Below are 144179 nucleotides of genomic sequence, written 5' to 3'. Positions count from 1 at the left end.
CTAAATATAGGTGGCTAGTTAACTAAATCGTAGTAATCCATGCGGTAGAATTCTATGTAACTATTAAAAGAATTAGATAAATTGCTATTGTAAAGTTTTTTTTTTTAAAGATTTTATTTTTTTCCTTTTTCTTCCCAAAGCCCCCTGGTACATAGTTGTATATTCTTCATTGTGGGTCCTTCTAGTTGTGGCATGTGGGACGCTGCCTCAGCGTGGCTTGATGAGTAGTGCCATGTCCGCGCCCAGGATTTGAACCAAGGAAACACTGGGCCACCTGCAGTGGAGCATGCGAACTCAACCACTCAGCCACGGGTCCAGCCCCAATTGTAAAGTTTTTTAAACAGTTTTTAAATTAATAAACTTTGTTTTCTAGAGCAGTTTTAGGTTCACAGCAAGCTTGAGAAGAAAGCACCAAGCATTCCTTTATATCCCCTGCCCTGACACATGCACCGTCTCCCCGACTAGTGACATAGTACCTGTACCACAGTAGTATGTTTGCTAAAACTGATGAACCTACATTGACACATCATTATCACCCAAAGTTCACAGTTTACATTAGGGTTCACTCTTAGTGGTGGACATTTTATATATTATAAGGTTTTTAAAAGGCAAGTGTGGAACTAAAATAAATAGCACGCTTTCATTTTTGTAAACATCATTATGTATAAATATGTCTGTGTATGTATAATATACAATGTTCTGTGTGTGTGTAAAATTTGAAGGAAAATTCTCCTGTTTTGACATTTTGGCTAAAGCTCAAAGCTGAGGACAATAGGCAATATATACCTCCACTTTCTAAAGAGTGGACCAAGGACCTGCCAGGCACTCCCTCCAGCATGCACTAAAATATAGAATTGGTTCTTCAGCCATTATCCCTATCACCTCATCAAGTCCACATGAGAGACCGGAAATCTAAGGCAAATTCATTGAAATACATAATGTATTTCAACGTCAAATGTCAGATTCAAGTATTGACAGCCTAATGTGATGAGTGTTGTGGTTTTCCCCTTCAAGTGTGGGGAATCCAGAGAACCCCTCAAAAACTAGGGTGGCTGCTGAATTTCAGAAATTTGGAGACTGTGTTAGTTTGGGTCTTCTAGGAAGCAGATGCTGAGAGTGACATAGAAGTGTTAGAAACTTATTGGGTAGCTGACTCTTGTGAAAAACAAAAGGAGGGGAAGCCGAATTGGGCAGTGAAAGCTTCAGATGACGATACAGATCTGACACCTGTGGAAAAAAAATAGGAAGGAACCGATTTGAGCAGAGAGAACCTGCATATGGTGATGTAGATATGACACCTGTGAAAGAAAGGGCGGCAGAAAGTAAGATTGGACAGAAAGAGCCTGAGACCACAATGCAGATCTGACAAAGTTTGAGCCAACCCAATGGTGAACTCCAGAGCAAAGATTGCCCATTGGAGGAATAACATGTTGGGCATAAAATGGACAGGTCCTAGTACCCACGTCATGCTCAGTCATTGGCCGGAGGATGCCCAGAAAGAGCATATTGGCTAAAACACTGCAGTGGATCCAGAAGGTGCTGCAGCTTGAGGCTGTCAGCTACCTTCACTCCTCACAGCTAACAGGCAAGTTATTTCCTGAAGGGAGTTGCTAGCAGTGCTCCTGCATGCCTGCCACAGAGGACCATCCCAGAAGTGCCACCAGGGTGGAGAGTGGTGAAAAAATTTTTGAGAACTTGACACATATCTGCAGGAATTTGGGGATATATGTGAACATAGAGAATGATTCCCACTTCTCCCCCAGAGAATGTTGCAGGTGGAGGTGCTGGCAGAGTAGCCTATGTCAGCAGGGTCAGGAGAGACGACAGAAGTGGGATAGCTTGTACTCCCATTGTTAGACATGGTGAGGATGCTTGAATTTCCCAAGGAACAAGTAGGGACCTCAGAATGTAGCTGGACTCAAGCTGTTGTGAAGTTATCCTGCTTTAAGCAGGCAACCTATTGAGGTGAGGGGCCACCAGTTATAAGAGGCCATGAAGTGTACTGTCAGGGATAGGAGCTGAAGGAAGGTTGCAAGAAATCAGCAGGACGGCCCATTGTTCACAATGGGGAACTGTGCGGTCTGGACATTTTTATTGGCATCTCTGAAGAATTCACCTATGTGTCCTCCCACCCTACTCCTCCCCCAAAGCAAGCATTTGCAATACCTGCCACACAGATGGCATCAAGGCCAGCCTGTATTAGCCAGGAGAGAGCTACAAAAGAAAGAACAGGTAAGTGAAAACAAAAAACGGAAAACAAAGCACTTGGCTCCTTTCCTCTAATCCCCCACCCCCAAACTCACCCTGGAGGACCCAGAAGCAGCTGAGTGAGGGGAAGGAGAACGAAAGAGCAGTGACCTGGGGTCAGGGAAAACATGTTTGAGGGGAGTGGTTGGAGATAAAGCTGTTTTTTGTTTACACTCCACCAAGTTAAAAACGTTCAATAAATCGATTATATATCCACAGATCTAAATATGCATTGGAAAAAGTCTGGAAAGATACATATCCAACTGTTATTCACGGTTATTACTAGGGATTTAGGGGAAGTTAAGGGTGGGGCACAATTTTTTTTTTTTTTACTTTATATGCTTCTGTATGAGTTTTGTTACATTGAGCATTAATTAGTTTTAAAATTAATTAACAAAAGTAAGTTAAATGAAACAAGTTGTTTGAAATGAACTGACTGAAAAGTATTTGGCTGAGAATTTATTGTACATATTTATGAAACTCAATGAGTCTCAAGTAGGATAAATATAAAGAACGCCACGAATAGACATCTCATAGTAAAAGTACTGAATGTCGAAGACAAGGAGAAAATCTTGAAACCAGCAAGAGAAAAATGACTTGTTACTTACAAGGGAACCCCAATAAGATTTAACAGCTGATTTCTCAGCAGAAACAATAAAGGCCAGAAGGCAGTGGGACCACATATTCAAAGAACTGAAAGAAAACACTGTCGACCAAGAATCCTGTATTGCACAAAGCTGTATTCCAAAAATGAAGGTGAAATAAAGATTTTTCCAAATAAACAGAAACTGAGAGAATTTGTTGCTAGCTGACCTGCCTTATGAGAAATACTAAAGACAGTTCTTCAGGCTGAAACAAGTGACTCCAGGTATTAATTTGAATCCACACAAAAAAACAACAGCACCAATAAAGATAACTATGCATTTATGAAGACACTATAAATGCATATATTTCTCTTTTCTTCTCTTAATTTATTTTAAAAGCAATTGTATATATAATAATTTTATACATATAAATATCATTTTATATCTATTATATCTACATTATATATAGGTATAAAGTGTACCATTGGGCCTATGACATATACAACTGTAATATATGTGCGATATATTTTCCAATAACAACACAGAGGAAGCGGGTGGGAGCAAAGCTGTATTAGGCTACAGAGGGTAAAGTAATAATCATAACAATGTATTGTTGGGTTTATAACATTAAGAGTTGTAATATGTATAACAATAATAACACAAAAAGGGAGAAAGGGAAAGGGAAAGGGAAGACATACTTACATAGTTATATAGGAGCAGCATTTCTCCTGGAGTTCTCCTACATATCACTGGAATTAAGCTAGTATAAATCTGAAGCTGATTCTGATAAAATGAGATGTATATGGTAAACTTTTGAACAACCACTAAAAAACAACGATATAGAGAAGGAATTGATTGTAAAATTTTCATTTATTAGATTTTCACCTATTGGTTATTTTTGTGTTATTATGAAGTAATTTTAAACTTTTTCTGCTTCTGTTGTCTATTTATCAGTTATTCTTTAAATTTTGCATAAAGAATTTCCACAAAATTGACCAATATAAGAGTATTAGTGGCTGGAATTAATCTTTACTAATCAAACCATCCTTTGAACCAATACTTTAATTTCAATTAATTTATTTTTCACCATATTGCTTTTGATTAATTCTCTTGAGCTGCTCCTGAAAGGGGCTGTTGGAGGAGGTCATCAAGAGGACATGACCGCCGGTTGACCCTTAAGCTGGACCAGGACAATCAGAGCTTCCTCACCTGCTACCCTGTCCTTGGAATGTATGTTCCGCCCACTGTTCCCATAGCCAGAGCTGTTTCAAGGACACACCCTTGAGAGAGTAAGGTGTTGCTGAGCCCATCTGGACTGCATATGTGATTGAACCCAGTTAAGGCCTCTATATAAATTTTTAAGACTCTGGTGGGTGAGTGCAAAGAGCTACTTCTCTTGTGGCCACCCCAAACAAGCCTCATACGTAAGTTCTCTTGCTGATTGAACCTGCTATCTACCAATTGAGGGGGATCTGCCTCTTTCCTAGGTCTCTCCTTCCCCTCCATGCACGGGGGCCAGTTTCAAATTCCACCCAGGGAACTCTTGAGGTTGCAAACCGACAGGAACTATTTGGTGGTGTGCTGAATAGGTCTCAGTTTGATTAGGACCTGCCCCCAGGTGTGTGAAGCGGTGGCATGTTTCATAGCATTAGAATGACCATAGTGTGGGGCCTGTCTCTAGGTGTGCTGAGGAGTGGAGTATGCGTGGACTATTTTCTGTATAGGGTCTGCTTCATGGGTTTCTGAGTAAATGGGACCAATGAAGATCCTGGTCAGAGACAGAATGGTGGTGTGGGTATGGGCCCCCTTCTGGACATTCAGTTTCTCAGGGTGTGTTCAGTGATGGTAAGGGGTATGGGCTCTGGGCAGTGCCTGGGCTATCTGCTGATTTACTGAGTGTTGGTATAAGTTTAACCCTCATGTAATCCGGGGCTGTCCCATGGTGTACTGAACTGTGTGACACATACGGGCTCTAATCTGGGCAAGGGCTGTCTCATGGTATGCTAAGGTGGTGTTATGGACATGGGGTGTAGAGTTATCATGGGCTGATTGGTGGTATGTATAAATGTACTGCTTTTGGCAGGGGCTATATTGTAGCTTCCTGAGAAGAGTTATGGCCACAACTTTCTCTTAGTTTTGTGGGGATATAGATCTTTTCTGGGCTAATCCTTTCTCATGCAGTGTTAAATGTTAGGGTGATTACAAGTCATAGTTATGTCAGAGATTGGTTCCTAGTAAACTAAATGATGGTATGAGAATGACCTTGGTGTAAACAGGTACTTTGGCTTGATATGGTGAAAGTTTGCACGAGCCTTATTCTGGTGCTATGATTAGGGATCTCAGTGGGGGTTACCTTGTGGTTTTGTTCCATAATCAAGAGAGTGGTGACGTTGTTCCATGTCTTATTGAGGCGTTTTTACTGTATGACGAGTGGTGGTCTGGGTCCAGTTCTAAATGTTAGTTGTATGGCATTTTGGTTAAGATTGTAGGCTCTCGGTCAGACTGCATTTCTCTACTGCAAAGTCTGCTGGAACTGAGTAGCCTGCCCTCTGAAGTTCATCCCAGTCTCTACCACTCACATAATGAATGCTTATGCAGTTACTCCCGGCCCCTTCCTTCACACACTTATCTGTCTGACTCTAGTCTTTGAGTTTGCCACCTTTGTTTCAAGTATTTCAGCTTAGTCAATGAGATAATTATAATGTTTATGTCTAGGAAAACCACCAGTACAATGCTGTTCCTACTTTCTTTCATTCTTCTCTTTGAAATTAGTGCTGCTGCAATGTTTCTATAGTATGGAAGGTAAAAATAAAAAAAGATATATTATCCTCAAATTCTGGAAAGATGGCGGCTTGAACAATTGTCCCCGGCACACTCTTTCTACTGAATTCTGCTTGAGAATATCACAACAGCCAGGGTAAGCAGGGTGATGGAGCCTGGAAGCTGCATCAAAGGCCATATTTCTTTTAAGATCTTCTAGTTGGGGATGAAGACAGACTTGAGCCAAGGTCATGCTCTTCTTCGGCAGCCTCTAGCCAATGACTAAGCATGGCAGGGATGCCAGCACCTAGCCAATTCTGCCCAATGTGGATGCTCCAAATAGGCAATCTTTGCTCCAGAGCTTCTCTTTGGGTCACCTAAGACCATCCAATCTGCTTAAAGCTGGGTGAGAGTCAAGGAGTAGGGGTAGAGGGAAGGGCATATCTCTTGAAACTTGGGACAAAGACAGTGATTTTGTGGGTATTTTGAGGAAGTTCAACATGCTCTATGAAGCTTGGGCCTGGCTGCCTGCTTTCCTGAGGTCCTGTGGGGCCTATCTGATTCAGCTGACCATGGCAGACCTCGAGGAAAACCACTTTGCCGACCTGAATTGCTTTTACTCCCTGTGGTTGGAAGAGATTGCCACTTGGATTTGGGGAGACATGGGGCAGAGAGCCTTCCTCCCTGGGTCTCAGCAAAGGCATAATGGCTCTTTATCTAGTTAACTTCTGACCCAAAAGAGTAAAAACTGCTTAGCCTTCCACCATTCACTTGTTTACCACTGCTCAGGAGACCCTAATTACCTGACCTAATGCTAAGAAGTCACAGTCATGAGCAGACAAAGAGAAATGACCCATTTAAGGAAAATTATTAGCTAGAGAAGCCAGCCCTGGTGGTCTAGTGGTTAAGATTCGGCACTCTCAGTGCCACAGCCCAGGGTCGTTTCCCAGTCAAGGAACCATACCACCATCTGCCGGTTGTCATTCTGTGGTGGCTGAGTGTTGCTGTGATGCTGAAAGCTATGCCACCGGTATTTCAAACATCACCAGGGTCACCCATGGTGGGCAGGTTTTAGCGGAGCTTCCAGACTAAGACAGACTAGGAAGAAGGACGTGGCCACACACTTCTGAAAAAGTTGCCATGAAAACCCTATGAATAGCAGCAGAGCACTGTCTGATCTAGTTCCAGAAGGTGAGAAGATGGCACAAAAAGATGGGGCAGGTTCCACTCTGCTGAACACAGGGTCGCTGGGGGTCAGAATTGACTCGATGGCACTAACAACAGCAAATTAACTAGAGGGAGGAAGACTAACTCAAACAACTAGACAGGTGGCTCCCATTGATGTAGAACCAAAGGAAGAGTTAGAAGAGAATTATTAAGCAATTAAACAAGTCAGTATTTGTAAAATGTTTAGAACAGTGCCTGGCACATACTATGGGTCATATATATGTTTCACAAACAAAAATCTATAACAAAAAAGTAATGAGAACTCTCAAAGATGTGCAATTAGAGCACAAAAATGGCATTGTAGAACTAGAAAATATGATTTTAAAATTTAAAAATTCAGTACACAAGCTCAAAAAGGGAATGGCTGCTAACAGAGAACCAAATTAGTAATCCAGAAGGTCAAGTGGAAGAAGTATCTTGCAACAGAGAACAAAAATACAAAGAGGTAGAGGGGCTGGCCCCGTGGCCGAGTGGTTAAGTTCGCGCGCTCCGCTGCAGGTGGCCCAGTGTTTCGTTGGTTCGAATCCTGGGCGCGGACATGACACTGCTCATCAAACCACGCTGAGGCAGCGTCCCACATGCCACAACTAGCAGGACCCACAACAAAGAATATACAACTATGTACCCGGGGGCTTTGGGAAGAAAAAGGAAAAAATAAAATCTTAAAAAAAAAAAAAATACAAAGAGGTAGAAACAATGAGGGGTAAGTTAGGAGACTTGGAAACAAATCCAGGAGCTCTCTCATGAAACATGAGTCTAGAAGGCAAAGCGAACATAAAGGAAGAAATATGGGGCCGGTCCAGTGGCGCAGCGGTTAAGTGCGCAAGTTCCGCTTCTCGCGGCCCGGGGTTTGCCGGTTCAGATCCAGGGTGAGGACACGGCACCGCTTGTCAGGCCATGCTGTGGTAGGCGTCCCACGTATAAAGTAGAGGAAGATGGGCATGGATGTTAGCTCTGGGCCGGGCTTCCTCAGCAAAAAGAGGAGGACTGGCAGTAGTTAGCTCTGGGCTAATCTTCCTCAAAAAAAAAAAAAAAAAAAAAAAAAGAAAGAAGGAATAAATAAATAAATAAATGACAGAAGAAAATTTCATTGAGTTGAAGAAAGATTTGGGTTTTCAGATTGAAAGGGCTCACTGAGTCTCATGAATGATAATGAAAAAAGACACACATCAAAATCCATCCTTGTGAAATCCTTGCATTCCAAAGAGAAAGAGAAAGTCTTACAAGCTTCCAAACTGAAAGAACACATTCTAGCTTCTAGCTGGTTTTGGACAATAAGAGGCACTGGCAGAAGGTTGGAGACAGGAGACAGGAGAAGCCAGGGTGTTTCTCCACCTCCCTCTGCCTCAGGTCGCATCTCTGGCAGCGGTTGCAGCTCCTCTGCAGCCACAGCTCCTACCAGATAGGCTTCCATTGGGTAACCTCGGTGTCTGGGCTCCAGTAACACTGCCTCCTGCCTTTCACCCCCAGCCTAGGAGCAGTAGTTGCTCCCTGCTATTCTTAGTTTCTGGGCTGCCCCTCATTGTCCCTGTTTGGTTTATCAATTCTTCCCTTATCTGTGCAATCCATTCCCTGTGTTATTGTATTCCCTCTATTTTAAATACTCAGAGCAGTTTCTATTTTCTGGTTGGACTCTGCTTGATACACTTACAAAAGAAAAATAAATTAGGATTAGCCTTTTCATCTATGACACAGAAAGCTAGAGAAAAGTGGGAGGACATCTATAAAATGTTGGGAGAACAGTTAGCTAAAAATCCTATACCCAGTTGTGGCAGGTTGCTTCTAAAATGGCTCCCAATGAGTCCCACCTCCTGGTATTCATCCCCTTGTGTAATTCTCTCCCCTTGTGTGTGTGTCAGACCTAGTGACTTACTTATAAAAAGCAGACTATGGCAAAAGTGATGGGATGTCACTTTCGCAATTAAGTTATGAAAGACTGTGGCTTCTGTCTTGCTTACATGCTCTTCCTGGCTGTTCTTGTACTCTGATGTAGAGAGCCACCTGGCAAGGAACCGAGGCTCTCAGTCCAAAAGCCAGCAAGGAACTGAATCCTGCCAGCAACCATGTAAGTGAGCTTGGAAGTGGATCCTGTCCCAGATGAGTCTTGAGATGAGACTGCAACCCCTGTCGATGCTTTTTTTTTTTTTTTTGAGGAAGATTAGCTCTGAGCTAACATCTGCTGCCAATCCTTCTCTTTTTGCTGAGGAAGACTGGCCCTGAGCTAACATCCGTGCCCATCTTCCTCTACTTTATATGTGTGATGCCTGCCACAGCATGGCCTGCTGAGTGGTGCTATGTCTGCACCTGGGATCCGAACTGGTGAACCCCAGGCCACCAAAGCGGAACATGCACACATAACCGCTGTGCCACCGGGCTGGCCCCTGCCGACACTTTAATTGCAGCCTGTGAGAGATTCCAAGCAGACACCTTGATTGGAATCTTATGAAAGATTCTGAAGCAGATGACCCAGTTAGGTCCTGTCCATATTCCTGACTCACAGAAACTGTGAGATCATAATGTGTGTTGCTTAAGCCAGTAAATTTTATTTTTTTTAAAAAAGTGGAATTGGGGCCGGCCCGGTGGCACAGCAGTTAAGTGCACGTGTTCCACTTCTGCAGCCCGGGGTTCACCGGTTTGGATCCTGGGTGTGGGCATGGCACCACTTGGCAAGCCATGCTGTGGTAGGCGTCTCACATATAAAGTAGAGGAAGATGGGATGGATGTTAGCTCAGGGCCAGTCTTCCTCAGCAAAAAGAGGAGGATTGGCGGCAGATGTTAGCTCAGAGCTAATCTTCCTCAAAACAAAATTTTTTTAAAAAAGTGGAATTCAAGATTAAAAATAATAGACAAGACAAAAAGGGGCATAAATTGTTCAATCCTTGACTAAGAGATGAGCCATAAACCTTTATGTACTGAATTATTACAGCAGTTTAAGATTTAAAGCAAAGACTTCGAAACACAAGATTTTGGTAAATACTACAACCATAACGGGAGATTATAATATACCTCTTTCAGAACTTAACTCATCAAGTAGACAAAAAATAAGCTAGAGAATAGATGATTTGATTAATATAGCCAACAAGCTCAATGTACAACCATGTATATGTCCATATGCATCTAAAAATGTAAATCATTTTCTAATGTCCAGCGATTGTGTGCTTAATCACAGGGGGAAACTTCATGAATCTGCAAGAAGAGATTTTAGAACCTATACTTTCTCATTATAATCTGGTAAAATTAGAAATCAATAATAAAATATGGTCAAAGTATCTTTACTACCTGGAAATTGAGGAACATTAACTTAATCCAAGATTAAAGAGAAAATCAAAATTGAAATTATAAATTTTTTAGGACGTAACAAAAAAGTGAATACTTTATACCAAAACCTGCGGGATCATCTAAGGCTTTATTTAGAAGAAACTTTACAGCTTAAAATCAGGAATCACAATCGTGCTCAGGGCCTAGGTAGGTGATGGAGATGCAGGAAGTGGCTAGATGTAAATATAGAGGTGGGGCCTGTGGAGAATTCAAAGGTACATGACTGTTCTAAAAGCACTGAAGTCTACCAGTTTGTGACATCCCATTTTAAATGCTTTTAGTATTAAAAAAGAAAAAAATGGGAAATACGTAAACTAAGCTATCTACTGAGAACACAGTTGCAAAGCTGCAAAACCATCAAAAAGAAAATATAAGCAGGGAATTAGTAAAGATAAAGCTAAAATTAGTGAAATAGAAACTTGTCACTGGTTGGGTTCTCTGGGAAATAGATGCTGAGGAGTTAAGGGTCTGAAAGGTTTGTTGAGGAGTAAGATCTGTGAAGACAAAGGGGCAGGGAGTATTGTCAGACTGCAGTGCACGCCTGACGAAATCTCTGCCAGCCCACTGGGGACCTCCTCAGCAAAGTTTACCCACTGGAAGCGTCCCATGTTGGGCAGAAAAGGCCTCGCCCCAGTACCACCACCTTGCCTGGTCATTAGCCATGAGCATCCCAAGAGGGGTATGCCCGTCAGCTCAAAATCCGAGGTGGACTCTGAAGGTACTAACAGCTGGCGGCACTTCTTGCAGCTGGACAGTTAGTCCTTTCCTGAGGTGGCGTCTGAGCGGCGCCTCTCTCTGTCTGCCACAAAGACCAACAAAAACAGTATAAAAAAAAGTTACTAAAACCCCAAACCAAAAGCTGACAAAAAAAATTAATTCAATTTATTAAAGTTTCCACATTTTTGTGTGTGTACACAATTTGCAAAATTGTCCTGCAAGTGGAATATATGCGCACAAACCTGCAAAGTGTGGACATTTAGGATATGGTAAACGATATATCAGGCAAAAACAAGTAGCATTCAAAGAAGTGTCTTCCATGGTGGGGCCTTTAAATCCCTCATCTTTTAAAATGAAACTCAACTCCAGCCTTCCCTCCACTGCCCTGTAAATAAGGAAGCAATTTTCAATGACTTGAAATTAAGAAAGGGCTACTTCTACTAGAAAACAAGAGTTGAACACTCTATTCATTCGAGGTTTCAGTGTCCCCCAAGATCAGGAACAGTGGCTTGGGAGGGGCTGGGCTGGGACCTGGACAGGGAATGTCCATGTGCAGTGACACCCGTGAGGATCCAGAGCTTTAGTGGGCCCAGAATGCTCCAATTGCCCAACTTACTGAGATTTACTCCCAGTTTCTAGACTGGCTTGACTGGGCGTAATTCAAACAGGAAAAGCTCATAGTTGTTCCAATCTTCTGGAGCTCCGTGATAACATTTAATAACAGCTGATCGGATATATTCCACACATTGTATTATGGAATTTCTTTAAGGAATTGCTAAAATATACGGGGTTCAATTGTTCTGTAGTACTCCTACATTTTATCTAGATTAGATTCTAGACAATCAATAGATCCATAAATTGCCCCCCAGAAATTCAGCAGAGTAACAGTTCAGAACCTTTGACCTGAATGGCAGAAGTAGAAGAAACTGCACTGTCCAGTATGACCACTAGTCACATGTGGCTATTAAGCACCTAAAATGTGGTTATCTGACTGGAAATGTGCTGGAAGTGCAAATACACGCAAGATGTCAAAGACTTGGTACGAAAAATGAGAAAAGAACATGAACTATCTCATAATTTTCATACTGTTTAATATTGATATATTTTGGATATATTGGAGCAAATATATTAAGATTTATTTGACCTGTTTCTTCTAAAGATTTTAGTTTTCCTTTTTCTCCCCAAAGCCCCCTGGTACATAGTTGTATATTTTAGTTGTGGGTCCTTCTAGTTGTGGCATGTGGGATGCTGCCTCAATGTGGCCTGACGGGCAGTGCTGGTCCGCACCCAGGATCCAAACCTGTGAAACCCTGGGCCATTGAAGCCGAGCGCCCCAACTTAACCACTTCGCCTCGGGCTGGCCCCCTAACCTGTTTCTTTTAACTTTTAAAAATGTGGCTACTAGAGCATTTAAAACTACACATGTAGCTCATATTTCCATTAGGCGGTGCTGCACTAGATATTTACTGCAGAGTTTCCCAAATTCCTGTTCCTTTGACTCATTCTGAGTTCCAATCAGTAAAGAAATAATGGTAAACCCATCCTTAGGGCTTGCTATGGCTTTCACAGTACAAGGCCAATGTGTGTCAATAGTGTGTTCATCTTCAGTGCTCCATAATCTTTTGATTAATAGGAGGCCAAACGGAGGTATCTTGTGACTGTCCACACTGCAAAGTGCAGATCGAGAGAGGGGCACAGGATGGGAAGGCCATAAGCACCGGCAACAACAAAACCCGCAGGAGGTTATCCTGCACCGGCTGTGATAATGGCTCCAGCGACTTTTTGTTGACCGGCCCTGTGAAAGCCAACCTTCTAGCTGTGCATTCAGCCGAGGTCCTGCGGCCACCGTGTACCGTCCGATCGCTCGGTTGGACTTCTGGTGCAGGAGGATGAACCGAGAGGTGGCGGCAGTGGCAGGAGCGGCTCCAGGAGCGGCCAGGCACCGTGAGCCCGGATAGGGAGGAGGAGGGGGAGAAGGAAGAGGCGGCGGCAAAGGGGGAAGAGAGAGCGTCCGGGGCGGCGACGCCGGAAGATGGGACCCGCGGCGGCTTCCCCAAGGCCGGAAGACTCTAGTTTGGGTCCCCGGAGTAGCGGCTTGTCCTTGGCCGGGATGATTCCACCGAGCCGCCCCCGCCGCCCCCGCCGCCCCCGCCGCCCCCTTCCCTCCCTCCGAGTGACCCCATCCCGGAGCTCCGCGCCGCCCGACCTCGGGCTGGGCCTGCCCGCCCGCCCCCAAAGCCGGGTTTTTTTGAAAGGACCAATAAAATAGATAAACTCCTGGCTAGCCAGACTAAGGTAGGAAGAAAAGGAGGAAGGGAGGGAGGAAGGGGGGTTAAATATTAGTAATGACAAAGTAGATAAAAAGATATATAAGATATTAAAAGACTTTTAAAGGAATATCACGTGCAACAAATATGAATATATAGAAGGAATGATTGGCTTCCTGGCAAACCATAACTGACCATAAGCTAACAAAATTGATCCAAGAAGTAGACAACCCGAAGAGCAGTAACGATAGAAAAGAATGGAAAGTCAGCATGTCTAGTTGGTTTTACAACGAAGTTCTAGCTAAGCTTTAAAAAAAAATAGTTTCAATGTTATTTGATCCATTCTAGACCGGTGTTTTTCAAAATATCTGAGTGAAGGACCAGTTTTTTAAAAAATTACAATTATTGTGGACATATACTTTTTATAAAATTCAATAAAAATAGAATAACAAGTGAAGCACAAGCCCAATTTTTTAATTTTAAGATTCATCAGAAATAAATTACATTTCATTAAATACAGTCAAAACAAATTTAACATAGGGACAAAATAATTACAAAGGCTGAATGCATTATTCATTGATGAGTCCACTGATCACTGCTTGGATGGCATGGCGATGTCAATTGCTATAAAGGTTTCTAAAACCTCTCAAATTCTGTACTTATCCCATCGTGGATTGGTGACAAACAGTTCTGGGACTGGCACCAGTCCTCAGACCACGGAAAAAGATGGAAAGATCCCAAATTCACTTTGTAAAGCTAGCATAGCCTTACATACGATAATATGATATTAAAACATAATATTTGCACAAAATATACACATAGAAATTCCAAATAAAATATCAATAAATGGAATCTAGCAATGTAGCAAAAGCATAACATTCCATGACTAAGTAGGGTTTATTTCAGAAGTGCAAAAATGATTTAACATTAGGAAGTCTATCAACGTAATTCATGACATGAAGTAATTAAAGGAGAAAATTATGTCAATAGGAACTGATAAGGCATTTAAAAATTCAGCAGCCATTCCTAATAAACATTCAAAGTAAAATAGAAATGAAAAAGAAAGTACTTAAATATGATAAAGATTGCTTACCAAAACTGAACAGCAAACATTATACTAACGGATGAAATAAAGTCATTTTTATTAAAATCATGAAGGAGAGAAGGATGCTATCACCACTATTATTCAACATAGTTTTGGCTGTTCTAACTAATCCAATAAGACAAGAAAATGTGGATGTGTAGCAGACTGTTGGTTGTCTTCAAAAGTCTGTTCTCCCCTTCTTCCTTAGAGACAGTTTGAGCTAAGGACATGGCTGAGAGAATACATTTCCCAGGTTCTCTTGGCGCTAAGTGCAGCCATATGACTGTGTTTGCACCAGTGGAATATGCCCAGATGTGATGAGGTCAATGTACTTCTCAATTGCTTAAAAGGAAATTGTTAGTCCTGCTCCCCACAGGCTGGAATATAGATATAGCTACAACTCAGCTCTAACCATGCGGATGAGTACAACACCCCAGTGGATGGCAGAGCAATAAGGTGAAAGGAGCCTGGGTCACTGAATGAACTAGAGGAACAAGGGAGTTCCACCAGCCTGGACTGGTCAGCAACCACGTAAGAAACAAACTTCAATCTTATTTTTACCACTACATTTCTCCCTCTGTCTCTCTCTCTCTCACACACACACACACACACACATACACGCAGGTGTATTTAGCTTTTACCACAACTAAAACAATAAGAATTCATATTAGAAAAAATATACAAAAATTATCCTATTTTTAAAATTATATTCATAGAAATCTTAGTAAACTCTAGTTTTATAAAAACTACCAGAAGTAATACAGGGTTTTGGTAAGCTGGTTAGCTCTGTGAAGATAAGGAAAACCAATAGTATTTCTTTGTTATCAATAACCCGCTAGAAATAGTAATGGGGAAATATTCCATTCACAACAGTGACAAAAACTTAAAATACCTAGGAATGAATGGAAGAGGAAATGTACAGGATGTATATGAAGAACATTTTAATTTCTTATTGAAGAACATAAAATAAGATCTAGATAAATAGGAAGACATAATATTATAAGAATATTAATTTTCCCCAATACACACATTGTTCTTCATATTGCTTTATTTTAATGATATAATTTTGAGATGTACATAAAGAGCTTACTTCTTGTTTCTTTGTGTACACAGTTTCATTTTACTGATATATCATTGTTTAACTAGTCCTCTGTTGATGGATAAAACACTTTTTACCAATCTCCTGCTTTACAAACAATATTTCAATGAATAGCATTGTATATACAATTTGTATATTCCCGAGTATATATGTAGGATGTGTTTCTAGACGCAGAATTTCAGAGTCCAACAGCATGTACATCTTAAATTCTTATAGATATTGCCAAACTGCTCTCCACAAAAGTTGTATCAGTTTACACTCCCACCAACAATGTATGAAAGTGCCTGTTTCCCTGCACTCTCACAAAAATTGCGTTTAATTAAACTTTTTGGTCTTTGCTTACCTGTGAGGTGGAAAGGGTATTTTAGTGTGGTTTCATTTTGTGTTTTTCTACTTATGACTGAGTTTGAACATGTTTTCGTAAGTTTAAGGACCATTTGTATTTATGCTTTCTTGAACTGTATGCTCATATTCTTTGCCCATTATTCTGCTGGATTTTTGCTCATTTTCTTATTGGTTTTATTGTAACTCTTTATATATTATGGAAATTGGTCCTTTGTGATATTAGTTGCAAGTATTTTAATAGATAGTAAAAGTTCCATAAAGTCACCATAATCAAAACAGTATGGTATCAGTACAAGAATAAAAATTGATCAGTGAAATAATTGCCCAGAAACAAACTTGAAATATGCATAGGAAACTAATGGATAGTAAAAGCGGGACTTTAATTCATTGGTTTGATAAGTAGATGTTGGTACAATTGGCTATCCACATGAAAGAAAACAGAGCCGTGCTGCTATATCATACCATAACAAAAATCTAATCTAGATGAATGAACAGTTTTTAAATAACCTTATTTTAAAACAGTCTTAGATTTACAGACAAAATGCAAAGATAATATAAAGTTTCCATACATGTCACTCTCAGTTTCTTTTATTAACATCTTACATTAGTATAGAAGGTACATTTGCCATAATTTGTTTACAATTAATAAAGCAATATTGATACATTTTTATTAACTAAACTCCATACTTTATTCAGATTTCCTTAGTTTTACCTTAATATCCTTTTTCTGTTCCAGGATCCCATTCAGGACACCACATTGCATTTAGTAGTCATATCGCATTGGGCTTCTCTTGGCTGCGACAGTTTCTCAGACTTTCCTTGTTCTTGATGACCTTGACAGTTTTGAGTAGTATGGGTCAGGTATTTTGTAGAATGTTCCTCAACCAGTATTTGTTTTCTCATCAATAGACTAGTGTTATAGGTTTTGGGGAAGAAGACCACAGAGGTAACATGCCGTTTCATCACATATCAAAAGGATGTATTATCAACATAACTTATCACTGTTGACATGAATCTTGACCACTTGTTTGAGATAGTGTTGGTCAGATTTCTCCACTGGAAAATTACGCCCCCATACTGTACTCTTTGGAAGGACGTCACAATGCACAGTCCACACTCAAGTAGAGTAGTGGGAAGTTACCATGTACTTCCTTGAGGGCAGAGTATATACATAAATTATTTGGAATTCTTCTGAATGAGATATTTGTCTCTTCTCCATCATTTATTTAATCATTTATTTATAACTTTATGAATCCATTGATCCTTATTGTATACTTTGGGTTATAATCTAAGACTACTTTATTTCTTTTGTTACACTAAGTTGCTCCAGCTTTGGCCATTGGGAACTCTTCCAGTTTGGCTTTTGTATCCCTTTGACATACCTTCATCATTGTGGATTTTTTGGGGCACTTTCTTACTTTTGGACACTACTAGATGCTCCAGGCTCATCTTGTATATTTCCTGCCCCAGTTTTAGAATCAGCCATTTCTCCAAGGAGCCCTGGTTCCTTTTATTGGAGAATGATATCAGAAACAAAGATCTGGGTGTTAAGTGTGCTCATTGCTGCTGGAGTGTCATTGCTTCTAGGCCCTCTCAGCTGACAGAGCAAGAAGATGTATGTGGATATACTAAGCAGAGTATACACATACATTTATAAATATTTCATATCTAATTATCAGTATCTATGTTAAGCTAAACATGAGTTCATACTGATGTCACAAACTCTACTCCATTATCACATGAATCATTCTAGCTTCCTCTCACCTTACTTATCTGCAATGTTGGATGAACAATTTTACCATAAGAAATAAAAAATATTTGAAGAAAATTTGGAGAACATTTATTGAGTTCTAGGAGAACATTTTGGGAGTCAGGGAAATCTTTCTAAATGAGACACAAAATCCAGAAGCCGTTAAAAAAGATAGACATGATTGACTGTATAGATTTTTTTAAGTTTTTATGTTCCCAAACAACATAAAGTCAAATGACACATGCTATACTTAGAAGAAGTATTTTCAACACATATAATATATATAGGAATGATATTCCTAATACACAAAGGGTTTCTATAAGATAAAAGTGCAACCGAAAAAATGGGCAAAAGATATGAATAAACAATTCACAAAGAGAAAATCTAAATGGCCAATGAATGAAAAGATGTTCAACCTCCCTGCTGAAAATAATTACAGTAACAATGAAATACTGTTTCCACCTTTAATTTTTTTTCTTTTTTTAGCAAGATTAGCCCTGAGCTAACTGCTGCCAATCCTCCTCTTTGTGCTGAGAAGGCTGCCCCTGAGCTAACATCCGTGCCCATCTTCCTCTTCTTTCTATGTGGGACGCCTACCACAGCCTGGTGTGCCAAGCGGTGCCATGTCTGCATGCGGGATCTGAACCAGTGAACGCACTTAACGGCTGCGCCACCGGGCTGGCCCCGCCCTTAATTTAAAAGTTAAAGGATTAACAACATTGTATGCCATCAAGGTCTTGGGAAAAAGTCGCTCTCAACTTTGCTGGCGGGAATTGAGTTTCTCTAACCCTTTTGGAGAGAAATCTGAAGGTAGATTTTTAGAAGCAAAAATACACACACCTTTTGACCTAGCAATCCTTAATTTCGGAGGCTATCCTATATGAATAGAAGTACTGCTTCATTCGGTTATATGTCCAAGAATGCTTGTGGCAGCATTGTTTGTGGAGGCAACTGTTATAACTACCTGAACCTTTAGCAATAGGGGAACGGTATATCCATACTATGGAATATGACCCAACTTTTAAAATATGAATTATATATACAATTTATTGGCCTGGAAGAATTTCCCTAAAGCATCATACAACAAAAAAAGTTTACTACAGAACCGTGTGTATGGCATGATCTTTTTTTGGGTAACAACCAACAACAATGACAACAACAAAAACTCTCTACGTGTGTATTTTTTCGTATAGACAGAGGCCAAAGAGTAGATGTATTAGGTTGGGTTTTCCCAGAATTAGACATTGAGGTAAGGCTTTGAATGCAAATAGTCTAGTTAGGAGGTGACCCTCGGAAGCATTGGTAGGGAAATAGGAAAGTGAGCTAGGGAAGGAAGGAAACCAATGCAAGGTGCATTAGTGAGCAGGTACGGCTGTGGGCAACTGGGGCTCAGTCCTACTGGGGATTTCTAAGCAACTGTGGAACACACCCTAAGGTTGTCTCACCTAGGCAGGAGGTGAGGAAGCTGGCACTACTCCTTGTCAGTCCACTCAGGATGTGGCATTGCTTCTTATTTTGGTTGGGTGAGGGAATTTCACTCAGCCATTTCTCTCATAGTGGCTTTTACTTGTTATGTGAGGGAACAATTTGAGGATTCTTCTAACTACGGAATATGTCTCTTCCAATACTACACTCAGGAGCCAGAGAAATGACCACAGAACGGATGTGGATCCATTGGATTCACTGTGAGACTTGGGCCAGGACTCCATTTTCTACCAGGCCTCCATACATTCTGCTCTAACAGGGGGGTCCCATGATGGCACTTTGGGTTCCCTGATATCAGCCCCCGAAAATATGGGAATTCCTCTTTCCCATTATACAATCGCAGTGATGAATGACCCAGGTCCTGTTGAGGCAGAATTGCTGGAACCATAATTGTATATATTTGCTGTGGCATTGCAGGGTCCTTCTTCAAGGGGACCTGGCCTTTTTTTTCACTTGATCAGCTCTGGGTCTGAGAATCTGCTCAGGATGGAAACTAGACAAGGGATCATGACTTTTCCTTTGTGGCAATTGACATCAGTCTACTGCTTACCTATTCTTGAATTATTTTTTTTTCAGTTTTATAAGCAATACCCTTGTTGGGTTCTGTTAATGGGCTGAATTGTGTCCCCCCAAAATTCATATGTTGAAGTCCTAACTCTCAGTACCTCAGAATGTGACATATTTGGAGACAGGGCCTTTAAAGAGGTAATTAAGGTAAAATGAGGTCATTTGGGTGGGCCCTAATCCAGTATGACTGGTGTCCTTATAAGAAGAAGAAATTAGGACACAGAAAACACACAGATTGAGGGGAGACCATGGGAGGACACACTGAGAAGGCAGCCATCTGCAAGGCAAGGAGAGAGGCCTCAGAAGAAACCAACCCTGCCGACAACTTGATCTTGGACTTCTAGCCTCTAGAACTGTGAGAAAATAAATTTCTGTTGTTTAAGCTACTAAGTCTGTGGTATTTTGTTATGGCAGCCCTAGTGAATTAACACAGCTTGCCATCTATATTATTCCTAGGAATTCCATAGTTTATTAACCATCTCTACAGACCCCTACAGGTCAAAGCCCTATCTTTGGCATTCCAGACTTGCTATCCGTTGTGGTTATTACACTCACCATGATTGTGACAGTTAACTGCTGCCACCTGGCCTCTGCTATTCTAGAATCCTATCATCCCCACTGACATCAGCCTAATTACATATCAGTCTCCCCCATCATGAACCCTAACCCATAGAAGACAACCACCATGGAGTTTTTCAAGAATGCCAGCAACACATTCCTTATTGCCTTAACAAAAGAAGTGTCCTCTGAGCCCTCCCAGGGGACATCATCAACTGGTGTGTTTTCTGGTCTTACATAAGAAAGCCATTTTAATTTGCCCACCTCTATGAGCTTTCTGACCCTTCTCTCAGTACTCTGTCAAGCCAGTTCCAACAACTCCACTTCATTTGCTATACAGGCTTTGTTGTTTCCAAGTTTCAAGGAGCCGTTCCAGCAGCATACTAGGACTGGCTCCAGGTGTCTTTGCCAGGATGTTAAAGCCTGAGTCATGAGAGATTGTTCCAATATCAATACACGCTTCCATATCTAGCTTTATATTCCTCCCTGCTCCAGTACCCTCAAGATCCGTTCCCAGGTTTATTCTCCCAATTCCTGCAAATACATATTCACCGAGTCCTACAACTATTCAGTGAATAATCTCTTTTCTCTCATAGTAGAAACAGTAGTTCTCTGTTTGGGCCATGCTAAGAATTGTCCCTAGCTATTTGTCTATAGAAGAAATGTGCTGAGGTGGGAGCAGATCTTGAGGAAGACAAGCATCATTCTCCTGTGTAACTCTACCACCCTCACAATCAAATCTGGGCCCGACTTTTAGCCTAGACTGCCCTTTTCTGGAAGAGATGAAAAAAGATAAAAGTTCCCATGAAGGCCTTCTGCTTCCATACTGTTCCTCAATTTAATGGTTGGCTGACAAAACCTATCATTTGCTTCCTTTTGGGTTTCTATGGCCATTAACAACAGCAAAACAACTCCCTGATTCTTAAAACTTCCATCTTTCAAGTGCTAGAGCTGTTGCGAAACCCAGTGCATTTCCTTCCATTTGCACCCTATCCCAATGCAGAATAGGTGAGAGTCTCGTCAACTGTGATTCCATAACATGCCAGGGATTACCACCGCCCTACTTACCACCAGTAATGAGGTCTTTGTGTTCAATTGATCCAATTCCAGAATCCTGTCTTGAAAGACCATTTCTGGTATCAACTGTCTTACTCTGGGTGAAACAGACCCTAAGATAATTATTTGAGAGGAAGTGATTTATTTGGAAGACAATCCCAGGAAGTTATGGAGGGAAGTGGAAAAGTGAGTTAGGGATGACATGAAAAACAATACAAAGTCTGTTAATGAGCAGGTTAGTGCTGTGGGCAACTGGGACTTGATTCTACTGGGACCTCAGCAAAACTAAATAGAACATGCCTCAGAGTTTTCCACCCAGGGAACAAGGAAGCTAGGATATTTTCCCTCCATTCATATCCACCATTGATTGCGGGTTGCTCCTATGGGCCCTAACTCCCTGCCACTTCTGGCCCGCCGTGTACACTGGCTGAGCACATTCCTGTGGCCAGAAAGTCCTCAGCAGAGAGCCTCAGGGGCTGTAGTAAGAAGTCGTTGGCCTGTAGGAAACGAGTGCCTAGGGGATATTGGGAGGGGCATCAACATGGGTCTTCAACCTTTTCTTTACATACACTGGTATTCTTTTTCTGGTTGAGGTTAGTATGTGCCTGTGCACTAGCTGCCAAGGGGCAGGGAGATGGAAGATTTCCTCCTTCAGACTTTGCAGTGGGAGGTTTGGTTTGCAGTCCGCCAATGGTGTGCGCACTGGGGATTTCCCCCCAAATATGATGGGGAATTGGATGTTGGACAGAAATAAAATTCCACTACACATACCTTTCATGATCATGTTAGGTCTCTGTGATTCTCTCATAGCCCCTTAAATTTTCACCTATGTATCGCTCAGGGATGCTTTTGTCTCTATATAGCAATATCTAACTACAAGAACTTAAATATATGGGTCTACGAGTTTATTTTTCTCACAGAACTAGAAGGCTGGAGGTCAGGGGCTGCTAGCATTTGTTCACCAGCTCAACAATGTCAGGGCTGATGGCTTTGCAGTTCTCTTGGCCTTTCCCTCAATGTCCCTAGATGGCTTTAACAGCTCTACATTCAAGGCAAGAATGAGAGGAAGGGACAACACCTTTCTCAGGAAAGCAAAAGTTTTCCCAAAGAACCCATACATTCATTTTCTGTGATTGCTGTACCAAATCTCTGCAAATTTAGTGGCTTAAAACAACATAAGTTTATTATCTTACAGTTCTGGACGTCTAAGTCTGAAACGGGTCCCGCTAGGCTAAAATCGCAGCGTCAGAAGGGCTGCGTTCCTTCTGGAGGCTCTAAGGGAGTATCAGTTTCTTTGCCTTTTCCCGCTTCTAGGGGTGCCCATATTCCTTGGCTGGTGGCTTCCTTCTGTCTTCAAAGCCAGCAATCACATCACTCTGACTTCTGCTTTTGTCATCACATCTCCTTCTCTGACTCTTTGGCCCACCTTCTGCCACATTTAAGGATCCTTGTGATTACATTGGGCTCACCTGGATAATCCAGGCCACACTCCCTATTTTAAGGTCAACTGATTAGCAAGATTAATTCCATCTGCAACCTTAGTTCCCTTTTTCCACGTAACCTAACATATTCACAGGTTCTGGGGATAAGGACATGGTTGGGGGGGCCATGATTTACCTACCACAACCCACTTTTGTCTCATTGGCCAAAATTCTCACTGAGAGGAGGCTTGGGAGTGGGAGTTGGGTTAGATGAACAACAGTGTCTGCCATACTTTGCTTGCACTTCTCACAGTTTGTAATTAAATATTTATTGTATGGGGCTGGCCCCGTGGCCGAGTGGTTAAGTTCGCGCGCTCCGCTGCAAGCGGCCCAGTGTTTCGTTGGTTCGAATCCTGGGCTCGGACATGGCACTGCTCATCAAACCACGCTGAGGCAGCGTCCCACATGCCACAACTAGAAGGACCCACAACGAAGAATATACAACTATGTACTGGGGGGCTTTGGGGAGAAAAAGGAAAAAATAAAATCTTAATAAAAAAATATTTAAATATTTATTGTATGATTTTCTCCCCTAGTAGACACTGTATTCCATGACAGCAAGAACCATGTCTGCTGTGTTCTCCACTGTATTTTCAGCATATGATACAGTACCTAACGCACAGTAGCAGCTCAGTAAATTTTTAGTGCATAAAGGTATGCACGAACAAGTACACAGACACATAGACACACATACATATGAAAGAGCATCCTACAGCGTAGCATTTTCTGGATGATAGCTAAGAACTGGAAACTAGTTGTTCATCTATAGGAAACTGGTTATATAAATAATTTATTTTTAAAAAGCAAATCCCTGGTACATTTTTACAATGGAATATTCAGCCTTTATAAACAATGAGGCCGATCTTAAGTTAGTGACATGAAAAATGTTCATGATTTATCATTAAGGGAAAATGAAAGTTGCAGAACAGCATCTATCGTATGACGCTATTTGTGTGATAAAGAATAAACTGAAGCTTATTGCCCTGGGGAAGAAGAACACAAAGAACCAGAAAGAACAAAGAATTAAATTCTTGGCTTTGAATTGTTCCAGGAACACACACCAAGCACATTCCTGTCTCATGGTCTCTGAACTGAGTGTTCTTTCTGCCTAGAACACTCTTCTCTCACATATTAACATATTGATATGAATTAACATTAATATTAACACATTAATAGCTTGCTCTGTCCTTTCTTGTTTAATTTTATCTTCTTGGAGAGGCCTGACTTGACCACTCTATCTCAAATAGCATGCGCTATCACTCTCCATCCCCTTGCTTTGCTTTATTTTACATGACATTAGATATCTATTTGTTTAATTGATTGTTATGTCACTTCTCCACTAGAATGTGGAGCCCCATGAGGCCAGGGATCTAGGTGATTCTGATGGTGATTCTGACGCAGGTTGCTGAAGTACCTCCCTCAGTTTAGGAACCACTTCTAATGCTTAGGGCAGCGGTTCTCAGTGTGGTCTCCAGACCAGCAACATTAACATCACCTGTGAGCTTGTTAGAAATGCAAATTCTCAAGCCCCACCCCAGACTTCCTGAATAGAAACCCTGGGAATGGGGCCCAGCAGTCAGGGTTTTTAACAAGCCCTCCAGGGGAATCTTATGCGCACTGAAGTTTGAGAATCACTGACATTGGTTTTCTTTTTTAGTCAGCATTCCCCCAGCTCTCTTCCTACGTATCTTTTCCAGGTAGAAAGATGTCAACTGTCTTCCCTATTCCTCCCTCTGTGCTGCTCCTAAGAGTGTTCTAAGTCAGATAGGAATGTTGAAATTCTGTGTTTAACTTACTTTAAATTTTTCTTGAACTTTATTGTCTAGAAAAGGGGCTGACAGTAAATATTTTTGGTTTTGCAGGCTGTAAAGTCTGATGCCATGACACAACTCTGCCGTTGTAATGTGAAAGCAGCCACAGACAATATGTAAATGAATGAGAATGGCTGTGTTCCAATAAAACTTCACAGATGGATGCTGAAATTTGAATTGTTGACAATCTGGTGGCATATAATATGTATATTGTATGTAATATGTGTTTAATAACACATTAATATATGTTATTTTGCATTTCTCTGATTATATTCATTTTGCCTCTTCTGTGAAATGCTTGCCCAGTTCTTTTGCCCTGTTTCCTATCTGCTGAAGGGAAATCATTCCAGTAGGTAGTACCCTTGGTTATTCACTTTGGCTAGGGGGAGATAAAGCTTGATATATGAACATACAGTGAATCCTGGGAAGTGGCAAGTGTCTTGGCTCGTTGGAATCATAGAGGGAACAATCCTAGAATACTAGTGGCAAGGAAGTCTGGGAAAGAGATATGTAGATGGACCCCTAGGAGTGGGCTCAGAGTGTGCAACGCTTTGTGTCTCCGATTAATATCCATCAAAGAGCATTCATTGCAGAGTGGATTCAAAAACGGCTAGGTGGATAAACCAACCTTTCTCCTTGGCCACTCAGTACTTGCGCAATAGGCCCATGAATAGGGGTTATGCAGGCAGGAAGGGGAAGCTGTGTGTAGGCCCAGCAGCATGGGCTTCATCTCTCCAAGGCTGATTTAGCTACTGCCACTGCTGAGTACTCAAGAAGCCAACAGCAGAGACGAATAGTGAGTCCTTTATATAGTACCAGTCACTGAGGGAACACTAGCCACCCACCTTACGGCAAGTTAATTACATTGGACCCCTTCCACCTTGGAGGAGACAGTGAATTGTCCTTAATGGAATTGATATATACTTTGGATTTGAGTTTGCCTTGCCTGCCTGTCTGTCTCTGCCTAATTCTACTGCTTTCTTATTCACTTCCTTATTCACTCTCCAGTAAAACCTCGCACCCCTAACTTGGTTTCAGCTTCTGCTTCCAAAAAATGCAGTCTCTTTTCTTGGGGGAAATGGGACTCTTGTAATGCGTAGCATGCACTGAATGGTGATTACTCAAATTATTACCCATGGTGACTCGAAATGGAATACAAGTGGAGGGCAAAGCTTTGGAAATCAAGTGGCTAGAGCACTTAGTCCCCATGGTGACAAGGGTGATTGCAAAGAATGTGGCTAGGGCTAACTGCTTCTGATGACCCTAGAGAGCTTACATAGAAAAGAGAGAAATGGAAAGCCTCGAGTGCACAACTCAGATCTTAGTGGAAAATCAGAGCGCCTCAATGCCACCATTAAAGTCGTCTTTATTCTCCTGGAGCTGCAGGACAGACATGCTTGAAGAGCATGCTCAGGGGCTGATGATAAATGTTGCAGAGGTGCAGTATCAAAGGCACAGCCTTGCTAGGACTCTTACGCTGAGTTAAGGGCACTCCTGGGGAAAGGATAGGACCCTAACACATGGGATAAATGTATCTGGGCGTAAACAGATGAAGCTGAGAAAAATTTAGCCTCCAAGTTCCCTTGAACTTTTCTTGCCACTAGAAGCAATCCTACATTCCTTGTCTGATGGAACCAGTCTTACTCTGCATAAAAACTTTTTAGTGACTTTCACTGGCGTGTTTGCCTCACAAGGAATGCTGATTCTCCTCAGGACCAACCCCCACAACACTTCATTGCCTCCACTCCCATAAGAATCGTCAGATTTCAGTATAGCCTATATGCCCAAATGCCCAAGGAGAAGGGAATGTTGAAGTGGATCTATTATGTGCAACTTGCTCAGTGCCTACCTCCAACTATACTCGTAGAAGGACAGTGCAGTAGAATTCCCCGGATTGTGGGATTTTCCGTTTTAAAACTGTGACAGTCTCAGGAAAATTGGGACAAGCTGGTGACCCTACTGGGAGGACATTCTTCACTAAGGCATTAAAAATACATTGGTGTGAGGAGCACCAGGATTATTGAAAAAGCTCTGTGGAATATCCCCTGTAGGCCGGAGACGATGGTGGGAGATGCTTCAGTGGAACTGGGCTCCCTGATTTCAGTAGAAATAATCGAGTTCTAAAGGGTAGAGTCCAGATGATGGTACTTAACTGTTAGAACTAGGGTAGCTGCAATTAACATAACAAAGCACAAGGATAAAGTGGTAATCAGAGTGTTTCGACCTCCATCTTTTGCAGTGGGCTATTGTTTATGGAATTCCCTAGGATTGAAATAGATATGACAGATAGAAGCAGAAGAAATTCTAGGTCTGGTGGGCAAAAACTTTGGAGACTCCTGAACTCTTACTCTGTTCCCAGATCTACTAAGCCACTTCACAGATCTGGAGCCACTTGATTAAGGGGGAGGGTGGATCTCTTTGAGAAAGGACCCTGCTGCAATGCTATCACAGATGTATACTGCAAATCTTACAATTCTTCCTCAGACTGGGACCTGTGGTCATTTACTAGGGGACTATGAGCAGGGAAAAGGGAATACCCAGAACCTTCTGAGGGTTATCAGGTTGGCTCTGAACTGATGCTAAGTCTTGGAGACTGAAGATGCCACTATGGTCTATCTCCAGAGTGGGGACTTATGGAGTGATGTGATAAATTAAGTCTTGGTCTGAATTCATGTCAGTGGGAACTTGGACCCATGTTGGCAGAATCACCACACATTTTTCTGACTCACTGATCCATGGAGAGAGGGTCTTATTTTATTTTTATGTTTTATATTGATTTCAGGTGTACAACATCATGATTCGACATTTGTATACACTGCACAATAATCACCACAATAAGTCTAGTTACCCTCTGTCACCATACAAAGTTAATACAATATTATTGACTATGGTCCCTATGCTGTGCATTACTTTTCCATGACTTATTTATTTTATAATTGGAGATTTTTACCTCTTGATCCCCTTCACCCATTTTGATCTCCCTCCTTCCCCCTGCAACCTCCCTCCCCTCTGGCAACCACCAATCTGTTCTCTGTATCTACGACTCTGGTTTTGTTTTGTTTGTTCATTTGTTTTGTTTTTTAGATCCCACATATAAGTGAAATCATATGGTATTTGTCTTTGTTTGGTTTATTTCACTTAGCATAATAGAGGGAGGGCTCTTATTATAGGAAGGGTCAAGTAGCATCTCCTGGAACTGTACCTCCCCCTCCTTTCACCTCTACCGCCAAGAAAGTAAACCAAAGCAATACTGAATTTCTGGGGCAAGGAAAGAGATTAGAGCCACCACCAAGGACTTGAAAAATGGAAGCGTGATGATTCCAACCACATGCCCTAGTATAACTTGCCTGTTTGGCCTGTGGGAAAAGCCATAAAGAAAGCTCCTGGATTATTGTTAATTTAATCAGGTAGTGGAGCCAATCTCAACTGTGGTTCCCATTGTGATATCTTTACTAGAGCAAATCAGCATAGCCTCTGGCACCTATTGCCCTAGCAAATATTATCAGCAGAGATAATCAGAAATAGTTTGCTCTCGCTCTCTTAACTCAGGGCTATTTTAAAACAATGCTGTTTTCTGTCATAATCTACTCCAGAAGAAAGTTGATTGTCTTTTTATCTCACAGACAATGCTGGTCCATTACATTGATGGCATTATGCAAATAAATCTGAGGGGCAGGAAGAATCAAGCACCCTAGATGCCTCATGGCCAGTGAATAGGAGATAAACCCTCTGAAAGTTCAGGGGCCTGATACATGGATGACATTTCTAGGGGTTCAGTGATCTGGGGAATGTCAGGATATCTCTTCTCAAGTAAGAGATAAGTTGTTTTTCCTTGCACCACCCACGACAAAGAAAGAAACTGATACTTGCTAGACCTCCTTGGATTTAGGAAAAAACATATACCATATTTGGGCAGGTTGCTCTGACCCATTTACTGAGTAACCTGTAAGGCTGACAGTTTTGAGTGGGATCTGAAGCAAGAAAAGCTTCTGCAGCAAATCTGGGCTGCGGTGCATGCTGCCCTGTTACTTGGGCCTTAGGATTCTGCAGACCTAATGGTTTTGGAAGAGTCTGTGGCAGAGACGTTCTATGAAGCCTCAACAGAAGCCTTACAGCACAGACCATTAGGGTATTGAGTAAGGTTATGTGTTACTTACTTAACAATTATTTTCCATTTGAAAGGCAATGCCTGGATTGCTGTCAGACCCTGGTAGTCACTGAATTCCTGACCATGGGACACTGAGAGACTATGTTACTTGAACTGCCCATTATGAATTGGATGTTATCTAATCTACTCAGTCATCAAATGGCCATGTGCAGCAGCATTCCATTGTTAAATGGAAGTTGTGTACGAAATCAGATCCTAGCAAATTGGGAACGTAAAAGTAAAGCGAACGAGGAAGTGGCTCAGACTCTGATGGTAACTTGCTCTTACTGCATCTCTACCTCTCCATCAGCCTATATGTAGGGTGTCAAGGAGAGTTCTCTATGATCATTTAACTGAGCAAGAAAACGTAGGCCTATGGGTTTATAGATGGGTCTGCATGGTAGGATGGCATCTAGTAGAAGTGGCTCACAGTTGTCTGACAGCCCCACTCAGGGATGACCCCTAAAGACAGAGGCAAAGGAAAATCCTCCCAAGTAGTACATCTGATTATCTACTTTGGTGGAAGGAGAAATGGCCTAATATACTGATATAGACTGATTTAAGGGTAGAGGCTAATGAGTTGGCTGGATGGTAAAGAGTGTGGAAAGAACAAGATAGAAATTTGGTGATAAGGAGGCCTAGGAAAGACGTATATGCATAGGCCTTTTAGAATGGGCCAGTGTGAAGATATTTGTTTTCCACATAATTGCCCCCAGAGGGCATTCACTGTGGAGGAGGCTCTTAGTAATCAGGAGAATAAGTTGACCTATATTGTTGATATTAACCTCTTTTTTCAGCCACCCCAGTGCTTGCTCGGTGGGCCCATGTACAAAATGGCCATGGCAGCTGGGATGGGGTGTACACATGGGGTCTTCTATCCAGATCACCAAAGCTGATCTTTCTACCAGCACTTTGAATTGGCAACCTGCTTGTCAGCAGAGACCAAACACAGGCACCAACATAGCACCACTCCCCAGGGGGACCAGATAGTCATCTGGTGGCAGATTGGTTACACTGAACCCCTTCCACTACGGAGGAGGCACCGACTGTCTTCACAGGAATAGATGCATATTCTGAACACAGATTTGCTTTTCATGCTTGCAGTCCTTCTGCCAGCACCACCATGTGGACTCACAGAATGCCTGATTCATTACCATGGTATCCTACCTGACATTGCTTCCAACAAAGGAACTCAGTTTAGCATGAAGGAAGTGTGGAGATGGGCTCATCCCCACGGAATTCACTGGTCTTATCTCGTGTCCCATCACCCAGAAAAAACTGGCTTGATAGAATGGTGAAATTTCTTGCTGAAGGCTCAGTTATGGCACCACAGCCTGCAAGTTTGAGGTACTGTCTTACAACACCTAGTATATGCTTTAACCCAATGGCCAATATATCATACCATCTCCCTAGCAGCCAGAATATATAGGTCCAGGATTCAAAACGTGGAGGTGGGAATGACCCTTCTCACTGAAGAAATACTTGCTTCCCATTCCTACATCTTGGAGTCAGTGCGTTAAGAAGTTCTAAGGCCCAAGGAAGAAATGCTTCCACTGGGGAACATGTCAGGATTCTGATGTTTTAGAATCTGACACTTCCCTCTGGCCATTTTGTGCTCCTCATGCTGTTGAACTAACAGGCAGACAAAGGGTCACTGTACAGACCAAGGTGGCCTATCCTGATTACCAAAGGCAAATTAGGTGGCTACTACACAATGGAGGTAAGGAGGACTACATCTAGAACTCAGGGGCTTTACTGGGGTGCCTCTTATCACTCCTTTGCTCAATAGTACCTGTCAGTGAAAACTGGTAACCCAGTCAAGGTAAGATTATAAGGATTCAGATCCTGTGGAGATGAAGGTTTCGGTCATTCCACCAGGTAATGTATCCTGTCCTAATGAGATGCTGACAGAGGGCAAGGGAAACATGGAGTGTGTGGCAGAAAAAGGAAGCTATGATTAAATCAACTTAGGGCTGGCTTCTAGCCTATAGTCCAGAAGCAGGGACTATAGGAACTATGTTATATGTTTATAGCCCCCCCTTTTCCCTTGAACTTTATATGAAAAGCACTGGTCACTGGTGGTGGCTAATATTTGAGATTTCATGTGGGAGTATGAATTGATATCACCCTGCGATGATACAGTAGCTGATGGGACTTTGTACATTCCATTTGAGTGCATGGGTATTTCATCCGGACAAAGGGCAAGAGTGGTGTAGAGGGCAAAAGGAATGGTCAATGCTGGAAATTCTGTTTTCCCTTTCAAGATCCACTTTCCATCCTTCTCTGCCCTGCCCTATCCCCTGACCCATACCAATGGCATTTGCCAGTCTCCCTTGCATTATGACTTCCAGTAGCCATCAGCCAATGGGAGGTATCAGCAGAAGATCAGGTGGTGGAAGGAGAAAGAGGTCAGGGTATTGATTCCCCAGATTCTCTCTCTGCTGGGGTGTGAGTAGGCAGCGATTCCTCTACGAAAGGCCATGGTTCCTGTTGAATGTTCCTTTCCTTATTATTTTATTTTATTTTTCATTATTTCCTTAGATTTTGGTAACCGCTCCCTCCCCTCGCCCCTTTAGGCTTAGGAATGATAATGTTTTCCAGTGTTGCCAGCCCGGTGCTGCTTCACCATCCACTCTTGGGTTTCCCTTAATCCTGCCCACACTCTTGTGCTTAGTTCCTTCATTTAACTCTCTTTAAAATTATCCCTTTTGAGTTTGCCATTTGTTTCCTGTCACGAACCCAACAGATACACTTCCTAATATTTGTTTACGTGTACCTTCTCTCTTCTTTTTTATAATCAGTCTTGCCAGAGGTTTGTCAGTTTTATTAGACTTTCCAACCAACCAAATTTTGGTTTTACTGATCTTTTCTATTGGATATTTTCCTTTTCACGAATATTTACTATTTAAAAATGTCCTTATTTCTGCTTTCTTTCATTTACTCTGTTATTGTTTTTGTAACTTCTTAAATTGGATGCTTACCTTTTTCATTTCCAGCTTTGTTTCTTTAATAATACAAAGATTTAGGGACATAAATTTCTTTCTAAATGCCACTTTGGCTGCAACCCATCATTTTTTTCATTAGTTTTGATATGGAATATTTTCATTATTGTTCTGTTCCAAGTATTTTCTAATTTTTAGTATGACTTTTTTTTTTGACTCGTGATTTAATTCAAAGGATGTTTTAAAGTTTCCAAACGTAGGTTTTTTGTGTTTTTGTTATTAGTTTCCAATTTAATTGCCTTGTGGTCAGAAAATGTGAACTGTATGAGACTGATCTTTTGAAACTTGTTGACGTTTGCTTTTTTTATTTGCCTGGTATATGACTACCTTTCATAAATGTTTCATGTGCTGGACCACCGTTAGATGACACATTGCCTTTGTGTGAATTAGGAGAGTGTGACCTTTCTTCCAGGTGGATGCAGCACCACACCAGAACACGTGGTTTGGCAAGTGGAGCATAGGATGGATTTTGACCCCTGCTTGTCCCCTGGGCTAGGTCTTTTGATCAGTGAACAGTCTGTACGTGGTGGCCTGTTCTTGTGTTCTTGTAAAAGATGTTTATTTTCCAGTTGCTAGGTACAGTGTTCTATGTATATCTACTAGATCAAAGTTGTTCATTTGACGTTCAAATTTTCTACATTTTTATCAAGTTTTTTGTGCGCTTCATCTATCAATTTCTGAGAGAGATGAATTAAAGGCTCTCACTGTGGTGGTGGATTTGCCTGTCTCTCCTTGTAGTTCTGTTAATTTTTGCTGCACATATTTCAAGGTGGTTGAGTACATTCAAGATTAGGATTATTACATTTTCTTGGCAAGTTGAAATTTTTATCAATATATAGTAACCCTCTTTAAATCTAGTAATTATTTTTTTCCCTTAAAGTCAATTTGGTCTGATATTAATCTAGCTATAACAACTTATTTTTGTTGATATTAATATTTGCCTGGTGAATTTTTCTCACCGATTTTACTTTCAAATTTTCTGTGTCCCTTTGCTTTAGGGATGTCTCTTAAAAATAGCTGGACTTTTTAAATCCAGACTTCGAATCTTTACTTTTACCTGGAGCATTTAGCTCATTTATATTTTATGCAATTATTGATATACTTAAGTTTAAATCTACCATCTTCCTCTAATCTCTCTGTCCTGCTTTTCCAAAATTTTTTTCCTCCTTTCTTGCCTTTTTTGGACTGATGGATTTTTTTCTCTTTCGCTTTTTCAATTTTTCCCCCCTCTGGTAGTTTGGAAGATATATAATATCCTTTTATGTTTGTAGTGGTTATCCTAGAAATTTTAATATATATATATTTTTAACATAACTAAGTCTTTAGTTAATAAAAATCCATTACCAATACTCAGCCTTTCAGGGGACTGTCCCACAAAGGGCACAGCTTTTGCATTCATTCTTTGATTATTTTACTTATTTTGTCTCGTTTTGCCCTTATGTACCTCCTTCTTGGTCCCGTTATCTATTTTCACTGAGATGGTAACAAGATTGTTGGCCTTTACAATTACCTAAAATCAACCTATCACTCTATGTATCAGACCGTCAACATTGAAACTACCCAATCCCCAGCCTTCATCACAGACTTCAGTTCCCTGCCTAGTTCCTCAGTAGCCATGAACCAGTGAGTTCACCAGGGAACAGTACTCCCAGCTGCTGAGGCAATACCAGGTGCTGATAGCAAAGAACAGGCAAGTCAACAACGAGGATGCAAAAGATATGATAGCTTTGCAATCTTGCAGAGCATAAAGCCAATTAGCACTGAGGAATTCCTAAAGGAGTCATCATGCCATGTAAAATTAGTTCTGCAGGCTCCGGGAGAAAGGAAAACCAAGGCCTCAAAGGGCATCACTGCAGTCAGGGCACACCACTTTTGTGGCATACTGAGTAGTAGGCATACTGCACACAATTCAGTGTTTCGAAGGACAAATCACTGTGGTACAGTGGCAAGGTAAGCCACAATATAGCAGAATATTGTATAGCTCAGTGGCTCTCAACAGAGGGCTATTTTGCACTCGAGGAGACATTTAGCAATGTCTGGAGATATTGTGACAAATGGTGTGGGGGGTGCTACTGACATCCTGAGGCCAGGATGTTGCTAAACCTCCTACAATGCACAGGATTCTCCTGCCCTCCGCGAAGAATTATCTGGCCCCGAACATGAATAGTCTCCATTGCTGCAGATTATGCAGTCAAGTATACATAAGTAGAAGGATACTTGCTTCTTGTATTACAGAAGCCATCTTGTAATAATGATTTCAAAACTTTTTAGGGAGGATGATGGTATAACGAGGATTCATTATACCATTCTGTTCACTTTTTTTTTTTTTTTTTGAGGAAGATTAGCCCTGAGCTAATTGCTGCCAATCCTCCTCTTTTCGCTGAGGAAGACTGGCCCTGAGCTAACATCCACACCCATCTTCCTCTACTTTCTATGTGGGACGCCTACCACAGCATGGCGTGCCAAGTGGTGCCATGTCCGCACCTGGAATCCGAACCGGCGAATCCCGGGCCGCCGAAGCAGAACGTGGGCACTTAACCGCTGCACCACCGGGCCAGCCCCTGTTCACTTTTGAAATATTCCACCATAGTGAAAAATGAAAAGATCAGAGGGTACTCATATCTCTGAACCTCCTTGAAATGGCAAAAGGTTTTTATGAGCAGATGTTATTGAAACTGAACAGTGTATATTTTCTAACGGGTGGCTTTAGAATTTCGAAATCAGACAGGACGTTAGGAGACTAGATATAGCGGATGAAAAGCAATCATAAACAACGGAGCATTTTCCCAGAACTTATTCTGAATACAGCCTATCCCCCTGAACAGTTTTTCAACGCAAATGAACTTGGCCCATTTGGCAAAACTTGCCAAATTTAGAAGATACTAGTTCTCAAGTTCATATGTTAATATATGTGTAGTAGGATTATTTCATTTGTTTTGTCTGTCTTTCCTAAATTTTCTGCCAAACATGTATTTTTAAAACCTTTTTATTTTGAAAAGTTGCATAAATGGAATGGAGAATCCCTGTATGTCCTTCACCTAGATTCCTAAAATGTTAATATTTTACATTTGCTCAATCCATACTATCGTGTTTTTCTGAAACATTTTAGAGTAAGTTGCAACATAATGCCTTATCTCTAAATACTTCAGAGTATTTTCTTAAACAAAGACTTTCACATAACCACAGTACAAATATTAAAATCAAGAAATTAACATTGATACAATGTTATTACTTAATCTACAGATATTCAAATTCGGTTAATGGTCCCAATAATGGCCTTTTTAGCAAAAGAAAAATGTTTTTTCTGGCTGGGGATCAGTTGTCCTTTCTGTTGTTTCCACCAATCTGGAAGAGTTCCTCAATCTGTCTTTGTCTTTAGTGACCTTGACGATTTTGAATAGTGCAAGCCAGTAATTTCGTAGACTGTCCCTCAATATGGGTTTCTCTGATATTCCTTCATGATTAAATTCAGGTTATGTGAATTTTTGGCAGGATGAATAGTACTACAAAATTGGCTAGTGTTTTTCTTAGCGCCTTATCAGGAGGCACATGATGCCCATGTATCTAATTTCCGGGGATGCTTGTTTTCATCAAAGTTTGGATGGTGTCCGCCTTGTTTTCCCACTGCAAACTTTCCATTTCGCCCTTTGAAATGCTAAGTTTCTTGTCGGGAGATACTTTGAGACTATGTAGTGTAAACAAGTTGTTTTTCATGGTACTTGCGCCCCCTAGTTTTGCCTAAGGTTACAACGACAGCGGCCGACAGTGGCGTGTCAGCACCGGTGGTTGCTAGCGTTTCCAGTGCCGATTTTCTCCTCCTCGCTGGACTGTAACCCTTGTATTAGCTTAATGCCTGGCCCATAGCAAATGGCTGCTGCTTCTCGATTAATTTTTTTTTTATCTCAGCAGTTAGCAGGGTGTATTGTAATTGATCTGCTTATATATTTGTCCTTCCCACAGACTGTGAGCTGGTTGAGGGCAGGCATCGTAGCTTATTGTTCCTCTGTCTCCAATGTCTAGCACATACTAGATGCTTGAAAAATACATGTTTGAATTAGTGGCCTGGAGTAGATACCACGGAAGAAGAAAAGAGCTGGGAGTCGGCCTGGAGATGGCATTTTTCCTGTTGTACAGGGAAGCGAGGGCAAGGGTTGCAGAGGGCGCGGCCGGCGTCGTCACTCTGCGAAGGGACCCACGGGTGTCGGCCACCTAGCTGGCGGCAGGGCCTCGGGCTTCCGCGGGGTGGGGAGGCGAGTGGGGCGGGAAATCACAAACCGAACTCGCGGCTCCCGGCATTCCCCGTGGGCGGTGCTCCCCTTTGACCCCTCGCTCGCGTGCTACACATCCGGGCCTCTGCAACTAGTGAGAGGAAGATGGCGGCCGCAACCGTGGTGGTTCCCGTAGAGTGGATAAAGAACTGGGAGAAATCAGGGAGAGGCGAATTGTGAGTGTCCGGGCTGGAGGTGGGCGCCCGGCCGGGCCGGGCCCGGGCGTCAGCCGCGCTCTCACATGTGGGGGGCGTTTGGGGGGGAAGACGCGCCCCCTCCCCCATCCGGGCGGCGGGTGTGGATGGTTGGCCAGGAGTTTCGAACTCGGGGAGGAGAGGTGCCGTAACCGCCGCCGACCTCCTTCCTTCCTTGGCCTCCCCGAAATCCCTGCTGCCCGCCGCAGCCTGCCTGCCTTCAGCCTCGGAGCGGAACTCCCGTTTCGCCCCTGCGGGTCCCCGCGCTCCCGCTCGGGCTCTTTTTGTCCCCCTCTTCGCTTGAGCTCACTTGGCTCCTTTCTCTTGACGGGGCCGCGCCGGGGGGTTCGGACTTTCCAGCTCTCTCCGTCCCATTTCTTCACTCTGCACCGTTCGACTCCGCAGTTTGGAGCTCGGCGCCTCCTCTGCCCGAACCGTCCCGGACTCCCTCCCCTCCTCTCCGCCCGCCGCCGCGAAGCCCGGGGCGGCGCGAAGAGCCCCGCTTGGCACCTCTCGTCCTCCGGGGAGCGGTCTCTCGGACTGTCCCGGCCTCGCGCGGCGCCGCTGGCCGTGGGAGAAGTGTAGCAGGGACTGCCGGTTTCCCCGAAGACCTGCCAGCATTTCTTTGCTCCATGTTTTCACCTTAGAGCCTTTTCGGGTTGGATTCAACTTTCGTCATTAAATGTTTCCTAAACCCCATTTTGTCCTGGGACTGCAACTAATTTTGGCAACTCTCCAAGGTTCTCCAGTACCTAGAATAACGCGTTTCCTTTGGTCATAAAACTTGTTTTTATTTTTCAGTAATACAGAAAACAGTAATTTGCTATACCCGCGGTTTCCTCGCCCAAAATTTCAGCGCTCGCTCTCTCGGAAAAGAAAAAAAGAACCGTTTAAGCCGTAATACAAATAACTTATTTCCAATTTCCTTTTCTGAATCGCTTTATTAGCTAAAGCTCAGCCCTGTTTCAGAGTTTGAGATTCAACTCTTGTTAGCCATCTTTGCGGCCGTTGCACTCCCCCCTCCCCCAGTCAGGTTACGATCGCTGGTGCGAAAGATACAAATCTTTGGAACTTCGTTCCTTGGAACGCCGCGCGGGGAACGCGTTGCCCTGTCTCGGCGTGTAACGTTGCCAGCCTCTATGACGCCCCTCTCCCCCGCACTCGCACTGCTTTAGAAAGTCTTAGCAGTGTGAGCTCCAGAATTGGATTGCCTGGGTAAGCCGCAGTCTTAGCCACTTAACTGGCTGAGTGACCTTGGGTAAGTTCCTTAACCAATTTGGCCGCTTCCCCTTGAGTAAATTGGGAATAAGAAGTACTCAAAGGACTGTTGTGAAGACTAAATAATGCTTGTAGAGCACTTGGCTTATAGTAAGTGCTCAAGTGATAGCTATTAAAAGGAATATTATTATTTTAATCTTTAGATATTTAAACTTCTCTGCACAGCTCTTGCACTTAAAAAGTCTGTACCGCTCAGGTTAGCAGTTAATTGGTCTTTGACTCTTTCATGTATACTCTTGTACTCTAAGGAAGTGAGAGATCCTTGAAGAGTGGGGACTATGTCTCATATTTCTTTTGGTTCAATCCTCCCCCTCTGTCCCCCTGCCTTTCTATCATATACTTGTAGTGCTTATTGGTTTATTAACTGACAGTATATTTGATAAACATTCGTTTTTAACTGTTAGGAATATTTTCCAAACCCTTGTATGTGCTAGTTAACAAATAACTATTAAGTCCCTTGTGTGTAGGGAAGGCAAGGTGGTAAGTTACCAAACCAAACCGTCAGGTTTATATTAGACTAGGATAACTCCAAAAAACTCATAAATCAGGTCACTGTTGTTTTGTTTACTTTTAAAGCCAACTTAGTTATTTAGGGGCTGTCGTCTTTGTAGATTGCTCAGCTTCCTCCTTCCAGCTAACTGTTTTTGACAGTTTTACTATTATTACTCTCACTTTAGAATGGGTATCAGGGCTAGGAGGTGATATTCTGCTTGGCTTCTGACTGGCAGTCGTTGGAGAAAAACAAAGTGATGTAGAAGGTCGAAATACCTAGTCAAAATGGAATTTTGGATTCACTTTACGTATATTTACAAGATCCGTGCTACCTGTCATAGTTCCTGTGTTTGAAGAGCTGCTTCAAAAGACTTATATGTGTGTAGTTATTGCATGGCTTGTGGAATGTAGTTTGAATTACAGTAGATCCAAATCAGTTTAGTCAGTTTTATAATTGTGTTCTGTTATATGAAGCGAGTTTAAAGTTGTTAGTTGTGTGACATAATGAAATATTTTAAGTAGTCAAACACATCACCATCCAGTACTTTGTCTTCATTTATTTGACTTATTTTCCCTCCTTGAAAACTTGGTTGCATATAGTCTAACTTTGGAGTTTTTCTATCTTGCTAAAGATAGATGTTAGCATTTTCATTTTTTTTAGAACAAATGGTGTTGTAAATATATTACAAAAAAATCCTTTCCTTTGTCTGAAAACAGAGCCTCTTAAATATAAACCAGCAACTGGAAATGTTAAAAACAAAGGTAATGTGCCAGAAATTATTAGTGAATCCATTTATAGATTTGGCTTTTAGAATATGACCAATATTTAAAATTATATCTTGAGTGGATTTTTCCTTTTTAATGAGATAAATTAGCAGATCAGCTTTAACTTAACTGAAAACTACCTTTTTAAAAAAATGCATGGTGACTTTCATGAGGTGGTTAGTTCATTTCTTGTCTGTCACTTCTTACCAGTGTAAGAGGGTATTCTGGGAGTTGTAGTCAACTTCAGCGTCATGGTGTTAAAGCAACGCATGAGATGTATGGAGCATTTTATAACTTTCAGAGAGAACAAATTTTTAATTGTGCCTCATGAAAAGCAACTGTCTATTAAGATGGAAAGTCTTGGCTTTGAAGAATAATTTTTGTTGGGTAAGTAAGGAGAAAAGCAAAACTGTTTTGCTTATCTGAATGGTTCATCATGTACCTAACTGTTGTTTCCAGAGATGCTGATTATGTTTTTAATGGTCAATTGCTGAACTCTTAAAATGATCTTTTCCAAGAGATATCAAAAGGACAAAGGAGGACAACCAAAATATAATTATCAAGTGTCCTTTCCACTAACACTTAAATCTACTCTTACAAGTTTCATATCTAAATGCAAACTCTTTCAAATTCTATGCCATATGCAAGCTATGGATTTAATCACTTGGATTTTGGAATTAGAGTATTAGTTTCTTGATCGTTTCATATTAGCATAGGACTTGCCGTGATTAAGCTAATAAACTTGCATGCACTGGTAGATCCAGTGGAGAACTCTGTTTTTTGTAGAAATCATTAACACAGTGAGCTCAGCATTTCTTTGCGTCACAAGCAACCTTAATGTAGGATTTATGTTCCAAGCTCTTAATCTGAAGATGTTAGCCTCATGTCAATGCTTAGTCTAATTTTGAAATACTTATATTTGTTAAATATCATCTATTTGTCTGAAGAACTTAATTCTTTTAAAAAACTTACATATCAATTAGAAATTTTAGGTCTTACCTTATTGATTATTGGTAGTTATAATAAAGTTTTAATATTTAAAACAATCGCCAAATGGTTGCCATTGTTTTTTTCCTGCTGCTACTCAATGATTTTCCACATTCCACAACTTATCTAAGTACGTTTGGATGTTCATTAAATGTTGTCTGACCTGACTTTTTTGGAGGGAAGTCGGAGGGAGGAGTTTATTGCAAATAATCATTCTAAGAAATTTTAGTCTTGGTAGTTGGTTTTTTTTTTTCTTCAAAAGGTGCTCTAAATTCAGCTGATGCTTTATCTGAAACCTTTTTTTCATGTCTTAGTTTTCATTGGCATTTATTTTCTTATTTCTACCTATATGCACAAGTTAAGTCTAAGTCTTGGTCTGTTTTCCTGGTAGGAGAAATGCATTCTGCAGAAAATGTAGCAATATCTGGACATTTTCTAGGCTACTGCTTTCTTTGTTTGTTAGAAAAATTAAATTATTCTGCAATGCTTAAATACTAAGGTAGAATGAATGCTGTTAATGTACTTGTGTGCAGGAACTTCTGTTGTCTTTTTTAACGTTTCCTGTTCCCTTCCCTCCTCCTAAGTGCGTATTTTTATTTTCATAAATGCCTATTTCAGGATAAAACTATGTGCCCAATGTTCATTCTTGTGGGTTATGTCTCTCTTCTAACAGTGATAACAGAGGTAGTACTTTGCTTAACCAAATTTAACCTTTTTTGTTGTTTTGTTTTTAAGAATTAATTGAAGCACAGATTGACGTCAGTTTTTTACACGTGAAGCCAACTTTATGATGTTGACCATAATCAAGTAGTTCAGGCTTCTGCTATGTTTCCTTTTTTACTGGAAAATGGGATGAAGTAAGGTGGAAAGCTAAATACTGACATTAAGAAGTATTCATGAAATACTCAAGTCCTTGGAAGAACTCAAGACATTTTATTTAGTTTGTTTCACAGATCTTTGACAAAAAGTAGGTTCTGTCTTTGTTCTCAGGGACCTGAGACAGCGTCTCCACAATAGCACCAAACTATTTTAAAAGTGGAAAAAGATGGTAAACTCAATTATTTGGAGGGTATTAAGGGACTAAAATAATCATTTGAATTTGGACTGAGGCAGAATATTTGATTATTTTTTAAGTCACATTAAAATGGGCGGCTGTTGCAGGTAGTTTTGTTTGTTTCTCCCCTTGTAATTTAGGATAGAGTACTAAAACTGTTTAACAGGTGTAGTAAGACGTGCAGCATTCAGAAATAGAATTGTTTCTTTAAGGATCCCGCACGATCTTTAGTTTAGTGGATTACTTGGGGAGAAGAGTTCAGAAAAGTGATTGGGGGAAAATGCTTAACAATTGTTTTTAGTTTCCTCCTGCAACTAAGGAAGAACTGTTTTATGCTAGGGAAATAAGTGTTATGCAGGTGAATTGCCTTATCGTAATAACCCATCAATGATTCTTTACACAATTTGAGCAAATCTTTGATGTGCTAATTAATAGTTCATGATGACATTACCATCTGCATCTTAATGAATATGTTTGTGGCCTCTGACTGGGAAGATGGAATTATATTTCAATTATTTCTTAAAATTATGTAACAATGACTGTACTATTAGATTAGGTGGAATTTGGAACACTGATTTACCCCCTCCCCACTGGAAGGATTATGGCAAAAGACATACGCATTAAGCGTTTTAAAACAAATGGAAAATGAAGCTATTGAAAATGTGAACAAGCAAATATATTCACCATAAGAAGGAATGTTTGACCTTGGTTTTTAGTAGTAGCCTGGATACAAGGGGAAAGATGAGTTGATTCTGTTATATTGCTCTGTCAAAGACATAAAGTTTCCTGCTACTGCACTCTAAAGGGATGGAACCTATGAGGACAGTGAGAACCACAAGGGGGAATTGTTTTAACACTTTATAACAAATATTGAAGTAGTCTTGATAACACTTTCTTATATATTTCCCCTCAACAAAAAAGGAGCTAGATGGCACTCATTTTTAGGTTCTATTCTCTGATGCTAGTCTGAAGCAGAAGATATTGCTATTTTGTCTATTGGAAGTAAGACTGATTTTTTTTTGTTTTGTATTCCAGATAAGCTTGTGGTAAGTTTAACATACTTTGAGAAATTAGAAGTTTAACCATTGTTCTTAACACATTGGAAGGCCTGTCTAGTTCTCCAGAGAAGTAGTTGAAAGTACTTGGGGTGAAACTTAAATCAGTTTATTTTACCATTTCTATGGTGCTCTCTGAAAACTTTTCTGTTCTTTTTTTTTAATAGGAGTTGTCTACAAATTAATAACTAAATGAATTTTTCAAACTATGGAGATTTAATTTACTAATTGCTCTCCATTGGCAAGGCCTTTTTATTCTTTGGTTTTGAAAATAATTTTGAGACCTACAAGTGAATTGTTGACCAGGAAGAGTTTACTTTGTTGACTTTTAACAACCTTACCCTGCTCATCCTGATGATGGAGTATTGAAATAATCAAAAGACACAGAGATGAGTTGCAAGAGCATGGATAATCTGCAAAGTAGATAATCCCTCTGGATGATTGTAATGTGGCATCATATTTCACTTTAGGTGTGATCTGTAAGCACACTCTGTTGTCTTAAAATTATTTGTTTTATTGGCTGTAGAAAAAGGATCGCTAGACATAAAAGAGTAAGAAACATATATCCATTCATTGCTTCTCTTTTTTGTTAGAGCCTTGTGCAACTTATAATATTTCTTTTTCTAAATTGAGAAATTAAAAAAAATACAGAAAAGTGCATAAAACCTAAATGTAGAGCTTAAAGAATCACTGTAAGATGCATACCCATGTAACTCACACCCAGGTCAAGACAACGTAACCCCCATTCCTGATTGCACCCTCTTTACCTTCCCCACGGTAACCATCATCCTGACATTTATGATTTTCTCTTCCTTGTTTTTATTTACAGTTTTACTACCCAGTTAGTTTAAGTTTGTTCCTCTTGAACTTCATATAAATGAGATCATAGCCGGTGTGTTCTATTGTGGGGGCTGCTTTTGCTCAACATTATGTCTTTAGGATCCATTCCTATTTTTGCAAGTGTCTGCAGTTCTTTGATTTTCATAGTTACAGGATGTTCCACTGTATAACTGTACCATAATTTATCTCTTATGCTATTGATGAACAGTTTTACTGTTTACCAACTGTGCCAATAGAAGCATTCTTATACAACTATCTTGGTGTACACAAGGATGTGTTTTTGTGGGATATATACTGAATTGTAGACTCACTGGGTTCTCGATTGTGATTAACTTCAGCTTTACTAGATACTGCCAAACTATTTCAAAATATACTCCTACCAGCAGTGTATGAGAGTTAACCTTGCTTCACGTCCTGGCTAACATTTAATATTATCAGACTTTAAATTTTTGTCACCGTGGTATGTGTGTAATGATATTTTATTGGGGCTTATATTTTTATGGGCATCTTTTTATATGTTATTGGTCCTTTGGATTTCTGACTTGTTTTGAAAGGCCTCTTTATTTCTTTTTCCAATTTTTCTATTGGATTGTTTACATTTCTTTCATTGATTTATAGGCATTCTTTATATAAGTCTGTATTTGTACCTTTTGTGGGTTACACTGTATGTGTAGCAGATGTCTTTTGCTATTCTTTGGCTTGTATTTCCAGTCTTATGATGACTTTTGATGAACAGAAGTTATTCATTTTAATTTGGTCAAATTTATCAATCTTTTGCTTTCTGATTAGTACTTTTTTTGTGTTTAAGCGGTCATTCCCCATTCCAAGGTTAAGGAATTTATCCTCCTGTGATTTTTGGGAAACATACTATTTTGCTTTTCATTTTTAAATCTTACCTAACTAGAGTTGATTTTTGTGTATGTTGTGAAGTAGGAGTTGCAATAAATTGTTGCAGTTGGTGTACATGAAGGAAATCCAGCTTCACACAGACAAATAGTTGGCAAAAGGAGAATTTTAATAGCCTTTTCAGATAATTGTAGATTTTCTTCTTTGATATCATGTTAGGATTTGTCAAGTGGTAGTTGAGCCAAACTGTTTCAGTGAACTTTTTGTACTTTGTTAAATTAAAAGTCATTTGTCTCTCTTTTATTTGGAATCTATCTTTTACCCTTGCATTATTTTGCAACATCATGCATTGGTCAGTTGGAAGATATTGGTCCACTGAATGATAACAGCTTTTCCAAATATTAATGCAGTACCTTGTATAATATCTAAAAACACATTCTTCAGTATCATCACTGAACTAATCAGGAAAGTTTTTATGAATTGGGAACTATTCAAGTCCATGGTGGCAGATACAAGTTTTCCAAAACTGTGATTTTTGTTTGAAAACTTCCATTTTATCATTATCAACAAATACCCTCAGTTGTTTTCCTTGAAGTGATTGGCTCACTTGGTTCATTTTTGAGAAAATGCCTGCCAAAGACCCAAGTCTGAATAACTATAGTTGTCAGTTGTTCTTTCAGTAAAAATGTTTTATGAAAAAGCAGCTAGTTCAGCTCACAAGTCAAACAGTTGCATAAGGAATTTTCTTGGAGACAGCCACAGTATTTTGGTGTGTGGCAGAAATGTTTTGTGCGTACTTTCCTTTTTATCACATAGAATATTAAAAATGCATGTTCTAAAAAAAGACATGTTCTCAGGGCTCAGGATTTAATAAAGTTAATAATTTGTACTACTTCATCAAGGACATATTCTTTATTGTAGGCAAAAAGACATAACTTGAGATCAACCTTCTTAACAAATTTGTAACTGAACAGCGCGTTATTGTTAATAAGCACAGTATTGTACGACAGATCTCTAGATCTTTTTCATCTTGCATGACTGAAGTTTTATACCCATTGAACAGCAACTTGCCAGTTCTCTTTCCCCCTCGCCCCTGGCAACCACCGAAGTTCTATTTTTTGCTTCTATGAGTTTGACTACTTTAGATAGCTCATATAGGTGGAATCATGCAGTATTTATCCTTCTGTGACTGACTGACTTCATTTAGCATACTGTCCCCAGGGCTCATCCACGTTGTAGTAGATGACAGGATTTCCTTCTTTTCTTATGACTGATATTCCATTGTATGTATATGCCACATTTTCTTTATGCATTCTTTTGTCAGTGGACATTTAGGTTGTTTCTAACTCTTGGCTATTGTGAATAATGCTGCAGTGGATGTGGAGGTGCAGATACCTCTTTGAGATCCTCATTTCAGCTCTCAGGAATAATACCCAGAAGTGGGATTGGTGGATTATATAGTAGTTCTATTTTTAGTTTTTTGAGGAACTTTCATACTGTTTTCCATAGTGGCTACACCATTTTTACATTCCTACCAACAGTGCACAAGGGTTCCAGTTTCTCCACATCCTCCCCAACACTTATTTTCTTTTTTTTTTAAGAATTTTTTTTTTTTTTTTTAAAGATTTTATTTTTTCCTTTTTCTCCCCAAAGCCCCCCGGTACATAGTTGTGTATTCTTCGTTGTGGGTTCCTCTAGTTGTGGCATGTGGGACGCTGCCTCAGCGTGGTCTGACGAGCAGTGCCATTTCCGCGCCCAGGATTCGAACCGACGAAACACTGGGCCGCCTGCAGCGGAGCGCGCGAACTTAACCACTCGGCCACGAGGCCAGCCCCTTAAGAATTTTTTTTACAGCAGTTTTAGATTCAAAGAAAGATTGAGAGGAACGTACCCCCGTGCCTAATCACGCATAGCCTCTCCTGTTATCAACATTACCTACCAGAGTGGTACATTTGTTACAGTTGATGAACCCACGTTGACACATCATAATTATCCAAAATTCATAGTTTACCTTTGGCTTCACTTTTGATGTTGTACATTCTCTGGGTTTGGACAAATACATAATGACATCCATCCATCATGATAGTATCAGAGTGTTTTCACTGCCCTAAAAATCCTCTGTGCTCCACGTATTCATCCCTCCCAGCCCCTGGAAACCACTGATCTTTTTACTGTCTCCATAGTTTTGTCTTTTCCAGAATGTCATATAGTTGGAAACATACTATGTAGCCTCTTCAGATTGGCTTCTTTCACTTTGAAATATGCATTTAAGGTTTCTCCATGTCTTTTCATGGTTTGATAGCTGATTTCTGTTCAGTGCTGAATAATCCATTGTGTGGATGTACCAGTTTATTTATCCATTCACCTAATGAAGGACATCTTGGTTGCTTCCAAGTTTTGGCAGTTATGAATAAAGCTACTGTAAACATCTGTGTACCCATTTTTGTGTGGGCGTAAGTTTTCACCTCCTTTTGGTAAATACCAGGGAGTGGGATTGCTGGATTGTAAGACAAGAGTATTGTTTAGTTTTGTACGAAACCACCGAATTGTGTTCCACTGGGGCTGTACTATTTTGTATTCCCACCAGCAGTGATTGAGAGTTCCTGTTGTGCACATCCTCACCAACATTTGGTGTTGGCAGTGTTCTAGATTTTGGCCATTCTAATAGGTGTGCAGCAGTATCTCACTGTTTTAATTGCATTTCTCTGATGATGTGATGTTGAACATCTTTTCATATACCTGTTGGCCATTTGTATGTCTCCTTTGGAGAAATGTCTTGAAGTCCTTTGCGCATTTTTTTAAATCAGATTTTTCTTTTTGCTATTGAGTTGTAGATGTTCATTATAATTTTTGGTTGTTAACCCCTTATCAGATATATGATTTGCAAATGTTTTTCTTCCATTCCGTAGGTTGCCTTTTCATTCTGTTCATTGTTTCCTTTGCTGTGCACACAATTTTTAGTTTGATGTTCCACTTGTCTGTTTTTGCTTTTTTTTGCCTCTGCTTTTGTTATCCTATCCAGGAAATCATTGCCAAGACCAATGTCACGAAGCTTTCCCCTTATGTTTTTTCCTAGGGCTTTTAGAGTTTCACGTCTTACGTTTGTGTATTTATTTAATCCATTTTGAGTTGATTTTTGTGTATGGTGTAACATAAGTGTCCAATTTCATTCTTTTGCATGTGACTATCCATAATGGCTGTTGAACCTCTCTAGTGAATTTTTCGGTTCAGTTATTACATACTTTAGCTCCAAAATTTGTTTGGTTCTTTTTGTTGAAATTCTCATTTTGTTCATGCGTCTTTTTCCTGAGCTTGTTGAGTATATTTATGATGGTTATTTTAAATTCTTTGTCAGATAGTTCATATACCTCTAATTCTTTAGTGTCAGTTTCTAGAGACTTATTTTGTTCCTTTTATTGGGCCATTTTTCCTGTTTCTTTATGTTCCTTGTAATTTTGTGTTGGTATCATTGCTTTTGAAAAAATACTCTTCTCTCCCAGGCTTTGTGGACTGGCTTAGTACAGGGAAAGGCCTTTACCAATTAGCCTGGCTATAGATTCTGGGGGCCTCTCAAACCTTTTCTCTGGATATGTCTTCTCTGGACTTCTGTATGTAGATTCCAAATTAGAGGGATTTTCCAGTTTGTTTTTCTCAGAAGCTTGTACTCTCTTGCATCCTCTGGTGTCCATCTGTTGTACCATGGCTCCTCTGAAGCAGCAGCACACCACCCAGCTCTTTTTTGTTTTTAGTGGCCCCCAGGCAGCTAGAGTATGCTGGGTATCGTCAGCACCCTAAGTCAAGCTAGACAGAGACCAGTCCCTCAGGCCGTCCCCCAGAAAGCTGGAATATTGGACACACGCTCCAGTCTTCCCTTTCTCCCCTGAGGGAGAGGTTGCTGAGCTGTATTGTCTCTGTTCGCTGTACCGTGATTCTCTGGATCTGCAGCTTGCCACCCAGCTCTTTTTTGTTCTCAGCAGTCCCCAGGCACCTAGAGTATGTCAGGTCCCATCTGTGCTCCAAGATGTTCAAGAAAAAAACTAGTTCCTAGGGCAGCCACTCAACCCAAGTCAGAATGTTAGGTGTAAAGTCCAGTCTTCTCTTTCCCTCCCCAGAGAGAATCGGGAGCTGGGAGTTTCCTTCCAGTTGTGTGGTACTGTGTCAGGAGGAGGGACTGTGGTGAAAGGGTGTCATGAATTTTCTTGCTGGCTTTGATGCAGCTGGTTTAGTGCTTGCCTGGGGTGCAGGAACCTCTTAACTGGTTTCTGAATTTCTCATAAAGGGAATTGGTGTGTGTACTGTTGTGTAATCGGTGTTTCTATGGGAGGAAGGAAGGCCTGGGGCTTCCTATTCTGCCATCTTGCTGATGTCACTCCCATCAAGAACATTCTTAATTGAAACTGGCTTTTGCTTGCGAATGGTCATGAAAAATATAATGAAACAGTTTGGTGACATCTTACATGAGACTGGCTTTATTCTTTCCTTTGATTTCCTGATCATGAAGAATTCAGTAGGACAGTTTGGTGCTGCTGCCTTGATGCATGCTAAGGTGCCAGCAGCCTTACTGTACCTTCCTTTGCTTTTGAACTGTTAGTGAAAATGTCAATATAGCAAAAAAGGGAAACAAAGTCTTACTATTACGAACATAGTTTTGACCTTGCAGAACTCCAGAAAGTGTCTTGGGGATCAGGGCATGAACCGCACTCAAAATTGCTACTTTATCAAATTATAACAGTTCCCTTCTATTCCTGTTTTTCTAGAAGTCTTTTTTTAAAAAAATAGTGAATAGATGTTGGGTTTTGCCAAATGTCTTTTCTTTTTTTGCTCAGGAAGATTTGCCCTGAGCTAACATCTGTGCGAATCCTCCTCTATTTTGTATGTGGGTCGCCAACACAGCATGGCTGACAAACAGTGTAGGTCTGTGCCCAGGATCTGAACCCGGAAACCCAGGTTGCCTAGGTGGAGCACATCAAACTTAACTACTGCGCCCCTGGGCCAGCCCTCAGACGTCTTTTATGCATCTATTGGACTATCCTGTGATTTTATTTTATTTTTTTTGAGGAAGATTAGCCCTGAGCTAACATCTGCTGCCAATCCTCCTCTTTTTGCTGAGGAAGACTGGACCTGAGCTAACATCCATGCCCATCTTCCTGTACTTTGTATGTGGGATGCCTACCTCAGCATGGCTTGCCAAGTGGTGCCATGTCTGCACCCGGGATCTGAACCGGTGAACCTTGGGTTGCTGGGCTGGCCCCTATCCTGTGATTTTAAAAAGTCAATTTAATGTGGTGATTTAATTTGAACCAACTTTGTGTGTTTAGGATAACAGTCTTGATGTATTTAAATATTATTTTTCCATTTATTTATCTCTCTATATTTAATACTACACATATTTAAATACCATGGGACACTATTATTATTATTTCATTAATATTCATTTAGAATTACCCTTATGCTTACCACTTTTTTCCTCGTCATTTCTTGTTGCAATTACAAGGTTCTATCTGGGCTCATCTTTATCCTGCCTAAAGAAAGTCAAGCATTTCTTTTAGTGTGTGAACTCAGTTGTTGTTTATCTGAAGTTCAGTCCTTATTTTGCCTTTTCTTAGAACCACATTTTTTGAGTATAGAATTTTAAGTTGGCAGATAGTTTATTTTAGCATGTTGAATGTGTCTTTCAGCTGTCTCTGGCATTCAGTGTTCTTGTTGCGAAGTTTTGAAGATAGTAGTCTTTTTTTTTCTCAGGTGCATAAATGATTTTGTCTTTGGTTTTCTGTAGCTTTACTGTGATGTGCTCAGATATGAATTTCACTTCGGTTCTGGAAAACTGAATTCCTAGCTATTATTTCTTCAAATAGTGCTTTTGTCCTGTTCTCTCTCTTCTTTCTGGAATTTCCAATTAAGAATACCTCTTTTCACTGTATCCTGTGTATCTGTTCTTTGCTGTATTTAGATTAATTCAAAATACAGCAAATATTTTTCTCAATTTTTTGTTCTTAAACTTTATTATTGGAAAAAACCTCAAACAGATGAGAAAGTAGGAAACTAGTATAATAGCCCCCCAGTGAAATCATCCCCCAGCTCCAATAGTTATCGACTGCCGGCTAGTCTTGTTTCATCTATAACTCTACCCATTTTCCCATTCTATTAAAGTAAATATTATTTCATCTGTAAATATTTCAGCATCTATCTCTTAAAGATAGTCTTTATAAAATATCCCAATTCACTCATAAATGTAAATTTTTAAAATAATTGTTTGGGGCCAGCCCAGTGGTGCCATGATTAAGTTTGCATGTTCTGCTTCAGCGGCCAGGGGTTCACCAGTTCGGATTCCTGGTGCAGACATGGCACTGTTTGTCTAAGCCATGCTGTGGCAGGCGTACCACATATAAAGTGGAGGAAGATGGGCACGGATGTTAGCTCAGGGCCAGTCTTCCTCAGCAAAAAGAGGAGGGTTGGCAGCAGATGTTAGCTCAGGGCTAATCTTCCTCAAAAAAATAAAATGAAATAATTGTACGATACAAGTAAGGATCCATACATTGTGATTGACATATGTCTTTTTTACCCTGAGGAACCCCCACCATCTTTTATTTCTCTTTGCAATATATTTGTTGAAGAGACTGGGTCATTGTCCTGTAGAGTTTCCCATAGTGTATTTAGGTTCATGGTTTTTTTTTTTTTTTTAAAGACAACTTCGTTATGTGGGTGGTGTATTCTTTCATCTGGATCAGGAGGCACATAATGTGTGATTGTCTCTTCTTGCGATGTGAACAACCATTGATAGATGGCTAGATCTTTTAATTTATTAGGGATCTTAAAATGGTGATGTTCTGATTCTAACATTCCTTCTTTATTAACTGAAATACTTTAATACAGAGACATTTCTTATCAACTGTTGGTTCATATATGAAAGGCAGAATAAGTGCCTGATTTTTATTCTTTTATCTACCAGTTTTCAAAATAATGAATCGATTCACTAGCATCCTTCAGTTCTGACCAATTAGTTTTAAGGCTTGTTTTATTCTCATTATAAACTAATGGATTTAAACATATTTGATAAATTTCCGGATATTTTTGATTGTTATAATTTGCTCTGTTAGGATTGGAAATTAATACAGATTATTTCTGTTTTATTCTAGTTTGCATTTATGTCGGATTCTCAGTGAAAATAAAAGCCATGATAGTTCAACTAATAGAGGTAAGACTTTTAAAAGTATCATAGCTATTATTTTTGGCCTGGTCAAAATGTAATAAATATCCTGTTTTCCATTAAATTGTAATGAATGAAAATAAAAGGTATAGGATAGTTTACATTATATAAAGCTTTTATGTGAATATATTACAGTTAGGATTAAAACTGTACTTAGAGTAAGACTTTACATCTCTAATACGGATATTATTTGACCTACATAATAGTCAGAGGATGTTGCTTGGCTTTATTGTGACATGGCAATTTAGCTAAATTTTAGCAGTTGCTAGCTGTATTAAAAATTACACAGACTAGCTATCAATCTTAAACAGAAGAGAAAAGCTAGCATGAAAAGAAAACCTATTCTGATCTTGTTTGCACTAGGAAATTTCCAGAAACTGAGGTTCAGTGTTTTTACTAAAGCTGGTTATGTTTAGGTGGTATCTGGGGATCTTGTTAAAGGCAGTTGTCATGGAAAACGTTAGAAGCAAAGGAGTTGTTTACTGCATATCACAGATATGATTTATTAAGTAAAATGTTATGTAGTTAAACAGCATGTAAATGTTCCATTTTTTTAAATTTTAAAGGATTTTACTATTTAACATTCATTGATTTAAAATTAGGCATATTGATTTACAAAAGGAGGGGAAGCAAAAGCAATTATGTATAGCAAGTTTAAAGCATTTTCATATGTATCTTTCACTGGGAGTAGAACCCATAACATTTTATTCAATCTGGAAAAAATAATTTATAACCAATATTCTATTTTAAATAAGAAATTAGATAAAATTCATTGTAGCTATTTAAATTATGCCTTTGTGAATAGAAGATTAAGAATAGAATGTTTTCTATAGAAAAGTTTACTTTTGCTTTATCAAAAATTAAATATTAATATGAGAGTATATATTTTTTAAAAGAACATTTAGATTTTTGAGTGGAAAGCATTTTTTAACAAATGAATGAACCATTTTTTTCCTATCATTTGAATAAGACCTGTTTGAAAACTTAGCATTCCTAGCCTGCATTCAGTTATTTTCCAATTCATCCCACTTATAAAATTGCATGATTATTCATAAAGATTTCTGAGGTTGATATAATGCTTTCTTTTTTGAATAGGTCAGTTGACTGCTAGATGTGTAAGAAAATTAAAAAAAAGACTCCTTTCTTTTTTTTTTTTTTTAAAGATTTTATTTTTTCCTTTTTCTCCCCAAAGCCCCCCAGTACATAGTTGCATACTCTTCGTTGTGGGTCCCTCTAGCCGTAGCATGTGGGATGCTGCCTCAGCGTGGTTCGATGAGCAGTGCCATGTCCGTGCCCAGGATTTGAACCAACGAAACACTGGGCCGCCTGCAGCGGAGCGCACAGACTTAACCACTCGGCCACGGGGCCAGCCCCAAAAAGACTCCTTTCTAAAAGCCCTTGGATTCTTAATTTTTTTTCTTCCCCAGATTTAAAGCAAGGTTTTAACTTCTCAGTTAACCTTGATCTTGTTTGCAGTTGAAACCTTAAGTGGATAAATAAGAGAAAGAATTCTCAGAAAAACTATGAATAGCGTAGGCTAGGGTGATTACTCTCAGTTTTAAATGGGACTTTGTGTATCTTTAATAACTATCAGATAATTGTTAATTTGCACAATTGTTCTGATTCACATATGAAACCAAAAATAGTTATGAATGTGGCCTCCTTGACTGAGTTGTCAGTGCTGTCTTTCGCTTGCCCTTGCCTACTTCCTCAACGCATAGACTCTTTGACTGGTGTCTGCCAACAGTCAAGCTTTGGTCTAGGGGCCCCAGTTAGTAGTCCATGCAGAAAGCTGACTGAATGTCATTTCTTTAGAATTTCCTTTGTTCTGTCTCAGGGGAATTGAGTTTGGGTAGTGTTCCCTCTGACATTTCCCTTTCTGCTTCTCCCTAGAATTGATTTCATTTCAGGCAGGCAGTTTCCCTTGCACACACTACTTCTACTTGTTCTTTTTATAAGTCCTTTCCCCCCAATAAAATGACATTGTAATGAGGGCTGATGAAGATGAGTAGTCTTAGTGATATTTGACATAACCAAGAACTGGTGTCTTTAACCTTCAAATCATTCAAATCCTGCAAAGAACATTTAAGAATCTCTAGAAGTCCCTGTTACTTGTGGCTGTTTTTAAGACTGCTTTTTCTGAAATGTTAGCATTAAGATAAAATCTTTTATATATTTTATAGTGCGTAATTATAAGGGTTGTAAGTTTTCTTCCCTGTTGTAAATGTGAAGTTTTTCAACTTTAGTATGGATTTTACAGGATTTTGTGGGGCTGGCTTTGGTAGTCTTAAGGCACCATTTACTGTTTCTATGGATGGAATACAATAGGAGTTCCTAATCACTTAAATGGGCATTTAAATAACACGTGAATTGGGGACCATCTTTGTTACTTTGTGGATTACATTGTGATTGTTTTTATGTCACTTAGTGTCAGCAAAATGATCTGGGCCATTTGTTCTCTATTTTAATCTCCTTCAGTGATTAAGATTAGAATTCCCTCAGCCCCTATGAGCCCATATTCTTATGGGAATTTAGTTTATGATGCTCAGCTGTTTTGTCCTTCTAAGAGTGATTGCTTTTTAAAAATCGTAGTTATCTGGATAACTTTAAATGAGTATTATTTGTCGTAAAAGCATTTTATTAATGGAAATTGAAAGCATGAAATTGACCTCATATTCCTACCCTACTAACAAATAGATATTTTTTCTTTGCATTTTAGCTTTTATATAGTTTATTATAAGCATAATGAAGGCATATTTGTGAAAAAGGTAGAATATATTTAGTCAGTTCTTCATAAGGAATTGGGGTAATCTGACTATATTTCTTTAGCAAATAATTCAATGGACAAATTTGTTTCATTGTAAAATACTATTTTCATTGTTTAAGGGGGAATTGATTTTTTTATGCTCCTTTTTGGTGACTAGTAGTCAAACCAAGGGGGAAGATTTTTAAATATTTGATTTTTTGCTTGCTATTTTGCTCTAAAAGATTTTTGATTCCCCTCAAAAGGGAATTATAAGTTGACTTTATTTTACATTAATGTTTTTAGAGCTACCTGTTTTTCTTTTTTTTCCCTTTTATTTTATTTTATTTTTTTTATTGAGTTAATGATAGGTTACAATCTTGTGAAATTTCAGTTGTACATTAATGTTTGTCATTCGTGTTGTAGGTGCACCACTTCACCCTTTGTGCCCACCCCCCACCCCACCTTTCCCCTGGTATCCACTAAACTGTTCTTAGTCCACATTTTTAAATTCCTCATATGAGTGGAGTCATACACAGATTATCCTTCTCTAGCTGGCTTATTTCACTTAACATAATTCCCTCAAGGTCCATCCATGTTATTGCAAATGGAATGATTTTGTTCTGTTTTGCAACTGAGTAGTATTCCATTGTATATATGTACCACATCTTCTTTATCCATTCGTCTGTTCATGGGCACTTAGGTTGCTTCCATGTCTTTGCTATTGTAGATAATGCTGCAATGAACATTGGGGTACATAGGACTTTTGGGATTGCTGACTTCAAGTAGAGCTACCTGTTTTTCTACTTTTTTTTTTTTTTTTTTTTTTTTAAAGATTTTATTTTTTCCTTTTTCTCCCCAAAGCCCCCGGTACATAGTTGTATATTCTTCGTTGTGGGTTCTTCTAGTTGTGGTATGTGGGACGCTGCCTCAGCGTGGTTTGATGAGCAGTGCCATGTCCGCGCCCAGGATTCGAACCAACGAAACACTGGGCCGCCTGCAGCGGAGCGCGCGAACTTAACCACTCGGCCACGGGGCCAGCCCCTTGTTTTTCTACTTTTAATGAGAAGGAGGAGGTAAAGGTTTAGGGTATGGGACAAAAGAAAAGGATGACTGGAGGGAGGTGTTCACCTGACCATTAACTCCTTCCTGCCCCAAAATATTTCTTCTCCAGGAAAGGGGACTATCCTAATTAATAGTGAATGAGACAACTTGTGGTTGACAGTTCTCATAGAACTGCCGTTTTATGTATGTGTGTACCTATGTAATTATTTTAGTTTGAATTCTGATGGAAATAAAGGTAAAAGAGAGATTTAGATTTGGGGAGAAATTTCTCTGACAGTAGGATATGGATAAGACTTGATTTTATATTTACTGCTATTCCTTACCTGTTGTCAGTGTAGCCCCGAGATTGAATTGACTATAATCTGAATATATTTAGAAAGCTGTGAAATCTGCTGGTGAGAGGAATGGTTTATTTAGCTTATATCCACTTGCTGGAGTTCTATGCAGTCATTGAAAATAATTTTGGAGACTTTGGCAACATGAGAAAATGCTTTCAAAAGTGTTCGTGGGGGAATCAGAATACCAAATGATGTGAACTGTGAATAGAAATATGTAAAATATGTAGACTTATAGAAAAAGAGTGGAAGGAAATGCCCAAGCAGTAATCTTGTAGTAGTGGAGTCAAAGTTAACTTTTTTCTACTCTTTTAGTATTCTGTTTTTGTGAAAATAAAAGGAAAAAATCTGTTAGAGAAAAGCGGTAGAAGTATATTTCTCTTATCCTTATTGATGTTTATAATAATTCTGAGAAGTAGGACATATATGGATCTTTACCCGGAGGGTCTGTCTTTCATGTTCAAGAGACTGTGTCCTTACACTCTTTCTTTTATGTTCAACAGATTTCCAGCAAGCTCTGTATGAATTGTCATACCATGTCATTAAAGGAAATCTAAAGCATGAACAGGCATCTAATGTTCTTAATGACATTAGTGTAAGTATGTATATATGTTTTTAAATTTAATAATGGTTAACATTTTTTTGCCTTTGATACAAAGATCCCTGAAGTATATAACTTGCATTTCATCTTATTCAAAATTATAGTAGTGAATGTTTTAAGGTAATATTGGTAAGCCATTGTTGCTAGACAGAAATAAAGATATTTTAATTTTTTTGTCTGGTTATGAGTAAAGCAGAAAATGTTAGGTAACCTGAGAGGGCAAAAAACAAAAGCCTGCATTGTAATGAAATCAAGGTATACTTAATTAAAAATGCTCTATGAAAAATAATTTGGCTAGAATATTTTTCTCCCAATATAACACACCAAGGTACTTTTTTTTGTTTGTGGTTATGTTTAGAAATTAAATATATTTTTAAAATTGAGGATTAGATTATTTTAAATTGGGGTTACATAGCTGTAAAGTTCACTTGATGCCAATTTTCATGTGTTTGCTGTTTGTTTTAGAAAATAGTAACTAGATTTTTTCCTAACCTTTAAGTGGTTATTCTGTTTTCCTCTTTTATAACAGAATTTAAATTAGATTCAGGCCAGATACTTTTCTCATGGTTGTTTGGTATTTGAATTGAAGGATGAGCTCTCACATTGTAAGGGTGTTTATTGTAAACTGGTAGTTAAGTTTTAGTTTCTACGAGTGGTGTATTATTCTTTATTATTAGGCTGGATTTTAAACTTGTATAAATAAAAATATCTGCCCAGTTGAGACCAGCTTTCTTAATAAGTATTATTGAGATGGGACCTGGAGCTTCTTGATATCAGTATGAATTTCCCCTGTGCTGCTTTAAGCTTCTTGTAGCCTTTTTTTGTTAGGGTAGGTAATCTCCTTTGTATGATTTTTATGCTTTCCTGAGGATGGTCTTAAACAACTTCTGTGTTTAGCTGTTGTGATTTTTCCCCCCCATCATACTGAGATGTATTTGAGCAGTAGGGTTTCAATATGAGTTTCTCTTTTATTCCTAAACTGTCTCTATCTGATAAGAGCAGCATTAGTTCATGTTGGAGTACTCTGTTTCTTCAACAACTAGTATTCCATGTTTGAAAACTCTTGTCTTGCCTTATTATTTCTGATCAGATAGCCTGAGTACTTGCATTCAGGAAGGCATAGCCAAAGTTCATAGCCCTTAAGAAACTAGAGACCAAAGTCTAGTCACCAATTAAGGTTATTTCATTTTTTATATTGGGCATTGGTATAGGGTTTAGTGTGTTTATGGAATTTGATTCTAATGCTTTTCTCATTTATTGAAAATGAGTAGTCGAAACAAAGTTAATGTATATTTGGTTCTTACTTAGCTTCCCCTTTCCTTTGAAGTCCTTAGTGATGTATATACTTCTGCAACTTGATTGTCTTTATCCTGGCTTTCTCATAGTCCCATATCACACTGTCCTATATCTTAGCCACAGAAGCATATCTTGCGTGTCTGTTACAGCTGCCAGTTTTTTCTTTAGAATTCTATTTCTTTCCTTTAGTCTCTGAAAATAGGCTAATTCTAAGGTTGCTGTAGTGCCAGCAAACTAATTGCAATAATTGAACTATGATCCTTACTAATGGAAAACGGCTCTGAAATTGGGCATGGGGAGTGGGAAGTCAGGAGAGAAACCTAGAATAAATGCTGAACTTTTCTTCCAGAAATGAGGGGAGAATTTTGGGTCACTTTCTCCAAAGGCTGCAAACATCAGTGCATAAAGAAAATATTGATTGATTTTTGGTAATTATTTTCATCTTCAGAGAATCTTGAGTTATGGAACAACAGCTTGTAATTGTTTTTGTATGTTTTTAGATTTCTGTTTTTCTGATACCACTATGATTTTTGCATAGATCAGTGTTGACTCAGGCATGAGCACAACATTTAAAGTTTGGGATGAAAAATGTACCTTTTTAACAGTCTTGCTTTAGGTAGGTGTGAGGTATTCCAAATTCCAGTGGTTTCTAACATGAAATTTCATTGGAAAAATGTTACTCATTTGTGCTCTTTAATATTTCCTGAGGTTTTTGTTTAGGTTTCTGTTTTTTATCAAGTTATTTCATGGTAGACATATAGACATTTTTTTTTTTCCTAACCATTCTCTCCCTCTTTTTATTTTCTCTATATTATGAAACTTGAAGGATTTTATTATTTGTTAACATAATGGTGTTGGGGTTTTGTTAGTTTTTAAGTTTTACTGAAGAGTGTTAATTCTGAAACCATAATACTTGCTGGTGTGCTTTTCTAGTATTTACTATGAATAATTATATTTTTAAAACTAGGAATTTCGTGAGGATATGCCCTCCATTCTTGCTGACGTATTCTGCATATTAGGTAGGTATTAGGCCTTTATTTCACCTGTAAAAAGTGCCATTTGGTAAATTAATACACTATGTTAAATAAAATGTTGCCTTTCAAACTAAGTATTTTACAAATGTACTACTAATGTTTCTACAAATCTAGAATATATGTTTTTTTGCTTTATGGAAAATATAGAATTGTAAGTCAAATGTGAGTATAATCACTGTTTATAAACTAACTTTAGATAGTTTATAATTCAAATAGTTTGAGTTTTTCAAAATATATCTTTATATAAAATTGAGCTAAATTAAGTCATTTCAAGTAAAAAACCCAAGTTTTTTCAAGTTAGTCTGAGTTAGTCAGATTTTAGTAACCACATAATTAATTACTCTTATTCAGTGCACGTTATCAATGAATGTCAGAATCTCCAACATGACACTCAACAGATATCTAATTTGCCACTGTACTATTTTGATTCTTCTTAAATTTAGAAAGAGCAAGAAGAGTCAAAGTAATGAAAAGTACTTTTGTTTTGAGGATGAGAAACCAGCTTTGGAAATAACTTCTCTATTTGTCCAGAATAAGTAAGAATTCATGCAAGATAAAGGACTATATCTTTGTCTTAGAACAAAAGGTAGTGTCCCTCCATGGGAAGCATGGATTTAAAAATAATGTATATTGTACGTTTATTTCTCTAATTTTAGATCTGAATTAAAATAACTTTGAACACAGTTTTTCTCATCAGTCTTATGCTTTATATAACTTTGATCTAATAGAAGACATTACCAGACCTTATAATACTCACTGTAAAATAAAACTTATCCCTCTGAGAGTTAGTCAAGCTGGAATGAATTATGTTAGCTCATTAATCTTAATTCCTAGAATTAGATAGGTACTTAAATGTCTTATGGAGAGTCTGGAATTTGATCTCAACAAGTCTAAATGCCTGGTGCTTGATCCTTTAGGGCATTTAAGATTTCTTAACAGCAGTAATGCTGGGAACAGGCCAAAATGTATGTGAACTGTGAGTGATAAATGAAAAGAGCCAGACCATCGATGGAGTGACCATATGTCCCAGTTTTGTTTTCTTTTCCCTGGCATAATTGTTAATAGTGCCTTCTTTCAATCTTAAAACTGTCCTGGTTTGGATGAATAAGTAGACGTTCATGCTATCTGTTGGATTGATTGATTTATACCAACAACAACAAAAAACGTATTAAGCTTAATTTTTAAAGTAGGCACTAAAGATGATATGTTACAAATAAATACAACATGAAACAAGTTTCAATTAAAAAAATTGTTTTTACTTTAAGTTTGTAAGACTGAAAGAGGGTGATTTGTAGGTAACACTTTTGTGAAAGCTGTTCCTTGATAGCGTCAGGAGTCTATTTTATGTTTTACTTTGGGTAATCATCAAATTTTCAGCTTGCTAGTAAGTTCTAGTAATTTCTTTATTGGCTTATTTATTTAGGATGTATTTTCTCTTCATAGTTATTTAGTAATATGAATTATTGTTACAAGTCATTGCTCTTTACTAGCAGCATCGATTCATGAAGATGATGTTTGATTACTCTCGGGAAATTTTTTTAGCCTATCCAGTTCATTTTTACAAGCAAGATTAGGACGGCAAACTTGGAAAGAAAATTTCCCTCACCTCCCCCTTTATTCACCCACCCCTACCCTTGGCAGAAAGAAAAAATGATCTAAGGGTGACCCCAGACCAAGATAGGGAAATAGGAGTAAGAACGTGAGCTATCTCTAATAATGATGATGATAATGATGATAATAGTAATAATTATGTAGGTGCCATTGCTTGAGCATCTTCTATGTTCTGGGCATTGTATTAAGCATTTAATTTCATTTTAATCCTCACAGCGACTTCTGTAAGGTAGGTGTACAGATCAGAAAATTGAAGCTCAGGGAAGTGATTTTTCAAGGCCACACAAGCCAGTAAGGCAGGGTTTGAACCTGGGTCTTTATGGTTCCAGAGCCCATGATCTTTTTACTACATCATGTTGTCTTTCTAATATTTTAGCAATTATAAGACAAATCAATGCTATACTTTCCTGGTTAAGATAGCAGTTTTCTTTAAACAACTATAATTTTCTTTTCTAAGAGTGAGGGGGCCTGAGAGCTATATTAACTTGAAAGGGGGAGTCTGATGTAGGACCTCTGAGCTGGGATGGGTGGTTGGTGATACTGGGGCCTAGAGTTGGAAATGGCTGGGGGCTTTTTAGTAAAATCATAGGGGAAATTAAAGAGAACTTATTAGGTACTGATTCAGGGTTGAGGAGTCAGGGATAGTGAATGAATTTATTAGAATGGTTTCGTGAGTTAGGACGAAAAGAATAAAGAAAACAGGGAAAGCATCATTGGGATAATAGAGTCCTGTATTGATTGTTGAGATAGTTCAGCTAAGAAATTTACTGAGGTCCTATTAAGCATTTTCTAACATGATCAGAACCCAGAGAATGATATCTTAATCAGGTTAGATGGCTAAGAGGAGAGCAGACTTGACTTGAAGAGGATGAACCTGTTACCCAGCTGCTTTGATCTTAGGGACCTTGAGGGTAGAACTTAGGGACTTTAGAGCCTTGGAGAGTAGATAGATATTGGTTATAAGAATGGGCCCAGTTTAGTCCCGACCCCTCAAGATCAGTATCCTTGAAGTCCTAGGCTGAGGAGGGAACAGAAGACCAGATAAGGCGGAGACAACTAGGAGTCCTTGGAAGGGATTGATGAGATATACACAGATTAAAAGTTTTACTGAGAGATTGAGATATTACTGTAATTTACATTGCATAAATTATACCCTGGAATTCCTTTAATACACTTGAACTGACTGTGTGCTTAGCTGTAGTGGCCAAGATATTGGGAAATGGCACTGTCCAAAAAGGGAAAGTGGCGAAGGGCCAGGAAACTGTGGAGATGTTTGAAGATAAGTCCCCTTCTCTTTTGATTCTCAGTCGTGGCAATAGAAAGGAAACTGAAGCAAAGCAGTGGTAGGACGTCTGTTTGGGGAGAACCCTAGAACCCTGTGAGGACAGTTTTTACTACATCACTAAAATTGATGCCTCTTTTTATAGCACATTCTAAATTATGAGTTGACTTTAAAAATAGGATAATAGTATGCAGTCAATTCAAGCAATAATCCTGAGATCAACCTTGTATTTCTGCCAATCCTGGGTGAAATTTTTGATGCTTGGCATTTAGAGCTTATTGTTTTATTTCCTCCATACTTCAGATCATAAAAATTGTTTGACAAATTTTCTGAATAATTTACTGAAACTCTAGGAGGCCTCAGTTTTTTAAAATATTTCAGTAGGAAGAAAATGAAAATCTTGAATAAATTTTATTTGCTAACTAGAATTCAAAATAGGATGTTAAAAATACCTTTTAAGGGGCTGGCCCGGTGGCGTAGCCGTTAAGTTTGCACATTCTGCTTCGGTGGCCCGGGATTTGCTGGTTTGGATCCCGGGTGCAGACCTATGCACTGCTTGGCAAGCCATGCTGTGGCAGGCATCCCACATATAAAACAGAGGAAGATGGGCATGGATGTTAGCTCAGGGCCAGTCTTCCTCAGCAAAAAGAGGAGGATTGGCAGCAGATGTTAGCTCAGAGCTAATCTTCCTCAAAAAAAAAAAAATCTTTTAATACTGTCTTTTCATAGAGTTGGTGGCTCTGGTACCGTGGTGGTCAAGGTCAAGGGTTTGATCTTCACAAGTAATAAGATCTTTAGTGTTAGAAGAGATCTTTGTTGTTTCCCAGTTCGACTTTCTGCCTAAGGAAGGAATCTCCTCTTTAGCATCTCTGTCGTGTAGTCGTTTAAACTTTGCTTGAATATTTCCATTTGTGAAAACAGTACTTTTTTGAAGCTTTGTTCCTTCCAGTGCCATAGTACATAGCTCCTGTGTAATCAACTTACCATTTTATGGACATCCCGTTGGTCACAGGGTCAGTCTCCAGTACTAGGAGAAATTAATTCTAAGCATTCATATGCATATGAAGGACAGGTCATGCTTACCCCATAGTTCTAAATTTTTTTCCAGATTCAGAATGAGGCATTTTAAAATTAGCTAGTTTTAAAGAAATTAAGTATCTTATTAGATAGTCTAGAAAAATCACTCAAACTTTCACCTTTTTTTCTTTCGTCATTACAGATATTGAGACAAATTGTTTAGAAGAAAAAAGCAAGAGAGACTATTTTACACAATTGGTATTAGCATGTTTGGTAAGTTTTAAAAAACGCTTTCCTTTTCCAAATTTTACGTTGAACAGTTGTAATCACCGTTTATTGTGTTAATGGAGGAAGATATTGATATCAGTTGACTATTCATTGTAAGTTGAGATTTGGGTTTTGAAACAGAATGCTTTATAAAATTAGACACGCTAATTATTTCTATGAAATAGGCATGCTACCATATCACTTAACCTATCTATACATATAAAACCTTAGGTGATATTCCTGACCTAGTAAGTTCCTAACTAAGGAAAGAAGGTAAGCATCTATCAAGTGAGTAGAAATGATGTGGACAACTTTGAACAGTTTCTCATAAACTCTTTATTAGGCAAGGAGAAAAAGAATGGAGGTAGTTTAAAAATAATAAATTCTGGAACTTGTCATAATCATTGTCTAGTAAACCATTTTATGTTCATAAATTTAGAACCAAGGAGAAAAGCCATTACTCAGACCTGGAAGAATGTCCTTGTCTTTGCTGTACTAGAATTTGACTTAAACAGTAGAAACCAAAGAAGGATGAAGTGCTGTATTATCTTAAAGAAGATTCAGTTGATAGACTCAATTTTAATCAGGATTTCATTAGTAGTTCTTGTCGTTTTTAGGCTGGGGACAGCATGCATATAATTTTTTAGTAAGTTTTTTTAAAGAGCTATATGTTATATTTTTCAATATTTGGAGAATCACCACTTTTGTTAAATTGAAGTTCCAAGCCTTTTTATAGATTATAAATTGTGTGTGTGTGTATTTATATAAAATGTGATTTTAATGTTCTTACTTGGGAAAATTATTTTGAATATATTTCAGATTGTGGATGCATAGTTGGAATGCTAAAATAAATGGCTTTTAATATTTTTTAATACAGTATTTAGTTTCAGACACAGTTCTAAAGGAACGCCTGGATCCAGAAACATTGGAATCATTAGGACTTATCAAACAATCACAGCAATTCAATCAAAAGTCAGTTAAAATCAAGACAAAACTCTTGTAAGTACATGTATGTTTCTGTTGTAGATCATGTACCTGAGTATGTTGTTTAGTATTATTTTGAATACTAGAAGTTTCTAAAGGAAGTTTGAAGATTTTGTTTCTCGCTCTTAGCATGTCTTCTGTTTTTTCCTTTTAAAAGTAGCGTGTGATTATTGACTCAGCAGTGAACTTTACCTGTGTGAAACCAATGTTAATTTTTTTCCATATTAGAAGTTAAAATAATATTCACTGCTTTTATTATTACTAATAAAATATTTTACAACTATGGCTATCCTCGAGGGTATATTCCTCGTGATGGGAACAGTGGTATGTTATTGTTCCTTGGGATTAGCAGTTTGTTTTCCTTTTGTTACTGGTTTTCCCTGTTTAATTAACATTGGGGTGTCTTTTATGAACCACTGTTATTTTCTCTCCTAAAAGATGCACAAAGAGGTAAACTTTCAACAACTATTCTTATGATTGTTGTATATAAGAGAGGTGGGAAAATTCAATGAGAAAAACACATTACTCTTATGCAAGGTTGTTAATTGAAATTAATTTTATCCCCCTATGATTATCTAATTTCAGTTATAAGCAGCAAAAATTCAATTTGTTAAGAGAAGAGAATGAAGGTTATGCCAAGCTGATTGCTGAATTGGGGCAAGATTTATCTGGAAATATTACAAGTGATTTAATCTTAGAAAATATCAAATCTTTAATAGGTAAGACATATATCTATATATAGTATATGTTATTAAGATAAGTTTTTTGACTGTTGGAGAGTATCCATAAAGACAAAATGAGTGCATTCCCTCCAGGTTTTTTTTTTCAATTAAGAAATGAGAGAATTGTCCAGCTTATATTTTTAAGATTTTATCAGTAGTAATAACATTTGGGATGATATTAGAAATCTTTTTGTCCCTATTACTTGTTTGTTTGTATTAGTTTTTGCTCTCTCTAGTATTTCTATCTTTAATTTTTAAGTATTTCTCAATAAAGAAAATAAGCAAATGTGAAAGTTTAATAAAATCTTCAGTGAACTCTTGAAACGTGGCGATATTTAGTTGTTTTGAACTTGATTTAAAAATCCCTTTACAGGGACTTTGATCCACACCTTATTTTATGTTTACAGCAGTCCGTTAAAGTAAGTGCAGCAGATGTTGTAAAAGTGTAGCAGATAGAAAAGTGTTATTCTACCTACCTTTTAAATAGAGTTTCTTCAGCATTTTTCTTTTTATTTGCATTGAACATTTGGAGGAAATAGGTGGCTTCTATAGAAGGAGGAATGAATGGTAGAAAAATAGGGTAATCATGATTTTTCAAGAAGGAAAGAACTTTTGCTATTATTTGTTAGGTGTTGTGCTATCTTAGGGAAGGTTTTGCAACACCTGGATGTCTTAGGTTTTGAGACCTGTTGGAGAGGTCATATCCCTGCTTCACTGGTTATATTTTAGGAGATGCTTATGTTCAACTTGTTAGTTCTTTCTCTGTTTTTGAAATTTATGTATGACTAAGAGAGAGGAAGTGTCCCAATCCTTATCCCCTTCCTTTAGTGCTATATGTGGTGACCCAGAAAAAACTTGATTTACTATGATCATCTTTGTTTTTGGCTTAGACTTTTGGTGACCAAGAGGTATAGAAAGTAAGGAGCTCAATTTACCCTTTCCTTTGAAGTCAGTCTAGTTCTGGCAGCTGATTTACTCTCTTGGCTACTTCCTCCCATTGTCAATTTAACACCAAGACTGGCAGACCCCCGAGGGCTGCAGGGCTCTTGCTTACCTGCGTGGCAGTGACCCATTTTTTTTCTACTTTATCTCCCCAATCCCCCCTTGTACACAGTTGTATATCTTAGTTGCAGGTCCTTCTAGTTGTGGGACAGTGACCCATTTTTAAAAATCCTCCTGTAGGGTTTCCTTTCTATTCTTTCCAGGGTAGGTAGGCTCCATATTTTTCCTGCAGCATTTTAATGTAGCTTCAGATGCTTGTCCGTACTGCTTTGCCATAGGTTTGTCTTCCTTTGTATCCTGCTATGCACTTTCTTTAGATAGTATTCCCCACATAAAAATTCTGTGCGGTGTAAGCGCCTCACTTGTTTTTGTTTTCAGTTTATCTGCCTATTTGTTGACATATCTTGTCTGTCCTCATTTCTTCTATTTTTTTGTCCTTGTGAGAGGGATTTTCTTGAAGGTGTACTTTTACCCAATTGGGAAAATGTACACTACTTTCTTTTCTTGAACTTTGCCCTCATAGAGGACAGGTTATTTTACTATCTCCGAAGAACAGTGTGGCAAACTCATGACACACATGCATATTCCACGAGTATAAACAATTTGATTTTGTGGGTTAAACCTTATTCTGGTCCATCAAGTGTGCTGTGAAGCATACTAGGCCAGAAGAACTCAATGTCACCTCATCAGTGTAGCCTTCCGTGGCCACCTGCCTCGACACTCCCTAGTAGTCACTATTTTCCCTCTGAGCGCTTATCACCATATAATACACAATGTATTTTGTTCCCCAGCCCCACTTGAACGTAAGCTCCATAAGGACAAGGGGTTTTGTCTAGTTTTCTTTAGTACCTCTAACCTCCGTGCCTGGTACATAGGTGCTGAATAAATAGTTGTTGAAAAATGAATGAATCTTTCCTCCATTCTTGTAAAGTTTATAATGATTCTTAGCCTCTTTTCCCTGACATGGAGGATTTTAGAAAGTTCATCTCCCTGGTTCAGTGTTTGTTTCTCTGTGGCCAGCTGACACCCTTCTTTCCCCCATTGTCTGAGAAAGGAGTTTTTCATTGGCATGAAAATTGAGATTAAGATTTCAATTCCAGTGAGTACTTTTTCAGTGTTAGAATTTATTGGATTTCCCTCTCAGTGCAGACTCCATGCAGGCCTTGTCTCATCTGGCCAGAGAAGTTCACTGACACAGCATCCTGTTTTTCATGGTATGTTTGGATGAGTTTCCCCGTATTTATTTGCATTGTTTTCTCTTTAGGAGCAGTCTCGACAGATAATACCTCATACAAAGCTATCTCAGGTCTGATCTCCTTCACTAGCCATTGGCAGAACTTACATCTAGTTTGGGAGGTATGCATTTGAGATGCACTTACGTTTCAGGGTACTTGGTCTGATCAGGAGAAATCCTATTTATTATCCTTTAATTAAAAGATAGTTACTTGCTCCCTAAAAGATTCTGGCACATCAAAATGTTTATATCCTAAATATAAAAGACACTGTTTATATCCTGTCAGATAGCCTGGGCTTTTTAAGCAGAACCATTATGAGTCTGCATGGTGGTTGTGATCTCGAGACTGACACTAAATTTGAAACACTTACTAAATAGCAATGGATAGTGATTAGTAGCCTCTTGAGTTGCCAAGTCATAGACCCCACAAAAATGATCCCTGCTTCAAGATGGCAAAAAGCATCTTTTAGAAATTAGAGGAAAGGATGTCAGAGATGGACTCCTTTAATTGCTGAACTAAACTATAAGCACTCTGCTCTACTGAATGCCCTTCAACAAAAGTAATAGCTAGGTTTTCTTTCCTTTTCTTCTGTCTAAATTAGTGGTCAGCAAACTTTCTGTAAAGAATTAGAAGTGAATATTTTTTTGCTTTGTGGGCCATATGGTTTTTGTAGAAACTATTGGGCTCTGCCATTGTAGTGGTGGAAGCAGCCGTAGACAATATGTAAATAAATGAGTATGTTTGTGTTCCAGTACAACTTTATTTACAAAAAGTGAGTAGATTTGACCCATAGGCCGTAGTGTGCTGATCATTGCTCTAAATCAAAGTTCTGGCTAAAAATTAGTCATGGAGCTAAGTTACTTGAGTTTAGTTTTGGAGAGTGAAAATGGTTCTTCCAGGTTTTGGCTTTAGTGGTCCAGAATCATTTTGGCCTAGGCTCTAACCCTTTGCTTCTCACCCCAAAGCAGAGCCCTCTTCGCCAAACCTCAGAACCTTCATTTGTCACCTGCTGTCCAAGGTTGTAGATTTGACTGGGGATTGGGAAGGGTAGGGTGAGAGTCTCTGCCCCTTCAGTCTCGCAAATCCCCTTGGTTGCTTGTCAGGTGACCAGAGAAACATTAAAAACAAAATAAAACTCCAAGCCAAATGATTTTATTCTTAGGTAGATTATGGGACATTTAACCCCTTTAAGTACAATATCTTGAGTATAGTTAGTATTTGATCTTTGGACTAGTCTGGATGTAAGGGCCATTCAGCCTAGAAGCATCTTATCATTGTATCAGCTCCCTCCTATCCATTTGAAAGGGAAGCCAGTTGACTGCCTCCTTTACCTAAGTTTTTGCTTTATTGAAGTTTTATACTATAAACTAGTTGTGGAGAAGTTGTTTTTCTCTACTATGAAAAAGAAGACAGTGTTCTCCAGCATGGATTTTTAAAAATATTCTACTTATATTTTGTTAGGTGCATTTCTCTGCATCTTGGTTCTCTGGTTGAGACGTGCGGTTTTTTTTTTGCAAATACTATTTCTTAGGAGTAGTTTAGCATAGGTTTTTATTAGCCTATTTTAGTCTATTTGGGCTGCCATAGCAAAATACGACAGATTGGGTGGCTTATAAAAACAGAAATATATTTCTTACAGTTCTGGAGGCTGGAAGTCCAAGATCAGGGTGCCAACATGGTTGGGTTCTGGTGAAGGCCTTCTGGGTTGCAGACTGCTGACTTCTTGCTGTATCCTCACATGGTGGAAGGGGCAAGGGAACTCTCTCTCTCTTTTTTTAATGTAGTTTATCTGCCTTTTACCTTTTTTTGTTTGTTTTTTTTGTGAGGAAGATTGTCGCTGAGCTAACGTCTGTGCCAGTCCTCCTCTATTTTGTATGTGGGACACTACCACAGCATGACTTGATGAGTGGTGTGTAGATCCACGCCTGGGATCCAAACCTGTGAACCCTGGGCAGCAGAAGCAGAATGCACGAACTCAGTCATTATGCCACTGGGCTGGCCTGGGAGCTCTCTCTTTAAAGTGTGCTTATCTCATTCATGAGAGCTCTGCTCTCAAGACCTAATCACTTGCAAAAGGCCCACCTCCTAATACTATCATACGGGGCACATTAGAATTTCAACATTGTAATTTTGGGGGGAAACACACATTCAGACCATAGCATAGCCTGTTTCTAAAGTAGTTCTAGATGCCGGATCATGTCCTTTTGTTCAAAACATGGTTTTTCTCTGTTTCGGAAGGTCCATTCTGTCAGGAACATAATGATTGAAGCTATCATTCTGTTTTCTTGTCTGCAACGTACAGGCTGGATGTCTCTCCCAGTCATGTTTACAATATTACCTTGGTCTTTTTTTTTCCCCCTAAGAATCTCAATTTGGCCTATTCCTACAATAGCCATTGCCAGTTTAATCGTATTTTTTTGCTGTTAGTTGCAATCACTTGCTCTAATATACTGGCCATCTTGTCTGTCTTTGGTGAAACTTTGGTTACTTTTCAGTGCATTTCTTCAAAGATGTATCATCCAGAAGGTATGAACTCTCCTCAAGGGTAGGGAAGGCATTTTATTAATCTCTGTATCACAAGCACCTGGCACATAATGGTTGGTAGTTATTTAATGTTTATTTAAATGAAGGAATGAATCCATGGCCTTTACGTCCACCATTTCTTTATTTTTCCACTTGTTCCCTTCCAATATGGTTCCCTCTTTGTTCCTCGAAAGGCATTATATGTGTGTATATATTCCTTAATGTAACTGGGGATAGTGGTAGGGAGGTAGGCTTCTCTCTCTCAAGATCACATGACTGCTGATGCTTGGACTGGACAAAAGCCTTTCTAAGATGCTTGAGCACAAGAGTGCCTTTGTTCTGCCACAACTGCCATTAGAAAAAAATTATTTGGACATTTCAAGCTTACTGATTGTTACTGGAGTCTCATTGTATATGAAATAGCTTAACTGTTACTTAAAAAATCTTTAAGGTTTTAAAAATCATTTTCTAAATCCTTGGTTTGGTTACTTTTTCCAACTTATGTAGCAAAGGTCATTCTGATTAATTGGACTAACTTATGGCACCTGAGATGTGTAATAGAATATTCATAAGCCAGTTTTTCTTTTGTGAAAGATTGATACCTGTAATAAATAAAAGTGCATACCTCTTCTAGACTACTGCCTTAAATTGTAGCTGGAAAGAAATTGGTAGGTAGTTGACAGTACGGATTGCTGTTAGAATAGCCTTGATGGAGTAACATAGTTAAGTAAAACATGTCTGTGGTTCACATTGTAACACAGTGAAAATATAAACTTTAAAGCAATGTGAATGAAACAGAACATTTCCATGTGACATATTGCTTGCTGTTCTAGTCCTTATTCACAAGTTTTGTGTATATAGCTTAATGGGTAATTATAAGCCAGCCATTTTTTCAAAATTATATTTAATGTATCTTTTGTCCTCTCTGGTAGAATAGAGTATTATTCATTTTTATTTAGTGATTGAATTTTTGTATTTAGTAAATGTAGGAGCACTTATAAGGTTAAAGAGTTTGCTAGATCTTCTGTAATTGATTGTCAGTGTTACAGTAGTTTGGAGGCATTTTTGTTTTCAGCTTTATTCAGGCATAATTGACATACAATAAACTGCATATTTGAAGTGTACAGTTTGAGTTTTAACATATGTATATACCTGTGAAAACATCACCACAATCTAGATAATGCACATTTCTATCACTCCCTGCTGCCAAATTTCCTCTTGTCCCTTTGTACTTCATCACCCCTTACTCCCTGCTCCCCAGGCAACCACTTATCTGCTTTCTGTCACTATAGATTAGTTTACGTTTTCCAGAATTCTTTTATAAATGGAATCATATACTGAGTATTCTTTTTTTTGTCTGGCTTATTTCATTCAGCATAATTATTTTGTGATTCAGCCACGTTGATGCTTGCATTAATAGTTCTTTATTTGTTATTACTGAGTAGTATTGCATTGTATATGCTACAGTTATATACTCTATGTGCTACAATTTGTTCATTCACATACTGATGGACATTTGAGACTGTCCTATTATAAATGAAACTGCTATGAATCTTTGTATGGACATAGACATTTATTTCTGTTGGGTAAATACTGAGGGATGAAATGGCTGGGTCATATGGTAGTTGTAAGTTTAACTTGTAAGGAAATTGCCAGTTTTACAAAGTAGTTGTACTGTTTTACATTTTCTGTTTCCACCAGCAGCATTTAAAAATTCCAGTTGCTATTTTTGAGTCACTTTTACATTCGTAGGCCATATTTTTGGGGGGTACAGGGAGAGGCAAAAATGTTTAGAAGTTTCCTCCCCAGAACTTTAGGTAAACATCTCTTTGGAGAATTTATGAAAATCTGGAACTCTTTTCCTTAAGACATAATCATTGCATTAGTCCTTTTTTTCCTTAGTATGAAAAATGGTAGAAAACTTTGGATTTGATAAAAAAAAGGAAAGAAATAGTTCTTATATTTGGAGAGTTTAGCTTTCTAAGTGATTGCTAAGATACTGTGAATCAGACATTAGTTTTATGGCATTTAATATAATTAAGTATGGAGTTGTTAGAAGTAACTCTGGAACTCTCTTATAAAATAGGTTATATAAGAATTTTCTTTGAAAAATCCTGTAAGTCATCCATAAGGTGCAGTGTTTAGACCTAACATCTCTCCCTAAGTTCAACACAGTTGTTCTTTTCCTTCAGCCTTAGAAGAAATCAGTGTTTATTTGCTTGGTCCAATGAAGTGGATAGCTTGCATTTAGGGGCTATGTATAGTGAAAAATATGTAATTTAAAATACTAGGATTTCATTCAGTTTGATGGACAAAGCATGTGGGGACTGACATAAACTGAGGTAACAGCAGATTGATAGCTTGTGCTCACTATGGATCATAAGCATACATTTTACTGAGGGGAATGGTGGGTGGAATTGCCTATATTGTTTAAATTATATGTTTCTCTTTTTTTCTGTGTATAAATGGTTGCATTCTCAGAAATTAAATGCACATGATATGATTGCACTATAGTGTTTATAATTATGGTAACAGTTGAAGTTGAATGCAAATAGAGGAAATAGTGTGTTAAGAGTAGGGTGACTGATAGGAATGTGTATTAAATCCATGTCCATCAGCCCTTTTTAGCTTACTTTAGGAGATTAGTAAGGATAAATAGCCATAAGCACTATGCCATATGCAGTACTTCTTTCTTTTCCTTTTCCTGCTCTATCTAGATTGTCTGTTTTCTTTCCTTCTCTCTTTGCTTGTGTTGTCTGTACTCCTTCATTATGTCCCCAACTCCTTGGTATTCTCTCATTTATTTAGTATCAGTAGTATACCCCTTTTCCCTTTAGAATCTTGCCAAAAACCATGAATATAAATCAACAGTACAATTATGTTTTATAGCTTTGTTGTGTATGTAAGATAAACTAAAAAATGATTCTAAAAATGTTGGTCTACTTTCATGAACCTGAACTTTTAATTGTTTATCAATATTTCAAATAGTTCTGCATAAAACATTAAAAAAAAATCCCTTTAGTTGCCTACTCTTGTAAAATGCGTTGTTTGATTTTCATATTTTGCTAAGAATTAAAAATGTGGATGTCTTTCACCAGCCTGAGTAATCAAAAACTGAGACAAGTGTGGCATAGAAGAATGTTTACTTGACTTAGTCGCATAGGTCCTGGCCTCCAGCCCCAGCCCTGTCATTAACTCACTTTGTAATCCTGGGCAGGTCACATTTCTCATCTGTAAAATGTGGGAAGTGGACTTGATCTTAAAAATTATGAAGATTTCCCTCTGGGGCAGGGGAAGCAAACTTGTAAAAAAAGTTGTTTTTAAAAACATTTGTATCTTGTATAAGTTGTCCTTGAAAATTAATGGCTTTACTAAAAATGATGTATAATCACCTTTGAATTTGTGTATATCTCATCTGTTACAGGATGCTTTAATCTGGATCCCAATAGAGTTTTGGATGTCATTTTAGAAGTGTTTGAATGCAGGCCAGAACACGATGACTTCTTTATATCTTTGTTAGAATCTTACATGAGTATGTGTGAACCGCAAACACTGTGTCATATTCTTGGGTTCAAATTCAAGTTTTACCAGGTAAAAAAATATATGTGTATATATGTGTGTGTGTGTGTGTGTGTGTGTGTGTGTGTGTGTGTATGTATGTATAGGTTAATTTCATGATTTTATATGTACACCTTAATTCGAATTTTATTTGTAAAGGTTGGTTTGAGCTTAGCCTTTTTAGCAAAGGCGATAGATAAATAGATAGTTAACAATGCGATGTGATAAGTACTATATTAATAGTATGAGTGATGTGATGTGAAAGTCTAGAGGAAAGTATAATAAATTTTTGCCTTGGGAAAGGTAGAGTCAGGGAAGGCTTGACCGATACAGTGTAACCTGTTTTTAACCTGGTCCTTGAAGGATGAGTAGGAGTTTGTTGAGAGTTGTCTGTGCAGAAGTAACAAATAGTGTGAGAATGAAGACTGGCAGTATGAATGTGCATAACAGATTGGAAGAAGTGGTACATAGTTTGATATGGCTGGATTGTAAGAAGTGGGGAAAAGAGGACAGCAAGTGAAGTTGGAAAGGTGGGTGCACTTTACATTGTCAAGGGCCTTGAATACTGTAAGTTACAATTTTATTGTTCAAGACCATTGGAATTTTTTATGGATGTGAATAAATTCTTAAGGCATATCTCACGTTTTTCAGTTAACCCACTGCAGTAGTTATTTAGCAAATCTATCCCTCTGATTATTTCTCTTTCAATCCATCTTTCATATTATTACTACTGTTACATTCTAAAAGAGATGTAATTCACACAGTGCTCAAAAACCTTTGCCTATGGGATGAAATTCAAACTTCTAAACATGGCAGAAAAGGCTCTTCACAGTCTAGCCCTATTCTTTCTTTCCAGCCTCATCTTTAGTGATTTTTTTCTCAAATCTAATATTCTAGTAATATTAAATTACTAGCCATTTCTTGAACTTAGGTATAGACATTGCTGTGTATAGACTTTTGTTTACATGCAGTTCCTTTAATTGGAAAACTGTTCTTCCCCAACCCTATCACCTGTCTTTTCTTCATCTTGTGAACTCCTGTATATTCTTTTTTTTTTTTTTTGAGGAAGATTAGCCCTGAGCTAACTACTGCCAGTCCTCCTCTTTTTGCTGAGGAAGACTGGCCCTGAGCTAACATCCATGCCCATCTTCCTCTACTTTATACGTGGGACGCCTACCACAGCATGGCTTGCCAAGCGGTGCCATGTCCGCATACGGGATCCGAACCAGTGAACCCCGGGCCGCCGAGAGGCAGAACATGTGAACTTAACCACCGCGCCACCTGGCCGGCCTCTACTGTAGATTCTTTAAGATCAGTGCTACTTGCTCAGAAAAGTCTTGGCTAACACTTCATTCATGCAGAATTAGTCACTTCTTAATCTCTATTCTCATAAAAATTGCACAGACTTCTAGCACTTATCAAATTATATTAGAATAAATTATGTCTATCTCCTTGGCCAGATTGTGAGCCATTTAGGGCAGGGTTTAATGTTTTACTAATTTCTCTGGATTATTTTACTGCTTAGCCCATAGTAAATGCTCACTAATTGTAAATGAGTGATCTATATTTAGGAAGATAACTCTCTTGGTAGCATGGAGGATTTTGATGTAATAAGGCCTCCACTGTCCTTTTCGTGTAGCTTTCCTAATTTGTCTACCTGCCTAGGATACTCAGCTAGTCAAGAAATACTCATTTATTGAGTGTTCATAATATGCTATTGCTTTGCTAGGCACTGAGGATACTCTGGTGAAGATCTATTCCTGTCCTCTGGAGCTCAAGTTTGGGATAGTAAGATGATTTTTTTTAGGATTCTCAGATGATGTACCATCTACTGCCTCTGCTTATCTTTTATTTTCCATTCTCTTGGATGCTCTGGAAGAGAAATCAGAGCAGAACTGAAAAGCATATAGCTTTTTGATACCAAACAAGACACATAGCAGGGTTTTTGGGCAAGAGGACTTCACCTTTGTTAAAAAATTAGTGATGGCAGCTGCTTCTGTTTCTACCAGCAACCAGGGAGTCCACTCTTAGTACAGGGAAAGAGAAGTTCAAGTATTTCATCACATTTTAAGAGGTACCATGATTGCTTTGGATTTAAGAACATGAAGCCAACTGCTGAAGTGACAGGATAGCTCAAATTTAACTTGGGCATGATTAATTAGAATATAGGTTAGGGCTTTGGAGACTGTAGGCTTCAGAGCATATTGCAGTGAATAATGATGACCTGCTGCATAACATCAAATATTGTTAGTTGAATGTGAGTTTTAGAATTAAAGTTTTTTTATATGAAAATATTCCTCATAATGGTAACACCTTTTGAGCTGAATTAAAATATCCCTGGGGGGTTGACAACGTTGGAACAGTCCTTTTTTTCGTGGATAATGGACCTTTTTCTTATATAAGAAATATCCGACCATGAAACATTTGATTTAGAAATAACCTATTATCGGAAAGAGTAACTCTCATATTGCTTTGTGTAACACCATTCCCTTGTTTATACTGCCTGAGCTATCTTGTTGTGAGAATCTGCAGTCTTAAGGACCACTGAAGGCAGGGGAAGAAATCTCAGAGATTTTAGATAACTTGTGGTCTGAAAGGTAAAGTAAGGAAAGCCATGAAAATCAAGAACTGCTTAGGGGATGTAACCCTGGGAACTGGCTCCTGGGCATGTATAGTCACTCTCTGTTGGTCCCTTGTCTTACTCCACCCTCCCCTCTTCCTATCACTTCTCAAAAATGTTCACTCCTTCTGCCCATAACCCTTATTTTCACTAATTGTGAATTATTTGGATTAAGAGGCTTCTTTTTTTTTTTCTCTTAATGCTAGGACTTCTAGACAAAGCTAATTATTTCTGCTGTGAAATCAGTCGGAGTGATTTTATTCTAGTTTCAACCTGTGACCAGCTATACAGGATGTTTTGATTTGGAAGGGTGGTAGGGGATGTACGATTTAGAGCACATGACCATTTTGGAAAATTGGGCAGGCACATCTGCTTAATTCCCCTAACAGAGATTGCTGCCATAGAGGGTTTAGGGACACTGTGAGAGTTAGCACAAAGAACACGAAGAAAGGAGTACTAGAAAGTGTGAGGGTACCAAAAGACAGACAAACTTCGTTGGGGTTGTCTCGCCACAGGAAAGAGGAAAGAGGTGATGACTCTCACCCGTATCACAGCCCCTTGATTTCTGGATTCAGAACACAGTAATAGTAGTAGTAATAGTGGTACCATAGTTAGGCACTATTACAACCTACATTCATTCATTTAAGAAATATTGATTTTGAGTATCTCTTACGTGCCAGGTCATGTTCTAGGTTCTGGGGCTACATCTGTAAACAAATTTGTGATGCTTACATTCTAAGTAAATTATATGGTATGTTAGAAGATGATCAATGAGATGGGGCAAAAAAAAATTTAGAGCAGGATAAGGAAGATTGGGAGTGCTGGAATGGTAGGTTACAATTTCAAATAGAATAGTGAGAGTAGACCTCACTGAAAAGGTGAGATTTAAGCAAAGAAATGGAGGATGTGAGGGTGTAAACTGCAGATATCTGGGGAAGAGCCGCTAGGCAAAGAGAGCAGCCAATGCAAAGGCCTTAAGGGTGTGAGCATGCCTAATGTGTTGAAGAACAGCAAGGAGATCACTGTGGCTGGATCAGAGTGATTGAGCGGGCGATTGGTAGGAGATGAGGTCAAAGATGAGGGACCAGATCATACAGTACTAGTGAAAGGTTTTTGACTTTGATGCTGGGTGAAGCCAGTGAAGAGTTTTGAGTAGGAAAGTAATGTGATCTGAGATAGTTTTTTCATTTTGTTTCTCTTTTACTTGTTCATTTTATTATGAACATTTTTAAACACATAGGAAAGAATGAATAGTGTAATGAATAAATACCCATAACCCTCTCACCTAGAAGTAAGTTTATTAACATGTTGGTATACTTTTTTGGAAATATTAATTTATATTACAGATATCATGAACATTTACTCCTAGATACATTAGTTTGTACTTTTTAAAAGTAAGGACATTTTTCTATATAACCATGATACCAATTTCATACCTAACTGGATTGCTATCATACAGTAAACTCAGAACATACTCAGATTTCCCAAATTGTCCCCCAAATGCATTTTACAACTGGTTTGTTCAAGTGATGATTCAATCAAAGACCACATATTATATTTGATTGTTAGGATACTTCAGTCTCTTTTAATTTAGAATAGTGTCCCCCGCTTCCTTTAAAGGCATTGACTTATTAAAGAGACCATTACCATAGAAGACTCCACCTTTTGGATTTAACTATTTTTTCTTGCTTGGTTTAATTTGTTCTTTGTCCTGTCTTTCTTATATACTTGGAGTTAGGCATAAAAGCTTGACTATGTTCAGGTAAAATATTTAATGGCAAAAATATTTCATTGATTGTGCTATATGTTTCATATTGCAAAACATCGAATGTCTGTCTGACTTTTAATGTTCCAGTAAGTTGATGACAGTTTAATTACTCCAGTATACGGTGACATTTTTTCTCTTGTCAATAGCAGGTTATCTGCAGGTTGATACTTTGGCACCATGTGAATATCCAGTTTTTCATCAACATTACAGAAAGTTGTTTAGAATATGTGAATGATTCTTTCCTGAGACAGTTATTTCCTTAGGGGTTCTGAGTTGTTGACTTACTAATTTTATCATACCTTCTACATTTATTAGCCATCATCCTTCTATAACTAGCAGTTGTCCCTTACTAACTTGGGTTGTTTGGTTACCCTGAAATACAGTTCCTACTGGAAAGGCAGGACAAATGCTTTAGTTTTTTTTCCCCCATTAATTACTAGCTATCAGAGTGAGGAGTCTTTTTTCGCCACCCCTAATGGTGACGTGAATGGTGTGTGTGTGTGTGAGAGAGAGAGAAGAGAGGCAAAAAGAGAGAGTGTGCATGTGCTTTTTGACTTAGGTTTTCAAAGAATTAGTATGGTTATGATAGCAGTGGAAGTTGATGAGATTCTGCATATATTTTGAAACTGGAACCAATAGTATTTGCTGATGGATTAGAGACAGAGTGTGAGAAAGTAGAGTTAAGGACTATCCTAATGTAGTTTTTGGGCCGAGCAGCTAAAAAGATGGTGTTATCATCAACTGAAGGTAAGAGTGTTGGGGGTAGGAATCAGGAATTCAGTTTTGGACATATTAAGTTTGAGATGTCTGTTAGATATCCAAGTGGAGATGTGGAGTGAATAACTGGATGTGTGGATCTGGTGTTTGTGAGAAAGGACTGGGCTAGAAATAGAAATGTGGATGTCAGAAGCACATAGATGATATTTAAAGTTGTGATAGTAGATATATCACCAAGAGTTGGATATAGAGAGACAAGAGAAGAGAACCAAGGACTGAGGGGGCACTCTAATGTTAAAGGATTGGGAGAAGAGGAAGAACAAGCAAAGGAGGTATAAATGGATCATATAATGTTAGAGGAAAACAAAGAGAATATAGCATCTTGAAAGCTAAATGGAAGAAGGAATGATCAACTCTGTTAAATGCCTCTGATAGGTCATTTAAGATGAGAACTAAAAATCAATCAGTGAATTTAGCAGGGAGGTCAAAACTAGCCATTTTGGTGGAGCTGGAGTCATGTTAAGAGAGAATGGGGAGAATGGAATTGGAGACAGTGAGAATAGACAACTATAAAGGAGTTGCTACAAAGAGGCACAGACAAATGGGGTGGTAGTTGGCAGGGAGGAGAAGTGAGCTCAAGAGAGATTTTTTCTTTGAAGGTGGGAGAGTAAATACATTTATATGCTAATGGAAGTGAGTAGAAAGGAGGAAAATTGGTGATGTAGGAGAGAAAGAAGAGAATTATTGGAGTAGTGTTCATGAGTAGGATAGAGAGAATGGAGTTTATGGCATAAGTGTATGGATTGACTTTAGGAACATAGAGAGTTCATCTATAATAATAGATGGAAAGACAGCGTATGCAGGTACAGTTGTTGGTAGGTGGATAGATGTGATGGTGATAGTTTGTAGAAGTCCTGTTGATTGCTCCAGTTTTCTCACTGATAGAGAAAGCAAAGTCATCAACTGAGAGAGAGGATGAGAGAGGAGGTATTAGAGGTTAGGAGAGAAGGTAGAAAATAATTGTGTAGGAGAGCAGGAGAGTGAATGGACAAGAGAAATAGAGTATGATTGGCTAGCAGCGTTAAGGACCCACTTGAGGGTGGATATGTGAAATTGGAGTTTTGGAGGGGTTGTAGCTATTGGTTATATTGAAGTTTAGGGAGTGAATGATTGAGATAGGGTAGAGGAGATCTTTGGAAGAGAGGAGTTCAAGGAACTGAGAGGCCAGCATGATGGAAGTATCACTTACATGTATATGAAAATCACCAAAAATTAAGAAAGGAATAGAATCAGAGAAAGTGACAGTGAATCAGAAGCTAAGACCATTGCTAAATGAAGGACAGTGACCCAGGGGTCCATAGATGGCAACAATAGGACATCAATGAAAATGGCAAAGTAGGGAACTCCAGAGCTTTTCTCCCCTCTGTAAAAGCAACTAATGAACTGGCAAAAATTGTCAGTCAACTTTTACACAACTCTGGAATTTAGTAAAAAAAAAAAACAAAAACATAACAACAACCAAGGAAAGGCCTGTTAAAGAAAGAAGCTGCTGCTTTAGGGTTAGAGAGCACTGTGACAATTTAAATTGCCTGCCTTCTATCCCGCACACCCAGATTGATAGTAGCTGTGAAGATAGAAGCCTGCCCTCCTAGTGCAGATTGCTAATGCCAGAGGATACAAAGAATTGTTCTCAAAGAATCGTGGGTCTTGGTCTGTCTGGCTGCTCTCTGAAGGATTGGCACAAGGGCCTGTCTTTGTTTTGCCTGACTGAGAGCATCCCCAGGGCTGGGGCAGCTTTTCCCAAAAGCGTCGCAAGGCACTACTGTTGGCTTTAGGATCCAGGAGCAAGAGACAACAGCTGCATAAGCAATAGAGAGACTGAAGGCCTGGGAAGGAAGAAGTTGATAAGGAGATATGCAAGGGAATGAGAGCTTTTATAAAGCCCCTGTGTATACTAGGGAATGGGGGGGTGGGGAGGGCCATGCACGTGCCCAGAACTGGATGCATGCTCAGAAAAAGGCTGAGAAGACCCTAAGCTATTTTCTCTGGCTGGCGTTTAGACTGCACAAACAGTAAGTAAAGACTAAGGCAGAATCGTAAATGGCCTGGCCAAGTGTTCAGGAGTACCCTAATACACAGCCATTGTGCAAAGACTGGGAGAGTATTTTTTTCTTTTTTCTTTCTCTCTCTCTCTTTATTTTTGGCTTTAGGCCTTTAAGAAAACTCAAAACACTAGCTGACCACTAAGCTAACAGAACACAGATTTCAGTGGCCACATATGACAATAATACAGACTTTGCAAAAGGAGTTTAGAAAAGTCACTAAACAAGCAGAACAATAACCCACAATAAGCAGCATCAACAAACTCCAGAGAGGGGACAGAATCTGATTTTCACAGTTGCCACATAATATTCAAAATGTCCAGTTTTCAACAAGAAATAATGAGATATGCAAAGAAAAGTATGGCTCACTCACAAGGAAAAAAAGATTAATAGAAACTGTCCCTGAGGAAGCCCAGGAAATGGATTTACTGGATAAATAATTTAAATCAGCATTCTTAAATACCCTAATGATCTGTAGGAAACCATGGGCAAAGAACTAAAGGAAACCAAGAAAGCACTGTCTCACCAGAGAATATCAATGAAGAAATAGAAATTATAAAAAAGGAACCAAGCAAATCCTGGAGTCAAAAAGTATGATAAGTGAAATGAAAAATTCACTAGAAGGGTGTAACAGCAGATTTGAGAAGGTTTGAGAAACAATCAGCCGACTTGATAAGTCAATTTAACTTATCCAGTCTGATGAGCAGGAAGAGAAAAGAATGGAGAAAAATGAGCAGAGCCTGTGAGGACTTGTAGGACACCATCAAGTGTACCAATATGTGCATTATGGAGTCCCAGAGGCAGAGGAGAGAGAGAAAGGGACAAAAACCATATTTGAAAAAATAATGGTTGAAAACTTACCAAATTTGATGAAAGATATGAATCTCCGCATCTAAGAAGCTCCACGAATACCTAACAGGATAAACTCAAAGAGATCCACACTAAGACACATTATAATCAAGTTGTTAAAAGCCAAAGACAGACTCTTGAAAGCAGCAAAATAGATGTGACCCATTGCATACAAGAAATCCTCAATAAGATTAACAACTGGGTTTTCATCAGAAGGCAGTGGGATGGCATATATAAAGTGCTGAAAGAATAAAACTGCCGACCAAGAATTCTGTATCCAACAAAACTATCCTTCAAAAAATGAGAGATTATGACATTGAGATAAACAAAAGCTGGAGGAGTTTGTCGCTAGTTGACCTGCCCTACAAAAAATGCTAAAGGGAGTCCTTCAGGCTGAAGTGAAAGGACACTAGACAGGAACTTGAAGCCATATGAAGAAGTAAAGAACACTGGTAAAGATAACTACATAGGTAAATATAAAAGCCAGTGTTACTGTATATTTTGGTTTGTGGCTCCTCCTTTTTTCCTATATGATTTAAAAGGCAAAGGAATAAAACAATTACAAATCTAATTGGCACACAACGTGTAACAATATAGATTGGGGAGGGATAGAGATGTATAGGTGTAGAGTTTTTGTATACTATTGAAGCTAAGTTGGTATTCAAACTAGGTTATTATGAGTTTAAAATGTTAATTGTAATACCCAATATAGCCGCTAAGAAAATAACTACAATATAAACAGGACAAGAGAAGGGAATCAAAATGGTTCACTACAAAATAATCAAACACAAAAGAAGTCAGTAATAGAGGAAATGAGGAACAAAAGATAAGACATAGAAAGCAAAAGAAAAATGGCAGAAGTCCTTCCTTGTTAGTGATTAAGTGTAAATGGATTAAACTTTGTAATTAAAAGGCAGAGTTTGGCAGAATGTATGAAAAAAAGCATGACTATATGCTATCTATAAGAGACTCACTTTAGATCCAGAGGTACAAATAAGTTCAAAGTGAAAGTATGGAAATAGATATCCCATACAAACAGTTTCCAGGAGAGAGCTGGGGTGGCTATGCTAATATCAGACAAAATAGACTTTAAGACAGAAATTTTTACAGTAGACAGCGAAGGGCATTATATGTTGATAAAAGGGTCAACCCATCAAAATGCAACAGTTATAAACATAGTCACCAAACAGAGCCTCAAAAAATATGAAGCAAACAATAGAATTGAAGGGAGAAATAAGACTGTTCCATAATAATTGTTGGATGTTTCCATACCCCACTCTGATTAATGGATAGAACAACTAGACAAAAGATCAATAAGGAAATCGAGACTTGAATAACACTATAAACCAATTACACTTAACAGACATATATAGAACACTTCACCCAATAATAGTAGATTACACATTCTTCTCAAGTACACATGGAACATTCTCTAGGATAGACCCTATCTTGGGCCACAAAAAAGTGGCAATAAATTTAAAACATTGAAATTATACAAAATATCTTCTTTGCCCACAGTGGAATGAAACTAGATCACAGCAATAGTGAGGGATGGTGAGTGATAGGAAATTCAGAGCTGGGTGAGCTTTAGGGAGGGTAGAGGGAGAAAAGTCTGGAAACACCAATAAAAGGCAAAGATGACTTGTAGCCCACTTCTAGGCCTAGTATTGTGTGGGGTCTGGGGAAGGGAGCCAGCGCTTGACGGGGTTACAGTGGGAGTGGTATTCCTAGGGAGTGCTAGGCTTTGTTCAAGCATGAAGGTGAAGGGAACATTTAGAAGAGAGATTCAGGATATAGGGTATTTTCCTGAGGATGGATCATGAATTCTAGAGGATTCCATGGAAGTTTTTTAAGAATGTGGAAAGATGAGATAGGACAGAACAGGGATTGTGCAGAGCAGTATAAGGCTTAGAGTATGGGAGTTGACGTTTGGCCTGGGTGTTGGGGGCTTCTTGTGGTGACTCATTTAAACAAAGAAAATGGGAATAATGAGAGTATTCCTGGTTGATTCAAGTCAGGTAGTGAGCTTTTGTGAATTTGTGCTGAAACCCTGACCACCATTTGTTATTATGGGAAAATGTTTTGATACTAAATAACCATTTATAAGCATTTAGAATTAAACTATTAAGTTGAAAACTTCTCTTAAAAAATGACAGTGAAATATGCCTTCTTTATATGATATCTGTTACTTTGGTTAGCTTCATATGTTATGTGAATAACATCTATCACAATTGTGGGGGAAGCCTTACTTACAAAGATCTCATTTTCACTGTTGAGTCGGAGCAGAACATAATGTATTGTCACTGCTTGCTTTTTATTTGCATTTGGTCATTTAGTAATTGCCAGTTGTTCTCACTTTACTTTTCCATTCTGGCCCCAAACAGTTTAAAAATTAGGGAAAAGTCTTCTTGATAGATAGCATTCAAAGATCTTTCTGTTTTGTGTAGACTCTGAAGGATTGACCTGGAATTGGCCATTCTGTATTTTAAGTTGTTGATTTCTCTATGTGTAATATGTATAGACATCTGTTTCGAAGGGCAGATCAGTTCACAAGCAGATATACTTAGCACAGAACCCAAGAAATAATAGGGAGAAAAGTGTAAAGCAGACACAGATGATTCTGCACTTCCAAATTTGTCAGTCTTATCTATCTGCATCTCCACTAAGAACTACTGGAAAAAGCAAGTTAAGAAAATACATATATAAACAGAAACCCGAACTAAATACTATGCAATATAAAACCTCTTATTTGATTCAGTTTTTATATTTTATTTGAATATTAGCATGCATTGTAAAATGTGTTCATTTTTGCAACTGCTTTCCTTGTGCTCATCAAAAGATATTCCAGTGTGAAAGAGTATATTGACATAATTGTTTTTGTTTTGAATTCAGATGTTATTTATGATCAGGAAGAGCAACGAAGCTTCTTGTTGACCTAGAGTTATTTAATCTAATTGTTCTTAATTATTGGTAGGTAAAGGATATGATTTTGTACTTTATGCACTAAATAGAAACTTTTCTTTTGTTTTTCAAGGAACCAAATGGAGAGACTCCTTCATCTTTATACAGAGTTGCAGCAGTACTTCTACAATTTAATCTTATTGATTTAGATGATCTTTATGTGCATGTAAGTCAAGTGGGCTGCTAAGAATATTTGCTTGTCCATCCCAGGGCTGGGGGAGAGGAGTAGGCAGCCATATAGCACTCCAAGGTTGGTCCTAGGCTCTCAAGTCTTAATTTTTGAAGCTCTAATGCATTATTGCTTTGTGTTTACTTTATAAAGTGAATGAATTTAATTCTTTGACAAATTATGAAAATCAGATACCTTTTGTGTTGCTGTTACAGGGTTTAAGGTTGGATGTGAAGTTAAAGTTCTTAATCGTCATCAAGGCGTATCTCATGGGGAGAGAAGTCAAATTCTAACCAATGTGGTTTCAGACTTCTCTATTATACACAAATTATGAGAAATATGGGAGTACCTAGATACTTCTTCCTTCTCCCCAAAATGCTATCTTTAGGTATTCAGGATGAATGGAGAATTCTTCATATATATATTTTTTAAATAGTTTTTCTTGTGTTTTTACTGGGTAATAAATGACTAGTATTGTGCTTTCATTGCTGGGTCCAGGATTTAGAAGAGTGTGCATGTGATTGTGATTGATGACCTCTAGTTTAGCAACAGTTTAGCCTGTCAGTTTGAAAAAACTTGATTTGTAGTATAGAGATTCCTGTTTTATTAAGTTGTGCATTAAGATATGTATGAACTTAAATCAAACCTGTCCAAAGCTGACATTATCTTCACTGCCTTTGAAATCACTTTCTAACTTCCTTGCCTATCATTATGTATTGTGGTTACAGAGTTGAATAAAACTTGATCTCTACCTTGGAAGCAGTCATAGTCTAGCAAGGGAGAAAACATTTTGCATTGTATAATAAGTACTATATTTGAGGTATTTACAAAGTACTGTGGGGACTCACAATAGATAGTGACCATCTCCGTCTGTGGGGCTTTTGGAAGGCTTTACCAAACTAGTGATGTTGAACTGCGATCTTGATAGATGAGTAGGTATTGGCCAGGCTTAAAAGGTGGGAAGCTTTGTGGGTAGAATTAACTGAGTATAAAGGCAGGAAGTTTGAAAGGGCTTCATTATCACTTTAGGGGAACATCAGGAGCTTAGGGTGGTTTGCAGGGGAGATGAAGGTGGATTAGTAGGTTGGGGCTAGACTGTGAAGGGCCCTAGGTGCCATAGTAATAAGTTTGAATTTTTTTCTTGTTGGGAGTAGGAAACCATTCAAGATTTAGAGAAGTCATGTACAAACTGAGAACATGGAAAATTGGTCAGAAAAAGGAGAATTTGAAGACATAGGTATGAGTTTATAGGCAAGTGTAGACTGGCAGGACAAATGGAAATTACAAAAATAATGATAGATTTATTACTGATATGTTTGAGTTTAACAATAAATGCAAGTGGAATAGTGTTCTATTAGGGTGACAAAGATTTTCAGACAGGATTAAAAACCAGTTTACATGAGACTTCTAAAACCTAAGGATGAAGAAAGGTTGAAAGCAAAAGAGTGGGAAAATATATTAGGGAAATAATCGTTTTTAGACAAAATAGACTTTTTGGCAAAAACAGAGTCACTTCATAATAATAAAGTTGTGTTCACTACGGAGATCTAACAGTTATGACTTTATATGTAACTTTATATGTGTGTTCTCAAAATACACAAAACTAGAAATTGAGAGAACTATAAGAAGGTCTCCCATTATAATGGCAGGTTTTAGAGGCAATTGGAGAGTCTAGGTAAAAGATGAGGACCTATGGCAGATAAATAAGAAAAAGCAATAAAAATGGGTTTAGTTGCCAGTGGAGATCTTAAAGAATGAGAAAAAGTCTTGCTTACCTCCTTGCACCAGTCCGTAGTGACTTTTCTTTTGCCTCCCTTTTTAACTAATGGGATGAAGTCTACAATATGTAGTTTAATATTTCACTGTTTTCTTTTATTGTTTACTGATTATTTACTTTGCATTAGATTTAGCTGCTGAAATAGTTTATGCATTTCTAGGAGCAGGAACACTTCTCTTATAGCTCACAATAGTGCCTAGCAGGAACCACTAAATATGATTTGTTGGCTGTATTTTTCTTTGTGTCTGGGTTGTTTTATGAAATGTCGACATTAACCATCTTCCACTCATACAGGATGACTGTACTTGAGATACCTGATCCTTTTTCATTAATGGAGGGTTGACTATACGCATATTACTTTCTTTTTGTAATAGGCTAGAAACTAGTTTGTGACTTAAGTCAAATAGGTATCTAGAAAATGAAAAGTAAGATGTCCAGTTATTCATAATTTTTCTACTTGAGATTTTTCATTTAGAGGAATCAAATTTACTCATTAATGTAATTCATTAGCTCACCTCTCCCAGATTGGATCCAAATGTAGTACTTTATTTAATTTGGAGTTTGGCCTTTAAAGGGGAAATCTGTGATATTTTTAATGGAACGGGTATGCATTTTCTTGGGTAAACGGATTCACAGGTAAGCGTCACTGTGGTAGAATATTAATTGAGGATCTCTAACAGACAGAACACCTGAAGCTTTGAACTGCTACCAGATTTTAAAAGGTGTACAAAATTCAGATACTTAACCCTGTCAGATTATAAGAAAATAATGAAGAGAAACTTACTTAGAAGGCGAATCATGGTCATAAATAGGCTAGGCTTCTTATTTACAGTTCTGTCAATTGAGAGTAGATAGTGTTTGCTTTTTATATGTACATATAGTTAGTATTAGCTGTTTCATGAAATTTTAATGAACCATTTTTAGCTTCTTCCAGCTGATAACTGCATTATGGATGAACACAAACGAGAAATTGTGGAAGCTAAACAAATTGTTAGAAAACTTACAATGGTTGTATTGTCTTCTGAAAAAATCGATGAGCGAGAGAAAGAAAAGGAAAAAGAAGAGGAGAAAGTAGAGAAGGTATATAGTTCATTCTAGTAAAATTAACATTGTCTTCTGGATTTAGAATTATGAAATTTAACTTGTAATAGTTAATCGACTTATGGAAAAATAATTTTTTAATTTTGATTGTGGTGAAACCTGGTTTTTGAAATAGTAATTTGCAAAGGTTTGTTTTTTTTTTTAAAGATTTTATTTTTCCTTTTCTCCCCAAAGCCCCCTGGTACATAGTTGTATATATTTTTTTAGTTGTGGGTCCTTCTAGTTGTGGCATGTGGGATGCTGCCTCAGCATGGCTTGATGAGCGGTGCCATGTCCTCGCCCAGGATCCGAACCAGCGAAATCCTGGGCCCCCGAAGTGGAGGGTGGGAACCTAACCACTCAGCCACAGGACTGGCACCGGTGGTTTTGTTTGTAATCTGATTGACCCCTTCCCAAAAGAGGCTGCCATGTTTTTTTCTTATATAAATTTCAAAATATATTCTAAGTAGAATCGCAAATGTATTGACTGTATTTGTGATTTGTGTATTAATCTCCCTCAGGTCCTAAAGAGATTCTCAAAGATGAATGAATTCTAGTTCCCTGTGGCACAATAAAACATTAAATAGAATTTAACTTAATTCCAAGTCTGCAAGCTGTCATGCTGTGTCTGCTACATGAAAAAACCTATCCTGTTGATTTTTTCAATAGGTGAAAAACTTGATTGTACTTTCAGGAAAATACCATTGCATTTCTTATGAATGTTGCTGACATACATGGTTGTGTTATTTAGCTCAACTTTTTAAATGAAAAAATATTAAGATTTATTGGTGTCTGTATTCTGAGTATTTTTGCTGTAATTGTTGATTTTTAGCCACCTGACAACCAAAAACTTGGTTTGTTGGAAGCCTTGTTAAAGATTGGTGATTGGCAGCATGCACAGAACATTATGGATCAGATGCCTCCGTACTATGCAGCTTCACATAAGCTAATAGCCCTTGCTATCTGCAAGCTCATTCACATAACTATTGAGCCTCTCTATCGAAGGTATGTTACTGTATGCTTTACTAATCACTGAGGTAGAAATAGTTTGGGACTACAAAAAAATTTGCATATTTATCTTGTCTCCTCAAACAAAGCATGTATTTTAGTATGTTTTGTCAGAGGATAAGAACTATTCACAGAGTGTATCAGTCTGATATTAACCAGTGACTTGTCTCCTAATGTCTAGGCCAGGTATTGCAGAATGTGTGCTCAGTGTAGTCTAAAAACTATAGGTTAGACTTCTGGGTTGGGTTTCCTCCATTGAGAGTGAAAACTCCATTCTTTTGTTTTTGACTTTTCCTCTTCTCTTAGAGGGCAGAGAATACTTAAGGGTTTTACTTAGTTTTCCTCTATCCCGGGTTGAATGGCTCTGGGTGAGGACATTGCCTCTCTGCTTGCCTTATCTTTCCTGGCATATAGGCTGCTCTTCTGGAAATTGCTAGTGCAGCCTCTCCCATCATCCTTAGTTACTGTGTCGACTAGTCCTCTAGCCCTCAGCCTACTTGCAGGATATTTAGGAGCAACATTGGCAGCAGCTCTGGCTTCAGCCCCACAGATCAGAGCCTGCCTCAAAAGCCCCAGCCTTATGACTCATGCTTAGGTGACTTGTCCTGGCTGCTGCCTTCAGTGCCACCTGGGCTGTGGACCATGAAAGCTTCTTCTCAGAGAGTGACCCCTGTGACTCCACAGTGGGACACCTGTTCAGCAGGTAAACACTCTGGGTATGCTGCCCTTTTTAGTGTGACACCCTCTTTCATTATGCTGCTCACCTTCCCTACCACCACCTACCTCATACTCAGTCTAGGTAGTGGAACCCAGATTGAGAAATATTTATTGACTTGAATCAGCATTGTTATATCCATATTTTTCTGTTTCATCTTCCAGCATCTCTGAGGTTCATTCATTGTTCCCCATTTCCATATCTAAATTCCTGATACTGGTTAAGTTTAACTAAAAACAAATTTATATGATGTATGTTAAATGTTAGTTGTAATCTGCATTTCTATGATTTCCTTTTCTCGTGCAGTTAACTTGAAACATTTTCCTCTGAGCTCTGATCTTTTTCAAATGAGTATTGTTTTTGTCTTTTTCTATCAGTTAAATTATCTGGCATAATAAAGTTACAGAATTGAAATATAGAAAGCAAATATGAGCAAAAAAATTTCACTTACTGATTAATATGACTGTGTTAAAATGAAGTATTGTAGAGTATACATATAAATTTTGCTTCTTTTTAGAGTTGGCGTTCCTAAAGGTGCTAAAGGCTCACCTGTTAATGCTTTGCAAAATAAGAGAGCACCAAAACAAGCAGAGAGCTTTGAAGATTTGAGGAGAGACGTTTTCAATATGTTCTGTTACCTTGGTCCTCACCTTTCTCACGATCCCATTTTATTCGCAAAAGTGGTGCGCATAGGCAAGTCATTTATGAAGGAGGTTAGTAAGATTTTTTTTCTTCCAAGCAGAAAGCTACATTTTGGAATGAAAATGTTCTGAGTATACGTGGCAGATCTTCCTCAGCCAAAAAAAAAAAAGTTCTGAGTATATTTATGTGAAATGTATCTCTAGAAATAAAAAGAAAGTGAACTTAAGAAAAGGTTATGTTAAAAAAAAAAAAAAAAAGGTTATGTTGAGTAAAGTTTGGGGAAAGTCCATTGTGTCCTAATCAGTTATTTTTATTAGTTAAGTCCCACACATAGGAAAATATGCTTTGGACAAGTGATTGTTTTTGAATTCTGATAATTAGTGGTTAACTCAGTGTTCTTTTCCCCCTCTTTTCCTGACTGCAATTTTGAATCATTGCCGTTATTTGTATGAAGTCCCTTCAACTTCAGACTGTTGAGGATCTATTTTTTAAATTTTTTTAGTAAACTTTTTATTGAAATAAAACACACATACAGAAAGTACACAAATCATAATTGTACAGCTCAATGACTTTTTCCAAACTAAACACACGTTTCCACCACCCAGATCAAGAAATAGAACAGTACCAGCACCCCAGAGTTTCCCTTGTACTCTCCCCTGGTCACTACCCCAAGGGTAACCATTTATGCTGTTTTTTTGGTTTTTAACATCAGCTTTGAGTTATAGTTTACATATAGTAAATTTCACTGATTTTAAGTGTACAATTTGATGAGTTTTGACAATTGTATACAGTTGTGTGTTCACTACCACAGTCATGATATAGAAGATTTTCATCACCCCAGAAAGTTCTGTCTTGCCCCTTTGCCATCAGTTCCCTCCCTTCATTGCTGGTTGCTGGCAACCACTGAAAGGCTTTCTGTCATTATAGTTTTGCTTTTCCTAGAATGTCGTATAAATGGAATTGTATAGAATGTACTCTTTTCTGTCTGGTTTCTTCCACTTAATGCTTTGGAGATGATCCAATTTGTTGCACATGTCAGTAGTTCCTTTATTGCTCACTAATATTTCATTTTATAGAATACCAGAGTTTATCCATTCACCAGTTGGTGGGCATTTGGGTTGTTTGTAGTTGGGAGCTATGATAAATAAAGCTGCTATGAATATTCTTGTACAGGTCTTGGGCGGGAGGGGGGGGCATATGTTTTTGTTTCCCCAGGAATGGGATTGCTGGGCCACATGGGTAAGTGTATGTTTAACTTTTTGCCGAGCTGTTCCAACATGTGTGTACCATTTTGCATTCTTGGAAGCAGTGTTTGTGACTTCCACTTGTTCCATATCCTCATCAACATTTGGTATTGTCGGTCTTTTAAATTTTAGTCATCCTAATGGGTGTGTAGTAGTATCTGTTGTGCTTTTAATTTATGTTTCCCTGATGGTCAGTTATGTTGAGCATCTTTTCGTGTCCTTATTTGCCATTTGTGTTCATCTTTGTCGAAATGTCTATTCAAAACTCGTGCCCATTTTTAATTGGGTTGTTTGTCTTCTATTATTATTTCTCAGTCTGCCTTTTCATTTTGTTGCCTGTCTTTTGAAAAGCAAAAATTTAAAATTTTGATTAATTCCACGTTAGTAGTACTTTTCTTTTATGGTTTGCTCTTTGTGTTCTAAGAGATCTTTGCCTAACCCAAGGTCTTAAAGCGGAAAAGAACACACAGTTTCTTTTCAATTGTAAAACAAGGCAACCAAAAGAATTTAGAAATTGTTACAAATACAAATGCAGTTTTCTCCAGTGTTTGATGATTGCATCTAATTTTAATTTTTGGCAACAGTAATTAACTGCATAGAAAATTTAATAGCTGTTGTAGATTAATCCCTTGACACCTGAAATATTTGACTAGGCTTTTAACACTTAGCTGGTAGATTATTTTTTTTAATGCTCACAAATTTATGTTGTGTAAAGGTACTCTAAAGAAATTTACCAAGTAGTATATTACTATACAGTCATGTGTCACTTAACAATGGGGATGCATTGTGAGAAATGCATTGTTAGGCAATTTTGTCATTGTGTGAACATCATAGATTGTACTTACACAAGCCTGGATGGTATAGCCGAGTACACATCTAGGCTATATGGTCCTAGGCTATAAACCTGTACAGCATGTTACTGTACTGAATACTGTAGGCAGTTGTAACACATTGGTAAGTGTTTTTGTATTTAAACATATCTCAACATAGAAAAGGTGCAGTAGGGGCCAGCCCGGTGACGCAGTACTTAAGTTCGCACCTTCTGCTTCTTGGTGGCCTGGGGTTCGCCGGTTTGGATCCCGGGTGCAGACATGGCACCACTTGGCAAAAGCCATGCTGTGGTAGGCATCCCACGTATAAAGTAGAGGAAAATGGGCATGGATGTTAGCTCATGGACAGTCTTCCTCAGCAAAAAGAGGAGGATTCGCAGTAGTTAGCTCAGGGCTAATCGTCCTCAAAAAAAAAAAGTACAGTAAAAATATGGTATGAAAGAAAAAAATGGTACACCTGTATAGGGCACTTAGCAGGAAAGGGGCCTGCAGGACCAGAAGTTGTGCTGGGTGAGTGAGTTAGTGGTGAGTGAATGTGGAGGCCCAGGACATTACTGGACACTACTGTAGACTTTATAAACACTGTACTCTTAGGCTACATTAAATTTATAAAACAATATTTTTCCTTCTTCAATAATAAATTAACCTTATCTTACTGTAACTTTTTTTAGCTTACTGTAACTTTATAAAGCTTACTTTATAAACTTTGAATTTTTTTAACTTTTTGACTCTTGTAATAGCACTTAGCTTAAAACAAACACATTGTACAGCTATACAAAAATAGTTTCTTTATATCCTTATTCTATAAGCTTATTTCTATTTTTAAAATTTATTTTTTTTTGCTTTTTAAACTTTTTTGTTAAAAACTAAGACTCAAACACACACCTTAGCCTAGGGCTACACAGGATTGGGATCATCAATATCACTGTCTTCCACCTCCACCTCTTATCTCACTGGAAGGTCTTATGGGACCACCATCATGAATTCGGTCCATCATTGACTGAAACGTTGTTATGTGGCACATAAACTGTACATATAATTTATTATATAACATATATAAAAAGGAATGATAACACGTTTTATTGTCTTTATCCTTTTAGTTTGAAAAGGATGAGTTAACTAGTACCTGTTCAAAGAAGAGAAGGATTCTCTTTCCCAGTGCATCATATTGGAAAGCGTGTGAAGTCAATTTGTCCCATTACTGGTGGTGATAACATTGATCACTTGGTTAAGGGGATGGCTGCCACGTTTCTGCACTGTTCAGTTACTCTTTTTCTCTTTGTTTTTAATATGTGTCTTGTGGGGAGATACTTTGAGACAATGTAAAAAGCCTCTTTTTCATCTCACTTTCACCCACTAATGCTGTTCTTTCTTATTGAAAATCTTAATGTTCAGATCTCTTGTCTGAAATTCTTTCTTTGGCTACAAGTATCATAAACTTGTAAGTAGGAGACCAAACATCCCACTTGTGGAAGTCCTATACGTAGACATATGCATAAACATATACAATATTGTTACCAAGATACACAGGTACTAGAACTGTCACCTTTCCGCTTCGTCACCTCCACTGCAGCCATCCTATACCTCCATTCTATCACAGTTGTGCCTGGGCCTGACCCTAACACCAGTCTCTATTTTTGCAGAGGTAGAAGGGCAGAAGGGAAGACAAAAATGTTTATTTTGATCACAGCGTGAGAAGAAATCTGTCTTCTCTCATTGTTAAGGTTGTGGTAGAAAAAGTGAATCTTTCCAATAATCTGAGTTAGAATTTTGGTTCATTTTTTACCCATAAAAATATTTCACCATAACAAATCATTTGTTAAGTGTTTTTAGGTTTAAAAGGCTTTTGTTGCCTAGCTAGGAATTTAACCAGGGTTTTATAAGATTGCTTCTAAAGGAGGAATGTGACCCTAGTTCCAAGTAATGTATTTACAATTAAACTTCTTTAACAAATCTCTCATTTCTAAGCTTGGGGTTGCTTCTGTATATAAATTATAAATATTTTAAAATATACTTACTTAACAGAATAGTTTTCCAGCCTATACTTATTTGTAATCATTTGTCTGTCTGATTGTATGTGTGTATATGTATTTCTTAAATTTGAGGTGTACGGCGTATAGGACTATCTAGTACAGTGATTCTGAAACTTTAGCGTGTATTACAGTCCCATGGAGATCTTTTTAAAACACAGATTATTGGACCCTATCCTCACAGCTTCTGATTCAGTAGGTCTGAGGTGGGACCTGAGAATTTGCATTTCTGACAAATTTCCAGGTGATGCTGATGCTGCTGGTCCAAAGACCAAACTTTGAGAACTGTTGTTTTAGTATATTAACCAATTTTGGTCTTTATTTCAGGCTTAAAAGAGGGAGTGGCTCTTTTGAATATTTGTATATGAATGAACACATTTTGCTATCTTTAAAAGTTTTTTAAATTGTAGAGCACAGCTTTAACATGTTCACCTGACATACTTAAATGCTTTTTCTACCACCAACACACTTAAAGATGAATTCTTTGGTGCTTTTTTGCATCCAGCTGGTGTTAATGGATTAAGTTGTTTACAATAGTGATAGATAACACTGAGCTGTCACTCTGTGCCAGGCCCTATTCTAAGTACTTTATGAGAATCAGCTCGTTTAATCTTTACCAAACCCTTTGTGCTCCAGGTTAAGCAACTTGTCCCAGGTCACACACCTAATATGGGACAGAGCTGCGATTTCAGTCCAGGCAATCTGGCTTCAGAGGCCAAACTCAAAATCACCATGCTCTACTGCTTATACAAATGTAGTGTGTCTGAAATTGAGGAAACGATAGGTTATGTAAATTTTACAGTTCTTTGCTGTTTTATATCTGTGTTAGTGGTGTTTTCTTATTTTGTTTATCTCTGCAATCTCCATTTTAATCTCATTCTATGTATCTCATCTCCAAGCTTTTCTTGTTTTATTGAGTTCATTCTTAATACCTTTTCTATGACTATATGCAGATACTTGTGGAGAATCTGCCTTTGTCCTTTGTGTTCTGCTTTCTTCCAGACTAAGTTTGTCTTTTATATGCTAGGTCTTTTTTGGCTGTTTATGTTTCCATCGTAGCCACGGCACTTTTTTTCATCTTAATATGGACAGCTCTGTTCAGATCTTTCTGATACAGTGTGAGTGAGTCCTCATACCCTTCCCCCGTATTTATGACCAGTCCTCCTCCCCTCAAGCTACAGTTTGAGTTTTGGGTTCTCTTTTCAATCTTCTCTGGAGTCTAGGATGGGGGAGGGAATGAAGCTTGGGGAGGCTGAGTATAGCCCTCATTTAGAGGACCTCTTTTGAGATCCTGTTAGCTATGCTATACTAGGCACGCCCAACCAAGCGGGTATCCAGCTCCCTTGCGCTTTGATTCCTTCACCCATCTAAGCGCTGTTCCTTTGAAAGGCAGCAAGCTGTGGCAGCTGGTTCTCCCTTAGCCAGAGTCCTGCTGGCTTTCTCCTCACAAGGATTTTTCCTCAGGCTGTTTACTTACCTTGCAGGCCATGTTGCCTAAAGGATTTTGTTGACTTACCTTCCTTGCTCAGTACTACTACTGCGGATTGGGTTAAGGGCAGGATCCATACCACACAGTCCGTCATACCAGAATTGTGTGTGTGTGTGTATCCCCTTGAAGTCTTGAAGTTAATAACATAGTTTCCTCTTTTCTTGTTGATGGTGAATTTGGGGCATTAAAAAAAAGACAACAACAAGACATACTTCTGTTCATTGCATTAGGGATTGGGGGAGAGAAAGTCTGTTTTTATGCTTCACTTTGTCATCTTAATTCACTTGTCTGGCTAGTGTCTATGGCTGTTTCTTATATTGGCCTTGGATAAAGGTCAGAGTGCTCTAAATTGATTCACAGATAAAGCTTAGAGAAACCTTAGATAGAGGGTCAGAGTATCCCTTAGACTCGGCAGTAGATATCAGGAATAGTTGTGGTAGTGATATTGTAGTAATGTAGAAGAATGTCCTTATTCTTAGGCGATACATACTGAATTATTTTGAGATGAAGTGTCGTATCTGAAGTTTTTTTGCTCAGTCAAAAAAAAGCAAAATGTTAATTGTACCTACAAAGTAGTTATATAGCTATTTATGGGTATTATTCTATCCATTTAACTTTTATGTAAACTTGAAATTTTTCATAATAAAAATTAGGGTTACAAGAGAGAGAATGTACTGTAGACCATTCATTCCAAAACTCTAGTTTATGAACCAGCTACTTTAGAATTTTGGCTTGATATTTACTATTTTTTGTTTTTTCATCAGCTGTTAGGGGAGGGAGAGTCTGTGATCTTGCTTTGCTCTTTCTTTTCAACTTGTGAAGATCTACCCTGGTTGTGTAGGTTAGGCCTCAAAATTAATACTCCTTTTGGATGAAGGTGTGGAGTTCAAGTACAGTGGAATTACACCATACCTGTGCTTAATTTATGTGAATGTAGCCAGACTTATTCCATCAAAATACTCAGTATATATGCCCAAGAGTAAGGGTGAAATTGGAGAAATTTTTTCTTTTCGTTTGGTTCAGTTTCTCAAGTCTCTTAGAGAGTATCTCACCACATTGTATGAGTTTAGTTTTTAAACTAATGTGTTTTCATATGACGTGGCCTCTAAATTGAAGCCAGTCACTTCATCTGATGTTCACATGAATTCATGTTCACTTAACAGTGATTTCTTCTAACACTAGAGGGGGAAAAACACAGTCTCGTGTGGGACTTAAATGAAAGCTAATGTGTCTGTATACTTTATAGATCATTTAAGGGATTTTTTAAGTGTAATTATGAGTATACAGTCTTGTGTTGCTTGAAGACTGGGACGTATTCTGAGAAATGCATCATTAGGCTACTTTGTCATTGTGCGAACTACATAGACCTAGATGGTACAGCCTACTACACATATAGGCTATCTGATACTAATCATGTGGGGCCACCATCATATATGCAGTCTGTTGTTGACTGAAACATTATTACGCAGTGCATGACTGTATGTAATTTTCATTTTATGCATTGACTTTAGAACCTAACTTGCCCACAGAGAGTCTTCATTTAAGGCTGTCCCACAAACAAAGTAACTAAAGCATTAGAAATTGATTGTTAGGTTAACTGGTTCATCAGGATGAGCTGCAGCTACTTGCTAGTTATGTGACCTTAAGCTGGTCACTTTTCTAAGCCACAGATGGGTGGTAATAATATTTACCTAATCTGGTTCCTGGGGTTACCATGAGGATTAGATGAGATATGTCTAAATGTTAATTTGATAGTAACATTAATTAGGTATTCAGTTTTAGAGAGTTAAAAAAAGGTGTCATGAATTCTTCATATCATAGTTATCACTTTACTGTTGTAAGTTATCACTACACTAGCTTTTGACAATTTATTTTAAAGTATTAATATACTTTAAGCTATTTATGCCACTTTAAAGTAGCACTTAATTTCCCCCAAGAGTAGATTTGATTTTATAGGAATGCCTTTGGCTTCTTTACATTGTCGTGATAATCAGATGTGGTTTTTCCCCCTCTCCTTGTTGAAATTTATGTTATAAATTGGTAACAAACACATGGAAGGAAATTTTTATCAAATTAAGGAAATTTTTATTGCTGGGGTTTTGTGAGTGAACTAGTCAAGGGTAGTTATGGATGTGTCTGTTTCTGTTTTTGAGCAGAAACAAATTTTGTAAGAATATTTTTAAGGCAAAACCTTGCATTACAATTCTTCTTGTCCAAAGAGACTCTGGCTCTGCTATCCTTGGCACCATTTGTTAAGCTCCCCTATGTACTTTTGCTATTTTATAAGTCTTATACAAAGCAAATGAGGAACTCGAGAGTTGGAGACCACATTTAATCTATAACACCCTTACTATTTAATGAGCCTGAGCAGGGAAGAACTGTTAGGATGTTTATATTTGCACTTGTATTGTCACCTAAAATAATTGGTTTGACCTAAGGTCACTTTAGCTATTACTGAATATCTCCATGTGACAATTCTAATCAAGGTGTAGAATCATAGTTAATGTAATAAATTACAAATAGGATCTTAATTTTTTCCCATTAGCTATGCTTTTTGCCTAAGAGCGGTATATAAACATACAAGGATAGGCAGATACTAAGTCTACTAATAAGCAAAGTAGACTCTGTACAAACAGTGTAATGTTTAAAAATACATTTTATACAAGAAAGGAAAATAGAATTTGTGGTGTGGACCAAATGCACACTGTAAACAATTGATTCAACCCCCGTGCCTCCTCTCAAAGACTTTTCTGAAATTGAACCTCAGTGTTCAGTTTCAAAAAAAAAAAATTGAAGCACGTAAAAGAGAGGTAACATTTAAAAATATTTGTGAAAATGCTCACCTCTTGGAGGTTTTTACATTTGTCTGTGTAGGGCATAGCAGATGCTATCAGATCCTACCCATATTCCTTTGACTCTTATGCCAGGTTCTTAGCGTTTTGGTGTGCCAGCCCAATTTTCAACTGCTGGCGCCTGTATCTCTTTGTCTCAGGGCTTTTCTTGCTCTGGGAGCCTACAGAGGTAGTGCAGGGATTGGTAGCCTAAAACTGCTGGGGAACTGACTCACCTCACCCCCTCTCCCCAGCTTTCAACCAATGGAACGACAGGAGATGCTGTAGAACTATGTTGCCCTCAGATGGGATAACCCTGAGATGTATTTCTACACAGACCCTCAGAGTCCCCAGTGGGACATAGGAATAATTTCCTACTAGTTCCTAGAATTACTTCCTAAATAATAGGAATGCACTTTAATAGGGTCTGCTTCTGGGGAAATCTAAACTAAAACATAGGGGCATATTACTTTAAACAGATTCCGTATGAGAACCTTAATTTCCCTTAACGATAGATAGATTCGATTGATTCGCAGGGCAGTTTTTTGTTTTACAAAAGACTTCTGTTGTGAACTGCTTTTATAAAGAGAATTCGTTTAAATAAATCACATATTCATATTCATTAAGTGCTCTGAAAATACCTGTTTTTACACATAGCTTGTTAGAACCATGCTTGTGTAAAACAAAGCACACTTTCATATCATAACCAGTGTTTTAACCAAAGTAATTACTTTTGGGTGGTGAATTTTATGAAACTGAGTATAGCTATTTAGCAGTTTGTTTTGTTTGCTATATTTTAATATTTAAACCCCTCCCACAAGTTGTTTACTGCAGTTTGAACGCTACCCACATGGTAGGTAGGGAGACCATGTACTTCATTGTCTAAACCAGGACTCTTGAGGTTGAAAGATTGTGCTGTTATTTACACTGAAATAAAAAACAAGAACCAGCACATATGGTTATCCTGTTGTGTAGGTGACCATATTATTAGGTCTTTGGCGTCTTGGTACAGATTTGTATTGACTAAAAGTGGAATGTGGTGGAAGATAGTACTTTTCACTTAGTATCTCCTCCTGTGTTTTCATAAATGATGTAGTATCAACATTACTGGTTATTTCTAAGTGTTTTATAAAGTCTTAAGAGTTTCTGATTGAAAGATAAAAAACAAGGCTTTGAACCAAAACATTGAAAGCCTGTTCAGTTATGTTTTCTCCAGGCTTGGTAAACTCACGTTCCTGTAAATTTTAATCTATAGGTTCTATTTTCCTGTTTCTAAGTTATTTTGATGGGTCTTATTTGGATCCTTTCTAGCAAAAAGATTTTCTTCATAGAGTAGTTTTAATACATAAATGTGAAGTTCTTAGCCTAGTACTTGGCACATAGTGAGTACTCAATAAATGGTAGTTAATAAGAATGAGAAAAATAAGGACGGTGAAAATAGTGCCATAATCTAAGTAAGATGTTACTTCAGGTTTCAGTTTAGTCACAAATCTTAGGTACTTTTCATTTTCTTTCTTTTCTGAGATAAAATATAGCCTAAAGTAGCATTTGAAATGTTCATGGATTAGAGGTACTAAAAATAAGGACATTAGTAATAAAAAAAAAGTAATTTATCTAGTTATATCTGCAACTTTTCCCAACCTTTTTTCCTGAACTCTCCAAAGGCCCCCTCTTGCTGGATCTACATTCTTTTTGTGCCCAGTACTGTTGCAGCCCCTTCAGCTGCTCCATCTTTGTAGGGCTAGGTCAGAAACTGCTCGGAGCCATTTATAACTGATAGTCTATCTGGGCATTATTGTGAGTGCTCAGTTTTATTCAAACTTAAAACTTCAGTTCCTAGCAGTACATTGGTAAGCATAATTTTGATCTTCAACAGATCCTCAAAGACAGGGAACTTGTCTTTATCAGATAGAACTCTGTCCTGTTCATCTTTGAGTTCCCAGTGCTTGGCACATAGTAAATGAATGATTGAATGGATGTCTTTTGCTCCTTCCCCTCCTGGCTTCCTCCCATTTCCTCCTAGCCTTCCATTCATTAAAACTTTTAGTATTGCATTGTGGGAATGGAGAGTTTTATATTTATTCTGAATTAAAACAAATTAAGTTAAAAAGAAAGCATCAGGGGAGTAGAATTTGTCTTTATTTTCTTACCAAACAAAATTACTTTTACATGCATGTAACTCTTGATTCATTTTTTGTTTATCTTTGTTATAATTAGCCTTTGATAAACACATTTCTTAGTGCTCTTCTAGATGGTTTCATTGTGCATTCCGTATTTCTTTTTTTCAAAATTTCCTGCTTATGAAATCTAGAGAATTGACATACAAACATTAGAAATTCATATAAGTGTCTAGTAAGGGAATTAGGAAAGCTTAGTGACTAAGAAAATGTTTTATTTCTATGGAGAAAACTATGCGTAGCTTTATTAGGTTTGTTAGAATCATAGTATACCAGGAAGGGAGCAGCTTAACTGCCTTTATCCCCAACATAATATACTATGAACCTAGTTCTTCCGATTATGACACACCCTTATTTTTGCCTCTCAGTGTACACCCAATATGACAGAAGCATTACCTCCCCACCAACCAAACAAAAGCAGCTATCTAGTTTTTCTGCCACACCACTCCTTCATAACTTGACTCCTAATTTGCTGACTAGAATATATGTTGACTTAATAATTGTTTCTGTGAAAGGGAACTGTATCTTTTTAGCCTGCCAATTAAAAAAAAAAGGTGATTATGGAAACATGGCAATCCCTGAGTTAGTCTGATGTGAAAATGTTGCACAGAAGTTAGACTTCCCTGTAGTAACTAACACTACATTACTCAAGCATGAAAAACATACATGCACAAACTACCCTTATCTGTCAAGAAAATAAGAAGCTTGTTAGCTGCATATTAGCTTTTTCCTTTCCCTTACTTGCTGTTGAGCTAAATCCTTCCCAGAAATTCAGATTGTCCTTGAGTATCAGTACTTCAGTTGTCATTTTGGCCTTTGCATACACCCACCAAACCTCCACCTGCCTATATACACACAAGTATTACTCACTAATTCATTTTGAATTAATAGACAGTATTGTCAAACATGGCGCTTCAGCGGCCCACCTGCAAATCGTTGATATAATAATGACCCAGGTTTTCTCATTCACTCTGTCCAAGTTAGGAAGTGGTTTTGTCTTTGCCAGCAGTGTTGTTAGTACTTTGGGCTTATTTCTCAGTGAGGGCTTAAGTAGTGGTGAATTAATACATAGCTTTAAATTTCTTTGGGTTTAATTTTTTTCATTGTTGCTTTAGTGTTAGATTTTATTGATTCTGTAGGGGGAAGAACATCTGGATGGGAAAATGCATTATAACTAAATTGTACTGGCTACCATTTTTAATACTTAGATCAGTTTTAGGATGCTTTGGTTTGTGATGATTAGATTGACGAAAGAATTGGCTTAAAATTGACATTTAAAATTCATGAATGTCGTGAATGATTTGGAGGATAGAAATATAGATGAAATTTAAAAATGTTAATTGGTAATACTGCCTGTATTTAAAATCTACATGTGTGAAAAAGTAAGGAAATAATTCACAACCATGTGCAAGTTAATTTTTTTTTCAAATTAGAAACTAAATTGTAACAGCATAATCTTAACCTTTTTGCATTTTATTTATAGTTTTTTTTAATTTTAGTTTCAGTCTGATGGAAGCAAACAAGAAGATAAAGAGAAAACGGTAAGAGACTAGAAAAATTGAATGTGTCTAATGTTTGTCTGGGTACACCGTACTGCAGATTTTACCGTGAACAAGCTTTAATACCCTTGTGAATAATTATTTTATACTCTACATGCTGAATATAGCTTTTGGCATATGATACAAAGTTATCTTTTCAGATTGACAACCTCCTGTTTTGGGGGATTACCATGTTGAGAAAGGAGGAGGGATAATAAAAGTCCCTCATTCTCTTGCTACCCCTTTCCTTCCCTCACCTTGTTTGCTTTCTTAGATGGAGAAGCACAAATAACCACTGTGAAGAGGACAGTGATAGTGTAAGGAATTAGATGTGGTGTGTTATGAGATCAAGGAATGGCAGTGTTTCCAAGGCTGACAAATTTATTTTGAGAGGATTCATATGGACCTCTTACTGAAATAATTTTTCCTTCTTTCTTCTTAGGAAGTTATCCTTAGCTGTTTGCTTAGCATTACTGACCAGGTACTACTTCCATCTCTTTCTTTGATGGACTGCAATGCTTGTATGTCTGAGGAACTGTGGGGAATGTTTAAAACATTTCCATATCAGCATAGGTAAATATATAATATGTTTGTATTTTTAACTACTATTCTAGTGCATTAACTTCTAAGTGTATGATTTTTCCTAATTCTTCATCTCGTCATTTTTTTAAGATATCGTCTGTATGGCCAGTGGAAGAATGAAACCTATAACAGTCACCCACTTTTAGTAAAAGTTAAAGCTCAAACAATAGACAGAGCTAAATATATCATGAAGTAAGTTTTAATTTATTTTTCTTCATACTAATCTAAAGTATACCTGGACCTAATTTACTTTCTTTCAGCCAGCTTATGTCTGAACCTCAATTTTGAGGAAGCCCACCATTTGCTAATGGCATAGCTGATTATATACTGCAGATAGAATGACTTAATTTTTGTGGTTTTTAGCTCATTTTGACTACCAAGTTAGTTTTTGTTGTTGTCATGTTTGCATAGGTATGAAATCTAATGAAAATTCTCTTTAATGCATCATATTATAGAATGAGTTTTTGTTTAAAGGACAGTCTACTGTGGCCTCCGCCCAATTTGCATAATACATTTAATGGCTTATACAACGTAGTCAAAGTTTAGGAATTTACTCTGTTGAAAGTTATAATAAAGATTTTTTTCTTTTCGGAAGATCTAATGGAATTATGCAGAACTATCTCCATAGGGAGTCAACTTATGAAAAATTTCTATTTTTTCATTTGTGTGCTTTATTTTCATGTCATTAAAAACGTAAAAGTGATATTATTCTACTTCCTGGTAAAATGTTTGAAGTTAAATTATGAAAATTGTGTACTTCAGATTAGTATTGGTTTAGATACTAAATACACTGCTGTATTCAGCAAGGCTATTTATTGTAATTGCTTTTACATTCGTGCAGTGGCAGGGTTATTATAATTAAAAGTAGTGCATTCTCTCATTTAAACAGATGTAACAGTATGCAGTGATACTGTCTTTGCTCAGTGATATTGTCCCTGGTCACAGTCTACCAGGGAAACAGGTGTGTGCACAATCACAGTCTGGTTTAATAGGTGCTGTCATACAGTCTGAATAAAGTTCTATGGGAGGGTTAGAGAAGAAAGTGAATTATTTCACCCCTTGGAAGTTGGGGAAGGCATGAAAGGAGATGATATTAGAACTGGTCCTTTTGAAAGAGTTCCAGTCTCAAGAATTCCCCAAGTAGAGTTTCTGGCTTAAAAGCAGCTAATATTTATGGAGCCGTTACCATGTGTGCTGGGCACTGAACTAAGTGCTTTATGTGAGTTATTTAACAATATATTTAATAATACGTTAAATATTATTAAATCTCTTGAATCTGTCTCTTCCACTCTCTACCACCACTAACTTAGTTCTTTTATCTGAATGCGTTATAGTGCCTTGTATTATTCTCTTTCTTCAAAATCCTTTGGTGCCCATTGCCTGCAGGTTATATGTCAACTTTTATGGCATGGTGATGTAAGAGACCCTCCATGATCTGTCCCTCCCTATTTTCAGCCTCATTTCCTGCCAGTTCTACCTCTAGCTGTACTGAGCCCACTTATATTTCCCTGAATGTACTATGGTCTCCTTTTCCTTTGCATATATTTTTTGTTTCTTCTGTTCATACAGGTATTCCCTTACCTCGTTTTTCTCTCTCCATCTGGTGACCTCATACTCGGTGGGTGGGCTCCAGTGTCACCTCTGTGAAGCCTTCCATAATGCCACCAAGCACGTCCATCCTTCTTTATTTATGCCACCACTGTCCCATATGCATGTAATGCTATCATACCTCTTAGATACATTGCTATGATTATTTTTCTTTTTTTAATTATCTAACTTTTTGATAGTTTATACATTCACATGGTTTAAATTTCAGTAAATATGAAAAGGTAGACAGTAAAAATCTCTCACTGAGTCCTCCCAAGGAAAGAAATGCCACTGTTTAGTTTCTTATTTATCCTTCTAGCTAGATATTTTTATGTATACATGAGTACAAATATATTAGTCCCCCTTTTTGTACTATTGATAGCATATAATAAGAACTGTTCTGTAGTTTGTTCTATTTGTTTAAGAATATAAAGTTTAAAGAATAGTTTTCAATCTATCTCCCCAGCTGAACTGAGCTTGAGAGCAGGCCTTGTATTCCTAGTCATAGCACTTTGCCTGTCATAGAAGACATTAATATGAATGAATGAATAAATTAATAAAAATATTTATCGCAGAAGACTGTGCAGAACTTTTAATGTACTTGGATTTTTGTTATATTTCTAAACTGTAACTATTTTACCAGGCTTAAACAATATGATTTTGGTATTGCTTGAACTCTTTACATTGAGAATGGAATGCATTAATTTATTACTTGCACAATTTCACAGGTTTTGATTACTGTTTAAAACATGAATTTGCTGTGGGACATCCAGTAATTGATTCCACAAATGTTCATTGATTGTGTTCCGTGTGCCAGACACCATGGTAGCTTGAGGGGAAGACATAATCAAGAAAGTATTTCTTTTATTTTTGTTTGTTTTTCCCTCCAGGGTAGTGGAGGCAGAAGGGAATGGGATAAAAAGTATAGGGAAGAAAGGTTAGCTTTGGCAAGTAGGAGAGCCACCTGAAATAGTAGGGTTAGAAGTAAGGACAGGTGGTGGTAAGTTTGAAGGTGGAACAGAGTCTAGCCAAAGTTTAAAACTGATGGGTTTTCTGTGGAAAGAAAAAAGAAACTGGGCCATGGAGAGTGGGAAAGGGAAGCAGCTGATGATGAAATAATTTTGATTGATGGGTCAGTTTTGTCATAAGAAGCTTCTTAAGATCATTATATCAAGTTTGTTACTTCCAGAATGGTCACATTCCTTGAACTATCTACTGAATTCATTATTTGCTTCATTATATTTTCATTCCAGAAAGCTTCCTGTCACTTGAAAGCATTTCAGATTTCTAGATTTATTATGTAATAATCTCACCAGAAGAGTTAAAAATGCTGTTTGATAATTGTTTGAGCTGTAAGCATTTCATAGGTATAAATTTCCAGAATGTTAGTAAAAGAATACTCAGCAGAGGAGGAATTAAAGAAGAAGGAAAGGAGTAGAATTGACTTTTCAAAAATTGTTTACTTTGAATATGAAAACCAGAGAACTTCCTGTATCAAGGAGTGCAACATTAGCTATTACTCTGTTAGGGTCACTGAGACAGATGGCATAGACATTTCATTGCATTACACCAAATTTGTTATCTTAATCCCTAAACTGATAAATGAGCCTTTCTAAATCTAAAATAATTATGATTCTCTATAATATGTACTTGTAGAGTACATTGAGTTTTAATGCTTATTAGACTATTACTATAAAATGGAAATGTGTATATTATAAATGTTAAGCATTAATACAAAATGTTAATACCCTCTGGGAGAATGCCTAATCAAAATAGCCCAAGTCCTGCATGAAGTATGTGATAAATGTCATTATTTACATGGATCCATTTTGGATATTTGGGAAAGAATTGTCGTCCTCCGCCCCCCCCCCCCATGATGTAACAAAGCTATCAACATTACAAGGGAAATGACTTAAGATGATCCTGCTACTTTTTTCTCCCCTTGTAGACGTCTAACCAAGGAAAATGTGAAGCCTTCTGGAAGACAAATTGGGAAGTTGAGCCACAGCAATCCAACCATTTTGTTTGATTATGTATGTTTTGAGGTTAATATTATTTTAAGGGATTTTTCTTTTTGTTGTCTTTAAGTCAGCACAGATAGAAATGGAATGATGTAGTTTTAAAAATGTTTGGCAGTTTTAGGGAAAAAATCTTTAGCAAATTAAATATTGTATGGTTATGCTAAAAATGTAGTATACAATATATTTAACACATTGATCTACTTTTCTAGTAGTATATAACGATGCTACTGTTATAAACTCGAGCATTATCTTGTTTAACACATTTTGATTTATAGCATCATTAATAAAAAGGTGCATTATTTGTTGATTTTAGTTGTTATAAACACTTGAATAGCACTTCATTCTGATTTAGATGTAACACTTTCATATTTAGAAAGAGATTTCTAAAACACATTTGACATGAGACTAGCCTCTATATTTCTGAAATTCACGTTTAGATGCCCTGGAATTATTTACTAATTGGAAAATGTAGCCTAAGAAAATATTTTCTAAGGAAAAATTAAAAGTACAGCCATTATTTAGTTAGCACAGTAGAAGTTCTCTTTCGATTACTTAATTCCATCTTTTCTTTGTTGCTATCTTCCAGATATTGTCACAAATACAGAAGTATGATAACTTAATAACACCTGTAGTAGATTCATTGAAATACCTCACTTCATTGAATTATGATGTCTTGGCCTGTATCCTTTCAAGTGAAGTAAAATATAGGTTTCACATTTCATAGATCTTAATGATGAATGTTTTATTTTTATTCTAAGTTCCTTTAGTAACCATCTGAGGTTGATTCAGTTGGCTGATCTGAAGGTTGGCCAATTAGGAGTTTGTGTGCATGTCTGTGTTGTATACAGGGAGAGACAATGTTAAGTTTAATAAATGTCTTGATATAAGTAGAATCTATCTTGCTTGCTGAAAGATGGAAAAGAAGGTAAAGAAGAAAATTTTGTACTACAGTGAGTGTGGTTTTCAATAATTCATAGTAACTTGAAGCTGACAATTTTATTTCTTTCCAAGATGTGAAATTTTTTTGTTGTTGTTTGAAGGGTCTTTGTTAGAGATGTGGTGACTGAAAATTTTTTCTTAATGTATGAAAGATTGTATCATTGAAGCTTTAGCTAATCCAGAAAAGGAGAGAATGAAACATGATGACACAACCATCTCAAGCTGGCTTCAGAGTAAGTATTTTTATTTTCCTAAGGGTGGAATTTCCATCTGTTGTAACAGTCATGCTATGTATTCTATTACCTATGCTAAGAGCTTGTTTGTCACGAGCTCTTGAGAGCATCTAGCCAGTCAGCTTGTTCTGTGGAGTGTCCAAGTCCTTGGCTTTGTAAGGAGGTTCATATAATACTTATTCATTTTCCAACTCAAGAGGCCAGTATTGGCTATGATAGAATTTGGGCAAACATTACTGGGGAGATGAAAATTCCTTTCTATATTATTATTTTAGAGGCATAATCTCTCATCTTTTTATCCTGAGGTTGCAGTCATCTTTTTTTTTTTTTTTTGAGGAAGATTAGCCCTGAGCTAACATCTGCCACTAATCCTCTTTTTTGCTGAGGAAGTCTGACCCTGAGCTAACATCTGTGCCCATCTTCCTCCACTTTATATGTGGGACGCCTACCATAGCATGGCTTGCCAAGCAGTGCCGTGTCCGCACCCAGGATCTGAACTGGCGAATCCTGGGCTGCTGAAGTGGAACGTGCGTACTTAACCACTGTGCCACCAGGCTGGCCCCATGCAGTCATCTTAAAAGAACAAAAACTTGGTTATTTAACAAAAAACCTGATCCTTGGGTTTTTTTTTTTTTTTTTAAATTTCTTGTACCTTTGATTTCTAGCAGCTGGTTCCCCCTTTTTTTTTCAACCTATCATGTCTGATAGCTGAATCTTGAAGTAGCTCCCTATTGCCCTTTAAAGTCTGAAATCTGTAATAAGTCATACAAATAAGTTCTTTTGGAATCAGGGCCTTAGTCACTGTACTAGCCTCATCTTTCACCTCTCCCCAATATTCTAGGTTCCGTTAATACCGAATTTCTTGGACTTTTCGTGGCCCTTTTGCACATGTTATTTTCTCTATTTGGAATACCCTTCTGTGCCCACTCATCTTCTCCACCACATCTTCTACTTACTCATTAGATTTCAGCCTAGAGGTCGGTTTCTTCGGAAAGCTTGACCTGTTAACACTCCCACCCAAAAAGTCAGAATTAGATGCCCTTCTTGTGTACTCCCATGGAACCTTTTATTCATCATAGAATTATTTCAGTTTACTTTTCTAAATCCCTCACTAAACTGTAAGCGTCTTGAGGCAGGACCTGTGTTTTGTCCATTATCCTTTAGGTGCTCAGCAAATAATTGTTGAAAAGGTACAGATCACTTGACTTTACTAGGATCTCCTCTTTACTGGGTTTTCTCCCTACTTATGTGATGAAGACTGTTGGTTAAAATTGGTCTTTTCTCTGCTTCTTGGTCTGGCAATGCTTTACCTGTTCCTTGCCTCTCCACAACTAGTAGCATGTTCCTAGATAAAAAGAAATTTTTTCATGACCGAGACATTTGAGGGGCAGGTGTTTTGTCTATCATTCAAGTTTACAGAGTGATCCGCAAGATTTTATGGCCTAATTAATGTCACAGGCTCTGGAATCAGGCCGTGTAGGTTTGAGTCACTGCTCTAACTCATAACAACTAGGTGACCATGAGCAAGTTACATGATATATCTGTTCCAAATTTTCCCCACCGATAGGTTTATACCAACCTGAGATAATTATTACGAAGATTAAATGAGATAATTAATGTAAAGTGCTTAGTACAATGTTTGGTATAGGTATGCTCAATAAATATTAGCTATTATTAAGTATAAAACTCTATTCAATGGCATCAGCAATACAATTATTTCTACCTCATTTTATTTTAGAAATTGAGTTAGTTGAAGAAATGACACTAAATATTGTACTTTTTGTTTTAGGAACCGTTTTTAAAAAGCCCTATTCTTTTTTTCTTTCATATAGGTCTGGCTAGTTTCTGTGGTGCAGTTTTTCGTAAATATCCAATTGATCTTGCTGGTCTTCTTCAATATGTGGCTAATCAGCTAAAGGCAGGCAAAAGGTATTCATAGTAAATTACATGTAAATAAAATTCAATAATTAGAGTACTTCTGGTGATATTGGGATGTTGAGATTGCTGTTTATCCTGAAAAAACTATCTGTTGGTTGTAGGCTTAAGTAGAATAGATGCTCACTTATTTATATGGAGTTCTTTCATTAAAAGAAATTTTAATTTAATACATAAACACTTTTTTGCAGGAAGAAATGTAATATTTGGCTATATATGTAGCTTGTTAAAAACACTAACTCATTTTGACTAGATGTTAGGCTTTTGAGTAAATGGTTAATAAGGTATATTATAAATCCTCTTATGACAAAACATATTGCACTGTTGATTATGCTACTGGACAATAATTGGCCTTAACATTGAGCATTTGGTAGGAACATGTTTGAGGGTGTATAGAGTATCTTTAAAACACAATTATTTTTTGAATTTGAACTTTAGAGATACATAAAGCTTACTTGCCTTTTGGGCAGTGTCTTCTTTTCTTTATAAATACGGAGTTTTATTATTCTGGACCAGTATCAGTGCTTAGAGTTTGAATTAATATGTATCTTAAATCTTATCAGCAGCCGACTGACTAGAATCAAATAACTGGAAAATGTTTTCAAGAGCTTTCTGGTAGAAAGCAAGCAAAAATCTGTAAAGCTCTCTGATGTTCCAAGCAGGTATTACCTAAGTAATTATTGACAGATTATTATTTTAGTTTAGGGGAAAATTTTAAAAAAGTAATATTTAGATTCAAGATTTTATCAGCATATCACTTATACTATGCTTACCTATCCACCATCCTATATACATTTTACTCTTCTGTGTCTCTAGGCCAGGAGAACATAACGTTATTTTTAAATCTGTATCTCAGTTTTCTGTACTATGAATATAGTTTTTGTGACCATCTAATTAAAAGATAGTTTGTAGAAAAAATAAAATATTCCATTGGTACTTGTTGCATACTAATTTGCATGAGGGCCCTCGTGTTTTCAGGAACTATGTTTAGGGAAGGTGAGGCAAGTTGAGAGAGTAAGCACTCAAGAATCTTAGAAAATTGTTCCTTTGTCAACTTGTGTCTTGGGTATGTCTAGCTTTACCTTTAGAAGAACATCTGTATTTGTTTTGTAGGAAAGAATATTTTCACATTATCTTCATTACTTAGCTAATTAAAGATGATCTTGGAATCATATTGTATTATTTCCATTGGCAGTCCTAAATTTTGAGAATTAAAATGCATAACTGTTGGCACAGTAATATGCTTAAGGCTGGCCACTAAGCTATCATCTTTGGCTCAAATACCGCAACTCGGAACTTCCGTTTCCTTCTTTTTGTTTCCTTTCTCCTCTTCCTACCTTCCTTCCTCTATTCCTTCCAAGTGTGTGTGATTGTTTAGAGAAATGGCCTGTATCATCAAAAATGTATATTGGCAATCCTGTACTGGAGGATAAAAAAATGCTATGAAGGACATTATTGGGTCAGCTGATAAAAATGAAATATGAACTGTAGATTCAACTGATAAAATTAAATATGAAATGTAGATTAAAGTATCGTATCAGTGTTAGATTTACTAAAGTTGATAACAATGCTGTGGTTATGTAAGTGAATAGCTATATTCTTAGGAAATACATTCTTAGGAATTTTAGGAGTAAAATGTACCCCTAAAATGATGTTATTTACTAAATAAATTGCTCTCAAGTGGTTCAAAAAACTGTGTGTGTGAAGAGAGGGAGGGAGGGAGAGAAATCACAAATGATAGAGTGAACAGGAGTAAAAATGTTAATAAATAGGTGAAGTTGGGATAAAGGGTAAATGAGTGTGCTTTTTACTGTTTTTATCTTTGCATCGTATCTGTAAGTTTGAAATTATTTCCAAGTAAAAAGTTAAAATAAACATGTTACATGCCCCGAATATTTTTCAGTATAGTTCTAGGAATGCAGTTTTTCCTTAAAAACCACTTCAGCCCCTTCCCCCCAATATTTATATGCAAGTAATTTAGGGATTCTCAGTATATTTGTTACAATATATTGTCACTTTTATGTTTGAAGTTTCAACTATAGACTGTTTCCTTATTTTTTCTAAATAGTTTTGACCTGCTTATATTGAAAGAAGTGGTACAAAAAATGGCAGGAATAGAAATTACAGAGGAAATGACAATGGAACAACTAGAGGCCATGACTGGTGGAGAGCAACTAAAAGCTGAGGTGAGAGTTGCTATTTTTGTTTATTGACTTTTTAAATTCAAAGTGTATGCATGCTCATAGTAAAGAATCCAAACAATGCATAACGAGTAGATAAAGCCAAATGTCAAAACCATACATACCCTACGCTCACAACCACGCCCACCTCTCTTTTAAAAATTGAGGTATACTGGTTATTTTAACCTTTTTAAAAAGTTGAAACAAAGTATAAAAAGATAGGAAGTAATACATCTGTAAGGGAAATAAATATCAAATCTTCTGTGATCCTTGGTATCCTAACTGGTATAATCCTTTAGGGGCTGGCCCAGTGGTGCAGCGGTTAAGTTCGCAGGTTCCGCTTCTCGGCGGCCTGGGGTTCACCGGTTTGGATCCCGGGTGCGGACATGGCACCGCTTGGCAAGCCATGCTGTGGTAGGCGTCCCACATATAAAGTAGACGAAGATGGGCATGGATGTTAGCTCAGGGCCAGGCTTCCTCAGCAAAAAGAGGAGGACTGGCAGTAGTTAGCTCAGGGCTAATCTTCCTCAAAAAAAGAAAAAAGAATAATCCTTTATAAGGGATTGCAAGGTAGAAAATGGAAAATATGTAGACATTTAAAGACAATTGACAGTTATCTGTAAGCCAGTGACTAATCAGTAATAGTGTCACTAAAATGAGTTTGTGAAGAAAGAGAAGGAATGTAGAGTGTATGAGTTTTTTATTTTCAGGATTATAACTGAGCTTTTGCTGTGTCTTTTTCAAATCAGATGGCATGTGTTATGTACTGTACGCTGGTAAATTTATATCTTCTCTTGTGCAGGGTGGTTATTTTGGCCAGATCAGAAACACTAAAAAATCCTCCCAGAGATTAAAGGATGCACTATTGGACCATGATCTTGCTCTTCCTCTCTGTTTGCTTATGGCTCAGCAGAGGAATGGGGTAATCTTTCAGGAAGGTGGAGAGAAACATTTGAAACTTGTGGGAAAGCTCTATGATCAGGTAAGTTAAAGTGGCTTTTGTGTTTATGTGGATTGTTTTTTATCATGATAAAGGAAAATACAGAATGTCATATAATTTGAAAAATGTCATTTTACACATCATGTGAATGTGAAACAGCTCTAATGTAAAATAGACATTCTGGAAAAGGGGCTATTTGTGTGCAAATTATGATATTTAAGGGGGGGCTTTAGGAGATGTAATAATATGTGTACGAGTTTCAATTAAGTAGATAACGCAAGTTGTTTGCGCTCATAATCTTTCCTGATCTCTGTAAATTTGGAATTTCAGTCACAACAAAGTAGATGCGATGTTTATTTATAAAATGTATTTATAAATATTAAGCACCAAAACCTATGATTAGCCTACAAAATGTGTTTAACTATCACCAACTATATTACGAGGAAAAAAAGGGATCATATACATTTTATAAATAAAGTTTTCATCTTTTAAGGACAAAGGAATTGACTTCTCTATACATAAAATTGTTGTATGTGATTTAGGTAAATATATTCTGCTACTGAAAGTGATGAACAAGCTTGGAATTTGAGATAGGTTGACTATTAAAGCCTTAGGTTAGTCAACTTTTCAGGGCCTCAGAGTGTTTTTCGTAATATGTAATTATGTTTGTAGATTGTCTCTAAAGTTCTTTCAAGTTGTAAAATTTGACTTCTTAGTTGTTACTCGAAATATTGTTAAAATGACATATCTTAATCATTTTGGAAACTGTTTATGTTGGTTTTTAAAATGGTAGCACATTTGTGTTTTTTTGTCTTATTTTTTAAATTTAGTGTCATGATACCCTGGTACAGTTTGGTGGGTTTTTAGCATCTAATCTAAGCACAGAAGATTATATAAAACGAGTGCCTTCAATTGATGTGCTCTGTAATGAATTTCATACACCCCATGATGCAGCATTTTTCCTGTCTAGGCCAATGTATGCACACCATATTTCAGTAAGTATCTTTGCTGCCATTCAAGAATGATTCTAAATTATTTCTTAACTGTTTTATTTTTAAGTGCATTTTAGTTTGACATAGATATAGATTATGTCTCTTGGAGAGTTACTCTTGTTAATACTCAGCTCTGAGCAGTGTACAATGAATATGCCCACTTTAAAAGTAAGTCTTATTAGTTCTATAATTTTACTGTTACTACACCACCAGTTGTCCAGGTTGACGTCTTATGGGCCCTCTAGAACTAGAGTTCTTAAACATTAGTGTGGGTGAGAATCACCTGGGAAGCATCTTAAACACTCAGTCTCATGTCCTCAAATTCTAATTTAGTAACTTGAATGGTACCTGGGAATTTATTTTGTTTTTGTTGTTTGTTTACAAGCATTAGATGATTCTAATGCAAGCAAATGTGGTACATCTTTCTGAGAAACACTCCGTTCAATACAGAGTCCTGTTTTCTCAGTAACAATATCCCTGTCAGATAGTTGACTTGCTGTTACACATACTGCCTTGAAAGAAGAAGACTTAACCACCCCCAAATGCTCTAAAACTCTAGCAGTCTCTGTTGTGTAACTTCTAGGAAAATTATATTCATGATTCTTGTTTTATTTCTCTCCACCTAAGTGAAACAACTAAAAACACAACAGCAGCAACAAAAGCCAACTAGAGCTTTCCAAAGCAGAGTATTCCAGTAGTCACTGTATTGAAATGCAAGTATGGATGTAGGGGAAAAGGAGACAGCCCTCCCTCCTATTCTCTATCTGCCACCTGAGCTCTTCCCTGCAAAGCAGTGACCTGAGAATTTTCTTTTCCTTTTCCCTCAGGGCCTGTCTTCTGTTTGGAAACTGTAATACTTCCCCACTCTGACTGGAGCCCCAACATATTTTTCATTTTTGTGTAGGCTTGGATTCTGGCCCCTCTGTTTTTTTGTTGTTATTTTTAAGTCTGTACCGCACAAGGTTTTCACTACAGGTTCGGGAAGATCTTGGTCCTTTCTCTTAAAACTAGGGTCTCTTCTTTGTTCCCAGTAGGGATACAAGGCTGTGTAGTAGAGGCATGGAAAAAAGGTGCTAAGAAATTTGGAATTTAATTGATCATTTAATCAACCATCAACTGTTAGTATTTACATATCGGCTGCTATAGTCTCTCACTTCCCTCTAACAACTAACTGAATGTTAACTGATTTAATTTTCACTTTATTAGCGTTATATAGCAGTTCTGTGCTATATGCTCTTGAGGAGAAAAGGGATTAAGGGAGTAGGATTAGGCCTTTTCTTTCCCTTTAGAATCTCAATCCAGAAAATTTTATACTCTGTTTGCATAGTTATGTCTTGTGTTGTTGCCCCACCCCACAGTAGATCAATCTCAGATATACAACACGGGACCTGCTTTCTTGAAGGTCTGAGATGGGAGAATTGCTTCATCTCAGGAATTCTAACCTGCCCTATGGTTTACTGAGACATGAACACACTAATCAGCGATATTGAACCGTAGCAAACAGGAAGACCTGGTTGCCTGAGGTTGGCTGAACTTTCCCACGTCAGAAAATGGAGCAGGTCCTTTATACCAATAGCAGTCTTTTCTGTAACCTGTGTAAAATACTGTGTCTTTGTCATTTAAGAGATACAAAAATCTAAACAAAGAAATGTCATTTTCCTCTCCGGGTTGAGGAGGAAAACAGAGAACTATACAGAGGTGGCTATACAGCCAAATCAGTGATGTGCCACCCTCTGGAAAAGGAGTTCCTCGGCAACCTTGGTTGCTCTGGATGGGCATCCATGCTTCTCTGGGGATCCTTGCTTTTGCTTCTTGGGTGAAAGCCTCTCTTGAAGAGCCTTCAATGAGAGAGTATGAGTATTGGAGAACTGTTATGTCTCTTCCATAAATTGACTATGAGCAGGCTCTCATGGGAGTAATTCAGCCAACCAAACACCGCTCAGATTATTGGGCCAACAAGAGCTTTTTGAATAGTACTTAGAAATACAGCAGTAACTGGATATCAGTTCTATTGCATAGATCTAGTACCCCAAGTGACTTGAGATGTAGAGCTGTTATGCCTCTCCATTTGACTGAAGATGTGAGCTTGAAGAGGGAGTTAAACTGACTTTAGACAAGGAAATATTCATCCTAGACAAATATGAAGTATAGTTGTCTTTTCTTATAAATTTTTTTTAGCTAGATGGGGACTATGGGGGTGCCTAGCAATAGAAGTCACAGATTCAGAACCAGAAGATTGGGGAGACTGGGGCTATCATATAACCCTCTCATACCTATGATCTAATTTTCAGTTTTAATTGTTGAGACCCACCTCTCAAGATGGGTCTGACAGAAAGGCTTTCCCCTCAGTTCATATCCTAGATCTTTCCCAAATCAGGTAGCTAAACTATCTTACGCAGGTAGTTTCAGCACTATTTTGTCCTGTCTCTTGTTAGAACCTTAGCAGATGTAATTCCCACTCACGTAGATTCATATTAGCTACCGTCAATAGGACTCGTCCTCAAAATTTTAAAACCCTTTCTTATTCTAGCTGCTGTTCTCTCAGGTCTCTGATGTAATTGGGACCTCTCCCTCATAAGTAATGTTCTTTGTAGCTTTGTCACCTGTGTGGTCCCAGTAGTTATCAGCATGCTCTCTAAAATAGGGATAACAGGAGATAAATCTTTGCACTTCTGGAGTAATTGTAAGATTCTCAACCTGCTTGAGATACCCTCTGGAACAGAGAGTACTTGGCATGCCTTCAGTCCAGTGAGCCTGGGGTATAGATGCACCCAGGAGGGAAGACTCTTTCCCTATCATGATGCAGAACTGGGAGTGGAACCTTTGACCTTCTAGTTCTGGGTTCCTATTTAGCACAGACTGGATGATTTAAGTGCTTTTCTAACATAAAGAAGCAGCTAGTTTTAGATCTCCTCTTAGGTTCATCCTCAGGGATGATGCCTCATCCAAACAGAATTTTCTAGGTGAGAGCTCTTTCATCCTAAAGAGACCGAAGGACATGAGGCAATAGCAACAACTTCACTTTGTATTATTTTCTTTTTTACATTTGGCATACACTCTATGAACTAATATGTAGTCCCTCCCATTGTACTAACAGATTCTTTTTTTCATATCGTTAAGAGAATGGTCTTCCTCTGACTTTCCCCAAATTAGGATAAACCAATCAGGCCAGAAAAGCTATAGTGTCAGTTCCCACACTTTAAACTTCAATGTACCATAGCCATTCATAGAAAATCTTATTTAGCTTAGCACTAGGAGGACTAGTTGGTCCCAGTTTGCCTGGGACTTACCCAGTTTTAGCACTGAAATCCTGCATCCTGGGAATCCCGTTAATCACGGGCAAACCTGGACAGTTGGTCACCCTACTTAGCAGACTTAATGGTACTTTCCTCATAACTTTTCTTAGTGTTGATCCAACTTCTTAATCGACAAATTGTAATAACTAATAGGGGTATGTGTTATGATGAAACGTTCTGTCCTAGTTGGCTGTTACAGTTCCTTTCTGCCTTTTTACTAGTGTTAAGATCCTCTACTTGGTTCCCTTGAATATCTCAAAAGCAGGAGTTGAAACTCCACATGTTTGGTCCTTGATGCAGAAGTAAGAGAGAATAAGGTGAGGGGAATGGATGGGGATCACACATAGCCTATTCACTTCCTCAAGAGGTCAGATTCAGTAAGAGTCTTGTGAAAAGTTCCTAGTGAGCACACAGGACTAAAGATTGGAGCAGCTTCTAGGGGTGATTTATCTTAAAATAAATGTTGGTAAGAAATTAGAATTCTTACAACAGTTTTGATTGATCATCTTCTGATTCTTGAAAAGGGAACATAGGCTTTTATATTATGAAAGTCAGTGCTATAAATTGTGTTGTCTGTGTGTGTTTTTACTCTATCTCCAGTCAAAGTATGATGAACTTAAAAAATCAGAAAAGGGAAGTAAACAGCAACATAAAGTTCATAAGTACATTACATCATGTGAAATGGTGATGGCTCCTGTCCACGAAGCAGTGGTCTCCTTACATGTTTCCAAAGTCTGGGATGACATCAGCCCTCAATTTTACGCCACGTTCTGGTCATTGACAATGTATGACCTTGCAGTTCCACACACCAGCTATGAACGGGAAGTCAATAAACTTAAAGTCCAGATGAAAGCAATTGATGACAATCAGGAAATGGTAGGTTTTTGTTCTAGTAGCTTAAGTACAATAACTTCATAGTGTCAATTCAACATGGAATATCCATACTTTGGAATTGTGTTAGCTCGGGTTCCTTAAAGTGGTGATCTTGTTGCTATATAATATTTTCCTAAGTGGGTTTAATGGTGACGTCTCAGTGGGTGGGGCAGGGGCTTGGTGAATGCATGGATGTCATGATCAATCAAAAGGTATTTGAGTTTGCTTTTCTACTAAAGCCTGTGTTATCAACATAAAAATGATGTGTGTGACTCAAATTGCAAGAGCAATAGGGGTTCTCTAAAGGAGAACTCTTTAGGAGAACACTTTATTGAAGAGGTGAGTCTTGAGCTGGGTAGGCCTTGAAGATAGATTAGGTTTGGAAATACGGAGGCAAATTGGCCACTCTAGAGCTCCAGCAAAGGTGTGAAGTAGTCTCAGGTTTTACTGTAGTGAATGGGCTTAGTGATAAATTTGAATGGTTAGGATGGGACCAGATTATGTAGAGCAGTGAAACTTAGAAAAGAAGACTTGATAAAATTGAGAGCTATTTTAGAGTCCTGAGCAGGGAAGTGATAATGGTAAAAATTATACTTTAGAAAGATTACTCATGAAAACAGTATAAAGGATGCATGTAATAAAGGAAGGGACTGGCATTAGACTGGGGACCAGCTAGGTGGCTTTTTGGGTAATTCATTGTGAAGTACTGATAGTATAGACTATGGTAGAGGTAGTGGGAATGCATGAGACTCGTAAGCAACTGGGATATTGGAATGAAGGAGAAGGAAGAGTCAAAGACGACTCCATACCTCAGACTAAAAGTACCGGTGTTGAGAATGTAGCCAGTTTTGATGGTGTACGAAGACTGGATGACTTTGTCTTGGATTTGTTGAATGGAGGCGAAGCATGTCCCAGTGGACTCCTAAACATCCCTGTTGAAGTAATTAATACAAAATATCAGCATTTATCTCTTTTTTAGTTTTTCAACCAAAAGAAAGGGAGTTACTGTGCCTTTAGTTAGAAAAGTATCTAACTTATACTTTGTAGCCTCCAAATAAAAAGAAAAAAGAGAAAGAGCGCTGTACTGCCCTTCAGGACAAGCTTCTTGAAGAAGAAAAGAAACAGATGGAACATGTACAGCGAGTTCTACAGAGACTGAAACTGGAAAAGGACAACTGGCTTTTAGCAAGTAAGTCGTTGGAATTGTTACATTCCTGCTACTGCTAAATTACAAAAGCAAGTCTTTATAACTTTGGAGGTATTGAAGTGTATTATGTTTGTATTTCAACTCAGTGTTCACTGTCCCATTCTTTGGTTATTCATTAACGCAGAGTCGACTTCACATGTTCACTGAAGGAACTGATTTAGTTTGCTGGTGAAATTAATTAACTTATAACTACAATATTGGCAGCTTTTCATTCAACTCTTCTGTATAAAATCATATTTCTGGAGAAATTATAGATAGAAAAATGTCCACAGAGTGAAAATGAAAGTCTTGTCCCAGGCATGACCTTTTGGTTACAAACTATAAATAGTTTGTGGTTTTATATCATTCTCTACACTAAAGTTAATATGTTGTCATGTTTAGTGGCCTTGAGGCACTTGAGGAAGAAGTTTACCACTTAATATATTCTTCCCTTATTTTTAGAATCTACCAAAAATGAGACCATCACAAAATTTCTACAGCTGTGTATATTTCCTCGATGTATTTTTTCAGCAATTGATGCTGTTTACTGTGCTCGTTTTGTTGAATTGGTACATCAACAGAAAACTCCAAATTTTTCCACACTTCTTTGCTATGATCGAGTAAGTTCTTTTTATTGCAACCTTTAAAAAAAAAGTCTCACACAAAGATAGCTAAACATTATAATCTATAGAGGTATTATTGTGTGTGTGGTTAAAAGCATGAACTCAAGAGCCAAGTGCCTGAAGTTGAATCCTAGCTCTGCTACTTTCCAGCTATATGATCTTTGGCAAGTTTTTTTAACCTCTCTGTGCCTCAGTTTTCTTATCTGTAAAACGGGATAATAGTACCTGCTTCATAAGATTGTTGCGAGGATTAAATGAGTCACTACACACAAAAGCACTTTGAGTAGTGCCTGATACAAAATAAGCACCCCTAGTTAGTCTGTCAACTCAACATTTGGGTTTATATGTTTGTCAAAATAAATAGAGCTCTCTTCTCCATTCATTACCTTTACTCCCTCAGAAAACAACAAAAAAGCTTACACCTTTGCACATAAATAAGAGCAGGGACGCTTTTCAATATGGTCACAATCACAGATTTTTGCATCTGGCTTTTTCCTTAATGATTAATTACTTCATTTTGTGGTTTAAAAAAGTAATATGTTACAGCATGTCAGCTGCCTATTTCTAGTTTCTGTCAGCCTCGCCTCTGCTTACTGTCCCCCTAACCCCAGTAATATCTATGGCTAAGTCTTTGTAAAGAAGTTATGATGTAATAATGATGATAGTTTTTTCCTTCTATCGTAAATCAGCTTTCTTTATAGAAGTTTGTTGTTGTTGTTGTTGCTTTATGAATGTGCTATTTCCTCACAAAAGCCAAAATCTTTTCTCTGTAATTGTGAATATAAAAGGGGAAGATACATTTTGATGAAACTTACCTGTTTAGTTTATTGTGATTTGCTATAACGTGATTTTTTAATATTTTGAAGTAATTTTGACCTTGATTTGTTTTTATTTTTCAAACATTTTTTCCTTTAGGTTTTCTCTGACATAATTTACACAGTTGCAAGCTGTACTGAAAATGAAGCTAGTCGATATGGGAGATTTCTCTGCTGCATGTTGGAGACTGTGACCAGGTGGCACAGTGATAGAGCCACATATGAAAAAGTATGACTAATAAATACCCTTATATTTTACCCATGTATATAATGATCACTTCCAGTAATCTGTGGGTTGTTCAGATTTAAAAGGGAAGCTAAATTTAAGATTCAGGTGTAGAGCAACGTTTAAAATTTAAGCACAATTCATTCATTATTAAAAAATGCTATTTTTTTATCCTGTCTCAAACTGACGCTCCAAATTAATATCATTGAATAAGCTGAACCTTTCTGTGAAAACCACCTATCATTCAAATACATATCATGTTTTCACATAGAATCATTAATCTAGTCTGCTTAAGTTTCAGGTTCTGCTATTTTGAGGGACAGAATTCTCCTTTAAAAGTGACAACCTTTTTTTTCCCTTAGGAATGTGGAAATTATCCCGGATTCCTTACTATATTACGGGCAACTGGATTTGATGGTGGAAATAAAGCCGATCAATTAGACTATGAAAATTTTCGACATGTTGTACATAAATGGCATTATAAACTAACCAAGGTAAAAAAAAATTGTATTTCTCAGAGGTAGTTTTTTCTCTTCATACTTATACTTGTAAAATAATGGGTCTTAAAATGTTTGTTCTAGGCATCGGTACATTGCCTTGAAACAGGCGAATATACTCACATCAGGAACATCTTGATTGTGCTAACAAAAATACTTCCTTGGTACCCAAAAGTTTTGAATCTGGGTCAGGCTTTGGAAAGAAGAGTGCATAAAATCTGCCAAGAAGAAAAAGAGAAGAGGCCAGATCTATATGCATTGGCTATGGGGTAACACAATTATACTTTAATGTGATTTATGAGACTAGATGACAGAAGGATTCTGAAGACTTTAAAATGTTTTACAGTGTTGAAGTTTATCTTCTGCCTTACTTCAGGAGATTATGGGAGATTATGCGATCATGTTCCCACAGGCTGGTGAGAGTTGTCACTTCTGATTATCAGCTTCCGGTCTATACTGGATGATAGTTGCAAAAGTCATATATAATATGTCTTGGTTTGGAGGAAATATAATTTTATCATCAGTTATCAGATCTTCAGTAGTGAAAAAAAGGGCATCTTAGTTTAAGGCTTAGTTTACATTGAAATTTTTATTCTTAAGAAAGCATCTAGGGCTCTCTAGGAAGACCTTCAAGAACTTACTGAAAATATTTTTTATTCTCTGTAATCAAGTAGCGGAGTGAATAACTTGCTAATTTTATTCTTTTAAACCCCATGTTTGTGCTTTTTGATTTGTATTTGTATATTTAAACACTTTGTGCGACTTTCAGCTACTCTGGGCAGTTGAAAAGTAGAAAGTCATACATGATACCTGAAAATGAGTTTCATCACAAAGACCCCCCTCCGAGGAATGCAGTTGCCAGTGTACAGAACGGGCCTGGTGGTGGGCCTTCTTCGTCGGCGCTAGGAAGTGCATCAAAATCGGATGAGAGCAGCACTGAGGAGACTGGTATGCTTCTTTGTAGAAATTTATAAGGAATACAGTTTGCTTCAACAAATTGAAATGTTTCATATCATATGACAATTAAAATGCTGGCTTAGTATTACTGTTTTATTCCCTAGGTAGGAGTATGTAACTGTCAAGTAATCAGCCCTTTGTTTCTTTCTAATTAATCTCTAATCATGTTGCTGTGAAATTGTAGTTTGTTTACGTTTAGGGGCTTGTCAAATAAAACCGTACCTTTATTTCAGATAAATCAAGGGAGAGATCTCAGTGTGGTGTGAAAGCTGTTAATAAAGCTTCTAGTGCCACACCGAAAGGGAATTCAAGCAATGGAAATAGTGGCTCTAACAGGTAGGAACACTGTGCTATATATCAAAATTCTGAATTCTTATATGATTAACCTCGTTAGACATGAATGAAAGAGGGTGTTAGTTGAATACTAAGAAAGTCATTTATGTTGGACTTTGAAATTTTGTATATACCCGTATTTTGATGATGTGCTTACCATCCTCATTATGTTTTGCATAATGCTGAGACTGACTTTGTCTCCCCTGCTGGGATATGTGGGGGACGGTAGGTAGTGAAGTTAAAAAAACATTTTAGGATTGAGTGTTTGCTGTGGACAACCTGGGTAAGCATAATTAACATAAGAGAAGCCTATACTGATTTAGACTAGTCATCCATCCAACCAAGTAATCCAGTTCCTGATAGTAGCACCCTTGGTTGGCTTGTAGAATAATTTTTGGTTGTCACCTTGTAATCCTCAAAGGTTATGAATGTATGCAAAAAAAAGGACCTGACATCACTGTAATCATTCTTTTTAATCTGCTATTAATGAATTTGGTTATTTATTATTTGCTGGATAAAGAAGTGCTTCCTTTTTACTTGTCTTAAAGCTGTCCTTTAGTTTTGAAAGGGCTGCTCTTAGTTCTAGAATTTTTGAAGTCAGTAAGAAACCCTTTATGATAAAATATGGAATATATTTTATGACTGTCTTAAAATGTCATGCTTTTATTCTTAAGCAGCAAAGCTGTTAAAGAAAATGACAAAGAAAAAGGGAAAGAGAAAGAAAAAGAGAAAAAAGAAAAGACTCCAGCTACTACTCCAGAGGCCAGGGTACTTGGTAAAGATGGTAAAGAAAAACCGAAGGAAGAACGGCCAAATAAAGATGAAAAAGCAAGAGAGACGAAGGAAAGAACACCTAAGTCTGACAAAGAGAAAGAAAAATTCAAGAAGGAAGAAAAAGCTAAAGATGAGAAATTCAAGACCACTGTCCCCAACGTAGAATCAAAATCAACTCAAGAAAAGGAAAGAGAGAAGGAGCCATCCAGAGAAAGAGATATAGCAAAGGAAATGAAATCAAAGGAAAATGTTAAAGGAGGAGAAAAAACACCAGTTTCTGGGTCCTTGAAGTCACCTGTTCCCCGATCAGATATTGCAGAGCCTGAAAGGGGCAAGTTTGCCTTTCTTCATATTTGTTTACCTCTGGTTGTTGTTATGTATAGTTGCTTCTTGTCTCCTTGTTTTAGCAAGTTGTCTAGGGACTTTACTGGGGGGAACTATTACTTATGACCTTAAAAGTTGAATTTTTTTTGAAGTTTTTTGAAAAAGTAGAAATACAGCTTATAGTGACTATTTCTTTTTGTCCCAACAGAACAAAAACGCCGCAAAATTGATACTCACCCTTCTCCATCACATTCCTCCACAGTAAAGGTTAGTATAGCCTGAGGAAGGCAGCGTCCGTGTTAGGCTCACCTGTTTGGAATACGTGTTCTGACTTCCTTCAAGTCTTGTGCCAAGTATTCACTGGAGCCACTGGAGGTTTTATGTTGCATTAGAAAATGAATTTTTTACATATTGGTGGACTGATATTTTTTCCTATTGAGTATTTTTATTATAAAAATATTAAAACTTCAAGGACCTAGCACTAATTTTGTAGTGTTTCAAAGTGCAAGAGAAATTTTACCCAGAAGTGCCTCACTGCTTTAAGCAGTCTTTTTTGGAGTGCAATGGTAGCTACAAGCAAATGAATCTTTTCAGCAGAATGAAGCCTATTTTTCAGCATAAATATTGAAGAATATATAGCACTGAAGACTTCCTGGATGATACAGGATAAACAAGATACCTCTGAATTCATCAAGCTTCTTGATGAGCATCATACCGATGTGTGCCTTCTAAGAAGGAGTCTTGAAAGGAGTTCCATTTTAAAGTCTCCTTGGTGATCAGTTCTCCTGTAGTTGTGTATATTCAGTGAGCATGCAGCTTCTGTTGTATCTTCCCTTGGAGGTTTGTTTATACCCATTGGGTTCCCAACAAGTTGAACCTTGCGTTACGATAAAAGCAGATGTGGCATCCAATCCTACCACCCAGCAAAGAGAAACCCCAGGCATTCAACTGCAGCACAAAATCGTGGGTGTAGCCTTCTTGAAGACTCAGGGTAGCCATTCCTTGCTCCATATTTAATTTTAATTCTAAAGTCATCTAATTTCATGGAATCTTTGAATTTGCAGTACGTTGAACTTTTAAAACTGTAAGTTAACTAATTCTTCATCAAGAGCACTGTGGTGGAATACCGTAATATCTTTTTCTTTCTTTCCTTCTTTCTTTTTTTTAAGTGCTTCTTTTTGTGGGAGGTATGAGAGTCACCAGCAGAGGCACTTTGTAAAAAAGTGATTTCTTTTTTATAGAATACATTTGTTTTCTTGTTAATATAATGCCACAAATTTTCCGGCTAGGATAAAAAATGTGTATCTTTATGGTAGAGTCACAAGTAAAGTAAAATTTGAAACCTCCCAATTTAGTAAAAACTGAAAATGTAAGCCAATGTTGTTCTTCCACAGTGACCTCCACTATTTTAAACTTTTTGTGGAGAAAAAAATGTTTTGCTTTCTTAAGCCTCTTAACATTACCTATAGTTTAAGTACGGTGTTGTGAAAAATGTGGCATTCATATTTATTTTTAAAATCTGAGCAGAGAAAGGTTTTTATTTGTTACATTGAGTGCATATAATTTAGTTTTTTTAACATTACAATTCCATTACATAATTTTGCTTTTGTTTTTTTTATTGTTGATATTCATATAATAATGACATCACGAGACTTATCCTCACAAGAAGTAGCTGGTTTATTTCCAGGTTACAGCCATACTTCCCAAAGTTCCTCTGGGTTCTGAGAACTATGCCAGCTCACCTGTCATCTCCATTCATTTTCTACAGGACAGTCTCATCGAACTCAAGGAGTCTTCAGCAAAGGTTTGAGTCTTTTAAAATCATCATGCCTAAGTAAAACAAAAAAATTCTTCGTTTATTTAGTAGATACCCTCGCCCTAGTAAATTTAGTAAGCTAGTAGAAATACCTATCACAAACTGAAACAGTGGCTTCTTTTAATGAGATTGTTGTAAAATGTGTGTAATGTGGGAACATTTCTATAATCTCTCCTTGCTTGCTCTGTTATGCATTATCCTTTTATGCTTCAAAATCTGCCAATAAGTTTAAGGGTTGGGAAAGAGGTTATTGGTGTGTTTTGGAGGGTAGGTTTACTTAATTTCTCAAAACAAATCCATCAGCCTGTTTTCTGACTTTTTTAGACAACCTAAAAGACCAAAAAATAGCTTTGATGCATTCATATAACTGTCCTATAAGGGGAGCCCATCTCAATCCATAAAATTTTTTATATCACCTCTGCAGAGCTACCTTTTTGGTAGTTGTAGCGTAATATCAAGAAATATGGTTGATGTAAACTAATCATTCTCCTGGAGGAGAATACTTAACTTGATGGTTGTGTTTACTTGTCAGTATTAATTCTTGCCTATTGCTCTACTTTCTTGAGTATTCTACTACTAAAAACAATGTGCAGTCTGTGTATCTTATTACAGAGTTCATTTCATTATTGTAGTTGAATTGTCCATTGTTCATGTTATTTTGTCTTTATTATTATAAAATTTGTACCCTCCTTCACTTTGATTTTCTACTTTGCCTCCTCTTATATCTGCTAAGTATGATTCCATAGTGGTGGACCAGTACAAAATGAAAATTTGAAACAAAGCCAGTTGACATTACTAACTGCTTTGAGATCTGTAGCTTCATAATGAAATGTCTGTGGATATTGGGCAAATAAGCACTAATTTTTTGACAGTTTAGATTAGCCAATGTGCCTGTTTCCTGAAATTGTAGCATTGTTTTTAGAAAATACTGTATTAATCAAAAGAGTATCAGCTGTACTGTGAACGCTTTCTTTTCAAGTAAAACGTTTTATTGGCTAAATTAAACATGTATTGCAATTTAGTAGGTTTTCATAACCAGTTTGGGATTGTGTATGTCAGTCTTAACCATCAGTGGCTTGTGTGGGCTATTTTATATTCGTGGGTTAACAATGTTACCTTGTGACTATTTATTTCCTGAAACATACTTGGAAGCAGATCGAAACCTGCTGTTTTAGTTAACTGGATTTTCTAATCGATGATGAAGATTTTGGTTCCTTATATTTGTGAAAGCCTTTTGAAAAGAAAACTTATATGTGAAATAAGCATATGTTAACTCATTTCATGCTCATAACAGTGCTGTGAGGTAGATAGGGTAGGTGGTAGTCTTTTTGACAAACAAACTAAAAAAGTTCTTCATCCTTTCCCAATGGCATATATCTTGTTAGTACCAAGCTTAGACTAAAATTAAGGTTCCTCTGTTCTTACCACAATGAAAAAAAATGCAAAAAAATATTTATGGTTCCTTGATTTTTAGCAACTATTTCAACAGTAGTTTGTCTGTCTGGTTCTTTACATTACAGTGATTCAAGTCAATCTCCTCATCTCCCCTTTAAAAAAAAAGATAGTACTTCTGTGGGCATTTAAAATTCAATAGATCTATTCCACATTCAGCCAGAAAATTTTGAAAATGACACATAAATACACTTCTAAAAATTATGTGACTAATACCACTTTTCATATCCTTAATGCTTAGTATGGTACCTGGCAGTTTGATTAGGTGTTCGTTAAATATTTGAAATGAACTCTTATGTCTTGGACTTCGATAAAGTATCCAAAGTTTACTGGTCTGCATAGTAGTTGCTGTTGTATTACGTGTCTAGGAAAGTTTAATAGCATCTGAATGTCTTAGAAAAAAATTTTACTGGACTTGAGTGATCTCTAAAATTGATGGTCTCTTTAAACTCACTGTTTCGGGAGTAGCTTTTACTTTTTAGAGGATTTGAAAGATGTGTGTCTGTTTTTTCATGTTACTGTGTCACTCATACATATAAAATTGTTTCCCTGCTTTATTTTAACCTTTTCTATTTATGCTTTGTCCTTGGAATCCTCTTATTAAATTAGTTACTATTTTCACTTTCTAATCCATGCTAAAAGTAATACATGGACTTGGCTTTTCAACTAGAATTAGTTGGGAAAAAAATCGTTTAGTATCCAGATATTTTCTCTCAGTTCACCTTCTACCCCCAGTTTCCAATTGGCATAGTACTAGTTTTAGTCAGCTGTGTTTTCACCTAGCAATCCTAGCAGTTATATTTGATGAAGAAAGTGTGAAAAGTATGCTCCTTTAACCAATCTCCTCTCTAATTTAGGAGGGCAGCAGTAACCACGTCAAAATAGAATTCAGCTTTTAATTCTGTCTACCATTTTAAAACAAAGATTTACAACCAAACCTAAGCCTATAAATGAGGCCATCTTTATATATTATAACCTTAGTAAAGTCAATGTGGCAGTATTCTCTTGAACAGATTATGAAAATCAGTCAAATTGTTTTTTGGACCTAATGATCCCAACGTCAAGAATAAAAGCAAATGAAAACCAAAATCCAACAAGGCCACACAAAGATCAATTAGACAGATTATTAATTTTATTTGGTAAATGTGTGTTGAGTACTCACCGTATGTACAAGGCACTAGGAAGTATGTAAAAGTAGAAAAAATACATTAGCTCCTCTACCATACTGGAAACTGTTATGGACAAAAATAAATGACATGAAATTAATAGGGAATACCTGTCACAAAAAAGGTTAATATGAAGTAATACAAGTGTTCACCAGAAAGTAAGTTGCAGAGTTGAGGGATGGTTGAAGTGCTGATGGCTTTTGAGCTGTCTTTGAAGGCTAAGTAGGATTTTAAGAGATTAAGATAAAAGTGAGCAGCCATTCTGGTGAAGAGAACTGCTGGGAAGGATCAGGTGTTGGGGGCAATGGTAGCCACAGCCTAGAGTGCGTTGGGTTGCTCCATCATAGGAGATAGTTGTGCAAAGATTGTGAAGAGCTTAGAATACCTAAGCTAAGGAGTATGCATCTTATTCTGTAGGCAATGAGAGACTGTATGTTTTTGTGGAAAAGAGTATTGTGATCAGAACGCTTATTAGAAGGGTAGGGAGAAGGAATAGAATTGGGTATATTTCTGAGAATTTCTAGGTTTCCCAATTTCTTGCAATACAGAATTCATATTGCACACAGTTAAAAACTTCATTTTTGTGGAGGGGTGTGTGTGTGTGTTCATCTGTGTGTGCGCACACATGCATGTACTTATGTGTAATCAAGTTTTGGGGGGGCTTTTATTGGGAGAATTAAGCAATACTTTCCTTAGAGAAAGAAATCTTTGAGTATTGCAATAATATATTATTTTCTTTGTCTCATCAATTTCATAAGTAATATTAACTTAAGACATGAATAAACCTTACAGTTTAGAAAAGCTTGAAGTGGCATTATACCCAGCAAGAGTACCTTTTGGACAAACACTTTTATGACTGTTTCTCATTCTCTTGCTCTTTGTTATTAATAAACATTTTGTCTATTTCAGTTGATCATCAACTTTTAAACATTGAAATTTTAAAGAATCTTCTTCTGCATTGCTATGGCAGTATTTCTGAGCCAGCTGAATTGAAAATATTTGATGGTGTTAAAAAATAAGTGTTTCTTTAATGCTCAAACTGATGGTCATCTTTTTTCATGTATTCCTTTGAATACCAAAGGGGGATTTCCTTGTGTAAAAATATTTGACTTTTGACTCATTATTCTTTTCATTCCTAAGGTATATCTAGAATTGTGTAGTTTTGTAATGAGTTATATTCAATATTATCCTGCCTAATACTTTTAATGTCTTAAACGTAAGCTCGTAGCACAGTTATTAATGCCGTAAAGTTCGGTATCTGATTACTCCCTTAATATTTTCTTTTGTAATGGATTTTCATATTTACAACTTAAGTAAATAAAGTTCTCTCGTAATTATTTAGAGTTAGTACATCCTTGATCTTTGGCTGTTTTATTGCCTGTGGGCCTTTTGGCAGAGAAAGAACAGGCAGAGAACATTAGTTCATCATTTTTCAGTCTTTGAGTTGTTTCATCATCCTCAGCTGACTATATGGTTTTCTGAGCTATTTAGAACCAGTAAGGCAAATTCCACAGTCAGTTATGATTATTTGATAGAAATTAGAGTGCTTTCAGAAGTAGGTAATATGCAGCCTTTACATTTGTGATAATAATTTAGCATAATCTATGCATGGTGTATGCTGAGGCAGAAAAGACTAGTAAAGTCATGGCTAGGTTTTATTTTATACTTTTGCTCACTGTCATCGATTGCTTATCAGTGGATGGAAAAACTATTTAAAATTTTCATGACTGTGTAGAGGTTTGTATTTTTTTACGGTAGAGAAAGTCCAGTCACTATTTTTCACATATGGTCTCTTGTAATGGTGGTTATAGGTCTTCACAATAAAGCTATAAAAAGGAATTGTAGTTGTGAATTTACTGAGTCGTCTCAGTTGAGGCAGGAATGAACTGATTGAGTTTAAATGATAATTTTTATAAGGCCAGGAATTGAAGTGTTTGCATAATTTGTGCTGTGTTCTTTTATTTTACCTCTCGTAATCCAGACAGCTGACCAGTTTTGACTTTGGGTCTAACTACCAATTGTCTTTCATTAAATAAACAATCAAGCAAATTGTGCCAATACTGGAAAACTAATAATCTTTAGTAATATTGCCTTAATTTAACAGCTCTACCTTAATCATACTCCTCTACCACTGTCCAAGAGTAAGGAGAGAGAAATGGACAAGAAAGATTTGGACAAGTCGAGGGAAAGATCCAGAGAAAGAGAGAAAAAAGATGAAAAGGACAGGAAAGAGCGGAAAAGGGTTTGTAATTTTTTTAAAACTAGCTTGGAAAGCTCATTATCGTGTACAGTAGCGTGTTTGTTGCCTTTTATAAAGTACTAGTTTGTTGCATGGCAGTCTGTTATTTAGTGTTTTAACTGGTATTTTCACCCTAAAGTGCATTTGAATCTTCTGCAGTGATAAGGATCTTCAGCCTAATAATCTCTACCAGCTCTGCTTGTCTTTCATGTCATTTTACCAAGTGTGTGAGACTGCTGCAGATATTCTCCAGTGCTAGTTAGCTGTGCCCTTCTTATATAAAAGTAATACTTTAAAACAAAAAACATAAACCCTTGATCATTGTAGTTCACAATTCTTGGTTCTAGGATCACTCAAACAGTGACCGTGAAGTGCCACCGGACTTAACCAAGAGGCGAAAAGAGGAAAATGGAACAAGTAGGTAGACTTATCAATACTTTCCAAGCAATCAACAAACTGAATTGGAAAAGGCTTTTATGATTCTCTTTTATAATTTTAGTGGGGGTTTCAAAACACAAAAGTGAAAGTCCATGTGAGTCTCCTTATCCAAATGAGAAAGACAAGGAAAAAAATAAGTCAAAATCTTCAGGCAAAGAAAAAGGCGGCGATTCATTTAAATCAGAAAAGATGGATAAAATCTCCTCCGGTGGCAAAAAGGTAAATTAGGAAAACAAAAGAACAATATGCTTTTTCTTAGAAAATCAGCCCTTTGAAAATTTAGCAAATACTGTGATTTTTTGTAGTCAAATTGTCTTTTGTTAATTATTTGGGGGTGGGAAAAGGGAAGCATTGGAGGAGGGCAGGTTACCTGGGGAATTTGAGCCAGTTTAGTCCCAGATTACTGGGAGGGTAGAATTAGTTTACTCCTGAAATTCCTTTCCTCTCCATTCCACTCCCGCCTACTTCTGTTCATTGAGTTTCTGCCTCTCATTTTGTGTTTTCTGCCCCCCCCCCCCCGCCCATGATGCTTTTAGTTTCTTTTCATTCATGAGATTTAAATAGTCACATTTTCTCCCTGATGATTACACTGTCATAAAGTCTTTATTGTTAATTTTAAACATTTTTGTAACATTTTCTCCTAATAAACTTATGTGTTTGCAAGTTTGTATTTGGTTGTCAAATTTAGTGTGCATTCTCTTAATGGATAACATTCAAAATGCATCTCATGCATCTGCCATAAAGTAAGCAAGTCATTACTAAAGTATGAAGTGTTTACGAAGCATTATTATGGTATATATTCAAAATATATGTCATATATTTATAGTTCTTAAAAGCAGTTTTAGAAAATTATAAAGTGATAGTTTTAAAATTTCTGTATGCTTTAAAAGAGACGCTGCTCCTTTTAACTAAGTATTTTGTTAATTGAGGTAAAATTCACATAACATAAAATTAAGCGTTTTAAAATGTACAATCCAGTGGCATTTAGTATATTTACAATGTTGTGCAATCATCATCTCTAGCTAGTTCCAAAACATTTTCATCACCCCAAAGTTCAACTGCATACCCTCTAAGCAGTCATTCCCCATTTCCCCCTCCCTTTAGCCCCTGGCAACTACTAATCTGCTTCTGTCTCTCTGGATTTACCAATTTTGGATGTTTCATATAAATGGAATTGTATAATAATGTGGCCTTTTGTGTCTGATTTCTTTCACTTAGCATATTGTTTTTGAGATTCTTCCATGGTATAGCATGTATCAGTACTTCATTTCTTTTTATGGCTGAATAATATTCCATTGTGTGAATATACCATATTTGTTTATCGATTCATTAGTTGATGGACTTTTGTGTTGTTTTCCACCTTTTGGCTATTGTGAATAGTGGTACTGTGAACATTTGTGTGCTGCTATGAAGTGTTTGTTTGAATACCTACTTTCAGTTCTTTTGTGTGTGTACCCAGGAGTAGAATTTCTGGATTATATGGTAATGCTATGTTTAGCTTTCTGAGGAACTGCCAAACTGTTTTCCACAGCGACTGCACAGTTTACATTTCTACCTGCAATGTATGAGGGTGCCAATTTCTCTACATCCTTGCCGATACTTGTTATTTTCTGTTTTTGTTTTGTTTATTATAGCCATCCTAGTGGGTGTGAAGTGGTATCTCCTTGTGGTTTTGATTTTGCATCTCCTTAATGACAAATGACATTGAGCATCTTTTCATGTGCTTGTTGGTTATTTGTATATCTTCTTTGGAGAAATCTATTCAGATGCTTTGGCCATTTTTTAATTGGATTGTCTGTCTTTTTGTTGCTCAGTTGTAAGAATTCTTTATATAGTCTGGATACTAGATCCTTATGAGATATATGATTTGCACATATTTTCTCCCATTCTGTAGGTTGTCTTTTCGCTTTCTTGATAGTGTTCTTTGATGCATGAAACATCTTACTTTTGATGAACTCCATTTTTTTTCTTTTGTTTCTTGTTCTTTTGGTATCATATTACCTAAGTTTTTGAAGAAAAATTTGTAACTGGCAGGTGATGAAAAGGGATTTTGAGCTGATTTGTATATTTGGTTTTCCATTCCCCAACTAATTCCATCATTTCTTACAGGAGTCCAGGCATGATAAAGAAAAGATAGAAAAGAAAGAGAAACGAGACAGTTCAGGAGGAAAGGAAGAGAAGAAACAATATCCTTTTCATCTTATTGATGTTTTTAATCAGTGTAATGGAAAGCTTTGATACTGGTCAGGTTTAGAATTGTCCCCTTATAGTATGTGGTCTAAATTATTAAGGGCTTATTAGTTTTTAAATGATCTCTCCAGTTAACCCTCTCAAATGTACCAAATATGGAAGTGGGAGACTTTTTTTTTTTAAACTTCCGTGGTGACTCAGGTTGTTTTATGCCACCAAGGGATTTAGAGTCCCTTGGGCTGGGGTCATGGGGAATAATAGAAGGGCAAGAAGATGCTGCAGATGAGCAGAGCTGGTAGAGTTTGAGGCTCCCAGGCTGGTCAGAGCCAATTACGCCTGCAGGCTGAGAGATTGTACTAAAAGATGAGACACATTCTTTTTTTTCCAAAGTTGTTTTTCCTTAATTTGTCATCTACTCATAAGTCCTCGGACAAGCACAGATAATGAAGACTTTCAATCAAGGTGAGTGTTCTCTCACCTACTTTTCATTTAAAGATATAAATATAAAATGGGATCTGAAAATGTTGAAGCAACTAGATCCATTTTTGTAAGATACAATTTAGAATTTTTCTTCTAAATATAATGACCAGGTCTTTGGGTATAGCTGCAAAACAAAATTCACAGTGATTTTTTTCTTTTTTTTTTTTGGTTAGGAAGATTTGCCCTGAGCTAACATCTATGCCAGTCTTCCTCTATTTTTTGTATGTGGGATGCCTCCATGGCATGGCTGATGAGTGGAGTAGGTCGGCATCTGGGATCTGAATGTGCAAACCTGTGCCGCCAAAGTGGAGTGTGCGGAACTTTAACCACTTGGCCATGGGGCTGGCCCAAGATTCACAGTTATTTTTAAGCTCTTTTTGTTTTAAGCTTGCTGATTAGACACGTGTTGTGTTTTTTTTTTTTTTTAAGCACCAAAATGTATTTAAGAACATCTGGCTTTCTCTTCACCATTCATTCCAATCTTCTCTGGATAATTGCCTTTTTTAGGTACCTATAGCCTTGTAGGTGGTGGTCGTATCTGCATTTTACAGGGGAAGGAAACTGGGACTCTGGGAGGTTAAGTTGAAGAGGGTGACAGAGTTATTAGCTGACAGAGCCAATACTGAAACATAGGTCTTCTTGCCCTTTTAGTGTTCTCTGTTCTTCTTTTTTGCCTTCTCATGCAGACATGTTATCTAGAGATTTTTGTGCCTCTTTTTCTATGACTGCCCATGTTTTGCGAAGCCAAAAAATATGGTCTATGGTTTTAGTTCTGGAATTTAAAATATGCAACTTTGTTTTCAAGGTATACCTTAATGTGAGGTTTAAAAAGTGTTTTAATCATCCTAAATAAATTGTATGTAGACAATAGCCGCTCAATCTCAGTCAACAGAGTGTTCAGAACCTAATATAGTCCTTTTTGGGCACTCAGATCATCATCTGAATAGTTACTGTTCGGTGATGCCTTAGGATTATTGAGTTATATAGGAGAATTTGCTCTCTACATTTAATGATTCGAGATGACTGTGTTTGAAGTTATTGACTCTTTTTCCATAGCCCGTCTTCTTCCGTATTAGCTGTCACTTCTTAATGATATCAAGTAAACTTGCTTTCTATACTCTCCTCCTAATATTATTTGCTGCTTCTAATCTTTTATGAGACCAGATAGATAAATAACCAAGACTGTTTACAGTTGTTTAAATTGAGAGTCAAAAAGATCTGAGAGCCTGGTCTGTATGAGGGTGTGAGCTCTAGGGTATGGATTTTCTCATATTTATTTTGACTGCAAAGCAGGGATTTGAGGTTGCCAGATAGGTAACTTCCTGACAAATTGCATGCTTTTTCTGCTGTGTTATTCTGTGCTTGTTATGTAAGTAGTAGAGTAAGTAAATGCGTGTAGAATTTAGTAGTTTCTTTTAAATTAGAAAGATTATAAAAGAAATATTAATTGTCCATTCTTCAATTCTAGCCATCTCCTGCCCCCACAACTAGCTGTCTGCCCTAGTGAAATATAGACTCTTAATCTTTCTTCTTTTTTTCATTCTTCACCTTAACATTCTTTTAGTTTGGCATTTTGCTTTTTACTTCTTGCTTTCACGTGATCTCCTTATTAAAGAAAACAAAAAAAACCCTACCACTTAGACCTTCATTAGGAATGGGCCAACAATTGTCACTGACAACTTTCACTGTGATTTTATACATCTCTCCTACTTAGTACGTAAATTTTATTCCTTGGTATGTGAAGGTTATGTTACAGATTTCTTTTGAGTTCTTATTCACACAGGCCATGGGTTTGTACTTTACTTCTCTGTTTAAACTCTCAGGACCAAAGCCATGAAAAGAGTGGCCTGGATGTTAGATGTTAAACCGGTGGTTTTGTAGCAAAGCTTCTAAATTCAGATATCCTTTTAAGATGCGTTTAGCTTGATGATCATCCTGTTCAATTTCTTGTTGACAGCTATGTACTATACTTTCTTCTTGGGTAGACTCTTAATTTTGTGAGGCTCTGGTTGACTTTTCCTTTTTCTGGCTGTTCTGCGTGCCTCCTTTTGGTTGTCTTCTAGGGTTGGTCAGGTCTTTCTGTTCTTCCTTTTCCTTCAGAGGTCTCATCATTTCTGATTGGCACCATTTACCTTTAGGCTACTTCAAATCTGCTGCGCCCTGCTCCCATTTTTATTTATTTTACATTCTTCAGAAAAGAGAGCTGATACATATGTCACATTTCCATGATTCAAAGATGTCATTAATTCTAAGATTCATTGTTGATTTCTAGAACTGATTTTTGAGAAGGATGGATAGAGAAATGACATTGATTTGTAAGAAACATTAAAATGATCACACTAGAATTAAGAAAATACAGTATATAAATGTGACCCAGATTAAATTCCTTCCAAAGTCTTTTGTCTTCTTTTCCTGTCTCATCACTTTTAGTTGTAAAATCCTTTCTGCATGTTCTCTGTATCTTCTTTTACTTATTGTTAAAGTAGTCTTTATCCAAATTCATCTTATCTCACCTTGATTTAGTCTCTTGAACACTACTGCTTTGCCTTTAACCTTTTCCCTTAGTTTAATCTTTAAAAATGCCTATATTAAATTTTTCCTCTTAAAACCGTCCCTTAGCTTCTCAATTTTAATTTGATGTATGTGGTCCTCAATTCATGAATGTTCAGCTCAGCTAACTTTGGAGAGTCCTTTTGTGAAACTGAGATGTGCTCCCAGACTTTGAGAAGTTCAATCTTTTTGGACTTTGATTTTTGATTCTTGATTTCAGAGAACATTAGCAGTTAGCTGTATTCTATCCATATGTATTTATAGTATACTACATTCGTGTTCTAATCCTCCACTCCATCGAGGCCTAATATATTTTGCAGGTCCCTCTCTTACCTCCAGTCTCATACTTAACTCTTTTATCCTTTAAACCTAAGGTTGCAAATTCTCAGCCTTTGGGCAGAATGCGGCTTGTTAGGTGTACCTTCTTGGCCTCACATGATATTTAACATTTTTTAATTGATTGCCTTTAAAAATCAGAAGAGGTGACAAAATCCAAATTTCAGTTTCTCTTGAAGAATTGGAACATCTGGCAATGTTGTGTCCTGATTTCTCCATGGCAGCAATCAGTTAGACCTGCCTAGGTGCTGTCGCCCTTATTATAGTGAGTGGATCTTATAGTTTACCTGTCAGTCCCCACCCAGCTTACTTCATTTGTTTCCATTATATATTAGCCCCTGTAAACAATTGATTTGGTAATTCCTGCTCTGAGTCTTTTTTCTTGAGTCCATACTGACGTCCTGAGTGCTTAACGATTGCTTATTTTAAGAATGTGTTGCCGTGTTGAGGCATAGTTCTAGATAACTGGTAGGATGTGTTGGAGTAGGGAGTGTTCAATTAAGTTTCTTTGTCATTAGTTTCCCATTGCTTACCTGTGTGCGTTTCGGCTTGCCTACGGAGTCGCAGTCACTGATTCACATGTATATATGAGTATGTTACATATCACTCTCCTTAGTTTGTGATTTTGTTGAAGGCAGTAACTTCATCCCTTTTTCTAATCAAACAGCCAAGTACTTTTCTTTATTACCTACTGTGTTTCAGATACTTTATTAACTTCACATGGAGGGCTATGTACAGAATTATTAAGTATATCTCTTTGGGACTGATGAGAAACAGGATTGACTTTTTTGCCCTCAAAAAAAGGTTCAGTTTATTTACAGCATTTGATGGTATACTTACTGTTTAAGAAGAAGTTGCTTTATGTACTGCAACATAATTTTGATAGTGGGTTTTTAATTCTTTCATTTGAGTCTGTATGTAGTGATCATTAAATGCGTATGAGTTAGGAGATTGAAATGATAGACACAAACTGTTTTTCTCTTCATTACCATCCTTTATACTCTTTAAAAATACTGGGTGTGAGTTCTGTGTGCTGATATTCGTAGACACCAAATAGTTGGAGAGAATAGGAGGAATTTTCTGTTTTCTTTCTTCCACTTAAGGTAGACCAAATATTCACTAAGGTGCTGTGCTGTTTTTTTATTTGGACATAGGCCTGAGCACTTACAAAAGGCTCTCATGCCACATTTACCCCTGAGTATGACTACCCCCACACACACGTTTATCCTGAGAGGCGTCCCTGGGTGCGCTAAGATTCAGTTCAACAGAATCCCAGTTTTACCTCTGTGTTACATTTTATCCGCATTGAACATCTCAGCAATTGTGTTTGCTGTCATAAGAATTCCTAGGTAGCAATATAAGGGTACATGAAGGAGTAAAGTGGAATTAGGATGGCTGTCCCTATATCTTTCTCCTGTAACTTCTTTCTTCATAAGTGTTCATTTGACTTTTTAACTGTCAACTTCATCCATATATATGTCTTTCTACTTGTGGGAGGTGGTGTGTGTGTGAACTAGGATCATAAAGTCCTGGCAGCTTCAGACACTGGTCGGGAACCAAATGAAGAGAACTAAATTCTGGGAGGCCTGCTTTGAGGTGAAGATACTGAACCAAAAATAATCTATTAATTTGGTGGGCTTGTATTTGTAGTTTCTCTGAAGAAGTTTTGTTGCCATCAAGAAGGCTCTTTTATGAAGAATATATAAACTATTGAAACATTTCTTAGGACCTTTTTAGTGAGTTTGATCATAAAATTAGAAAGTGTGTGTGTGTTTATAAAGGCATGCCTCTGATAAGAAGGCTGATTTTATATTTGCGTTTCTTCTCTACTTTGACCACCAGTCTAGCTACTCTTTTCTCCAGACCACACTGCTTTTCAAACTTGCTTCTTGCTGTCACAGCTCTCTATAAAATAACACTATTTAAAATCAGCTGCCTCAACTCTGAGAAGGTGCTCTTTGAGTGCGTTCCAGGCATAGTTTTCTGATGCCCTGACAAAGGAGGAGAGCATGGCGGGAATATAGGTAAAGGACAACCTTACTCATACAGCAGGGCCTATTTCTGGCCACCCAAAAAAAGAAAAGAAAAAGAAAAACCCCAGGATGTCCAGATAATCCCCAGTAGAAAGTTATGTTTACAAATATAATTTTGTCTTAGCAGAATGGAAGGCCATCTTTTCTGGAATGTGTCCTGCAAACATGATATTACCAATGCAATTTATAGTACCAATAGAGTAGAGGTATCTAGGATGGCAGACAGCTGATTCTGAACTGAGCCTGAAGTGGAAACTCTTTGAGAAACAGTCAACAGTCCTAGATGTGAAAAAGATAGATCTGTGTGAACTCTTGCATTTTAGAGCCTGTGCTTTTTTATTTATAATGGTTAAAGTGGCACATATTTTAAAAAAATAGTTAATAAAAAATAACGTTTAGAATAAAGTTAATGTGAAGGAAATAGTACTCTGCTGGAAAATAGAGTCCTGAAGGCTGAGTTTGGCACTGTTTCATCACTATGTGACTTTCTTCTTGATGGCAATTCTTTCTGAAGTTCACTGAACTTGGGACTGTTTTCAAGTTTGTAATCCCAACACTTCAGCATTATTTTATAAATATGCCTTGGACACTGCTGAGAGACTGACATCAAGTATCTTCTTTCCACTTGCTCTTGTGCTTGCTGATTTGTCATTCCAGGGTATGGACAGACCCCTAAGCTGAAGGTCTCCCAGAGGAGGATGCCAAAGCTCCATGCGTCACTCTCAGAACGATATCTCCCATAATTAAGAGCTTCTGGTGCTGTCCATTTAATGGGAATCTGCTTTAAGTCAGAAGATGAATACACACCACCATCCTCTTGACGAGACATTCCAAAGTCACTGATTTTCAGAACATTATTTTCACCTCCAGGCAATTTCTTGCAGCAAGGTCCTTGTGTATACAATTTTTACTCGAGATTCGCCATCCAGAAGCAGCATCTAATGAAAATTTCACTAACTGTTTTAGTTCATCCTTCTTTCTCAGAAAGGAGAGGAAATCGTCTCCTGGAACCAGTTCCTTAATGATGTAGATAGGCTGTATTTGTGTGCGAACTTCTATAAGTTTGAAAATATTGGGATGATTATATTGCTTGAGGATTTTGGCTTCTTGTAAAAATTTCAATTTCAGTTCCTGGGAAAGATCATCTTTACATGTTTTAACAGCAACAGCAGTTTTATCCTTTAATGTGCCCTAAAATACATCATCAAAATTTTCCTTGTCCAGTAATTCTACTGTGACATCTTTATGATTGAGAACCCACTTCTTATTCTAGTATGGCCATACTGATACCATGATACTCTTTATTGGAACATTGACTTTTTCTGCAATTTAAAAAATTGAGAGAAAATTCACAGAACAGAAAATTTGCCCTTTTAAAGTGGTTTTTATTAACTATGTTGTAACCATCATCACTAATTTCAGAACATTTCCATCACCCCAAAAAGAGACCCCACACCTGTTAGCAGTCACTCCTAATTCTCGCCTTCCCCCAGCCCCTGGAAACAACTAGTATACGTTCTGTCTCTCTGGATTTGCCTGTTTTGGACATTTCATAAAAATGGAATCATGCAATATGTGGCCTTTTGTGTCTGGCTTCTTTCACTTAGCATCATGTTTTCAAGGTTCATCCATGTTGTAGCATGTATCAGAACTCATTTCTTTTTGTAACTGAATAATATTCCATTGTATGAATATGTACCATGTTTTGTTTATCCATTCATCAGTGATGGACAGGAACAATGATTTTTAAGTGTTAAAATTGTAAGTTCAATATTAGTGTATCAACAGTTATAATTGGTAATGTCAAGATTATACATGGTGTGAACAGAACGCTGTATAGAAATAATATGTAAATTATTTGTCAGCATTTCATGCAAGTGTGGTTATTTTCTAAGGCCCTTCTAGCTCTGGTTTTATGAAATATGTGAATGTAGTATTTTCATCAATAAAGTTTAATGCGTTAAGCATTAGTTTAAAATTTGAATGAGAACAATGTTAGGCAGATATGAAGTTATTTGCCACATGTTGTAATGATCATGTTTTGAATTTATTTCAATATGCAGTATTTGAAAAATGTCAATACATAAAGGAAAGGAAATGAGTGTAATTAAGTCAATATATTTTTAAAGCAATTTTTATAATTTAGCAGACCTTGCATCTTGATATAAGTCGCTATTAAAATTGTGTCCTTATGAAAAATGTGATGTCATTTTTCTCTCTTTTTTTGTTGATCATGTAAAATCAGTTCCTTTTCATTGCTGTGTGTTCTGTTTACTTTTGAAAAGCTGTTGCTTGCCCCTGTGGAATGTTTTACTTGTTTCTATTTCATTCTTTCCTCCCTCCTCTCCCCCTACCTCTCCCTCTCTCACAGACAAAATGTTCAATGGTTTTTGTTAAGTCGTCATAGTGTGCCTATCTTTAATGGTTTCTAAGAGCAGGAAATAAGAAATCCAGAAATATTTCATCCTTATCCCGGGACTTACTTCAAGTCTCTGTTATTGACAAAACTCATTGATTTTTCTTTCTTTCTTAAATCTTGGCTTCCTGCTCTTTTCCTCCTCCTCTCCTTCCCTCTCCTTTCCTTCCCCCTTTACCTCCCTCCTCTCCTTTCCCCCTTCCTTCTTTTCCTTCTTCCTTTCTTATCTAGCAATATAATCACTTTGTTTCTTTCAGGTGAGATTGGAATGAAATTGTTCAGCTGTGACCAGAAATTTATTTTCCTGAGTAGATTGCTGAGAATTGTGAATGAAGAGGGCCCATTTGCATCTCCTTAAATTATTCAGTTACCTGCTGTATTGCTCCATGCCGAATACTTAAAATTGTTGAGTTGTGCATTATTGTATTTGACTTGTTGCTTAGTTTCTACATGTTTATTTTCAGTAAATGGCTGAAAGTGTTAACTATTCCATATTTTTAGCACAATGTGCTGCATACAGTTCCCAAGAAGCAAATAAGGTTACATGTGTACAGAATTTCACTTTAGGTTAACTAAATATTGCCTGGGTTTAGTTGGGTTTTTTGTTTGTTTTTTTGATCTGAAATGCTTCGTTTTTATTGTTTGAAACTGAAAATAAACAATTATTGAACCATTTTGAATTTACCTCATTTTAAAACTCAGTTTTAATTTATTATTTGGCCTGTTTTTAATATTAGTCACTAAAAACAGAGTGGGAGCAGTGTCTTATGCAATGCTTAGGAATCATTTTATACAGTACTTGTATGACATTAAAACCTGTTTAAAAAAGAAAAAGGTACCAGCACTCCCTTGTCCCTTGCCATTTTTTCTTGTAATTATGTTAGACACATCTAAGGAGGGGGCATCAAAGTTAAAGGAGTTTTGTATTGCTGAACTTTCGTCTGGAAAAGTTTCACAGTGACATTTTTAAAAGAAAACTTTTTTATCTACTGAATTCTACCAGTGTAACCTTTTTTCTAAATAAACAATAGTTTTCTCAAATGATTGTATATCGTTGTGTATATTGTTGCTTATTCAAAATAACTTAGCAAAGATATTTCAGTAAGGTTCCTAGCTATTTATTCTTATTTCTGTCTTAGTCCATGGGCTACAGTGTTTTCAAATGACATCTTACCCAATGATATAAAAAAGCCTATTTGGTCACCTTTGCACCTGGGGTAAACAGTGGCTGATATCATGCCTAGAATTATCCTTTTACTCTTCAGTTCCTTGGAACCAATGATGCATATGCAAATTAAAGTTTTTTAGGGAATCACAATAAAGGCCATAATTTTTTTAAAGGATTGAGAAATGCTGAGCATATTTTAGAATTGTCAAAGGGATATAAATGTTGATGCCCCTTTTCAGATAACTGTAATTTGCAGCAATTGATGAGCACAATATTTATGGGAGAGTGATCCATTCAATGACTGTTGAGCACCCATTGTGTGCCTGGCGTAAAAAGAAAGGATACATTATTAGAATGATTTTGACATTGAGAAAATAACTATAGTTCACCTCAAAATCATTTGTCTGAAACATATCCGAGAAGAGCTTTCCAGTTATGTTGTAATCACATTTTAAAGATTACATGATTGTTTGAACCAGAAAGTTCCCTACTAAATGTCAGTATCTCTTCTCCCTGTCCCCTAAATTCTTGAACACAGGTGGTCTTTGGTTGTGGCCTTGCCAGAAATGCATCGAGGATGGAAAATATTTTGCATAGTTAAATCCAAATTTAGTAATTTATGTTGGAAGTAGGAAATCTGTATTTATGTAATGATAGCTATTTTTGAGCATCTACTCTGTTCTAGGTATGAAGGAGTATTAAGACCTAACTCCTGTACCTAGGGTGCTTCCAGTCTAGCTTGAGAAATAAGGGCCAAATGAGTGCTATTGGTACTCAGCAAACTTTCTGTAAAGGGCTGGATAGTAAATATTTGATGCCTTGTGGGCTCTGTGGACCCGTTGCAACTCCAAAGCTCTGCCATTATAATGTGAAAGTAGCCACAGACGATACGTAGATGAATGGGCGTGATCAAGTTCCAGTAAAACTTTATATACAAAAACCTATAGAGAATCCTATAGATTTATTCAAAAAATATTTGAACACCTCTTGTGCACCAGAGGTACAGCCTTGAGTGAAACAAAGTCCCTGCCCTCATGGAACTTCCATTCTAGTGGCCAGTGGAGGCAAACAAATATTTAATGTTAGGTGGAGGGAGGTCCTTTGAGGAAAAATAAACCTGAGTAAGGAGGTTGGGTGAGGTAGGGCTTTCTGCTTTACATACAGAGTGACCATGTGGAGTCAAGATGTGCAAAGCAGGATATTTTGAGGCAGTTATCATAGTATGAATATTTTATTACTAATGTGAGCAGGAGCTATCCCTAATCCCCCACCCATCTTTCAACCTTTTACATGAAAATCATCTAATGTGTAGGATTTCTCAGGACCTAAGCTTTGAGCTGTAGTGACTAATGTCTAAGCTTACTGTTCTCTAGAAAGGAGATCTTTAGGCTCATAAATGTACTTGGAGGTTATCTATGGACACCCCAAAAATCGAATGCAAGTTTGTGGTATGGGCATTTTTCCAGGTCTATAGCGTTCACCCAATTCTCAAAAAGATGGATCTAAGGTGGCAAGTTTGTTTTCCTGGGTTTTGTTCCAAAGAACTCTAAAACCTTTATAAGTAACGCTGAACCTGTCTGTCTCGAGCTGGTGAGAAGTTGGAAGACAGTCGTCCATGCGTCTACCTTGTCTTAAACGGTAGGGACAAAAGTTAGAACATCTTGCCTTGCCTCGTCAGATGATCTACAAGTGATTTGCAGTTTATTGTTGGTAAGTCACTGGTCCATGGTATAGACCACTTTCTATTTCAAGGAAGCACTTTAGCCAAGTTTGGGTGGAAATCCTAGTAGTCTTATTCTTTCCCCAGCAATTATGTAATTGTTTTATTTCTACCCAACCACGTTCCAAAAAGGATTTATGAAAAAGCATTCAGTATTTAAACAATAAATGGAGACCAGCCCAATGGCGTAATGGTTAAGTTCAGTGCACTCCACTTCAGCAGCCCGGGTTCATGGGTTCGGATCCCAGGCATGGACCTACACCACTCATCAGCCATGCTGTGGTGGCATCACACATAAAGTAGAGGAAGACTGGCATAGATGTTAGCTCAGGGCTAATATTCCTCAGCAAAAATAAATGAGAAAATTTGATTTCTGGGTGAAATTAATACCCTAAATAAGGTTAATACCCCAAAATGTTGTGTACACTGGGGCTATGAATTGGCTCTGAGTAACCTGGCAGGCCACACAGAGAAGGTAATGTGGTGAATTACAGGAATTACAGTGTCCAAATAAAAAGCTAGTCTTAGTGGAGAAGAACATTTTCTGGCAGTGAAGCCTGAAAGAAACTTCTTTGCATTCTCATAAAGAAGAACCTTATCTTTTCAGTAAATAAAACAAGGGGATGTATCTTGTAATGACCCTGAATGTTAGCTGATGGCCACCACTTCAACTCATTTCAGTAAGGATATTTCTACAATGACACCAAAATATGAGGTCCAGACACCCAGGTCTCTGATAATTTGGTTCAATCCAGGAAAACACTTGTGAATATTTGGGACAGGGTTCCTAAACTGGGGTTTATAATGGCCTTACTTCTTATAAGCATGTTTGTAAAGGTCAGAAAACTCATGTGACCATTGTTTGGTTCCCATGATATGAGTAACATAAACAAGATCTCGTTAGTTTAAAAGCTGTGCCCAGCCTTGGATTTCTTTTTCTAATTTTTATGGATACTGATCTCTAAGACTGCCTCGTAGGTAGATGAAGCTTATAATATTACAGCCACTTAATATTCTATCTTGTTTATCAGAAGCATGGTTTGAATGTTTAAATTTTTTAATTGAAGTAACATTTCTAGAGACACTGTCAGGGCCAAAGAAATATTGGGTCTGGAGTTGAGAATAAAAAGGAGCTGCTTAAAAGATACTAATTCATGCTAATTGAATACAGATTTTGTTGTATTTATAGACAAATTGGACATGGTAATTAAGAATAACAGTAGAAGGGGTATTGGACATAGTAACTAAAGGAAGTGTGGCAACCTGAGAAGATATACGTTAATGTAAGAATAATTGCTTTTTGTTTCTGATTCTTAGGTGTTGTTTTAAGCTCTAATGATCATTTCTACATGGGTTAGGCTAACAAAGCTTAATTTCCTTTGATATGTTTTTAAACGGAGGCGTTTAATGGGGGAAGAAGGAAAGGAGATTTTGATTGAACACAGGGCATATAAAACTTGAGAAATGCATCATTGCAAGTCAGACATAGCCTTTATTTCAGGGATAGGAGCTAGAAAATGACCTAGTACTTAACCTCCGGCTTAGTCTGACCTCTGCTTTTTGTCCAATGACAGCTAGATGTCCTTGGACTTGACTATCAGACTGACGAAGTGCTACTATTAGCCCTGTCCCCACAAAATTTTAATCAGAATGATATTATTTGCTATATTTAAAGACTTCAGGATCCTAATTTCATGCAGTATATAGTGATACTTATCTCCTAGGGTTACATGTATCATCAGTATCAAAGGACATTTATGAATTGTAGTTAGATATGCCACTGCTAGGTACTAATATGCAGACTTCTTTTGTGCTTTCCAGGATAATTGATCCAAGACATCAGTAATACAAAAGATCATGCTTACAAGATATAAGCAGGAAATAAAAGGTCAAATGAATTAGGTATTCATACCATATGTATCTGGGGGCCAGTTCTATTTTAAGATGATGGTGAGTACTCAGGGTAAGAGTAACCTCAAACTTCTTGTGATTTGGGAAGTCTTGTTCTCAACAGGTTGATCTGGGAAGACTTCATGAAGGATTTGGATGTCAGGAAGCCAATCTATTTCTACTGAGGCCTAGAGGGTGGAGGTCTTTTGGGGTCTGGTTTAACCCTAAGTTGGCACTAGGGGAGAGAGAATGTTGACCTTGGAATTCAGACCCATTCTGGTATAATGCAGAATCCTTGAAGCCAACCTGTTATCCTAGCCCAGGACTGGATCATCACATTTCAGAGGCAAATGCCTCCTACCTCTCTGCATACCGTTCCATGCTGCCTTAAGACTTTTTCCTTTTTTGGTCTACTTTCATGACTAAGCCTGACATCACCAATCTTTTTATTGCCTTAATCATTGTTAATCACATTTTTCATATGTTTACATGTAATTGAAAGGTTATTGCCTCTATGTCAAGATGGCTTTCCTTGTCTGTTTCCTCTGAGTGAGGATGAGCTCCATTTGCACTTCCTCACTTGGTCTTCACAATGCCCTTTTGTTAATTAAATCTGACAATACTTATAAAGCACATAAAGAGGACCTAGTACATGGGGA

At 37.6% G+C, this 144179-nt stretch overlaps 1 protein-coding gene and 1 pseudogene across 23 annotated transcripts; one reads left to right on the top strand and one right to left on the bottom strand.

The window, feature by feature from the left end:
• The first annotated feature begins 35618 nt into the window (after positions 1–35618).
• Positions 35619–139791, top strand: THOC2 (THO complex subunit 2). Of its 23 annotated transcripts, none has more exons than XM_070257743.1 (40): positions 35853–35949; positions 36373–37225; positions 50421–50479; positions 55138–55229; positions 57499–57550; positions 61678–61748; positions 62620–62741; positions 63312–63445; positions 71633–71799; positions 82857–82949; positions 85654–85809; positions 86642–86814; positions 88050–88245; positions 100275–100316; positions 100756–100886; positions 100986–101087; positions 104431–104515; positions 105090–105183; positions 105595–105675; positions 107508–107604; positions 109679–109796; positions 110593–110772; positions 111561–111725; positions 115619–115894; positions 116939–117080; positions 117540–117697; positions 118616–118744; positions 119104–119235; positions 119323–119507; positions 120008–120186; positions 120429–120531; positions 121206–121633; positions 121835–121893; positions 123314–123430; positions 128165–128302; positions 128647–128716; positions 128799–128956; positions 130847–130923; positions 131344–131389; positions 136984–139791. In XM_070257743.1, the coding sequence occupies exons 5-39, from the start codon at positions 57514–57516 to the stop codon at positions 131369–131371; spliced, it is 4623 nt and encodes a 1540-aa protein (XP_070113844.1). In that variant the 5' UTR covers positions 35853–35949; positions 36373–37225; positions 50421–50479; positions 55138–55229; positions 57499–57513; the 3' UTR covers positions 131372–131389; positions 136984–139791. The 23 variants fall into 23 exon arrangements, 17 of the variants coding, with proteins under 17 accessions (XP_014584645.1, XP_070113836.1, XP_014584643.1 ...); XM_070257742.1 differs by having other exon boundaries at positions 121203–121633; XM_070257741.1 differs by having other exon boundaries at positions 104431–104527; positions 121203–121633.
• Positions 136733–137619, bottom strand: LOC106781383 (tyrosine-protein kinase Fer pseudogene; annotated as a pseudogene).
• Positions 139792–144179: the final 4388 nt, after the last annotated feature.

This window comes from Equus caballus, chromosome X (genome assembly GCF_041296265.1).
Source record: "Equus caballus isolate H_3958 breed thoroughbred chromosome X, TB-T2T, whole genome shotgun sequence".
NCBI classification, from domain to species: Eukaryota; Metazoa; Chordata; class Mammalia; order Perissodactyla; family Equidae; genus Equus; species Equus caballus.
This window is presented reverse-complemented; position numbering and strand designations above follow the sequence as displayed.

What these genes read in the sequence shown, in the direction of transcription:
- THOC2 (XM_070257730.1), top strand. Translation starts at nt 35,879, where the DNA reads ATGGCGGCCGCAACCGTGGTGGTTCCCGTAGAGTGGATAAAGAACTGG. An exon ending in TTGATGACAATCAGGAAATG is followed by an intron (nt 115,895 to 116,938) that starts GTAGGTTTTTGT and finishes TATACTTTGTAG; the next exon opens with CCTCCAAATAAAAAGAAAAA. An exon ending in GGCATTATAAACTAACCAAG is followed by an intron (nt 119,236 to 119,322) that starts GTAAAAAAAAAT and finishes TGTTTGTTCTAG; the next exon opens with GCATCGGTACATTGCCTTGA.